The sequence below is a fragment of the Engystomops pustulosus genome, chromosome 4 (genome assembly GCF_040894005.1).
Source record: "Engystomops pustulosus chromosome 4, aEngPut4.maternal, whole genome shotgun sequence".
Lineage (NCBI taxonomy): Eukaryota > Metazoa > Chordata > Amphibia > Anura > Leptodactylidae > Engystomops > Engystomops pustulosus.
The window spans coordinates 78,038,466-78,151,959 of record NC_092414.1 but is presented as its reverse complement, the minus strand read 5'-3'; the positions used below and the strand labels follow the sequence as shown (position 1 = coordinate 78,151,959).

The 113,494-nt window shown below is 41.0% G+C and overlaps 2 protein-coding genes and 1 long non-coding RNA gene across 6 annotated transcripts in view; 2 read left to right on the top strand and 1 right to left on the bottom strand.

Annotated features, from left to right (window-relative positions):
• Positions 1-15,095, top strand: part of LOC140129016 (uncharacterized) — a 59,525-nt gene extending 44,430 nt beyond the window's left edge. The window contains exons 2-3 of the long non-coding RNA XR_011855251.1: positions 11,568-11,696; positions 15,020-15,095. This is a non-coding gene — a long non-coding RNA (uncharacterized lncRNA). The remainder of the gene's footprint in view (positions 1-11,567; positions 11,697-15,019) is intronic.
• Positions 15,096-48,670: 33,575 nt separating this feature from the next.
• LTA4H (leukotriene A4 hydrolase) lies at positions 48,671-78,213 on the top strand. Its single transcript, XM_072146454.1, has 19 exons — positions 48,671-48,887; positions 51,745-51,875; positions 53,502-53,622; positions 55,752-55,820; positions 58,360-58,464; positions 60,271-60,323; positions 64,454-64,526; positions 67,149-67,289; positions 67,706-67,729; positions 68,527-68,597; positions 70,237-70,348; positions 70,775-70,919; positions 72,351-72,454; positions 73,021-73,091; positions 73,431-73,485; positions 74,242-74,337; positions 76,081-76,163; positions 77,724-77,828; positions 77,943-78,213. Exons 1-19 carry the CDS (start codon positions 48,741-48,743, stop codon positions 78,061-78,063), a joined length of 1,827 nt encoding a protein of 608 aa, XP_072002555.1. The 5' UTR covers positions 48,671-48,740; the 3' UTR covers positions 78,064-78,213.
• Positions 78,214-79,068: 855 nt separating this feature from the next.
• On the bottom strand, positions 79,069-113,038 carry C4H12orf75 (chromosome 4 C12orf75 homolog). Of its 4 annotated transcripts, XR_011854879.1 has the most exons (7): positions 112,884-113,038; positions 93,762-93,819; positions 93,623-93,659; positions 91,209-91,233; positions 86,959-86,994; positions 85,643-85,716; positions 82,152-83,987 (listed from the first exon to the last, which is right to left on the bottom strand). XR_011854879.1 is itself a non-coding variant. In XM_072146456.1 (6 exons), exons 1-5 carry the CDS (start codon positions 113,032-113,034, stop codon positions 83,923-83,925), a joined length of 351 nt encoding a protein of 116 aa, XP_072002557.1. In that variant the 5' UTR covers position 113,035; the 3' UTR covers positions 79,069-79,432; positions 83,891-83,922. The 4 variants fall into 4 exon arrangements, 2 of the variants coding, with proteins under 2 accessions (XP_072002557.1, XP_072002556.1); XM_072146456.1 differs by lacking the exons at positions 93,623-93,659; positions 93,762-93,819 and adding an exon at positions 79,069-79,432 and having other exon boundaries at positions 83,891-83,987; positions 112,884-113,035; XR_011854878.1 differs by lacking the exon at positions 93,762-93,819.
• Between the last annotated feature and the right edge of the window lie 456 nt (positions 113,039-113,494).

The following is a 113,494-nucleotide window of genomic DNA, read 5'->3' as shown; positions in this document are numbered from 1 at the left end:
GCTTGTGAAACCAACAGTTTTCTGGTGCTTTTATTTTTCAACTCTTTTTTTGGCACAATTTGTGGCCCAGAAAGAAAGCAGCTAAAAGCTGGTAAAGGCCAATTCATTAATCCCTTGCGCCACAAACTTGCATACCACTGAAAAATATACCACGGTTCCAGCGCCACCCTGCGGCAAAATTAATAAATGATCCTCTATATAACTGGCAGGCACTTATACGACCACCTTCATGACAGCGGATATATAAATGTAAAAAAAGAAAGTTATAAAAAGCCTTTTCTGTATACTAATCTACTCAGCTCCTCCTGCTCCATTACATGTTGTCTGCAGATGACTTTCTAGCTAAGGTCACATCAGTTCGATTCTATTATCACCAATTGCGTTTCTTTTATATAAATTTAAAGGAAATCTACAACCAGGATGAATGATTGTAAACCAAGCACACTGATATATTTGTTTGTGCTTCCTCTTGCAGGATCTGCTCTTCTTTCAGCTTCTTTTGCCCTTGTTTTTAAGAAAAAAAAGACATTAACCCTTTCAAGCTGCGCGCCGTACATGTATGGCGCAGAGGTGCGGGGGTATATGAAGAGGGCTCACGGTAGGTTGGTTGCATATTGCACCGCCATTTTGGATCCTATAGTCGCTCCCCCGAACATCTTTGTCAGACCCATTTTTTTGGGGGGGGGGGGGGGGGTTGTCTTTGAGAACATAACCCAGTTAATGCTTATAAGGTCTTCCCTTAGTTGCTGAAAATTTGCCTTCCTGAAGTTTAGAATGTTGTTTGCCCCTCCACTATTACTCTTAGTAAAGCGTAATACAAAGTCAATGATATTTTGATCACTATTACCCAGGTTCCACCCATACTATAATTTTGATACCCTGTCAGGTCTGTTGGTTAGGATAAGGTCCAGCAGTGCCCCCCCTCTTGTTGGCTCCAGGGCTAGTTGCGACAAGTTGTCTACAAAAACCTGCTACCTTTGAAGGACCTGCAGGTTTCTGCCCCCCAGTCAATATCTGGGTAATTGAAGTCCCCCATGATAAGTACTTCACCATGCTTTGAAGCCGCATCCATTTCACTTATCAGCATTTCCTCTGCTGCCTCCATTATATTTGGAGCCTTATAACAAACCCCTATTAGTATTTTATTCTTCTTTTTCCCTCCCCTTATCTCCACCCATGGGGTCTCCAGATTTTCATTTGCGTCACCAATGTCATCTCACAGGACAGGCTTGAGGCAAGATTTCACATATAAACAAACCCCTCCCCCTTTTTTATTTATACATTCATTTCTAAAAAGACTATAACCATCTATAGCAGTGATGGCGAACCTTTTAGATACAGAGTGCCAGAACTTCAACCAAAACCCACTTTAATGTCGCAAAGTGCCAACACGTCTCAATCGAATTGACGTCCTGAGGTCACCAATACAATAGAAAGATGATGGAGAAATTTGGATTGTAGCTTCCCTCCAGGGTCCCCTGAAGAGGAAGAATCAGGGCACCCAAAGCAGGAGCTCCATCGATAATCCATCTCTGTCCACACCTTTTCGTTCCTCTTGTAGTCCTGGCAGCCAAGTAGGTGTCACTTTAAAATAGCACTGAACAGAGTGTCCTGGGCTGTCTTGGACTGCAGGAGGAAGCCTTGAGTCCTGTCCGGTAAATTCTGTGCTGGGTGCCCACAGAAAGGGCTCTGAGTGCCACCTTTGGCACCCGTGCCATAGGTTCGCCACCGCTGATCTATAGTGAAAGCCCACTCATAACTACTGTCCAGCCATGTCTCGCTGATACCCACTATATCATATTTGCATTCCAAGTTAAGAGTTCCAGTTCCTCCATTTTGTGAGAGTTCTGGCATTTGTATACATGCACTTTATATGGTTTTCCCTATCCCTATTCCTATTCCCTTTTTCCCCAATCTCATTCCAGCCCCCCTTCCTCCCCCATGGACTGTGACTCTTCCCAGCTCTCTATCTACACTGTCTATTTGCCCTGCACAAGTGTAGTTGGCCTCCCCCCAAGTCTCTAGTTTTGAACACTCCTCCAACCTTATAGCCATTTTTCCCCCAAAACAGCTGCACCCTCCCCATTGAGGTGCAGCCCATCCCTACTGTAGAGCCTGTAGCCGACAGAAAAGTCAGCCCAGTTCTCCATGAACCCAAAACCCTCCTTCCTACACCAACTTTTGAGCCACTTATTTACCTCCCTGTTTCCCGCTGCCTTTCTGGTGTGGCACGTGGTACAGGTAGTATTTCAGAGAAAACTACCTTTGAGGTCATTGCCCTGAGCTTATGGCCTAAACCCCTGAAATTATTTTTAAGGACCTTCCAGCTACCTCTTACTTTGTTATTTGTGCCAATGTGGACCATGACTGCTGGTTCCTCACCAACCCTCCCAGTAATCTGTCAACCCGATCTGCAACATGACGAACCCGAGCACCCGGCAAACAACACACTGTTTGGTATGCACTTTCTTTGTGACAGATTGCCCTGTGTGTTCCCCTAATAATCAAATCTCCCACTACCAGCACCTGTCTGATCTTGCCTGTGCTCCCATTACCCTTCTTACTGGAGCACACATTCCCCTGGTTGCTAGAGGCCATGTCTTGCTGCAGCATTGCTACCCCAGAGCTGATATTCCCCTCATCCACCAGTCCAAACTTATTGGGGTGCACCAGATCAGTACTAGACTCCCTGCAACTCTTCACTCTACCCCACCTTCTACATGTTACCCAACTAGCTGCCCCCCTCACTCTGCACCTCCATACTTCCTTCCCCACACCCATCTTCCCCAGAGAGTTTGTGCTCCAGGAGATCATTTAGATCCAGAATCTGGGCTTCCAGATGAGCCATTTTCACACATGGCTGTGTGTCGAATGGCTGCTCAAGGAAAGCATACATGGCACAGGATGCACACTGTGTAGCATTGCCACTTATGGAGTCCATTGTGCTAATGGGGATTACAATAGAAATACAGAAGATTCACAGTCAAGTATCACAAAATACAGCAGTTACCTGATAAAATCCCTCAAACTTAAGTCCCTTAATCCTAAATCCCACTTTGGACACTGCACGCACTTAGAATCAATGCACACTCGCTACAAAGCTCGCACACCCGCTTTTCTGAATGCTCTTAAAAAGGTTATTTGCCGCAAAAATATGCTGTGTTCACTGCAACAAGATCTGGCTTCAAACCCATATGACTTTGGATGACATTTGTTTATAGGTAAAATTGTGAAATTTGACATAAAATAGGTGATGCTAGAAATTACATTTTAGATTGGTGGTCAGAAGTTAAGTTAAATATCAATACAGGCAGTCCCCTACTTAAGGACACCCGACTTACAGACAACCCATAGTTACAGACAGACCCCTCTGACCTCTGGTGAAGCTTTCTGGTTGCTTTCTGGGACTATAGTCCCAGATTGCAATAATCAGCTGTAAGGTGTCTGTAATGAAGATTTATTGATAATCCTTGGTCTAATTACAGCAAAAAATGTTTAAACTCCAATTGTCACTGGGGCCAAAAAAATTTTTGTCTGGATCTACAACTATAAAATATACAGTTTCAACTTACATACAAATTCAACTTAAGAACAAACCTCCGGACCCTATATTGTACGTAACCCGGGGACTGCCTGTATTGTAAAATTAATATTTTGTATTTGTGCACAGAAAAAAGTATTGTGACAACAGTTTTTTGACAATAGAAGTGATGTAAAAGTTACATAATGTATGCTAAATTCACTGAATGCACTGAAAAACCTGGAAAAATGGTCATTCACCTTAGAAATATGGCATCGCAAATTCATATAAATTTCTACCATAATGTTTTCAATTGATCATTTTCTGGCAGTCAATGAATTAAATTCTTTTTTTTCAGAAGATCAAACTGTGCTGTCAACATATTGCTCACACAGCTGGATTTTGTTAACTAGTTTAAGTATAGGTAAAAGAAGGCCAGAGAGAAGGCCTTTGAGTAAAGAGTCATTTCCTAAAGGCAGATTAATGGATTTTCAATAAAAGGGTTGTAAAGATTTTTTTATGTATACAATCTGACTTTATCCATCACTTCTACTATACCTCTAGATATGAGAAAGTATTGTAGATCTTAAAAATGTTTTTTAGGCCAGAGACGCACACTGTGGGTTTGCTGCAAGTTATCTTCAGCATTGTGTCTGGCTAAATACAGCAATCACATGCTATGTATGCTATGTTTAAAAAAGCATGTCAATGGATGCTGTGCATTTAAGATGCACAATTTAACTTTTGCAATGCAAGATCAAAATCCCCCTTTTAAAAACAAACAGAACAATGCCTACTTTGTGCTGCTCACAAAGTTATGGCATTATCTGTTCTGAAAGTGTTTGAAAAAAATCTCTCCACCATAGGTGAAGTTGGCAAAGCCTAATGTCTGTCTGTGCCCTCAAACTGAGTCGAGTTAGCTAATCCACAGATCCCATGATGCCTTGTGTTCTCCCTCAAAGTAATGTATTAAATCAATTGAGTTTCCCACAGGTAAAACCACTGAAAACTGCACAGTGCACATACAGGATGTTTATGGTGACTATCCTGAAAGCTTCTGTCACATGGAAGGAGCAGGGAACATGTAATAAGTGAAAGAAATCATAACTAAACCAGTTTCATGAAGCTGTGTGAGTACTAAAGGTTATTAGCTTATCTGCACAGAGCTGATACTGCCAATGACAAGGTGAGGGAAGGTCTGCAGCAAGAGAGACAGAGAAAGTTCTGTAGAATCACAGACTGGGATGAAGAGACTGATAGGGATTAGGGGTAGATTGGGAGGAAATAACATCTAGAGGGGTGACCGGGGACTCTGGGGGCTGGTTGGGGGCAACACACAGGCACAGGGGCCGGAACGGAAGGGAATGTCTTTATTCCTCTTTTCAGTTTTCAAATTGTTTTATATGGTGGTAGTAAACTAAAATGTATCAATACAACACATGCCATACAAGTTTATATTTCTTGGACGGCAGGACATTTAAGGAAGCAGGGAAGCGACTTGATACAAGTGAAAATGTCCCTGTAATGTTACACTGTTCTGAAATGGCAAGGTTAATTGTATGTATATATATTTTGTGTTAAATGAAAATAAATAAAAAAAATGTTCCAGTTAAAAAAAAAGAGACTGATAGGGAACAGGGGAGATCCTGTACCTCACTATTCAGTGCAGGAGACATCTGTATCCACAGGGCTGAACACATCCAGCACTGCTTCATACACAGAGAGACCTCTGTCACCTTCTCCCTTGTGAACAGGGATCAGCAGCTCCTCCCATCCCATGAAACTATCTCATAAACAAACTACAGACTCATAGGGCTTATCAGCACAGGCAGAAGAAGCAACTACTGCAGCACTAAGGTAATCTGAGGGGTATAGCAAATAAATTTCTGGATATAGGTAACAAATATAATAGACAAAGTTGTTTTAATTCCCAAGAGCTATTGATTACAGTTACTTTTTAAGTCTCTATTTGGGAACAATACATTGCAAATAGGTTTAATGTGACCAGGAGTCACCTTCATCTTGATATATTGGTATTTTCCATTTCCTTTTTGTGAGGCACAAAACTGTCTTCAGACAAGGTCTGACTATAATCATGTCATGAGTAATTTCAATTTCAAAAGTTAAAGCATTTGGGGGATTTAAGAAAGCCACATTATGGAAAACAGATGTGTCTCAAAACTTCAGAGTTGATTTACAGGTCACATACACATTTATCACAGGAGTATATCATCAATTCAGATCTAAGAAAATAAAATCTTCTAGTGTTATCATATGTGAAATATTCTCCATAAAAGCTGGGTGCATCAGTCCCACATACCCGTCCTTATCAATATTTATTGTCTAACATAACCGACAGGCTGCAACTTCCGAAAAAATATTTGTAGATGTTGGTTGGAATGTTTTATGTGGAGAAATCTTACTTATTTATTTTGGTTTGGGCGCTAATGGGTGGAGTACCGTAAATGATCCATAGAAAGTCAATGGACTTTTAGTAAATCCATAAATCTCTTGTTGGAGAGCAATGCAGGGACAAACTGAAAATATTAGGCACTGCTGAGTGCTTCCACACCTTTGTTTTAGAACTCGGTAATGGTCCAGCTGCTATGAGGGGGGGGGGCAACGTTTGACAAAACTATTGATGACTTTTTAACAGATTTCTATTTTTTTAACCCCTTAAGGACGCAGCCATTTTGTAGCTTAAGGCTCAGTCCCATTTTTTCGATTCTGACCTGCATCTCTTTATATGGTTATAACTTTTGAACACTGTTACTTATCTAAACGATTCTGAGATTGTTTTTTCCCCACATGTTGTACTTCATTTTAGTGGTAAATTTTGGCTGATAAGTTTTGCGTTTATTTAAAAAAAAAAAAAAAAAAGATGAATTTTTAGAAAAATTTTTGAAATTCGAAATCATCGCGTTTTCAGGCAAATAGATTTACCACCTAAATAACTTGCCGAATAATGTTTCCCATATGTCTAGTTTACATTTTCAGAATTTTTGAAATGTCTGGATAATTTATTTTGATGTCACATGGCTTACAAATCGAATAGCGATTTTCAGTATTTTCAGAATTGAATTTATTCTATGGGTCGATACGATTACGGGGATACCAGACATGAATATTTTTTCTTTTGTTTTACTAAATTTGCCAAATAAAACCCTAATGTGGGGGAAAATCTATCATTTGTGCATCGCAACCTTCCAAGTGGCATAACATTGTTACGTTTTTGGCTACAGAGCTGGTTGATGGCTTGTATTTTGCGGGACATGTTGTACTTTGCAACAGTATAATTCTGGAGTACATATGTTTTGCTGATCACTTTTTATTGCATTTTTAGAGGGATTGAATAAAATCCCAGTAAAAATCATGATTTTTGGCGGGTTTTTAAAGTTGTTTTTTTTACGGCGTTCATCGTATGGGTTCAATAGTTATTTAGTTTTATTCTACGGATTGTTAAGGACGCGGTGATACTATATATGTGGGGTTTGTGTTATGATTTAGACTTTTTTGAGCGTTCTATGTCTCTTTATATGTTTTGGGTCTTATGGGCATTTTTAGTGATTTATAAAGTTATTTTTTTATTGAAAAACATTTTTTTTTACATTTTTTACTTAATCCACCATGTGACATGAACATGCAATCATCTGATTGCTTGTTCATGATTATACTCTGCAAAAGTGATGTATTAGCAGTGTCAGCCTGTGCACATGCATAGGCTGACACTTTGCCTTTAAGATGACGTCACAGACGCCATCTTAAAGGTACTGTCTTCAGGCATCTCCGGGGTCCCGATCGGACCCCAAAGATGCCATAGCAGCGATTGTCGCCCCTGAAAACAGCGCCGATCATGGGGGAAAGACCCCCGGTAGGCATGTTAAATTCCGCAGTCGCGTTGACCGCAGCTCCGACCGCACGTGTTAGCCGGGGATGCCGGTTCGGCTCCTGTGCAGAGCTGAACCGGCATCGTCTCTGCGCAGTAGCTGTACTGCGCTGAGCGCTATTCGCAGGACTCAGCACAGTACAGCTAAAGGGGTTAAAGACTTTATTTTACCATTTTTTTTTAAAAAAAGGGCATAACAACACAAAAATAGACGAAAAAATCTGCCTTAGGGGAGAACCTATTGTAATCACAGATGTCAGGCATTAGTATAACCACAGTGATACAGAATAAATCCCATCAGGCAGTAACGCAGATACAAAAGGTAACCACCTCTCCCTAAGGCTGAGGACATCATTCACTCAACCATCATACTGCACACATACAGAAGCTATTCCTTCTCTTCGTTCAAAGCCACCTGAGTCGCTACCCATAACTACAAAATTGAGTCAAGCTTAGCCCCTTCAGGACACAGCTACTTTATGATTTAAAGAAGATATTCCACCAGGATGAAGGATTGTAAACCAAGCATACGCACATACACCATCAGACAGGCTCTTCTTTTAGCTTCTTATGCCCTGTGTTGTTTTTTTTAGAAAAGCCTTTTTAAAATTATGCAAACCAGCCTAAGGGGCTCTGGGTTCTATAGGTGTAAAAGGAGACTGGAGGCCCTCAGGCTCATTTGCATAATTTTTGAATCCTCCTAGAGGGGGCACATACCAGCATGTCAGTGAGCTTGGCTTACTATTCTTGATCCTGGTGGTAGATGTCCTTTAAGGTTCAGCCTCTTTATTTGTAATATGACATGTGTCGCTTTATATGGTTATAACTTGAATACTTTAACTCACGTACTCATGTGTTTGTTTTTTTGACACGTTGTTCATGTTAGGGTTACATTTTGGTTGAGTGTGTCTTGCGTTTATTTAAAAACATTTAATAACCTTTTTATTTGCAGCTTTATAGTATCAATGCTAATATTTGCATCTTATCGTCCTGCTTTATAAAACCAGTGGTCGTAATGTTTGCGTCATACAAACATTCCATGATTGACATGGAGAGATAAGACCCTCTATGAAGGGACTGATGGCTGAAAAATGAGCTGAGAATTTTCTCCAATTTGCATCACTTGATAGCATTGGTTTCTTAGAAGAAATAAGGGTTTGTACTACTTGATTTAATAACCCCTTATTAGATAGTATCCATTGGAGTTTCTGAGCCATCAATTGTAGACATGCTATGTCTCTGGGTTAAGAAACACCTCCTTGGAAAAGAGATGTGATATTTTTAGGAAGCCTAAATAGGAACCCTATTCAGAGGCAGAGAAGAAGTCAGAACTAGGGTTTCCCCTGGCAAATAAGGAGCCATGGAGATGGGACTGGCCTCCTATTACTTTATCTTCTTCAAGCTTCTTGGAATTATAGTAATAAGTGGGAATACATACAATAATTTCCTTAGGGAAACAAACCTCTTGATTCTCCAATTGCACTTTTGCCATCCAGGGAGGGACTGCCCCACTTCTGAATGCCATGGCTGCATATGCTCTGATTCTTTAGGATACATACTCCATTCTTTAGAAGATGTATGTGATCTGTTCAACTAATCTTCTGCTTGACCACTGAGATTGCCAACATAAAGATTTTTTCAGCACTCCTCCTGAAGGAGAGGGATTTTTATGCCTCCTGCTTGTTCAAGTAAAAAGCTTCTGGTGAGTTGTGGAATTTTTTTTAGAAATGCTTCCCGAATATTTCCGATTTGCGCCGAATTGCCCTGGTATTTGCGATCAGATTGTGTCCCATCGGCACCGGCTTTCACGCGTCAGAAATCGGGGGGGCGTGGCCGTCGGACAACCCAACGGATTCGGAAAAAACACGGAATTTAAAAAAGAATTAGTGTCGCAAGATCAGCATTTACATGCACCGGGACGAAGAAGGTGAAGTCCGGCAGACCTCGGCGCAGCAGTGACACCTGCTGGAAATCGGCAGCATGACCTTAATGAATCCCGGCAGACCCGAATCAGCGTCGGACAACGCGCCGCAAGATCGCGAGTGGACCGGGTAAGTAAATGTGCCCCAATATATTTTATCCCGAACATTGGTACAAAAGTACAATTTATCACTTTCATACTTTCACGTTTTTTTCCTCTTTACGTTAATAAGCGTGAAGGGGGGGGGGGCGCTGAGCGGACTGAGGAACGCCACATGCCTGCGCAATAGCCTCCACAGGCTATGCCACAATTTGTACGCCAGACCAGACCTGGTATATAACTGCCCGCTGGCACAATGAATCCGCCCGCTGGATTTATCACAAGGCTGGAGGGTTGTGGGGGGGGGGGCGAATTTACTGCTGGTGTATGGTAAAACTGCCCTATTATTTTAGTCTATTTAGTCCTAGAAAATAGATTTTGCAATTACTATAAACGCTTTAGTCCTTTAGGTTTTATCCAATGCATTCTTCTCCATAGGTGAAGAACCTATTCCTGCAGCTTTATTAGGAATTTATCATCTTAGTTACCTCAGTTTTTCTGGCGGACAATGTCTCAACTGCAATCTACTACACTCTACACTTTAGCCTACTTACCCCCGATTTATAAGTGAATCTAGATATGGTAGACAGTGTAACTTTCAAAAAGACACTAATTTAGGTGCAAATGCAATCCTGTCCCGTCCTGGAGTAGGAAATACTTTTGAATTAGTTATGCAAAAATTATTGACTTTTTTAGCAACTTTTCACCAGAAAGTCTTAAATCCAATTTATCTAGCAGTCCAAGCCAGTATGATCAATTTGGCCTATAGAAAACTCCTCAGACAGTCTAAAAAACTGTTGCAAGAAGACCTGCCTAATGATACCACAGTTGCACAGTAAGTCAATACCAGCTTTAGCAGATTTTGGACGATTTGATTGCTAAAAACAAAGTAGAACATTATGCCAGGTTATATCTCAAAAATATAGAAGAAAAGTGCAAACTAGCTTTATACTGTTTGCCTTAAAGAGATTTGTGCATGAGAGAAAATTCTTAAATTTCAATCCCCACACAATAAAGATAATTTTTAACCCCTTAGAGGTGATGTAGCATTATAGAATATGGCCTTGCATTCCATAATAATCTTCAATGTCTTCATCTCCACCTGGTCTCACCATCAATCATTTTTCTCATCCACAAGTATGTCTGCTTACATCGGCACCAGAAGTCCCATCATCTCTTGTCTTTTTCTGCACCATTCATGTTTATTGGTATATGTAATTACATATCTGTTTCCCTGCTCTACCTGGAGATTTCCTGACTCTTTTCTGTGTCTCTCCACCTTCTTGATTAACACCTGGTAGTTGTTACTAATGTGTCATGGGTGTATAACAGACTACAGGTCATACCTGACCTTGGTCATGCTCAGTGCATCTTTTACTAAGTGCAACTAGAATTATACCAGAATTCAACCAGAAGGGAACAAAGGGACTTTATCTGTAAGAACTTGTCTAATTCTTGTCTTTCAAAATGTTATCTGAAAAGCACCATTACCTCTTTCCTCCATTGCCTCTTCCCCCTCTGAATCTTGTGTACTTGTAGTGGCACTTTGGAAAAGTGGCGCGGCTGCAGGTGGCTGCCTGTGAATTGGCTCCGGCTTTTGACACCCCAGCCCCAGCATGCGCACCCACATGACCTAACTCTCCCCACTAAGCGGATCATTAGCAGCAGGGGCTCCATGTTGCACAACTGGGTGCAACGAAAAAAGTGGAGCTACTTACGGTGTCTCCTCTGACAAACCAATACCAGCAACAGTACATCACTAGTTCACCACAACACTGTTTGCGCCGCTTGTGCAGTATCTCCTACAATGTCTGTCTAGTCTGTGTCTATGTGTTTTTGTGACTGTTATATTTTTGAACCGTAATTGCTTCCCCATATGTAATGTAATGTGTCATGTAACCTGAATTGTGATTTATAGCAATGTTCTGTAACTATGTTTGTATGCAGCCAAGGAACTAGCAACATGTAAAAATATGCCTCTCTAAGTATTTATGTATTTATATCGTTATAACTGTCTCTAGCTGTGTAACAATCGCCGGAACACTATGTACAAAATAATTTTTATCCCCCAGGGGATCAATAAAGTTGCATTGTATTGTTTTGTACAATTTTACAAAGTTTTATTTCTCTTTCTCTTTTAGCTCCTATCACTCCCTAGGCTGGTCAGTGTAAATTTCCAGAGTATGGACAAGGACTCTCAAAGCAGACACATTATAATCCTTATAGTGCTATGTGATGCTGTGTGCTGAAGATGTGGTTAGATAATCAAGGTACAGGTTTATATACACTTTCTTTTACCTTCTGAATATTGTACATAGACACATCTGACACATAGAAAACGAAAGATGAGACAGATCAGATAGGAGATCAGATTAGATCCATAAATCACACAATTACATTCTCAACTCTGCTACACGTCAGCCAGAAAATACTGTGCCTGCTTCCCCCTCCCCTGGATAAAGACCTTGTAGCTTTACTCTCCTCACATCTGTTGTTTGCCGGCAGGAAGTCTCTGTGTGAGCTCGTCCTGGAATGCGAGGGTAGGGGATGTAAAGCAGAGAGTGGCTCAGTGCAGCGTCAGACAGGAGGACAATATTTCCTTCCGACCCTAAAGTCAGAAGATTCAGGGTCGGGACCAGGGACAACCAATATTGTGTACACCAGGACTAATAGAGACAGGTTGGAATTATGTCTATGAAATGCTGAATTTTTGTTAATAACAGAGAATGTGTTATTTTTTTATCCTGAATATATTTAAGAATCTTGTCTTTGTGGGAATAACCCTTTCAGGCCCGGCGTCAGCACCCGGCTGACCCGGGCAAGTGCCGGGGCCCCGGAGCTCCAGAGGGGCCCACCACAATCTACTACTTGCCCGCAGGTCGGTCCAGCGGGCGGAGAGGTAGTGGGGCGGGCGGAGAGGTAGTGGGGCGGGCCCTCTGCCCTGCCCAACCCACCTCTCTTGTGACGTGTCGCGTCCTGAGCCCGCACACCCGCACCTCGCGCCCCGCCAGCCCGCACACCTCGCGTCCCGTCCGACTTGTGCCCGGTCTGGCCCGTCCTCATGTCCGGCCTGGCCCGTCCTAGCACCTCACAGCACTGTCCACCTTCTTCCTGATCCTGCCACCACGTTCCGACCGAGCGACATCCAGCTGGGGTAAGTATAATTGCTACATATGTAAATGCATGTATACTGTATGTGTTTGTGTGTATATGTGCTGTATATGTGTTTTTTTGTGTATTTATGCTGTATATCTGTTGTGTATACTGGATGTGTGTGTATATATGCTGTGTATGGTGTATATATGCTGTATATCTGTGCGTATGTGCTGTATATACTGGATGTGTATGTATATATGATGTATATCTGTGCGTATGTGCTGTATATACTGGATGTGTGTGTATTTATGCTGTATATCTGTGCGTATGTGCTGTATATACTGGATGTGTGTGTATATATGCTGTATATCTGTGCGTATGTGCTGTATATACTGGATGTGTGTGTATATATGCTGTATATCTGTGCGTATGTGCTGTATATACTGGATGCGTGCGTATATATGATGTATATCTGTGCGTATGTGCTGTATATACTGGATGCGTGTGTATATATGCTGTATATCTGTGCGTATTTGTTGTGTATACTGGATGCGTGTCTATATATGCTGTATATCTGTGCGTATGTGCTGTATATACTGGATGCGTGTGTATATATGCTGTATATCTGTGCGTATGTGTTGTGTATACTGGATGCGTGTCTATATATGCTGTATGTCTGCGTATGTGTTGTATATACTGGATGCATGTGTATATCTGCGTATGTGCTGTGTGTATATCTTGGATGTGTATGTATATATGCTGTATATCCTGGATGCGTGTGTATGTTGTATATATATTTGGTGTGTATGCTGTATATATGGGATTCGTGCATATATATATGCTGTACATACAGGATGTGTGTGTGTATATGCTGTATATCTGTGTGTATGTTGTAAATTTGATGTGTATATACTGTATGTGTGTATAAATCTGTAGACATGTATATAAGTGTAAAAATGATTGTGATTGTGTAAAAACATGCATGTGTTTTTAAGGAAATGGTCTGCTATGGAGCCCATTACGCTCCTGATCAGAAAATTGAATTACATCAGCGACGGCATCCTTGTTGCCGATGTAATTGAAATATGATTGTCTTTTACTGTGTCTGAGCTCAGCTTCCAGGGTCATGCCACCACATGAGTTCACTGTTAAGGGGCCCACTGAGGCTCTATCGCCCAGGGGCCCACTGAAACCTGGAGCCGGCCCTGACCCCTTTAATGCACATTTTTAAAATAAATGTAGAGGTTATCTTTGGTCAAAAAATTAAACACTGCACAACAACAAAATATGGGTGGGTAGGCAAAGGCAAAAAAAAAGAATAGGAAGCAAGCAGAAGTTAAACAATCATCACTTTAGCTAGTTTTGGGTGGAGAAGCACTTTCCAACCCTTCTTTAACCTTTACAAGAAGGAGAGGAAGTCCATATTCACAGATCTGTCACAGCCTCTCAAACCGTGGTACACTTCTCTGACGTCACATGCTGTTCTATACATTTGCTATCAATTCTCAGTGTTTTAGCTGTATCATTGTTTCCTCTCTCTCTCATACTAAATAGTATGAATGTAAAAACATATAGCATTTAAACTGTTTTCCTCCCTGAATAAAGCTGGGTTTAAGCTGCTACTGTTTCTGAGTGTATGTCATGCTGCTAACCACCTACATAAAAGTGGCCTTATTTACTAAAACTGGTCCACCTTGTAATGTTCTAGTGCGCCTATGTCCAGGCTAATTTGCATGAATCTGATCTACTTTAAAGTTCATTTCATGAGACATTCTCATTTCAAAATTTTTATGATAATGCAATTCTACTAAGCATTTCTATCAAGTCTTTTTAGTATAACATATCACACCTTTTAAATCTCTATACAAAATATTTTTAAGTACAGTATATCTTAGTTGGGTAAAAAAATAAATGAATAAATTGTAATATAAAAGGCCAGTGCCTATAAATTAGGTATATTCGATTGGTGTGTCCTAGGGTGAGCTAAGAACTTACGACTATTTCTGTCATTGAAAGTGACTGTATGTCTCCCTCTACTGCAAGAACAGGATAGTGATGACTGGATAGCACAAAACACAAATCTTGTTTGGAGTTTAAAGGGCACCTACCACCACAAATCTACCTATAAAGGTAGATCGGGTGGTAGGTGGATAAATGGGATGTGAGGATAGCCCTTTTAAGGGCTAATCCTCACGTCCCCGCAATTTTTTGGTAACTTTTATGAAACGTTTATGCTAATTTTATTATGCGGCTACTGGGGCGTGGAGTAGCTGCATCTGAGGTTACACGAGGCGGCTACTCCACGCCCTGGTAGCCACTTTACCCCTCCTACTCGTTTCATAAACATTTCATAAAAGTCACCAAAAAATTGCGGGGACGTGAGGATTAGCTCTTAAAAGGGCTATCCTCATGTCCCATTGATCCACCTACCACCCAATCTACCTTTATAGGTAGATTTGTGGTGGTAGGTTCCCTTTAAAGGAAGTCTTTTTTTCAGGTGATCCTGGCGTATCAAGATTAGAGAAGAAAAGCGCAGGGATCAAGATGAAGAGGAGGAAATGTGAATATGTGTAGTTTAATTTTGGTCATATTCTGTGGTCGATTTTGTTTAATAAGAGTAATAAATCTACTCCTAAGCTGTGAACAATAGCATAATCCTCTAGAGCAGTGTTGGCAAACCTATGGCACGGGTGCCAGAGGTGGCACACAGAGGTCTCTCTATGGGCACTGAGGCCATCACACCCCAGCACAGAGTTCACCAGACAGGACTCTAGGCGTTACCCCGCATTCTGTATTCACCACCAGGGCCGCATCTGCCATGAGGCGAGATGAAAATCTCGCTTCAGGCGGCAGAATGCGGGTCCCTGTAAAGGGCGGCGAAATTCGCCGCTCTAAAGTGGGCGATTCGGGCGTCCATTAACGCCCGAATCGCCCACTAGCTAAATAAATCGCGCCTGTCTCTTTAAGACACAGGCGCGATTTATATGCGGAGCGACGCAGCGCCTTTCCGGCAGCTGCGTCGCTCCGTTCTAAGCAGTGACACAGGCGTCATGACGTCACGCGCCTGTGTCACTGTGCGGAGCCGGGGCTGCCGGAAGCGCCGCGTGAGGACGGGACCCGCGCGCCGAGGGAGCAGCTGCCTGCAGGTGAGTATGATTTTTATTATTTTTCATGTATTTAATTAATTAAATGTGGCTAATAATTAATAGTGGGGGGGCGCTATATATATATCATATGGGGCCAGAATTATTTTATACTGGGGGGGGGGGGCTTGATGGAATGCTATGTATTTTATTTGGGGCTATAATTATTTTATACTGGGGGGGTGGGCGCTATATATATCATATGGGGCCAGAATTATATTACACTGGGGGGGGGGGGGGATGATGGAATGCTATGTATTTTATTTGGGGCTATAATTATTTTATACTGGGGGGGGGGGTGCAATATATATTTATATTATTTGGGGCTATACCGTGATTATTTTATACTGGGGGGAATGCTATATATATTATTTTAGGCTATGATTGTTTTATACTGGGGGGATGCTATAGATATTATATGGGGCCAGAATTATTTTATACTAGGGGCAGGGGGGAGGTTCTGTATATTTTATTTGGGGATTTGGGGCTATACTTATTTTATACTGGGGGGATGCTATAGATATTATTTGGGGCTATAATTATTTTATACTGGGGGGGATGCTATAGATATTATTTGGGGCTATAATTATTTTATACTGGGGGGATGCTATAGATATTATTTGGGGCTATAATTATTTTATACTGGGGGGGATGCTACAGATATTATTTGGGGCTATAATTATTTTATACTGGGGGGATGCTATAGATATTATTTGGGGCTATAATTATTTTATACTGGGGGGGGGATGCTATAGATATTATTTGGGGCTATAATTAATTTATACTGGGGGGGGGGGATTCAGTATATATTATATGGGGCCAGAATCATTTTATACTGGGGGGTGCTGTATATATTATATATCACTATATCACTAAGCTGGGGAGCTGTATATCAGGTACAGTATATTACTAAGCTGCAGGGGCTGTATATGGGATACAGTATATTACTAAGCTGGGGGGGGCATATAGCAGGTACAGTATATTACTAAGCTGCAGGGGCTGTATATGGGATACAGTATATTACTAAGCTGGGGGGGGCATATAGCAGGTACAGTATATTACTTAGCTGCAGGGGCTGTATATGGGGTACAGTATATTACTAAGCTGGGGGGATGTATATGGGATACAGTATATTACTAAGCTGGGAGGATGTATATGGGATACAGTATATTACTAAGCTGGGGGGCTGTATATGGGATACAGTATATTACTAAGCTGGGGGATGTATATGGGATACAGTATATTACTAAGCTGGGGGGATGTATATGGGATACAGTATATTACTAAGCTGGGAGGATGTATATGGGATACAGTATATTACTAAGCTGGGAGGATGTATATGGGATACAGTATATTACTAAGCTGGGGGGGGGGCTGTATATGGGATACAGTATATTACTAAGCTGGGGGATGTATATGGGATACAGTATATTACTAAGCTGGGGGGATGTATATGGGGTACAGTATATTACTAAGCTGGGGGCTGTATATGGGATACAGTATATTACTAAGCTGGGGGGCTGTATATGGGATACAGTATATTACTAAGCTGGGGGGATGTATATAGGATACAGTATATTACTAAGCTGGGGGGATGTATATGGGATACAGTATATTACTAAGCTGGGGGGCTGTATATGGGATACAGTATATTACTAAGCTGGGGGATGTATATGGGATACAGTATATTACTAAGCTGGGGGGATGTATATGGGATACAGTATATTACTAAGCTGGGAGGATGTATATGGGATACAGTATATTACTAAGCTGGGAGGATGTATATGGGATACAGTATATTACTAAGCTGGGGGGGGGGCTGTATATGGGATACAGTATATTACTAAGCTGGGGGATGTATATGGGATACAGTATATTACTAAGCTGGGGGGATGTATATGGGGTACAGTATATTACTAAGCTGGGGGCTGTATATGGGATACAGTATATTACTAAGCTGGGGGGCTGTATATGGGATACAGTATATTACTAAGCTGGGGGATGTATATGGGATACAGTATATTACTAAGCTGGGGGGATGTATATGGGATACAGTATATTACTAAGCTGGGGGCTGTATATGAGATACAGTATATTACTAAGCTGGGGGGATGTATATGGGATACAGTATATTACTAAGCTGGGGGGATGTATATAGGATACAGTATATTACTAAGCTGGGGGCTGTATATGGGGTACAGTATATTACTAAGCTGGGGGGATGTATATGGGATACAGTATATTACTAAGCTGGGGGGATGTATATGGGATACAGTATATTACTAAGCTGGGGGGATGTATATGGGATACAGTATATTACTAAGCTGCAGGGGCTGTATATGGGGTACAGTATATTACTAAGCTGGGGGATGTATATCAGGTACAGTATATTACTAAGCTGGGGGGATGTATATGGGATACAGTATATTACTAAGCTGGGGCTTTATATGGGATACAGTATATTACTAAGCTGGGGGATGTATATCAGGTACAGTATATTACTAAGCTGGGGGGATGTATATGGGATACAGTATATTACTAAGCTGGGGGATGTATATGGGATACAGTATATTACTAAGCTGGGGGGATGTATATGGGATACAGTATATTACTAAGCTGGGGGGATGTATATGGGATACAGTATATTACTAAGCTGGGGGGATGTATATGGGATACAGTATATTACTAAGCTGGAAGGGCTGTATATGGGATACAGTATATTACTAAGCTGGGGGGCTGTATGGGGGTTATAGTATATTACTAAGCTGGGGGATGTATATGGGATACAGTATATTACTAAGCTGGGGGGATGTACATAGGATACAGTATATTACTAAGCTGCAGGGGCTGTATATGGGGTACAGTATATTACTAAGCTGGGGGATGTATATCAGGTACAGTATATTACTAAGCTGGGGGGATGTATATGGGATACAGTATATTACTAAGCTGGGGCTTTATATGGGATACAGTATATTACTAAGCTGGGGGGATGTATATGGGATACAGTATATTACTAAGCTGGGGGGATGTATATAGGATACAGTATATTACTAAGCTGGGGGCTGTATATGGGGTACAGTATATTACTAAGCTGGGGGGATGTATATGGGATACAGTATATTACTAAGCTGGGGGGATGTATATGGGATACAGTATATTACTAAGCTGGGGCTTTATATGGGATACAGTATATTACTAAGCTGGGGGATGTATATCAGGTACAGTATATTACTAAGCTGGGGGGATGTATATGGGATACAGTATATTACTAAGCTGGGGGAGGTATATGGGATACAGTATATTACTAAGCTGGGGGGATGTATATAGGATACAGTATATTACTAAGCTGGGGGATGTATATGGGATACAGTATATTACTAAGCTGGGGGGCTGTATATGGGATACAGTATATTACTAAGCTGGAGGGCTGTATATGGGATACAGTATATTACTAAGCTGGGGGGATGTATATGGGATACAGTATATTACTAAGCTGGGGGATGTATATGGGATACAGTATATTACTAAGCTGGGGGGATGTATATGGGATACAGTATATTACTAAGCTGGGGGGATGTATATGGGATACAGTATATTACTAAGCTGGGAGGATGTATATGGGATACAGTATATTACTAAGCTGGGAGGGGGCTGTATATGTGGGGCAAGATTTTATCCCTTTATAATGAAGGGATGTTTTATATGTGGGGTAGCATGCGGACAGTTGTGTTGTGAGGAGTATATATTATTTAGGAGCACAGTGTTGTTATCCAGGAGACTTTATACTGTAAGTGACTGTGGTATTTTTAGGGACGCCGGGTGGAGATGCTGCACGGAGCTGAAGATATCCGGCCATGAATTCAGCAGTGATACGTCATGGATTGGAGAACCCGGAATAAAGTCCTACTGATGGAAGAGATTGTCATCTATAAGGTACTAGATGTCACTAATGCCTCTTAGATCCTGTGGTCAGTCACACAGTGTCAGGGAGCTGTCTGTAGGGATGTTACTTGTTAATAAAGTTTAAGGATTTACTTAACAGGGAGCGGGGGGGGCAGCATTTTAATATTCGCCTCAGGCAGCAAATATGCTAGAATCGGCCCTGTTCACCACTATTTTACACCAACACATCCTGAGCTTTCTTTGACAATGGGAGGAGTGAGAAGGTGTCAAGAGAGTTAGATTTTCATTGCAACCCTGCAATTCGTCCTGTTCAGGGGACCCTGGAAGGAAGCTACAACTATACACTGAATTTCTCCACTTACTGTCTACTGTATTGGTGTCAATACGATTGAAAACTGTGACAGAGCAAGGACCAATGAGTTACTGCTGTAGTTTGGGCTCGTTGCCTCTAAAAGGTTCTCCATCACTGCTCTAGCGGATACTGTGGGCACTACACGAGTGAACTACAGATTATTATAGGAGAAGGTGTGGACAGGGCCAGATTATCTTTTGAGGTATTCTTGCTGGCCCCATGTTTCTTCCTGTACAGAGGGACCCTGGAGAGAAGTTACAATTATGTCTGAATTTGTCCTTCTGCTTTCAACTATATTGGTGGCCTCAGGGGGCCAATATGGTTTAATGTTGTGGAAAACAGGGAGAAATAAGTTACTGTTTAAATTGTCATGTTGGCACTTGATGGTAATTATGTGGGATTTGGTTGCAGTTTGGGCCCCCGGTCTCTAAAAGGTTCACCATCACTGATCTACAGGATGTGTGCACCCTCTAGTCGTTAAAGCTGTAAACCAATATCAAAATATAAACTATTGATCTGCCAATGTCCTTTGAAACAAATGATTGACTGTCATTTTCTTTATCTTTTAAGTATAATGGCAGCCTCCCAAGATTACTGATATTTGCAGACATTGGATCTGGATTCACAATAAAGAGTAAAAATGTAAATAAACAAAAGAATAATAAATCTTTATTTATATAGCAGAATTATGTCCTATAGCACTTTACATATTGTGGCCTACATATAGGAATGAGGCGTCTTCTTGAAAGAGTTTCCTGAATTATTTATTTTCAATCAAACAGAATTTTTTTTTTCGAATGATAAATTCTGTTGTCCTGTGTGGGTTGTGTGGGATTGTATTTTCACTGATCCTCATTCTGGGTCAGATCAGTAAACGAATCCTCAGTCTTCTTGCTTCCATTGTGCTTACCTTGTTATGACCCTCTCCCAGGTCAACAACCCTAATGCCTTGGATACTGTTCTAGCTTCTATCTAAGTTCAAATATCTGTATAATATTTCTGTTTTTTTTCTCCTTTAGAGAACTTAACAAAGAAATCAGGAATAAATGTAAATCCAGTATTCACAGATCATTAAATGACTGAATAAGACAAAATAAAACTTTATTAATTGAAAAAACTTGTGGAATCTCAAATAGGAATTTTCTCCTCTCCTCCTCCACTTCTCCTCTCCTGCAGAGGCATGTAAGCGTACCTTTGCAAAATATATTGGGGGGGAGGTGGCTCTTATGGTAGCGATGCCCCCCTTCACTGCCAGTTTAATGGTGCCTGAACAGTGGACTGCTGTTCTAATTGTGTAGTACATCCCACAGTGTAGTATACGGCAAACCAAAGCCCTTGCTGTTTATTATGTACCCTTCAAAGCAAAGTCTTTGCCAGGCCACGGCAATAATGTACGGTTTATAGTAATAGTCTTCTAATAATAATAATAATTCTTTATTTATATAGCGCACACAGATTACGCAGCGCTGCACAAGCATGTCAAATTGGTCCTTCTCATAGGGGAAAGTCACACCATAAGGACCCCTAAATCTCTTGTGCCCGGGTGCAACCGCGACCTCTGCACCTCCTCAAGTTACACCCCTGGTACCCTTGATATTTTAGTGAACATGAATGATGCTACAAAATGCATATGGCCCGAATATTTTCATCATAGACATTGACCAGACAGGAAGTTAATAGGGTGAAAACAGGAGCCTGTCAAGAGCCTAATAGGTATAATAACATTAAATAATTGTAGATGAAAATTAATAAATTTGGATTTTTTTTCTTTCTTCAGGCAGTTTAATGTTCTGGTCTGGCTCATTTAGTTAATACACACTATCAGGACACTACAGCCATTTCCTCTGTATTAAAACACGTGAATTGCTTGTGGAGTCTACTTTTATACATAGGCAGATGCTTTCATCATATGCCAGACAACCCATTTAATGCGCACAAGGACAAAAATTGGCAAAAAATGTCATCATATACATTTGCAGCACACCACATGCTCACGTCATTAGAATAGCTTCTATATTTGTCATTATGAATACAAGATAGCAGCAGTAGTCCCATTTTACTCATTTTCTCAGGTTATTTTTATGCAGATGAAAAAAACATATCCACACTATATATGAAATACGCACGTTTTACTACAATGTGAATGAAATTTAGCATATTTGCACAGTGCACAGAACCCAAAGCTTACAAATTCAGCCCAAAGCGAAATGTTTTCTTATATTTATGTTATATTATATTATACACCTGCCCATCAAGGTGCCACAAGGTGTCGCTGTTGTAGAAATTAACAATGATAATCACCTGACCGTTTGCTACGTTTTTTTCTGTTGTATGTGATAATAAAGTTACATAGTTTATATGATTGTAAAAAGACACATGTCCATCAAGTAATCAAATTTAGGATTGACCATCCTTGTTGTGTCCTTTCTTCTGTAGCCCCATTTGGAATACAGCAATTTAGGACTAAAGCGACTTTCTTGATTTTTTTGGATCCCAACTAAGTAAATTTTTCCAATGCAGACTACCGTATTTTTCAGACTATAAGGAGTACCGGATTATAAGGCGCAGCATCAATAAATGCCTGCTACAATGTCTAGATTCATATATAAGGCGCACCTGATTATGAGGATGAATGACCAGCAGGTGGCAGACCTGTGCACAGTTCAAGGCAACTGTTGTCTGTAAGTACGGTTCATATATAAGGCACACCTGATTATAAGGCGCACCTGATTATAAGGATGAATGACCAGCAGGGGGCAGACCTGTGCACAGTTCAAGGCAACTGTTGTCTGTAAGTACGGTTCATATATAAGGCACACCTGATTATAAGGCGCACCTGATTATAAGGATGAATGACCAGCAGGTGGCAGACCTGTGCACAGTTTAAGGCAGCTGTTATCTGTAAGTACAGGTGTTGTCTGTAGGTACAGGTGCACTGGACTATAAGGCGCACCTTTGATTTCTGAGAAAATCAAAGGATTTTTTTGTGCGCCTTATAGTCCATAAAATATGGTACACAGAGTAATGTGTGGGATAGAAATGAGGAAGAGTAATGGTTCTTTCACACTGGTGTTGTTTTTCACATTGTGATTTCCATGGATGCCTCACAAAGCAATTGTTTACTATGGGTGTTTATACAATGGCTTATTTTTTCACTGATCCATCACTAATGAGGATCACGGAAGGCAATAGAAGTATATTGGTCCTCAAAAAAACTGGTGAAAGTAAGGCTTTTTTTTTTACTGATGAGGCTGAGAAACCAGGTATGATGTTTTCAGAGCAATGTTAAACTTTCATTTTTTTTTGCGGAGACAACATAGAAGAAAAATGGAGATGCAACGGAGACAAAATGCAGTAGATGCACAACGGATGCACCAACGCCAATGTGAAAGTACCCTAATTCATAGACAAAGTACAAACCAAAATAAGAAGCAGATGTCAAAATCAAAATGCAAGTGGTGGTCAGAAAACAAAACAATAGTTAAGCAGGTCCATTTCAAGCAGTCTAATCTCAGTGCCTGATGAAGGTCTGATGTATATAGACCGAAATGTTGCATGTATTATTTGGATTGTCGTTCTACATTCACTTGAATAAAATATATCACTATGAAAACCTACTCATTAAGGAGTGCCAAGTTTTTCTGAGATTATCTGGATGGTGTTGTAACCCACTTGAGTACCGACGACTAATGCTGAGTGACGTCTATTATCCATCACACTTCAAGCAGAATACAAATACAGGTAGGTAAACCAAATAGCTAGCAGAAAAATACACCCAAGGAAACTTTATAGTTGCCAAATGAGCAGATTAAGAGGTAACTGAGCAAAACACTCCAGAGTTTAACCCTTACCTACCTCTGAGCCCGGTACTGCGATGCACGACATCTGGTACCTCATGAGCTCTCTAATAGCATCATTGTACCTGAAAATCTTGCAGCCAATTCATCCCTTCAAAAGTGCTGATGCAACTGTTTATAATCGCAAATTATGATCAAACTGTGCACTTTGTGATGTGATCAGGGCGGGATTATAGGGGGGGCACATGGGGCGCAAGCCCCGGGGCCCCCACCACTTTGCCCTTAAAGGGGGCCTCCACCAAATGTGGGCAATTCGGGCGGTCGCACGAATCGCCAACAGTTTATTTGGCTCCGGGTTCCCCAGATGTGCCCTGCCGCTGGTGTTGCAGCGTGTGATGTCATAGCCCAGTGACATCTCGGCACCACCTGCAGCAGGGAGCCGCCATATTTGTTGATATCAGATATCCACGCTGACACCACGAGGGACGTCGCACATTGGGGGAATGCTGGAAGGTGAGTACAATGTTATTATTATCCTATGACTGTATATATTTATTATGGGGGGGGGTGGATATAGTTGTTATTGAGGGACTGTATATAGTTATAGGGGGGCTGTATATAGTTATAGGGGGCTGTATATAGTTATTATAGGGGGCTGTATACAGTTATTATAGGGGGCTGCATATAGTTATTATAGGGGGTTGAATATAGTTATTATAGGGGGCTGTATATAGTTATTATACGGGGACTGTATATAGTTGTTATAGGGGGACTGTATGTAGTTTTAGGGGGCTGTATATAGTTATTATAGGGGGACTGTATACAGTTATAGGGGGACTGTATATAGTTATAGAGGGCTGTATATAGTTATTATGGGGGCTGTATACAGTTATTATAGGGGGGTGTTTATAGTTGTATATAGTTGTTATAGGGAGGCTTCATATAGTTATTATAGGGGTCTGTGTATAGTTATTATAGGGGGCTGCATATAGTTATTATAGGAGGTTGAATATAGTTATTATAGGGGGCTGTATATAGTTATTATAGGGGACTGTATATAGTTATAGGGGGCTGTATATAGTTAATGCTGTGGGACTGTATATAGGTAATGTTTGGGGGCTATACATAGTGATTACTGGGGGAAGGAATATAGTGGTTGCTGGTGGAGCTGTATCTAGTGATTGCTGGGGGAGCTGTATACAGTGGTTTCTGGGGGAGCTGTATATAGTGATTACTGGAGGAGCTGTATATAGTGATTACCGGGGGAACGCTGTATATAGTGATTACTGGGGGAGCTGAATATAGTGATTGCTGAGGGAGCTGTATACAGTGATTGCTGGGGGAGCTGTTAATAGTGGTTGCTGGTGGAGCTGTATATAGTGAATGCTGGGGGAGCTGTATATAGTGATTGCTGTGGGGAGTTGTGTACAGTGATTGCTGGGGGAGCTGTATATAGTGATTGCTGGGGGAGATGTATATAGTGATTGCTGGGGGAGCTGTATACAGTGATTGCTGGGGGAGCTGTAGATAGTGATTGCTGGGGGATCTGTATATAGTTGTTGCTGGGGGAACTGTATATAGTGATTGCTGGGGGAGCTGTATGTAGTGATTGCTGGGGGAGCTGTATATAGCGGTTGCTGGTGGAGCTGTATACAGTGGTTGCTGGGGGAGCTGTATAAAGTGGTTGCTGGGGGAGCTGTATATAGTGATTGCTGGGGGAGCTGTTAATAGTGATTGTTGGGAAAGCTGTATATAGTGATTGCTGGGGGAGCTGTATACAGTGATTGCTGGGGGAGCTGTATATAGTGATTGCTGGGGGATCTGTATATAGTGGTTGCTGGGGGAGCTGTATATAGTGATTGCTGGGGGAGCTGTATACAGTGGTTTCTGGGGGAGCTGTATATAGTGATTACTGGAGGAGTTGTATACAGTGATTGCTGGGGGAGCTGTATACAGTGATTGCTGGGGGAGCTGTATATAGTGATTGCTGGGGGAGCTGAATACAGTGGTTGCTGGGGGAGCTGTATAAAGTGGTTGCTGGGGGAGCTGTATATATTGATTACTGGGGGAGCTGTATGTAGTGATTGCTGGGGGAGCTGTATGTAGTGATTGCTGGGGGAGCTGTTAATAGTGATTGTTGGGAAAGCTGTATATAGTGATTGCTGGGGAGCTGTATACAGTGATTGCTGGGGGAGCTGTAGATAGTGATTGCTGGGGGAGCTGTATATAGTGGTTACGGGGGAAGCTGTATATAGTGATTGTTGGGGGAGCTGTATACAGTGATTGCTGGGGGGAGCTGAATATAGTGGTTACTGGGGGAGCTGTATACAGTGGTTGCTATGGGAGCTGTATATAGTGGTTACTGGGGGAGCTATATACAGTGGTTAGTGGGAAAGCTGTATGCAGTGATAACTGGGGGAGCTGTATACAGTGATTACTGGGGGAGCTGTACACAGTGGTTGCTGGGGAAGCTGTATACAGTGGTTGCTATGAGAGCTGTATATAATGATTACTGGGGGAGCTGTATATAGTGATTACTTTAGGAGCTGTATATAGTTATTGCTGGGCGAGCTCTATATAGTGATTACTGGGGATGCTGTATATAGTTATTGCTGGGGAGCAGTATATAGCGATTGCTGTTCCCTGTCTGGACTACATTCAATGGGCCCCTACCAGATTTTGCGCCCAGGGGCCCCCACCAACCTTAATCTGGCCCTGGAAGTGATCCTTTGTGAATCTGTAAAATAATAATAATAATAATTCTTTATTAATATAGCGCACACAGATTATGCAGTGCTGACAAAGCATTTCAAATTGGTCCTTGTCCCCATGGGGCTCACAATCTAAACAACCTACCAGTATGTTTTGGAGTGTGGGAGAAAACCGGAGTACCAGAAGGAAACCAAATGAATTATAAACGAACATACTTTAGAAAAAAAATTAATTTTCTAAATGTAATCTCCATTTATTTTTAACATTTGTCAAACAAATGGTTAAAAAAAAACTTCCTAGAAAACTGTTATGAATACTTTGCGGGTTGCAGGTTTTATCATTTAACACTTTGAACACATAAACAAATCATGCTCAAGAAGTCAACATGCAACATTCATAAAGTACATTAATACAATAAAAAATGTTTTGGTTAAGCACAAACACTATGCACAACTGATTAAAATACATACCAGGGCGGCACAGTGGCTGAGTAGGGCGGCACAGTGGCTGAGTGAGTAGCGCTTCTGCCTTGCAGCACTGGGGTCCTGGGTTCGAATCCCACCCAGGTCAACATCTGCAAAGAGTTTGTATGTTCTCTCTGTGTTTGCGTGGGTTTCCTCCGGGTACTCCGGTTTCCTCCCACACTTCAAAACATACAGTTAGGTTGTTTAGATTGTTAGCCCCATGGGGACAGGGACCAATTTGATATGCTTGTGTAGCGCTGCGTAATCTGTGTGCGCTATATAAATAAAGAATTATTATTATTATTATTATTAAAATATCCCAGTAATGCGTTAAGGTAATAAATAGTGCAAGGTAATGCAGGATGTAAAGCAGAATGTGCAAGAAGCTGGGGAAAAAAAGGAAGAACATAAGTCATAAGACTACAATGGTAAGTAGGTAACTATCCTAACAAGGGAAGGGGAGACAAGGCGGATGCCAGGATTCAGAATTAGGTGGTGAACCTGGGTGAACACTGAAAAGTGATCCAGAATAAAAAGCTTCAGAGCACTGATTAGAGCAGAGCATCAGCTAATCTATTTGCTGAAGATACAAGAGTTCCTGAAACCATCCTGTCATTGAGGGGGTTCTAGGAGACTTCCAGAGTCTAGGGACAACTGTGTAGGAAGCTATGAGCATGAAACATATTAGTTCTTAGCTGTAGGAATTGGAATGGTCTGGTTGGAGGGCAGGAGTGTGGAAGGAGAATTGTCCAACTAAATATGGGTAAGACCGGAGATGACGGAACACTAGGTCAGTCCCACCAGATATGGGCCATGGTGCCTCCTGACGCATCGCAACACCAGTAAACATCTGGAGAGCTCTCAAAGGCACCATGTACCACCTAGTAATTTGTCTCCTAAGTGAAAGTAAAATCTTTGTCCCAGTCCTCCTCATCTAGAGTCCTCTCCCAACTTTCAATAGAGGGGTACAGGATTTAAATTGTGCTTATATGCAAGCCTTTGGCGTAAGTATGACATACCCTTGGACCTTCAAAATGATTATTGCAAATTCAAAGGAGGAGTTTGCCAAGACCATGAGAGTCACACCTGGATATACCCTAAGCTTTTAAATGTCTCATGATTAACACAGAATCCACTCCCTCCCCTTCCTTCTCTGGTCTTTCCCCATCACTTTTGACCTTCCTTGAACTTTCTTATTTTGTTTTATTATGATTTTATAGTATTTATGCCTAGAATGGAAACTTTTGTGTGACCATGTTGGTCACTTTATTGTACTTTTAAAAACTCAAAAAAGAACTGAAAAAATTAGAAAAAATGCCTCTAAATATTTGAACATCATTAATAAAAATTAAGGATGCATAAAATAACAACATAAAGAAAACATATAGTAAAGGTTTGTTATTAAGTCATTCTGGTGTTATATCTATGGGAGAAGCAAAAAGTAAAAAAAGGTGTGTCAAAATTTTCAGAAAATTAAATTTTTTTCATAAATAAATTCAACACATATGATTCGAGTGATTTTTAACTTTTAGATGACTTTTAGAGATGTTTAGGCAACTCTTCATAAATTCCGTTCATCTTATGAAACATGATTTTCTTTAGAGTTTTGCACATCTTGGTAAATTTCACAACAGTGCTGAGTAAGGACAATTTACTTAATACTTCCTAAAATAATTTCCCTTTTGTGGTGAGTCCTGTTCCTCAGTTGTTACTTATAGGTTTTATTACACTTTAGTATTTTTATTGTCACATAGAGGAGAATAATCGGTGCAAATACACAATTTATTGTTTAGAGCCCCAGTTCAGGGCATGCTTTACAAATCACAATTATAGGCGGTCCCCTACTTAAAAACACTCGACTTACATACGACCCCTAGTTACAAACGGACCACTGGATATTGGTAATTTATTGTACTTTAGTCCTAGGCTACAATGATCAGCTATAACAGTTCTCACAGGTGTCTTTAATGAAGCTTTATTGTTAATCCTGGTTCTAATGACAACCCAACATTTTTAAAATTGAATTGTCACAGAGACCAAAAAAGTTCTGGCTGGGATTACAATGATAAAATATACAGTTCCGACTTACATACAAACTCAACTTAAGAACAAACCTACAGACCCTATCTTGTATGTAACCCGGGGACTGCCTGTATATCCAGATAAAGACAAAGAAACCACCCCGTGGTACAGTGGGAATCTTACATATAAAAATCAGCATGGAGAATATGCAAGGAGCAATTGGAAAGGTGCTCACAAAGTGTAAGTGGTATCATAAGTAGTACTAGTAAGGTCAACCCCACTGCTGCTGGATCCTTACATGGGTTATATATCCTACATAGAGAAGAAGATACACAAAAACAAGTCAAATATTGCTCAGAATCCATATTTTTATGAAATATAACACTGCACCCACTAATAATATTAACAAAATACCCACTCCAGAATACATGCCTTCGTTCTCAATAGTCCATGTATAAAATAATCTAATAAGTACATAAAATATATATATATATATATATATATATATATATATATATATATATATATATATATATATATATATGGGCAGAGGCCCAGATAAATACCCCCATGGTTTCTGTTAATTTGACACTGATTGTAAAACTCTTAATAGTAAAGGCTCTTTAAATGTATGCAAAATTGATAGTCTTGTTCATGGTGAAGAATTTTTTACATTTGAGTGGCTAGAAAAATTGCAATGTTGCAGTATGTCAAAACTTCAAACAGAAATGTGTGCTAAGTACTAGTGATTAAGGAAGTGGATTGTCCCTCATTCACCATTATGTTGTAATACTCCTTCTTCAAAGCTTTTATTTTACACTCTTGATAATATTTTATGTTAATGAGATCAGTATTATATCAGAACTGATCTTTTGAGTTGCATTTTTAGGGCCAGAAAAGGAGTATAAAACTGTCTTTTTGCCTAGCTACACTTTAGAATGGCAGTGGCTTTAAACGGCATTAAAAAAAATTGACTGTTGATTAACACCTTGGGGTTAGGGTTAGTACAAGTAACTCGTGGGTGGTGGCAGTTGATTGACTGGGTGCAGAACGCTTGGAGTAAATTTAACTTTAGGATGCCATTTTGTGGAAGTGGGCGGAGCTTAAGGGCTAAATTCTGGGACTCCATAGAGTAGGTGCACCCTGTGTTTGGACCCCAGTGTGCAGGGTTTGTGACAGTTCATTATGGGAAATCTATCACATGGATGAAGAATTTTACACCAAGCTAGTGATGGGAAGTCCAGTTCTTTAAAGTGAGTTGGATGATTGGGCTACGCTCACTTTAAAGAGCCGGCTCTTCTGGCTCTTGGGGAATCATTTTCAGGCAACCAGCCACCCAACCTCACTCCACTTTCAAACCCAAATTTCCAGGTTAAAAGAGACATGACCCAAAAATAAGAGGCAGGGCTGATCAATTTGGGGAGGGACCATGGGAGTCCCCGGCTCACTGCCAAGAGCAGACTCTTGTGATTCATCTTTAGGAGCTGGCTTACAAGCACACTTACATGCTGGTGTGTATCCCCTGAAACAGGGTCTTTTCTTCGTTATTCTTCTAATGGCCTATTTTTGGAGAAAATTATGCAATGTTGATGTCAACGGCTCTCTGGCTGGGGAGGGAGAAAGTGGGCAGTAGTCCTGAAAAGAGGCATTAATAATTAACAGACAAAGGAGTCATAAGGGGCTTCTGTAATGGAGACAGGAGCCCCCGAGGCTCATTTGCATTATGTTAGAAGATTATTTTCTCCTAAACAAGGCCATTAGAAAATAAAGAAACAATGGATCCTATTTCAGGAGACACATACCACTGTGTAAGTGTATATGTTGTACAATACTGCACCATGGGGAAGATTTATTTTATGTATAACACACTATAAGCTCTATACTGCATGCTGTATACAGAAACAGCACCACAAAGAATGCACTGTATGAATAGTACACACAGCACCGCATTACATGCTGTATACAGAAACAGCACTACAAAGATTGCACTGCATGAATAGCGCACAAAACACTGTATTTTTGTGTTGTTTCCTCAGTATAAGGGCCCATTCACACGACCGTCGAGGACACGTATGTACGGCCGCATATTCCCCCATAGACGGTTATGTCGCATGGGCTCGGTGAGCACCACAAGCGTCGCAAAAAGGTAGAGCCTGCTCTATCAGACTGGAGTGCTGTATTATAATTGTTGAGAATCACAGTATGTCCCTGTATAAGCCCTTTTCTTCAATGTAGTACTAACTGTGGGAGAATGTTTTTGGCACCCAAAGTTTAGTTGCACAATACAGCTTCTGCTTAAAACTCTGTAAGGCTTAGCAACATGCAAATATTTGCAAAGATGTCATATAACAGCTTGAATAATCGCCAGTTTTTTCACATTTCTTACTAAAACAACTACCTAAACAACTGCCAACAAAAGGACTTCCTTGAAAGCTTTTGTGACTGTGTGGAAGAAAAGCCCCAAAAGATAATGAACCCATATGATTGATTTCATGCCTTACCGAGCATGTGTGTGTCTCAGCCCGGCTGAGGGAAGGAGGTCAGCAGACTTCCATTCTAGAGATAGAATTCAGAGATATTCAGAGGATATGTTGATACATCATAAATAGTCTAGATGGGAAACCCCCTTTAAATGAGCTTTCTAAATCTGAAAAGAGTGAAACTTCATCTGCACCATTCACTACTAAAATACAAAAAATAAATACATTTCATAAATTCAGTCCCGCATTATTCATGTAGCTCTTTGTCAGACGTTCCACAATAGACATTCATCCCCAGTTTACAAGATAGAGGGTGATCACTGGAGGAGCTGTCTGCTGGGACCCCAGGCATCAGACATTTATCTCCTGACAAGAAAAAAAGTTTTGTACTGTGTTAGGAACATTCATCCCCTGAAATGCCCCATATCAAGTGCTGTACCGGTAAGTAGTCTAGACATGTGTGCTATTCCCTTCTAAGGCACAGCTTACAGGACTGCTTAGGTTGAGAATGTGCACTTTTATATGGAAAATTTCACAGGACTTTCGGTCCCCAGGAGTCCCATTGGTCAGACCCCAGTTATCAGACCAAACCTAAAATACTAATATGAGAAGAACTGAAACTACTAAAAGCAAAGGTGTTGGAACCTCCACACACAGAAGAGAACCACTGAAACCAGCATGTTAAGAAAACAACTATTTTTGGTATAACGGATATTACCGTATTATAGGTAGAACACCCTTAGTTTTAGCCAATTTATATATGAAAGAATTTGAGGAAATATATCAGTATTATAACATTAACCCCTTTTTGAACAACATACTACTTTATAAACGCTATATTGACAAGAGTATCCTCCTATGGAAGGGTATGGTCGAAGATTTTGAACAGTTTTGTACAGTATATTAATAATAATGATTTTAATTTATTGTTCCAATGAACTTAATTTTTGGATTTGGAGGTTTACATTGAGCAGGATATTATTTACACAAGTAAATACCGACTGATTTAAATAGCTTTATAGAATTCACTAGTTGCCATGATAGACCTTGGGTGAATAACATACCTAGGGGGCAACTGAAGCGTATAAAGAGAAATTTTACTAAAGAGACCTATTTTCAAGATCAGGCGGAAATTATTGTTAGTAGGTTTAGAGATGATGAAACTCTGTTGAAAGAAGCCTATGAGGAAGTAAGAGAGGAAGATAATTATGTGAAAGAAAAGAAGAATAAGAATTAGGTGAATAGAGAAAATGAGATCAATCCTGTATTTGTAACCCAATATAGTAAAAAGGGTTTATAAGTCAATTGTATCTTGGAGAAGAATTGGCATATTGTACGCAATGATCCTGTCATAGGTCCATTATTAAAAAAGATACCCACAGTGGTTTTGAAAACTCAGGAGCAGGAACACGGGAACTCAGGAGCAGGAACACATAGGAACGCAGGAACACAGGACATGGGAACTCAGGAATAGGAGATGCAGGTTTAAATAGCCTTCTGGGAAAATGGCCAGCGCCAGTTAATAGTGTGCTGGCCCTTTAAATTTTCTGAAGCCGGCTTGCAAGCGCCCTAGGACAGGAGCGTGACAGGTGAGCGGCGCTGGCACTGCGCCCAAGGGCAGCAAGAGGCACGGGTTAGCATGCGACCCGCGATATGACTCGCGAGAACACCCGTGACAGTACCCCCCCTCCTCTTTGGCTGGAGAAATCTTTGTAGGAGATCATGGTCCAGGATGTTGTCCTCGTGCTCACAAGATCCCTCCTCTGGCCCAAACCCCTTCCAGTTAACCAAGAAGAACCGCTTACCCTTCACCGTCTTCATATCGAGGATCTCCTTTACTTCATAGATGTCAGAGGAATCAGCCACAGGAGCAGGAGAAGATAGTTGCCGAGAGAAGCAGTTCAGGAAGACAGGCTTGAGTAGGGAGACATTGAAGGTGTTTGGGATGCGCATGGTGGGATGAAAGTGCAGCTTGTAGAACACCTGATTGAGTCAGGACCTCGAAAGGACCCATGAATCATGGACCAAGCTTGTACCCGGGAATCTTCAGTCGGATGTACCTAGAGGATAACTGGACCTTGTCACCAAGAGAAAAGACAGGAGGAGGCCTGCGCTTTTGTGAGCCTGGAGCTTGGTATGGGCAGAAGCCTGTAACAATGAAAGGTGAGTCTGCCCCCAGATGGACTTCAGATCTCATAACAACTCCTCAACAGCAGGGACATCCAAGGGCACAGGCAGAGGAAGAGGAGGGTCGTGGATGCTGTCCATAGACAATGAAGAAAGGCGCAGAGCCAGAAAATTCGGAATCCAGGGAATTATAAGAACTCCGCCCACGGCAACAGAGTGGACCAGTCGTCTTGACGGGCATAATCCTAATGACAACAGTCTGGTTAAACCTCTCCATTTGTCAATTGGACTGCGGGTGGTAAGCTGAAGAAAAATCCAACTTTACCTGCAGTTGGGTGCAGAGGGAAAGCCAGAAGCGGGAAACAAACTGAACGCCCCGGTCAGAGACGATGTGTTGAGGAAGACCATGTAGCCCAAGGAAGATGGAAACTGGGTATCGGCAACGGAAGAAGCAAGAGATCAGCCAGTTTCAGACAGGAAGACTTATTACGGGCACAGGAGGTGCAGGATCCCCCAAAGTCCCGAACATCCTTGACCATGTCAGGCCACCAGCAGTACCCAGCCAGGCGTGAAGAATGTCCCCAAAACAAAATCCTCTTCCACAGAGAAGGTCGGACTTGCCAGGGGGAATGCTGTCTTCCATTCGTCACCCTCGCGGATCCAGATGAAGTTGTAGGCCCCAACTTCTCTAAGGCATTGTATTGCATATGATCGCATTTTGGCGCAGCGGCGCCAGCTTTCATGCAACAGAAATCAGGGGGCAGGCAGTCAGACGATCACACTGATTCTGACTACTATTTTTTATTGTCAACTTTTTTTCCAATGGCATCCTCTTTCTCTTCTTTGACTTCTTTGACCTTTCGAGTATTTGGCAACCTAATATCTTTGCTACTTGCCTCATATTCTTCAATAAATATAACTATTAGCCAATACTTTGCAATATCTGTACTTCTTCTTTTAACAATTCATTTACTTCTGTTTTGTGCTTCATTGCATAAATGATGGACACTAACAGTCCATAAGATTCCATTGACTATAATAGAAACTAATGTGCTTTGACTAGGGGGTCCTTCATTGTCCAGGACTTTTTTGCTAAGGATTTTAGATGGATTCTGAGATGCATATGTGAACATGGCTTGAGACCTATTCTCATGTCATTGCTTTGTTTGTTGGGTTGTTTTGCAAAGTAATTGTACCACCAGGTGTATAGAGTTTGGCTGTGTTGAATTGCATTTAGAAAAGTGCAATGTGGATGAGTATTTCCCGATTGCATATGCATTTACATTGAAATGTTTGAGATTGGAACCTTGGTCCCTTGTTCCCAATTTGTACCCATTCTGTGTTTCCAGTTTACTTCTAATATTGGCTCACCATTATACATCATAACTAGAGATGAGTGAACATACTTGTCCGAGCTTGATGCTCGTTCGAGCATTAGCGTACTCGAAACTGCTCGTTGCCCGGACGAATACTTCGCCCGCTCGAGAAAATGGCAGCTCCCGACGTTTTGCTTTTTGGCGGCCAGAAACAGAGCCAATCACAAGCCAGGAGACTCTGCACTCCACCCAGCATGACGTGGTACCCTTACACGTCGATAGCAGTGGTTGGCTGGCCAGATCAGGTGACCCTGGGATAGACTAGCCGCTGCCCGCGCTGCTCGGATCATTCTGTGTCTGGATGCCGCTAGGGAGAGAGCTGCTGCTGGTCAGGGACAGCGTTAGGGTGCTAGTAGATTACTGTTAGGCAGGAGTGATTTAACAAGAACCCAACAGCCCTTCTTAGGGCTACAATAACGTTATACTTTTTTTTTTTTTGTTTGCTTGTGGCTGGGCTTGCTGGCACTAATAGTGCAGCTAGTACCATATTGTGAGGAATTTGCAGGGGGACTTGCTACCGTTGTGTTTAGCTCTTAGTGACACACATATCCACCCCAAAGGAGAATCCAAACGGCTTACTTACGCCTACAATAGCGTTATATATATTTTATTTCTGGTTGATCTGCTGGTGGCTGTCCTTGCTGCAGTGCATATACTAGCCAATTGTGAGGAATTTGGAGTGAGACTTGCGACCGCTGTGTTTAGCGCTTAGTGACGCACATATCCATCGCAAAGACCGAAGTGGGAAAATTTATTAGGGGTTGGATTTCAATTAGGCACAGTCTGCCATTTCCTTTTTATTTTCCTTTTATTTTTTCATAACTCAGCGTCATCTCATCAGTGTGCTTTCATACTTGGCTAGAAAATAGCCAAAGGAGAATCCAAACGGCTTACTTACGCCTACAATAGCGTTATATATATTTTATTTCTGGTTGATCTGCTGGTGGCTGTCCTTGCTGCAGTGCATATACTAGCCAATTGTGAGGAATTTGGAGTGAGACTTGCGACCGCTGTGTTTAGCGCTTAGTGACGCACATATCCATCACAAAGACCGAAGTGGGAAAATTTATTAGGGGTTGGATTTCAATAAGGCACAGTCTGCCATTTCCTTTTTATTTTCCTTTTATTTTTTCATAACTCAGCGTCATCTCATCAGTGTGCTTTCATACTTGGCTAGAAAATAGCCAAAGGAGAATCCAAACGGCTTACTTACGCCTACAATAGCGTTATATATATTTTATTTCTGGTTGATCTGCTGGTGGCTGTCCTTGCTGCAGTGCATATACTAGCCAATTGTGAGGAATTTGGAGTGAGACTTGCGACCGCTGTGTTTAGCGCTTAGTGACGCACATATCCATCACAAAGACCGAAGTGGGAAAATTTATTAGGGGTTGGATTTCAATTAGGCACAGTCTGCCATTTCCTTTTTATTTTCCTTTTATTTTTTCATAACTCAGCGTCATCTCATCAGTGTGCTTTCATACTTGGCTAGAAAATAGCCAAAGGAGAATCCAAACGGCTTACTTACGCCTACAATAGCGTTATATATATTTTATTTCTGGTTGATCTGCTGGTGGCTGTCCTTGCTGCAGTGCATATACTAGCCAATTGTGAGGAATTTGGAGTGAGACTTGCGACCGCTGTGTTTAGCGCTTAGTGACGCACATATCCATCACAAAGACCGAAGTGGGAAAATTTATTAGGGGTTGGATTTCAATTAGGCACAGTCTGCCATTTCCTTTTTATTTTCCTTTTATTTTTTCATAACTCAGCGTCATCTCATCAGTGTGCTTTCATACTTGGCTAGAAAATAGCCAAAGGAGAATCCAAACGGCTTACTTACGCCTACAATAGCGTTATATATATTTTATTTCTGGTTGATCTGCTGGTGGCTGTCCTTGCTGCAGTGCATATACTAGCCAATTGTGAGGAATTTGGAGTGAGACTTGCGACCGCTGTGTTTAGCGCTTAGTGACGCACATATCCATCACAAAGACCGAAGTGGGAAAATTTATTAGGGGTTGGATTTCAATTAGGCACAGTCTGCCATTTCCTTTTTATTTTCCTTTTATTTTTTCATAACTCAGCGTCATCTCATCAGTGTGCTTTCATACTTGGCTAGAAAATAGCTAAAGGAGAATCCAAACGGCTTACTTACGCCTACAATAGCGTTATATATATTTTATTTCTGGTTGATCTGCTGGTGGCTGTCCTTGCTGCAGTGCATATACTAGCCAATTGTGAGGAATTTGGAGTGAGACTTGCGACCGCTGTGTTTAGCGCTTAGTGACGCACATATCCATCACAAAGACCGAAGTGGGAAAATTTATTAGGGGTTGGATTTCAATAAGGCACAGTCTGCCATTTCCTTTTTATTTTCCTTTTATTTTTTCATAACTCAGCGTCATCTCATCAGTGTGCTTTCATACTTGGCTAGAAAATAGCCATAGCAATAGGATAGCATTGTTTGGTTTTAAAAACTAAAAAACACAAAAAAAAACTAAAAAACACAAAAAAACACAAAAAACAGTTAAAAAAAAAATTAAAGTTATATAACTTTCATTTTCAAAATGTTTAACCCGAGGGCTAGGGGTAGAGGACGAGGACGAGGGCGGGGACGTGGGCGTCCATCTACTGCAGGGGTCAGAGGCCGTGGTCCTGGGTGGGGTGAGACACCACCTGCTGATGAGGGAGCAGGGGAACGCCGCAGAGCTACACTCCCTAGGTTCATGTCTGAAGTTACTGGGACTCGTGGTAGAGCACTGTTGAGGCCAGAACAGTGCGAACAGGTGATGTCGTGGATTGCCGACAATGCTTCGAGCAATTTGTCCACCAGTCAGTCTTCCACGCAGTCCACCCATGTCACCGAAATCGGCACTCATCCAGCTCCTGCACCTCAGCCTCCTCCCCCCCAGTCTGCCCCCTCCCAGGAAAATTTGGCATTTGAACCGCCATACTCTGAGGAACTGTTTTCTGGACCCTTCCCACAGTCACAAACCACTTGTCCGGTTGCTGCTGAGCAATTTTCCGATGCCCAGGTTTTCCACCAGTCGCAGTCTGTGGGTGATGATGACATTCTTGACGTAGTGGAAGAAGTGTGTAAAGAGGTGTCCGACGATGAGGAGACACGGTTGTCAGACAGTGGTGAAGTTGTTGTCAGGGCAGGAAGTCCGAGGGGGGAGCAGACTGAGGGATCGGAGGATGATGAGGTGACAGACCCAAGCTGGGTTGAGAGGCCGGGTGAACACAGTGCTTCTGAGACGGAGGAGAGTCCTATAGCAGAACAGGTTGGAAGAGGCAGTGGTGGGGCCAGACGGAGAGGCAGGGCCAGAGCAGGTGCATCAGCGCCAAATGTGTCACGTAGTGAAGCTCCCGTGGCGAGGGCTCCCGCGGCGAGGGCTAGATTTTCAGAAGTCTGGAGGTTCTTTAAGGAAACACCGGATGACCGACGGACTGTGGTGTGCAACGTTTGCCAAACCAGGATCAGCAGGGGTTCCACCACTACTAGCTTAACTACCACCAGTATGCGCAGGCATATGAATGCTAAACACCCGAATCAGTGGCACCAAGCCCGTTCACCTCCGGCCGTGCACACCACTGCTCCTTCCCCTGTGTCAGCTGATAGTCAGCCCCCTGCCCAGGACCCTGGCACAAAAACCCCATCGTCGCCTCCACGATCCTCCACAGCATCCACCAGCGTTCAGCTCTCCATACCCCAGACGCTGGAGCGGAAAAGAAAATATAGTGCAACCCACCCGCACGCCCAAGCCCTTAATGTCCACATCTCCAGATTGCTTAGCCTGGAGATGCTGCCCTATAGGCTAGTAGAGACCGAGGCCTTTCGCAACCTCATGGCGGCGGCCGCCCCTCGGTATTCGGTCCCCAGCCGCCACTACTTTTCCCGATGTGCCGTCCCAGCCCTGCACCAGCACGTGTCAGACAACATCATCCGTGCCCTGACCAACGCCGTTTCTGACAAGGTCCACCTGACCACGGACACGTGGACGAGTGCTGCTGGGCAGGGCCACTATATATCGCTGACGGCACATTGGGTTAACTTGGTGGAGGCTGGGACCGAGTCTGACCCTGGGGCTGGTCATATACTGCCGACGCCGAGGATTGCGGGGCCTACCTCGGTCCAGGTCTCAAAGGCCTACTATGCCTCCTCCTCCTCCCACCCCTCCTCCACCTCCTCCTCCGAACTACCATCCGTGGGCATGGCGCCATCAGTCGCTAGCTCTAGGCACAGCAGCAGTGCCGTCGCTAAGCGACAGCAGGCGGTGCTCAAACTGCTGAGCCTAGGCGATAAAAGGCACACCGCCCAAGAACTATTACAGGGCATCACGGCGCAGACTGATCTGTGGCTGGCACCGCTGAACCTGAAGCCAGGCATGGTTGTGTGTGACAACGGCCGTAACCTGGTGGCGGCTCTGCAACTCGGCAGACTGACACATGTGCCATGCCTGGCCCATGTGTTAAATCTCATAGTTCAGCGTTTCCTCAAGACATACCCCAATCTGTCTGATTTGCTCACGAAGGTGCGCCGCATCTGTGCGCATTTCAGGAAGTCCAGCGCAGATGCTGCCACTCTCAGGGCAGCGCAGCGCCGCCTCCAACTGCCCGCTCACCGACTGTTGTGCGACGTGCCCACGAGGTGGAATTCAACATTAACCATGTTATCCAGAGTTTACCAGCAGCGCAGAGCGATTGTAGACTGCCAGATGTCAACTTCCACCAGAACTGGTAGTCAGGTCAGTCAGCTTCCTCAAGTCTAAAATGAGGAGTGGACGTGGATGTCTGATATCTGTCAGGTGCTGAGTAACTTTGAGGAGTCAACACAGATGGTCAGTGGCGATGCCGCCATCATCAGCCTCACCATCCCGCTGCTTGGCCTGTTGAAAAACTCTCTGATCAGCATGAAGTCGGAAGCTTTGCGCTCGTCACAAGAGACGGGGGAAGAAGATTCCCTTGTTGATAGCCAAAGCACCCTCAGGTCTGTTTCTCAGCGCATATCGGAGGAGGTGGAGGAGGATGAGGAGGAAGAGGAGGAGAATGTTGGCGAGACACAAGAGGGGAGCATTGCTCAGACCTTCACTGTTCAGCGTGTATGGGCAGAAGAAGAGGAGTTGGAGGAGTTGGAGGAGGAGGAAATGGGCAGTCAGGCCAGTGAGGGGAGTGAATTCTTGCGCGTTGGGACTCTGGCGCATATGGCAGATTTCATGCTAGGCTGCCTATCCCGTGACCCTCGCGTTCAAAGAATTTATTCCAGCTCTGATTACTGGGTATTCACTCTCCTGGACCCACGGTACAGGCAAAATCTTTCCACTCTCATCCCTGGGGAGGAAAGGAGTGTGAGAATGCATGAATACCAGCAGGCCCTGGTGCACAAGCTGAAACAGTATTTCCCTTCTGACAGCGCTAGCGGCAGAGTGCGTAGTTCTGCGGGACAAGTAGCGAGGGAGAGTAGGCGAGCAGGCAGCTTGTCCAGCAATGGCAAGGGTACGCTTTACAAGGCTTTTGCCAGCTTTATGTCACCCCAGCAAGACACTGTCACCTGTCCCCAGTCTCGGCAGAGTAGGGCTGATCTTTACAGAAAGATGGTGAGGGAGTACGTAGCTGACCATACCATCGTCCTAAATGATCACACAGCTCCCTACAACTACTGGGTTTCAAAGCTGGACATGTGGCACGAACTGGCACTGTACGCCTTGGAGGTTCTTGCCTGCCCTGCCGCTAGCGTCTTGTCCGAGCGGGTTTTCAGTGCAGCTGGTGGCATCATCACCGATAAGCGTACACGCCTGACAGGCTGACGCTTATTAAGATGAATAAAGCCTGGATTTCTCATAATTTCCAATCTCCACCAGGTGAAGGAAGCTCAACCTGAATAATTTATGCACTCCTCCTCCTCCTCCTCATTTTCCTCCTTCTCCTCCTCTTTGTACACTAAAGCAGAGGAAACTGGCTATTTTTTGACAGGGCCCACTGGCTCTAGCTATAGTACTTTATGCATTTAATTTTTCTGGAGGGCCACCTACCCGGTCCTCTGTTTTAAACAATTTTTGGGAGTGCCACATACAGGCACTCAATCTATTCAATTTTTCTGGAGGGCCACCTACCTGCTCCTCTGGTTTGAAAACTTTTTTGGACTGCCACATACAGGCACTCAATCTATTCCATTTTTCTGGAGGGCCACCTACCTGCTCCTCTGGTTTGAAAACTTTTTTGGACTTCCACATACAGGCACTCAATCTATTCCATTTTTCTGGAGGGCCACCTACCTGCTCCTCTGGTTTGAAAACTTTTTTGGACTCCCACATACAGGCACTCAATCTATTCCATTTTTCTGGAGGGCCACCTACCTGCTCCTCTGGTTTGAAAACTTTTTTGGACTGCCACATACAGGCACTCAATCTATTCCATTTTTCTGGAGGGCCACGTACCTGCTCCTCTGGTTTGAAAACTTTTTTGGACTGCCACATACAGGCACTCAATCTATTCCATTTTTCTGGAGGGCCACCTACCTGCTCCTCTGGTTTGAAAACTTTTTTGGACTGCCACATACAGGCACTATCCAAATTAAATTGTCTCCATAGCAGCCTCCACACGTTGTCTCCATTGCTACCTCCAAAAGTCGTCCATATAGCTGCCTCCATACATCGTCCCCTTATCAAACGAGGTGTGTCAGGCACAAATTTGGGTTGTTTTCATGGATTCCACATCAAAGTTGTTAACTTTGTCGCCACCCTGCTGTGTAATCCACAAAATATACTGGCAAACTTTTATCATGTACCGATATTATTTGAGCGCTTCTTGCTCACCTCCTTTGGTTCCTCTCTGCCACCCATTGGTTTGAAGCCTGAGTCCATTTAGGGTATGTCGCCATGCCACTCTCCAGCCAGCTGCCGCTGCCTCTGCATGCCGTTCCCTATAGTGTCAGGGTCAATTATTGGATGTTTTAGATGCTATCTAGCTTCATTCTGTCACTCTGTCATGGCCATGCTGTTGCCCATAATTTTGGCATAATGGTGCGATTATGCAGCCTCAGAGGCATCCATGCATGCTGCCCCTGCTGTTTCCTGTCCATTTCCGTGGTGTTTCCATCCTTTTCTGAGGTTCCCAGGTGTTTGGCCAAGCTTCCCTGTGCAGAGCCTTGGTCCCCTTGAAAAATGCTCGAGTCTCCCATTGACTTCAATGGGGCTCGTTATTCGAGACGAGCACTCGAGCATCGGGAAAAGTTTGTCTCGAATAACGAGTACCCGAGCATTTTAGTGCTCGCTCATCTCTAATCATAACCCTTTTGCTTTGACAAAGCTCAAATCAAGGACTAAGTGCATTCCTAAAAAACAGATTCAGAGTCCTGTTAAGACTCCAGTGGGCCTGGAGAGGTGAGGTCTGTAATTTTTATTTCACATTTTTTTTCCATTAAATAAGTATTTGATCCCAAAGATAAACAGTACTTTATAATTGATACAGAAAGAAATTACAGAGGTCAGACGTTTCCTGTATTTCTTAACCAAGGTTGCACACACTGCAGTAGGGATTTTGGCCAAGTTCTCTATACAGATATTCTCCAGATCTTTCAGGTTTTAAGGCTGTCACCGGACAACATTGAGTTTTAGTTCCCTCCAAAGATTTCTGATTTGGTTCAGGTCTGGAGACTGGCTAGACCACTCCAAGACATTTAAATGCTTTGGAGCCGTGCCTTATTTGCCCGGGCTGTGTGTTTTGGGTCATTGTCATACTGGAAGACCCATCTGTGACAAATTTTCAAGGAGGTTTTTGTCCCAAATCTTGCTATACATGGCCCCATTCATCCTCCCTTGAATATGGTTCAATCGTCCTGTCCCCTTTGTAGAAAACAACCCACAAAGTATGATGTTTCCACCAACATGCTTCACATTAGGGATGATTTTTTTAGGGTTGTACTCATCCTTCTTCTTCCTCCAAACCCAGCAAGTGGAGTTGATAGTAAAAGCCAGTGGCATAACTAGAAGAGGCTGGGCCCCATGACAAACTTCTGCAGGGGGACCCCCTTCCCCTTAGGGCGAATTCACACAAACGTGTGCCAGATGTACTGTAGCACGACCGGCACACGTTGGCGCATGGGACAGGAGGAGGGGGTGAGCGCTGCCCGCCCCCGTCCCTCTACATACAGATACATGGCGCACAACGTATTACAGGAAAAGATAGGACATGTCCATACCGCTCTTTATCCCACCGTGCGAACTTATATACAGCAGCCGTGTATATGTCCCCTAATGGCTGTGTGAATGCAGCCTTAAAAAAAATATACGTACATATTTGTACACGTTTATACATTTACACACATTTCTATACTTTTACATGCATACATGTATACACTTATACCCACACATTTATGTACACACGTATATACAGCATATACACACATAAAGCATATACAGACATGCTCCACTCATACATTCATACACTTACAGCGCACACACACCATATGCACTCACAGCACACCCGCACACACCATACACAAACAGCATATACACTCACACAGCACATACACTCATACAGCACATACACAGCTCATACACTCACAGGGCACGCACACCTTACACACTCACAGCGCAACCGCACACACCATACACAAACAGCACATACACTCACAGGGCACACACACCATATACACAACACAGCACATGCACTCACACAGCACATACACAACACATACACACACAGCACATACACACACACAGCACATACACACACAGCACATACATAGAGGGACTTACAGTCGGCTGGCTGTCGCATTTGGTGGGAGGAGCGGAGGATCAGACGGAGCAGGGGATCGGACGCATCGGAGGATCGGGGGGGCAGGTTCCGAAGTCCGTGCCGTTCGGCGGACAGGGCATCCAAGAGGCTGTTGGCTGTGTTGTCTGTTGGGGGGGAGAGAGCAGAGAGCTGGGGCAAGAGCGGCCAGTGATGTAAGCGGACAGGGGGAGAGTGGCCAGCTGTGCCGCTGGGCTTTGGGGCAGGACCGCTGGCTGTGCCGACGAGCAGGAGGGAGGGTTGGCGGGTTGTGCGGGCAAGAGGGAGGATGGCTTGGCGGGGGCGCATTGTCTGGGTGGGCAGGTCGGCCGCGGATGGGATGGGCAGCCCAGGAGGATGGGTGGGCGGCAACTGATGACATTGTCGATTGCAGATGGGATAGTCAAGCCACGGATAGGATGGGCAGGGCCGGTGGCAGATCGTTACGCCACTGCTAAAAGCCTTGTGAAGGTCTACAATTTTGACAGTTCTTTGGTCTTGCCCATGATGGAGAAGTTGGAGTGTAATTGATTGAGTATGTGGACAGGTGTATTTCATATAGGAAACAAGTTCAAATATATGCAATTAATACAGGTAATAGGTGCAGAGTAGCAGGAGCTTCTTAAAAAGAACTAACAGGGCTGAGAGAGACAGAATTCTGCTTGTTGGTAGGGGATCAAATACTTATTTCATGCAATAAAATGCTTATTAATTATTTAAAAATCATACAATGTGATTGTACCTACAATAAAAATTACAGACCTCTCCATTCTGGTGGGAGGTGGAAAATCGGCCTGGGATCAAATACTTTATTTTGAGAGCATGGGTGGGTGCTTTGGGCATGGCCGCATCTGCCATGCAGTAGATGTTCAAGCCTTAATGGGGGCGGCAAATGGGTGAATCATTGTTTACCTTGTTGCACTGTTGTAAGTGCTGCAGCCGTGACCCAGGCGGTGCTGCCAGCTGTCTGATGGCAATACTGCACTCACTGAAAGTACACGCCTATGCGGGATCGCCCCCTGCCCATGCACTCTTCCTGTGAGCTGTGGAAGTGGTGTGATTAATCAAGTTATCCACAAGTCTGGGTGTCTTCTAGGTCTGGCTGTATATACCATCTATGGGAGATGTTTATGCAATTAATAAATAATTTAATATTCCATTCCCTACTAGCAGTACTATTAGAAAAAGTGGTAGTATTGCGCATGTGACAGCAGTTATTGCATCTATTACCCCCACACTTGTAAGAACCTTTAACAGTAAGCCATGTGTTACGGATCTTATTGTCCTGCGATACATATGTAGAGGGGGAGACTACATTACCAATTGTTCGAGCCCTACGTGATATAAACTGGCAACCACTATTCAAGATTTGTTTGAGTTTATCATCTGCTGACAGCATGGGTAAGTATTTCTTGATTATAGCCACTATTTGTTCATCTTCGTTACTGTAGGTAGCAGAAAAAACTACTTGTGGTGAACTACTAGATTTCTTTGCATTATCAGATAGAAGAGACTGTCTCGTTCTAGTTTTAGCTATATTCATAGCTCTATCTATAACGGGTTTGTGATACCCTCTTTGAATTAATCTAGTGGTTACGATGTCACATTCTCTAGAAAAGGATTCTTCTGTACTACAGCTTCTGCGAGCACGTATAAATTCGCCTACTGGCAGATTTTTTATCACATGATGAGGGTGGCAGCTAGATGCTTGTAATACCGAATTACCACTAGTGCTTTTACGGTATAGCTCCGTGTGTATAGATTGTGTCTCCTATACACACATTGGGGGTCATTTACTAAGGGCCCGATTCGCGTTTTCCCGACGTGTTACCCGAATATTTCCGTTTTGCGCCGATTGTACCTGAATTGCCCCGGGTTTTTGGCGCACGCGATCGGAATTTGGCGCATCGGCGCCGGCATGCGCGCGACGGAAATCGGGGGGCGTGGCCGAACGAAAACCCGACGTATTCGGAAAAACCGCCGCATTTAAAAAAAAAATTGTGTCGCGAAAATTTCACTCACCTTCATCCTGGGTAGGCCGGTGTATTTCGAGGCATTCCAGCGGACTTCAGCGCAGCAGCGCCACCTGGTGGACGGCGGAGGAACTGCATTGATGAATCCCGGCCGGACCCGAATCCAGCGCAGAGAACGCGCCGCTGGATCGCGAACGGACCAGGTAAGTAAATGTGCCCCATTGTGTCTTCAAGGTCCACGTGAGTGAGCGGTATGCTCAGTGTATTTTGTTGCTTATACTATCTATGGGTGGTGGTTTGGCTCTATATTGTATCTATGGGGGGTTCTGGCTTTATATACTATCAACTGAGGGTTAATGGCTGTATATACTATCTACACAGGGTTCTATACTATCTGTTGGGGGTATCTGGCAGTATATACTATAGACTGGCAGTGTCTGGCTATATATACTCTTTATAGGGGGTTCTGGTTGTATATACTATATATGGGGACTGTATATAATTAAATGAATGGATCTGTACAGTGTATAGGGGGTGGACTTGAAATAAACTGGGGGGCTGTATATGGAGTACTGTATATAACTTTATTTGGGAGCATGTACATGGCGGCCATTAAATTAGAGTGGGGATATATATAAATGAAATAGGGGATCAAATAAAACAGGGATGTGTATATAAATTAGCAGGGTGCTGTACATATCCAGTTTGTAGCTTAAGGCTCAGCCCCATATTTGTATTCTTACATGAGTTGCTTTATATGGTTATAACTTTTGAACACTGTTCCTTATCAAAGCGTTTTTAAGATTCTTTTTTGTCACATGTTGTACTTCATTTTAGTGGTAAATTTTGGCTGATATGTTTTGTGTTTATTTATTAAAAAATTAAAAACTGATGAATGTTTTGAAAAAATGTTTTATCTCAAAATGTGAAATTATCCAGTTTTCAGGCAGATAGATTTACCACCTAAATAAGTTGTTGAATAACATTTCCCATATGTCTGCTTTACATTTTCATAATTTTTTAAATGTCTGGAAAATTTATTTTGATTTCACACAGCTTACAAATCGAATATCAGTTTTCTGTATTTTCAAGGAGGTTTCAGAATTGACTTTTTTGGGTATCATTATTGTTTTTATTGAAATATATAATATTAGAAATCCCCTATATATCAACCCATTTTCAGATCTGCAACCCTCATACTATCAGAAACAGCTTTTAGGAGGATTGTTAATGCCTTGAGATGAAGAATGGTCTAATTTTGTCAGTAATACATTCATTTAGCCCTAAAATTTATTGTTATTGTTTATTTGTTATCCTATTTCTCCTGAGTTCGGAGATACCACACATGTGGGTGTTACTATTAATAATATATATTTAGGAACATGATCCATTATACTGTAAGTAACTGCACTCAAACCAACCAGAAAAAAGTTCCAAAAAAGTATTCAAAAGTAGATAAATTTTATTGTAAAGAAAATCTAAAAACAGCATGTATATACATACAAAAAGATGGACTACTGTGCCCAGGCGGAGTCCACCCCAGCACTAGACAGCATGGGCTGAAGCCGTATATAATATTTTACACAATGGCAATTGTAAATAGAAATAAATAAATAGACAATGGATACATAAGGACATGAAAAGTACTCATAAAGTGCATACATGCATCAAATTGTCCTCACCCATAGTGCGAATAAGCCCCACGCTGACCCCGACGCACGTTTCAGCTGTCAAGCCTTCATCTGGGGGTAAGTAACTGCAGTATTTTTTGGGATGCAGTGTGGAGATGTGCTGGACTGAGCTGAGGATAGCTGGCGGTAAATTCAACAGTGATAAACCACAGCCAGGAGAAATTGCAATGAAACCCTCTTCCAGATCATTACCTGTAAGGTACTAGATGCCACTAATGTCAGTGTCACTGATTGACTACTAGTGTGTGAAACAGCATCAGCATGTGTAGTGTCAGTGATCTAGTTGCGATGTGTGTGTATATTATCAATTGTTATGAATGCTTTTAGCATATTAATATCAGGTTGTAGATACATTTTAAAGATTTCCTTGCAATTTCTGTGATAAATGAATCAGGGGTAGGCTGCTGGGCGATGGGGGGCAGCAAAAAGGCCAGAATAGGCCCTGGCGCCTATATTATAATTCACTAGTGAATATACTGTCAAGTAGCCTTTCCCCCCTATTAAGAAACTGCCGAGTAGCCCCCCAACCCCATTAATACACATTCCAGGATCTGCCATATTAAATATACGGTCCAGGAGCCCCACATACTCCATATTTATATACTGTTCTGGAGTCCCCCATATTAATATATTGTCAAGGACAAACATAAAGACACACCTTAAATTGTTATGTTTTCCCTTGGGCCCACATCCAGGTTTCCTTCCAACTCTGGGCAAGGTTGCAGTCGAACCCCCATTTCCAGTATCTCTGGCTCTGTCATAGACTGTCAATATATTGCTTTTTACTGGACAAATCAGCACAGTATGTTGGATTTTTAGAGCATGTAATGCAGATGTGAACAGAGTCTTACACAGCTCTCTTTCACTAGTACATATCTTCATGTACTGCAGAAATTATCTCCAGTCTGCCCTTTCCTACTCATGGAGGCGTCTATTCACTCTTATTGTCCACATTATTTTACCATCCACATAAATTCAGATTTCAGAATAAAGTATTTTTTTTTTTTTTAAAGGAACCTTTCTAATGTGTGGAGCATTGCCTTGCCTGCTACCTTCCCCCGCCACTAGAGGGAGCTCACGACATAGAATAATCATTATAACCTCCTATACAGTGACTTTTTCTGGGAGGTATTGTATATTTATGGATTAAGGAAACTTAGTGAATATAGTGTGGTTTTCACTCTGCCTTCTAATGGCTCATATACACGATATCAGTGACAGACTTCCTTTGTGATTGAGACAGCAGCAGTAAAAAACTACAACTCCCATAATGACTTTCGCGGTCACGTGGCCGTGCTGCGTGCAAGGATTGGCTTATCTTTAGTCCCTCTTGTTGTCTGAGCCGTCACATTGCCGTCAGTGTGTAGTGTGGACACAGCTCCGGTATCGCAGCCACCATGTCTGACCCCAGCTCCTTCTGTTCCTCGGAGCAGTTCATCACCCGACACCTAAACCTGCACCTGAAAGTGGACTTCTCCAGCCACGTGATCTCCGCCTCCTCTGCCCAGACTGTGCGATGCCTGCAGGACTCCCTCAGCACCCTGGTACCTGTGCCCTGCACCCACATACACACAGCGTTTGCTCACACTCCGTGCCCACTTCCTTCTTCTACTTTTATTTCTACCTGTCGCCCTGTATCCCCACACACGCACAGTATATAGATCTCAGCCCATCTATCTATACATGTATATATGTATAGCGATCTGTATGTATTTATCTATTTAGTATCCGCATGGATGTATCTATGTTGGGTCTGTACGCATCTGTTTAGGGTCTGTATGGATGTTTATAACTAGTATCTGCATACTTGTACCTATTTATCTTTTTAGTATCTATTTGTATATATTAAGGATCTGTATGTATGGATGTATATTACTAGTATCTACATGCATGCACCTGTTTAGGGTTTGTATATATCTATTGATGATCTGTAGTTATAAATGTATATATTTAGTATTTTTTTTTTGTCTCTATTTATGATCTGTAGGCATCATTGAGGAAAACTACAATAGGTGTAGCAGGGCATAGATTCTCCTGCTGCTTATATAAACTAAGGGACGAATATTTACTGATCTGTTAGAATCTGCATCATCAAAAAAGACATCGGGGCTCATTCCCACAACAGCAAAAAAAGCAGCTATGTAGAATTTTTTTTTTTAAATAAACAGTACAAGGTTGGATCGGTGTATAGTTATTTTGAGCAATTTGATGTCTCCTATGTCTGATGGAGCTTCTTTGTACTTGACATTCTTTTGCCAAGAGTATGACTTTTCTTTGGTGTAAACTTACTGTTTTGTAATTCCACACTCTTGGAAGTTACATTCTGGTCTTTATTGCCCATCTGTAGGTTTTTTTCCATTAATGGTAGGTGTCTAAAGACCTGTTTACTTGTGATGAAGATTGGCTGAATTAAAACTCGTTTAGTCACTTGTTGCTCTGTGTAAACATGCCAAGTGATCATGCGGACAGCAAGCAACTAGCTGTTTATTTGTTTGATATCTTCCTTACGGGTTTAGGTATCACTGCCAGTAGCACATCTTGCTTTGTATAGCGCAGAATCGGGAACCTTTTTGGCTGAGAGAGCCATGAACGCCAAATATTTAAAAATGTAATTCCGTGAGAGCCATACAATATGCACGTCCCACACAGTAGATAGGTAGCCACGGCACATGCTGTCGTTATGTTTGCTTAGGCGGTGGCACCTTGGTTATAGAAAGGGTCTTGATGCCGGCATCCACTCCTCTCTATGACCCAGGCGCCTAAGCATTAATGCCGGTGACGGTGCCTGGGTGGCATAAAGGATGCAGGCAGCAATGGATGGCCAATCACTATTTTATTAAAGATTTGTCTGCGAGCCAGATGCAGCCATCAAAAAAGCCACATCTGGCTCCCGAGCCATTGGTTCTCTACCCCTGTGGTGGGGTGTATACATCATTATGTATATGTCATTATTCATCCCCATGCAGTGTGGTCATTGCCACATTTTAATAATATACATATGCATAGAATATGTAGGACATACATTTTTTAGACATAACCATAACCATTTCTTGTATAATGTCGTATGAGGTCAGCAGTTGGGCCGCTGTTAATTTAGAAAAGCCATTTGCGTATCATTAATCATGTTTATTACATGAAGTTATCACGTATTGACGCTATATCTACTTAAGAGTAATCTTTGGAACAGAAAAACCATTCAGGATGCATAAAAGTTGACTTTCTTGTCTTGCATTTATGAAATTACATAACTGTGTATGATAAGGATAGCCCTGGTTACATGCCAAGGATCTACTGCAGTTTGCACCCATTTACATTTGTTGATTGATTTGCATTCTGCAGTTCTCTATTTGGTTTTGATGTCTGTTCTGTTTGTCAATGACTACATTCTCATCAGAATGACTGTGTCTATTTGTGTATAAAAATGTGTTCTATTCAGATGTTGACTTATACCATGCCTGATGGAGACATGAGAAATTAAAGTTTGCAATTCTCATCAACCACTTTAGTTGGCCCATAAAGGCATCAACCCTCCACTCTTGTCTATTATGTTGCTATTTCAACACAAAGCCAGAAGATTGTCTTAAAGGGAACCTGTCATCAACAATCGGCCCAATGAAACACTTCCAGTATGTTGTGAAACTGCATAACACCTTCTAGTTTTTGTTTCTTTGCCCAGTGTGGTGGCATTATTCGGATAATCAACTTCGAAGTAAAATGGTTGTATAAAGTCAAGGAGGTGGAGAGTTTAACACTGAAGTCAAGGTGGGGAACCCTGAACGCCTCCTCCACTGTGATTGACATCATGCATTGGACTTCAGGAGATCTGGTTAGTGATTTTCTCAGGATGCAAGACCTTCAATTTCTGAGGAATAGAGTACTTAGCTGCAGTGTTAAAATTTCTGCCTCCTTGACTTTCTACAGCCAGTTTACATCTCACTTTACATTTCACTTTTTAGTTGATTTACTGGATAATGCCACCATACTGGGTCATGAAAGAACTGGAAGGTGTTCAGCTGCTTGGCAACATACTGGTAGTGGTTTATTAGGTCAATTTCTGCTGAAAGGTTCCCTTTAAATGTTTTGCATTTATCATGAGAGTTTGACACTTTTACGGCTAGTACAACATAAGAGATGTGCCCTGTGAAAAAAAGGAACATGGCTTTGCAGGAAAAAGTCTCCATAGCAAAATAATTTAATTTGACCATATGGTCTTTATCAAATACTGAAACCTATTAGGAAGGAACCTGACTTTAAATGCGCCATCAGACTATTGTACAAAGCAGATAATAACATTTTAAAGTCCCGAATTGCACCAATAATTTCAGGCTTACACTTTGGTATATAACTACTACTTCAGAGTGTGATTTATCATAGCTTATTTCTAGCTCTCATTCTCCATAGATTTTGGACACCAAAGACCTCACAATCAAGAAGGTTTCTCTAAATGGACAAGAGGCAAAATTTTCCCTTGGGGCAGCTCACAGTTTTAAAGGCACACCATTGGAAATCACTCTTCCTTCCCCCTTGACCAGGTACATCTGCCGTTATTTCCTTGATATCTGGGTGCTTTACAGTTTTGTTTTTTTTTTTGTCTTCTTCTCTTGCAAGTCATGATTATATTACATGTCTGTGCTGATACACAGTGGTCTTGGCACCAGGTTATCAGCTTGTGCATGTTATTAGATTCTGATAATAACTCCACATTAATATCTCTGTGACTTTTTGACTTTTGACACTTTGTATTGCTTTGAAACTAATGATTACAATTTGCAACCTCGTATAAAGTGAAGAGTCTTTGACCAGTTTTATTACCTATCCTGTATTACGTTGTCTCGAACACTGCATAATGACTTTTATGGTGGTTTTATGATGACTTTTATGATGGTTTTAGCTTGGATTTGCTTTCTTAGCTTTTTCTCGTGATACTTTTGTACTTGAGCTTCTGAGTGTTCGCCACAGTTACAACTAGGTTCTGTGCACTCCTAGATGTAGGGGTAACTTCAATCCTTTTCATGGTCCCTTCATGCTTGGGTCTAGCAATGGCTTTTACCTATACAACCAAAACTTGACCTGTTTCCTAATTTTTACATGTTAAAAATATTGATTAACCAATCCTTGGGAAAGGCCATGAATGTCGTATCAGTGAGGGGACCTGACTACTGGCACTCTTACTGACCAGCTGCTAGCATTGAAATTTAAAACAATTGATGGAACTGGAAGCAAAGATCTGCGATGTGTAGTGGATGTGCCAGGTTACTGCAGTTTCCAATTCCCAATTTTCTCCAATTCCACTTTCTGCATATGAGCACCTCTTGTCAGCTCCTTTATGATACCCTTCTGGTATAATATTAAAGAAGATAGTATCCACTTAAATATTGCATAAGGACTGTGTTTCTAGTTTCTGCAGGCACAGAAATATCCACAGTTAAAGTTACTTCCAGCAGTGGGAGCTGTATATGAAAATTGCACTCCCATTTGTAAGTTTGAGAGGATATCTCTGGTTCTGTGGCACCTACAAACACCGCTCTACTTTGAAAAGACTGAAAAATCACGCTAGGGTTCATTTTTTGGATAGGACATTAGGATACATTATATGTATGTATGTATGTATGTATGTATAGATATGTATTTTAAATTTTTTTTTTTTTTTTTTTTTTTTTTTTTTGTTCTTAAACATGGCCCCATTCACTTAATTGGGAGATATTGATAACTACCGTATATGATAATGACAAATAAGGTTAACTTTATGATTCTTACTGCACCATGAACTGGCCATGCTATGCATAAAAATAGAACTATTGAACTATGTCCTATTTTCTGACTTTTTTGGAACACAAAAAACACATGCCGCCCCACCACAGGGGGGCAGTTTTTGCGGTGGTCTGCCCAGGAGACCAGGTCAGGTGGGTGCCAGCTCGCCGTATTTTTTTTTTTTTTTTTTTTTGAGGATATGGCTTGCATGCGGGTTACATACAGGTAAAGCGCAGTCAGTTTTTACAGTTAAAAAAAATGCCCACAAAAACGGGACCCGACAACGAATACGGTTGTCTGCATGAGGCCTCAGACTGTATCAGAACTGTTCATTTTGTATACATGCCAATGTTAGTTATTATCTGGAACCCTTTTGACAACATATTTTTTTATTTTATTTTGCATAGAGGAGAAGAAGCCATTTTGGAAATATGTTCTGAAACCTCCCCAAAATCTTCCGCTCTTCAGTGGCTTAAACCTGAACAGACTGCTGGAAAGACTCATCCTTATCTCTTCAGTCAGTGCCAGGTAATTCAATGTATTACTTACAAGGAGTTGAGTTAAAGTGTGTCCACACAAGGCGGGACACCCTGCAGATTTTCTACAGCAGAAAAAGGGCACACCAAATGCTGCATTTTTTTGCAAGGAAATTTTGCAGTAAGAGTTGACATGTCATAGATGTAACATCCTGGTAGATGTCAGTTTCCACAGATTATGTGTTAGAGTTCCCTATGGCAATAAATATCAATATATGGGGGATTGATTGTTCTTTTTTAATGTCTTTATTTGACCAAAGACAAAAAAATATCTGGATTTCGGCAGGTTGTTATGCATGAAGCAAGTGGACTTTACAAAAATTCGTAAAAACCACTATATACAGTATGTTCCATAAAGCAAGGTGAGGTCTCTTGCATCGTAATAAAGTACGAGATATCAGGTTTAGAGGTTTTACATTCTGCTTATATCATGAGGTAGGTATCAGACCCACCAGTTTTTTTGTATTCTGGTCTTTAAAGGAAACCTACCACTTTAAAATGGTAGTTCTAACCCTGAAATACCTTGCACCAGCTCAGGGTGAGCTGGTGCCGGAGCATATCTTCATAATTTTCAGAAACCGCTTGTATTGCTTGAAAAACTCATTTATTCATTAGATTTCTTCCCCCCCCATAGGCGCACCATCATACGTTCTTGGCGCACCATACGCGCAACCTTGCGTGCGCCTGAATAGGAATTGTCGGACAGCCAGTGATGTCACCGAGCTCTCGGGCACACTCGCGTCTGCGCAACTTCGCACGCGAGCTCGGTGGCGTCACTGGCTCTCCGACAATTCCTATTGAGGCACACGCACGGTCGCGCGCATGGTGCGCTGAAGGGGGGTTGAAATCTAATGAATAAACAAGTTTTTCAAGCAATACAGTGGTTTCTGAAAATTAAGAAGCTGGTGCAAGGTATTGCAGGGTTATAACTACTATTTTAAAGTGGTTGGTTTCCTTTAATCCTGGTCTGATTTTACTCTTTATAAAGAAGAATTCATACTTGCCATTTCAATTGTGAATCTACCATGTGTGCTGGGAACAAGCTTTCTTATTCTTTATCGAGGACGGTGACAGGTTCTTAATAATGTCCTTCTATATAGAGGGAGATTCACCTTTACGAAGATTCAGCATTCAGATGTCCTATAGTGCAGGTACAGATTACAATTCTGGGTAGCGGCTGCTGAAGCTGTTGACGATGTAGTTGTCCTATGCCACATTAGTCATGTTAGGAGGAGTCCAGCATGACTCCTTTCTCTGCCCTATTGACTCCTTAGGTCATTAGTACAAATAATTCATAGTTCTTTTTCTGTATAATGCTGAATCTCTCAGAATATAGAAGGATATCATTGGACCCTGCTTTGTTTATGGACACTTTGATTCATGCTTACATTTCTAAATGGGAATGGGGAAAGAAGTTGCTGTCAGACTTCAGCTGACCTCCCAAAATCATCTACTGGATGGGTGCATAAAATAGCAATCCAGCTATACCAATGTTTTGTTAATGTGTAGGGTCTATTAAATAGGCTTCTATATCAATCATACATATTGTTCCCCAGGGGCTTTGTAAAACATTCAGGGCAAGAGCCCCAATGTATAACTACCAATACTCCATATTGTCCATTAACCTTCATGCTCTATCCCCACATGCACTCGCTCACTCCAAAAACAAAAGTACTAATTTTATGAAATCCCTGCCTGTGACTGCAGGTGACGTGTCCTTGGTCCTTGTTCTCTTTTTGTGATTCAAACCTTCATAAAGCTAACAACACCAATATTATCCAACACCCAATCCACAGCAAAATCTGTACGGAATTTGCAACATGTGCAGACAGCTTTCCTACTGATCGCTCTGCCCAGGGACATTCAGGGCCCTTGCCCCGCATGTTTTAAATTGGCAATGCCCCTTCTTTACCCCCTTCCAATCTATCAGATAAAACACATAATTTAGCACCACAGAGTATTTAATTTGTATCTGAAAAGGTCCATTTAAATAGCTTTTTTTTTTTTTTTTTTTATCGATTTATAGACATTCATTGATTTATCGGAACATGTTTTACAATGTGACTGAATATATAATAATATAATAAGCACTATTATAAATGTGTATTTTATGTTTTCCAGGCCACACATTGTAGAACTATTGTTCCTTGTCAAGATACTCCATCAGTGAAATTCACCTACTACTGTCAGGTTTGTTATTTACCAAAATGTTAAAATGCTAACTATCCCCAGCCAAAACACTATTGTCAGTGGTGCCTTGGGAGATATTCTTAGGCACATGACAGTATTGGGGGCTGTGCACGGCATGATTGACGTGGGCGGCCGCAACCCAAAAGATAGAGCAGGTTCTACGGAGAGCACTTCCTATCTACAAGGGATGGGGGAGGAGCGCTTGCGTCCATTCTGCACCCTCTCCTTCTGCCACTGGAAATATCATTACGGTGTCAATGGTGCTCCTGGTATTGATTACCTTATGATGGCAATAAATCTTTCCTGTTCTAAAGACTGAAACAGAGTTTTTATTTTCTGCTTAATTGTGAATGTATTGCTGCTTGTTAAGGGTGGGTTTGTTCCGACAAACTCGCTCCTTGTGTCAGTGGAATTTACTTGCCCGTACATAGAACTGCTGAGCCGACTTGCTGTGTCAGTTAATCAGTTCTACATTGGGGGCAGTTGATCAAATTCGCTTGTGTACAACTGGACTTAAAATATATTAATTCCTACCGCTACCTTATTACACATTTTATATCAGGTGCATTAAAGCGACATCAGAAAATCTGGAGTAACCTGAACAAAATCCAAATGTAAGCAATGGCTACAAAGCAACTTTGGTTGCATCAGCAGTGTGTCAAAATATCAAGGTAGCCACAGTCTCACTGTTACGTTTAGGGCTACCAATTCACTTACGTTGTAGTGTTGAAAATGCAACAGTTCAACAGTCTTAGCTGGAATACAGAAGATCATTATGTCACTTGTCTTGTAGTAATGAGCGAGTTCTGCCATTACTTATTCCAGCTGTTGACTTGGTGTGGTAGAATAACTGATGTGTTCATATAAAGTTTGTGGCTGAATCCTGTGGTGTTGAGGAGGTCTGTGTATTTTTTTTTTTTTTGTGTGTCTTTTTTTGTAAAAAATCAGCAAAAACTCCTGTAATAAAAAGACAGTGGGGATCATTTACTATGGACCTTGCACCAGTTTTATGTCAGACTTTGCAAGGTTTTTTATGTGCAAACTGCTTGCAAATAAGTAAAGGCGAGTCAGTTCACCTGATGGCTTAGTGTATTCCTGTAAGACTGAGCAAGGATAATCGTTGTTCCAAGTCCAACACAGAAGATATAGAAAAAATCCAACTCGCAGGACAATCTGGGATAATCGTAAAAGCATAAAATTTTCTTTATTTCATAATTAAAAGATCCAAAGATATACAATAGAGGGAAACGCTCCACAAAAGATATACAGAGGGAAACGCACTACCACAGCTCAATGGTCTATGCGTTTCGGAAAAAATCCTTAATTATGACCTTGAGCTGTAACCAACAAAAGAACAAGAGAGAGGATATGTATAATGGACTGGGGTAATATCAAAAAAGCTTTATTAGTACATATACATAATCACAATAACAACAAGACCATAAAATAAAAACACTTAAAAAGTGCACCATGCAAGGTGTACTTAACCTCCCAGGACCTGTATGTCCTGGGCTCCCCAGCCCAAGACCGACCCAGTCAAAACGACAAATGTCTAAAGCAGGACAATGAAGAAAGTGCTAAATACAGCTGGATAACGTCAAATTGCAGCAGGAAATATGTGCATATATAAAGTGACCAGTGCAGAAAGTAAACCAAACAGTCCTGTATATAGTAGCCTAAATGCCTAACGTATACGGTACCTAATGTAGATCCATGTAATGAGGTAAAGGAGGCAGGAAGGCAAGGTCGGAGTGGGGAGGAGGAGAGAGGAACGAACCACACGTGTATCGTCACCTACTCTGGTGACTTCCTCAGGGGTATGTGACCTTGACCTTGAGCTGTGATGGTGCATTTCCCTCTGTTTTTGTATATTTTTGGATCTTTTAATGATAAAATAAAGAAAATTGCATGCTTTTACGATTATCCCGGATTGTCCTGTGAGCTGGATTTTTTCAATTACCATATTTTTCGGACTATAAGGCGCACTAGAAATCCTTAGATTTTCTCAGAAATCAAAGGTGCGCCTTATAGTCCAGTGCGCCTTATATGTGAACCATATTTACAGACAACAGCTGCATTGAACTCTGCACAGGTCTGCCACCTGATGGTCATTCATCCTTATACTCCGGTGCGCCTTATATATGAACCTAGACGTTTTAGCAGGCGTTTATTGATGGTGCGCTTTATACTCCGGTGCGCCTTTTAGTCCAAAAAATACTGTATTTAAAACCTGTCCCTGCCACATCTGTGTCGCACATCTGCCCGTGACACAAATTTTATTTGTGAAAGTGACGGCACATTTATTGTGCAGAGTCCGACAGAAATGTATTTCAGCCCTATGTTAAAGGAGCACCAAACAAAAGTTTGTGCACACGGTCTGGGCAGTGCAGGGATCATCAAATTCATGAAGAACATGCGCCAGAAATCCTGAATCTGGTGCACCTTGCATTATACACTGGCAAACTGCACTGTTTTTAGTAAATGTATCAGTGTTTTTCAGTACTTGATATTGAACAGAATTATTATTTATCTCCTATAGATGTCTGTTCCAAAGGAATTGGTGGCATTAATGAGTGCTTTAAATGATGGAGATTTTATTGATCCACATGACAGCACAAGGAAGATCTATCGGTTCAAGCAAAATGTAAGTATCTTTTACATTCCTATGCGGTATAACATGTATGTTACAATCTAATATATTGTGTAATTTGTCTGTGTTACAGCATTGTGATTCCTTGTATGGGCAGCTGTATGTAATAGTAAAGTATAGACATTTTACATAATAGAAACTAATCTAAAAGAAGAGAAAAAATATTATGGCTGTCAGCAAACAGCTGAAAGCCAGTATCTGAGGTCCTGCCAGTGGTTATAGGGTTAACATTAGAAGGCAAGGGGCATTACTATGGCGCAATGAAAATGCATCCGCACCCACAATCACGAGGCAAAGAGGTACCAATGCAGGAGATTGTCGCTTAGAACTTCTTAAACGCTGTGGTCAGTTCTGACCACAACATCGAAGGAGTTTAATCACCATGATCTACACTCACCGGCCACTTTATTAGGTACACCTGTCCAACTGCTCGTTAACACTTAATTTCTAATCAGCCAATCACATGGCGGCAACTCAGTGCATTTTGGCATGTAGACATGGTCAAGACAATCTCCTGCAGTTCAAACCGAGCATCCGTATGGGGAAGAAAGGCGATTTGAGTGCCTTTGAACGTGGCATGGTTGTTGGTGCCAGAAGGGCTGGTCTGAGTATTTCAGAAACTGCTGATCTACTGGGATTTTCACGCATAACCATCTCTAGGGTTTACAGAGAATGGTCCGAAAAAGAAAAAACATCCAGTGAGCGGCAGTTCTGTTGGCGGAAATGCCTTGTTGATGCCAGAGGTCAGAGGAGAATGGGCAGACTGGTTCGAGCTGATAGAAAGGCAACAGTGACTCAAATCGCCACCCGTTACAACCAAGGTAGGCAGAAGAGCATCTCTGAACGCACAGTACGTCGAACTTTGAGGCAGATGGGCTACAGCAGCAGAAGACCACATCGGGTGCCACTCCTTTCAGCTAAGAACAGGAAACTGAGGCTACAATTTGCACAAGCTCATCGAAATTGGACAGTAGAAGATTGGAAAAATGTTGCCTGGTCTGAGTCTCGATTTCTGCTGCGACATTCGGATGGTAGGGTCAGAATTTGGCATCAACAACATGAAAGCATGGATCCATCCTGCCTTGTATCAACGGTTCTGCCTTTTGTGGTGTCATGGTGTGGGGAATATTTTCTTGGCACTCTTTTGGCCCCTTGGTACCAATTGAGCATCGTTGCAACGTCACAGCCTACCTGAGTATTGTTGCTGACCATGTCCATCCCTTTATGACCACAATGTGCCCAACATCTGATGGCTACTTTCAGCAGGATAATGCGCCATGTCATAAAGCTGGAATCATCTCAGACTGGTTTCTTGAACATGACAATGAGTTCACTGTACTCAAATGGCCTCCACAGTCACCAGATCTCAATCCAATAGAGCATCTTTGGGATGTGGTGGAACGGGAGATTCGCATTATGGATGTGCAGCCAACAAATCTGCGGCAACTGTGTGATGCCATCATGTCAATATGGACCAAAATCCTGAGGAATGCTTCCAGCACCTTATTGAATCTATGCCACGAAGAATTGAGGCAGTTCTGAAGGCAAAAGGGGGTCCAACCCGTTACTAGCATGGTGTACCTAATAAAGTGGCCGGTGAGTGTATGTTAACACTGAACCCAACCATTGTAGAGCCTGGCTATTAGTAGGTGCTTCTGAGCCTGTGGAAGGACCACAATATAATTGGATGTTGTAATGTGGTACCATACTGGCAACTGGGAAGTTCAATTATGTTATTGTATGCCTAAAAGTCAATTTATTGATTTTGTAACATTAGCTCTTTTATTTTGTTTTAAATAGGTGCCCATACCCAGCTATTTGATTGCTTTAGTAGTTGGCGCTTTGGAGGGGAGGTAAGTGTACTTGTATTGTATTTTTTTCAGTGCCACTCCAGTGCTTACCTGTTTCTTAAGTTATCACTGAAGTTACTGATACTTGTAGCTTTTATAGCCTCATATGTGTAATGAGGAGGACTACATTAGGCTGCATGTTGTCATAGTACTGTGAGAAAACTGTGTGGCATAAATGGTGCTACCATGGCCTGCAGGATCTCTGGACTTGTTGTGTCTCACACATGTGAGACACAACAAGTCATTATATAGGTAGCTGGCAGCAGTACAGCATGTCGGTACGTTCCTCAGAAAACCTTGAAGGGAACCTGTCACCAGGGACCTCATTTTCACTAAAGACAGATTGCAGAAGCTCATTGTAGCTGCTGTGCAAATATGCCTCTCTGCCTTTTCTAAGCATTTGCTTTACAATATAATTGTGTGTTATAACTTGCCTTGCACCCTGACAGAATCCTCTGTGTAGTCCCAGGGGTTGGGCTTTGGTTTGGATGCATTTTAAAAAACATGTGACTTTGTGTTACTCCTCAGTTTTTGGCCCCCACCTTTGTACTCTTCTACAGCTCCTCCTGCTACGTCGCAGAGGTCACAGCCTGGTGAGCTGACATCAGTGGGAGAGGGAGGAGCTGTACAGGAGCACAAAGGTGGGGGCCAAGAGCTCAGAAGTTTATAGCACAGACAAGTCACATGTTGCAAGGTAGTTATAACACACAATTTTATTGTAATGCAAATGAAAAAGGCATAAAGACTTATTTGCACTGTAGGGGGGCTTCTACAACCTGTCTTTAGTGAAAATACGGTCCCTGGTGACCGGTTTCTTTTAAATAACCTAATCGAAAGCATACCAAGGCATGTAAGTGCATGTATTTCTGTGCATGGTGCTCATACTTGATACTTCGTTGTTTTGAATAGTCATTAAGCCATACCATGTCAATAGACCCTGTAATTTCTATAATCACTACCTGTAATTTCTATAATCACTACTTCTCCTGCTTGGTGTTGCATTTTCATTATTGAGGACTTGATTTAGTATCACCATGATTGTAGTGAAAGACAAAATCTTTTTTTACACCACACATTGAATAACACACCATTTGAAACACGAAAACTACACCAGAAGAAATTTAAGAAAATGCTTTATCCTAAAGGTTAAAAATAGCATGGTTGTCAAAGAGGTTTATGGGCCTCCCTTTGGTATATTTAGGAACACTCTGTTGAGTTGTGGTTGCACCCGGATATTGCTTATGCAAGGGAACGCTGGACAGACTATCTGAAATAAATACTGTATATCTTGCCATAAAAACCAGCACAGCACAGATTTTAGTTTTAAAGAGTTGAATATGAACTGAAAGCTGTGCTGTGATTGGTTGGTTTGTAAAACACAAACACATTCATAAATTTACCCCTTTAAAGTCTGGCAGGTGTTGTGACCATTTGACCCAGGTTAAGATAGGTATAGGTAGTTGAACCCTCACTATCGGTAAAGGATTTTGTACCCCAGCAATATGGCATTACTTACTATGATATGAATACTTCTTAGGCTACGTTCAAACGAATGTGCTCTGCCGTAGCGCCATGCATGGCGGGCACACTTCAGCACACGGGAGAGGAGAAGGGGGTGAGCGCTGCTCGCCCCCGCTCCTCCCCATAGAGATGCATGTCGCATGGAGCCGTAATATGGGGAAAGATAGGAGGTGTCCTATCTTTTCCCTGGGTATGGAATGGTAGGTTGACGCACGTGTGCTGCATCATACCACTCCGTGCACCCATTGCTGGCCTATGGGGGATGTATATATGGTGCAAACCTCCGATAACGCTATTTTAACAATGCGGTGGTCCGATGTATTCATGAGGGGGCGGGATTGTGTGCGTGTTTAGGGGCGGTGACTGCCGCATGACACGTGGCAGTCACTGCCGGACTATGGTGCGAGTGGGGCGGTCCGGAGAAGAGGCATAGCCTTGGACCACCCCCTCGAGAATACGTCGGACAAATTTGCGAGTGGTCCGGCGTTTACATTCTACTCCGCCGCAGTGTTAGGTAGAGTTATCGAAGGTTTCCGGTAACGCTATCCTTCTAACGCGGCAGCGTTTGTTTTTAACGGGTTCTCTGGAGATGGAAAAACATGGTTGCAGTCTTCCAAAAACAGCGCCTCACCTGACCATGGGTAGTGTGTGGTATTGCAACTAAGCTCCATTAATTTCTATACAGCTGAGCTGCAGCACATGGTCGGGTGTGGTGCTGTTTTTGGAAGACTGCAGCCATGTTTTTCCACCTCCTGAGAACCCCCTTTAAGCACTAGGATCTGCTTACTTTAGTAAGCAGCTCCTAGTGCCGAATTTATGGATGACAGGTCCTCTTTAAGGTAATCTGGTAAAATACTTTAACAGTAAATGCTCGGTTTAAACAGTTCATAGGTTTCTACTGTGGCCCAGATTTATCACAGTGACTGATGCGGGATTACTAATCTAGTGCACCTTCAGGTTGGCTACCACACTTTGATACTATATATAAATTAATTTACTTTGCCTCCAAAAAATTGTGGAAAAATTTTCTCAAGCCACACCTCATCAAATAAGCTAAATTCTCTAAAAGGCACCAAGTCGGCATAACATATAGACCATTTTTTGGTGCAAATAAAGACAAATTTGGCTTAGAAAATTGATACCATTTTGAATATCAAATTTACACCATGCAGATGAAGATTTTGACTTGCATTAAAGGGAATTTTATTTCAGATTTTTCTAAAGCATTGACATGGATTTTACAAGTTATGCAATTGATTAAATGTTTTATGTATCCTAAGAAACCTCTTTGTATTCATAACTTGCTCTTATAGAGTCTGAAAAAAGAAGGATGCGTATAGAAGATAAATATATACTTTATGTAGCGCAAAGTGTTAAAATCTATTAAAAAACCACTAAAAAGGATTACAATGTCAAAACATCGGTGGACGAACACGTAGCTTATAAATATGTGAAATGAAGCACAGGTACCATATATACTTGTGTATCGGCTTATACACGAGTCAATTAAAAAATTAAAACCGTAATACTCACCCTCCGGTGTCCGGGTCTTTGGCACGGCTCCCATTCTTCGGCGCGGTTCCCGGTGGCTCCTCTTCTCTCTTCTCTCTTCTTTCTTCTCTCTTCTTTCTTCTCTCTTCTTTCTTCTCTCTTCTTTCTTCTCTCTTCTTTCTTCTCTCTTCTTTCTTCTCTCTTCTTTCTTCTCTCTTCTTTCTTCTCTCTTCTTTCTTCTCTCTTCTTTCTTCTCTCTTCTTTCTTCTCTCTTCTTTCTTCTCTCTTCTTTCTTCTCTCTTCTTTCTTCTCTCTTCTTTCTTCTCTCTTCTCTAGCCAGCAGAGTCGCGTCCATGCGATCTGCCGGCGCACACTACCATGTGGCGGTGTCACTGCTGATGACGTCATCAGCGGCGACACCGCCACATCATAGTCTGCGCTCGCTGGCAGGTCTCATGGACGCGACTCTGCCGGCTATAGAAGAAAGAAGAGAGAAGCCGGCGGGAGCCGCCGCCGGGGATCGGGGGGTGAGTATTAAGTTTTTATGCGCTTGACAGGGGGATAGCTGTATACTAAATGGGGCTGGCTGTATACTCGATTCAATAGGTTTTCCCAGTTTTTGGTGGTAAAATTAGGGGTCTTGGCTTATACTTGTTTTGGCTTATACTCGAGTATATACGGTACGTAAGAAGGTAGAGCTAATTCCGCAACAATGTGGCCTAAAAGTACACAATGTAAGTATAAGTAAGTATATGAATAAATAATAATCTAAAATAGAAGCATACAACAATTCATAAATATGAACAGTAGAACTCCACAAAGTTGGTATGTGCAATAGCTACTACATAGTCAATATTACCAAGTGCTGTCCAACAGAGGAAGATGGCCCGATCACGTAAGCTTCATCAGGGGTGGGAACCCCATTCGTCCACCGATAACATTGTTACCCTTTTTAGTGTTTTTTTTAAATGATTCTAACAGTTGTTGTGCTCAATAAGGTATGTATTTATCTTCTATACGCATCCTTCTTTTTTCAGACTCTATATTACACTTCAATGTGTTTTTTCTGTTTTGTCATTTCCCCACAATATACAAATAACTTACTCTTATGTCATTGTTAGGAAGATAGGTCCAAGGACCACAGTATGGACTGAGAAGGAGTCGCTGGAAGCAGCTGTCTATGAATTTGCTGAGGTGGGTCTTTACAGGTGTTTTTTTTTTTTTGTCAAAGATGGAAATTAACCTTTTAACGACCTGGCCCTTTTTTTGTTTTTTTTCATTTCCAGTTTTCACTCCCCACCTTCAAAAATCTAACTTTTTTTATTTTTACATGTAAAGAGCTGTGTATTGGCTTGTTTTCTGGATAACAAATTGCACTTCTTAGTGATGGTATTTAATATTCCATGCCATGCACTGGGAAGCCGGGAATATATTCCAAATGCAGTGAAAATGGTGAAAAAACCAATTTGGTCCGTTTTTCTTGTGGGCTTGGATTTACAACTTTCACTGTGCGCCCAAATGACATGTCTACTTCATTTTATGGGTCGGTGCGATCACGGGGATAACAAATCTGTATAGGTTTTATAATGTTTTCATACATTTACAAAAAGTAAAACCAACTGTACATGTTGCCATGTTCTGGTGGTAATAACTTTTTCACACTTCAGTGTACGGAGCTGTGGGTGGTGTAAATTTTTTTTGTGACTTTTTTGATGACTTTTTCGATGATACCATTTTTAAGGACTTTAAGGCCTTTTTTGGTCACTTTTTTAAAAAAAATTTTTGTATTTTTCTAAAGGCCGAAAAAGTGACATTTTTAACTTGGGGGCGCCATTTTCCGTTATGGGGTTGAAAACCTTTATTATATTTTGATAGATCGGATGTTTTGGGATACTTAACATATTTGTGATTTTTACTGTTTAATTATATTTATATCAGTTCTAGGGAAAGGGAGATGATTAGAAATTTTTTTTTTTTTTAATTTTATTACTATTTTTCAGACACCCTAGGGTACTTTAACCCTAAAGTAGTCTGATTGATCCTACCATATACTGCCATACCACAGTATGGCAATATATGGGAATTAACCACATAAATTATTACAATGTGCAAATCGCACATTGTAATGAATGAGTTAAATGTTGGCTTTTTGATTTTGGCTTGACTAATCTAATCCAATATGGTGGCGCCCACGCACCAGCGGGATTTAAGTGCCACCAACAGCTTTGCCGGAGGCATTTACTGGGTTAAATATTTGGATATTGGTGGGTGTTTGCTAAAATATGCAGCCATCGTCCACCTTGTTTGGCGAGGTGTCAGCCCGTGATCCCTCTCCATACAGAGGGAGCCTATGTGTGACGTAACGTTGGTAAGGGGTCCTAGAGGTTGGCATTGGTTTGGAGGCATTTCAAAAAACAACACGTGACTTGTCTGTGCTGCTCACTCCTCAGCTGTCAGCCCCCACTTTTGTGCTCCTGTACAGCTCCTCCCTCCCCCACTGATGTCAGCTAACCAGGCTGTGAGATGAGGAGTTTGCAGCACAACAAGTCACTTGCTTTTTAAAATGCAGACAAACCAAAGGCAACTACTGGGACTAAACAAAGAATTCTGTGAGGGTGGAAGGGAAGTTAAAACAATTATATTCCAATGCAGATGCTTAGAGAATGCAGAAAGACATAATTGCAATGCAGGTAGTGAAAATGAGGTCCCTGGTGACAGGTTCCCTTTAATGAAGACCGTGCGGCAGTTTTGATTGATCTGGAGCACTCTGCACACTCCACAGGCAGACTGCACATAGTACAGACTGCACTAGTTTTGATAAATGTGGGGTAATGTGCCCACTGCACAATATCCATGCGCATTGCACATTTAAGGCTACCTAGCTGCAAAGACAAATGTCTGAATGGTCCCTTACTTTGTAATAAGCAGTGTTTTTGAAAGGTTTCTTAAATTCATACATCCTAGATCCATATTGAACTCTTTGTATACCTAGAGAATATCTCACTTGATGATAATTTGGCTTTGTAAGCTTCTAGTCATAAGTAAAAATTTAAACAACAGTTCTGACCATACAAAACTGCAGATGGTGTTACAAAGAGGCCCTGTATAGCTGTGTGATCATGCCTTTTCTCTATGTTAGTAGCAGCAGGACTCAAGATGCTGTATTATTTGATCTCTGCATTCGAACAGCTCACCCGCCCCTTTCCTCTGCTGTAGTATGTAACCAGAAGCCTGCCACTGTTCTTATTCAGAGCAAAGTAGAGAAACTGTTGTGTAAGATCTCTTACAGGGGTGCAGCTCATTGTAATGTCCAGCTACAAACTCCAGAGGTGACAAGGGTTTTTTCTTTTTTTTTTTTTACTATTAAATCTGTGTATTTGTGTAATAGCCTGCCTCAGGTGCTGGTCCCAACAACAGAGAGCTTACAGCAAAATAACATTGGTTCTGTTATAATATATAATTGCATTCTTTTACATCCTTTGCCTTACTTGGTAGAACTTGATGGACATATTTTTTTCAAATGTACTAACTTTATTATAATGCTGGAATAGTTATCTAGTTTTCACAGTCCTGCTGCTACTAACAACAACAAAACACATAAGGTATGATTACGGAGATCAACCGTGCCAATACAGAACACTGTAGCTTTGTATGATCAATACTGCTGCTAGACTCTAGGACTAGCTGTTCATATCAGTAAATTGTCAGCTTGGCATATGTTTAAAATGGTCAGATTTTATTTTGTTGTGTAAAAGTGATTTGAGCTTTTCCCTTTTGTAATATAATGACATATTGTTTTCCTCATATATGTTGCAGACTGAAAAAATGCTGAAATATGCGGAGTCTCTGGTAGGCCCTTACGTGTGGGAGAAATATGACTTGCTCATTCTGCCTCCATCATTTCCATACGGTGGAATGGAGAACCCTTGCCTTACTTTTGTAACTCCTACTGTGCTGGTAAGTGATTGTGTATTTGTATAACAGACATGCAGATTTGCTTGTTGTGTTCATGTGTACAGTTGGAGTAGTAATCACACAAAATCTTAATTTTTTTCTTGTACCTTAATTTTACAATGGTTTGAATTGACTTGATGTTGATCATTATTTTTCTTTTATATTTGAATGGTAGAAATGCAAGAAATGATCGAGTCAATGACTAATCATTGCAGCGGCTCTTCTAAGGCTTATGTTCAATCTTTTTTTTATCATTGACATTTGATCCAAAGGAAAGCAAAACCCATGTAGAAGCTAATATTCCTCACTTAAGTTGAAAAAAAAAATTCTAAACTCCAGTTCTGGCAATTAAAACAATATTTGCATCACAATTTTCTTTTTTAATGTAAAATTTATTTTTTTTTGCTTCTGTATTTCAGGCTGGTGACCGATCTCTAGCAAGTGTGAGTATCTAGTGTAAAAAAACAAAAAACATTTGCTGATTAATGAAATTGTCATAGGTTTTTTGTGATTGGATTACATTCACATGATGGATTTTAATCCATCATCATATATTTGTATCAGTAAAATATGATATATATATTATATGATATGCTTATCCTTTCTGCTGCAGCTTTATAGTTTGTACTTTTGTGGATCCATATAAGAATTGGCCCCGCTGTCATTGAGTGTGGCCAATCCTCACTTGTCATGTCTATATGTAAAATGTATATGTAGAACTAAATATTTAATTCCTAACTTATGAAATTGGGCTGCAGTATCAGTCACAGCCTCTATTAAAGTATGAAGATGCACCTAGTACAATGGATGCAGCAAGAATTTCTTACAACCCCTATCCTCGGTTGTCATAGACATGCTTTTGGACACATTCTTGCTTTGAAAGTAGCATTACCATATTTTGTGTTTTTGAGACTGGCAGACATTAGATTCTGTTGACTTCACCACTGGTAAAAACAAGATTTTTGCCAAACACTTTTAGAACAGAAAATGCCATAACTTTGGAAAGAAAAGGATGAGCAGCACAAAGTAGGCATCGTTCTGCTTGTTTTTAAAGGTTGAATCACATATAATAATTTGGTAAAATCCCTACAACTTTACAGTTGCATTTTAAGCATGTAATCCCTACATTTCTGCGATAGAACACATTCTCAGGGTACTGAAGTCTGAACAAGTGACAGCTCTCTGTACTTACAGTAATAGTTACAAATGTCTCTTGCACTAAACACTTGTCCATCTGTAGGTCATTGCACATGAAATTTCACACAGCTGGACAGGAAACTTGGTTACAAACAGAACCTGGGAAAACTTCTGGTATGTGCATTTGTCTCCTTAAATGGTTTTTCTCTGTTATCCACCAGCAAAATCATTTTAGCTGATGGGGAAAGTGTAAGAATGTCCACGTTACCTTATGGGACCTGTGTCACATTGTGTCACTTTGTATAGGTAGTAACTTGCCAAAGGGAAATCTGCCTTGTTATTAAAAGTATTTTTGCCCTCAAGATATGTAAGGTCTTTTTCCTGTTGATGTAATATAGGGGAGTCCCTTATTTTCCACATATAGTATGTCATTTTATCCATTTTTGTACCCAGTATTGCACCTAACCATCTTAGCACAGCGTGGTGCATTTTTCTGCCCCAAGTTTTGCCATAACTTCATATAATGTTACTAAAAAAAAAAAGCAAATACTTTTTCTGGTAAAGGTAGATTTTACATTGTAACCCCTTTTTACAATTATTATTTAGATGGGCAGAGCTTGAAAAACTTCTCTAACTTGGGCCCCTTTCACTCTTGCGTTTTTCATGCGCGAGTTCTGCGCATGCTTTTGACGTTCCAAACTTGCATTGCACTCTGACCCATTGTTCTCTCTGGGCTTGTTATTTGCATTTTTTTCAAGCGTGTCAAAATCGCTGCATGCTCTACTTTTGCATTTCAGTGCTTTGTGTTTTAAATGGATGGGTTGCTAGGTGATGGGGGGGAAAAAAGGCAGGAAGTGGTATGTGGGTACCAATTAAAGAATCATTTGATTTGAAACATGGGCATGAAAAACGCCCCTAAAATCCAGGATAAACGCAAATGGCATAAAACCATAAGAACTCTTAGCAAAAATGTCACTTTTTCACAAATTGCACATGTGATCTGCAACACAAGTGTGAAAAGGGCCTTAGAACGACCCATCTGACAATATGGAGCCAAATAAATATATGGAGTACTGAAGTTATGATTATTCTATGCTTATTCATCTCTCTGTTGCCAAATGCTTGCTTTTGGTCTAGGGCAGAAAGCTTGGCTCATCTGACAGTATTGATCTGCAAATATCCATTTATTAAAAATGGCTGGGGTTAGAGAAATTTTCAAATAAGCCAGAATCCGGGGTATATATCCTACTCAGTTTTCTAGGATGGGATAAGAAAACATTTTCTCTTAGCTACCTTTTAAGGCATACTCCTGAATATATTGGCTTTTATCCCGCATCAAGTCATGCTAGATGTCAAGGGGGCTGCCTTACCGGGCAAATAAGAGGTAATGTTTTCCTCATCCCATTCTGGAAAAAAAAATATTTGCATATTTTTCCAGAACCCCCCAGTGGAATATTAATGGCTTTAAGTCTTTATCCTTGTTAAGCCTTTATTGCCAAAGTCTCCATAAGGAGTGATCTTTCTAACCACATAATTAGACACCTATTCAATGTTAACCAAATAAATGCATAAAGCCATATTGGGAAAAAAATAGTAAGTTTTCATTATATCCAACACACAAATCATATGGATAAAATTCGGTAAAACCATAATTAGCAGTACAATGCCTATTGAAGAATGCACAGAGTGGAGGTTGGTGAAGGTGGTGAAAATTCATCTTCTTAAATTATACTTTTTGTTTTTGTTTTTTTCTGTGATTGAGGACAAACCAATGTTATAAGTATATTTTAGTTGCAGCTTTTCTTTGTTTCAGGTTAAATGAAGGCCACACAATGTATCTGGAGAGGAGAATTGATGGACTTCTCTATGGGGAGCAATTCCGACAGTTCAAGGCCTCAGGGGGATGGAAAGAGCTTCAAAATGCGGTATGTAGGAAACTCTTAAGATGTTTACATACATGAGATCCGGCAGATGTGGGAGGCGGCCAGAAACTCTGAAAGAGGTGTGATTAATTAGCAAATGGTGAAGCCAGCAGGGGCTCCTTGGACAGGAGCCCTTGAAGCTCATTTGCATAATTTTTAGTGTTTAAAAAGAAACTAAGCTATTAAAGGCAAAAAGAATAAATCCTGTTTCAGAAGGCACATGCAACCATGTTGTAAATACGGTATGTGCTTAGTTTTACTGTGTGGACTTTTGTTTTAGAAAGGTCAATGCCTTTATTATCCAAAGGATTTTTTTTTTGTGCTCCATTTATTTACGGTATGAAGATTTCACTTTGATGATTACCTTTTCCATTGATGTTGGCTTTCATTGACTGTTATGTTGTTTTCTGTGTTCTTCCCGGAATATAGGTTAATACCTTTGGTGCCACTAACCCTCTCACAAACCTGGTTCCCAATCTGCATGAAGTTGATGTGGATGTGGCCTTCTCCTCTATCCCATACGAGAAAGGATTTGCACTTTTGTTCTACTTGGAGCAGCTTCTTGGAGGACCAGGTCTGTGATTCTTGTACTCCATGTACACAAAATGTATTCAACATATGATTTATATACATTTTCCACCTTACATAAGTGACCTAAAAGATAAATGTTTTGCATTTCAAAAGAAGCCTCATTCCTTACAAATGTTTGTTATAGTATTGGCTTACTGGAAGTTGCCTTGCTGCTGACTATGGAACACTTTATCATGAGGCTATACAATCCAGACAAGTATCTTCATGGTTATTTGGGAAGAAATTGTTGCCCAATATGGCAGCTTTTCTGCAATATGCCAGTATTATCTAGTGCCTACACAAACCACTCTTTTTGTTACAAGTCCCTGTATTATGAGAAAACACTTGAAGAGATTGTCTGGGAATAGAAAAAAAAATGTATCCAGGCGGTCCCCTACTTAAGAACACCCGACTTACAGACAAACCCTAGTTACAAACGGACCTCTGGATTTTGGTAATTTATTGTACTTTAAGCCCTAGGCTTAAACATCTGTAAAAGTTAATACAGGCGTCTGTAATGAAGCTTTATTGAAAATCCTGGTTCTTATGACAACCCAACATTTTTAAAATCTAATTGTCACAGAGACCAAAACATTTTTGTCTGGAGCTACAATTATAAAATATACAGTTCCGACTTGCATACAAATTCAACTTAAGAACAAACCTACAGAACCTATCTTGTACATAACCCGGGGACTGCCTGTATGTGGCACGCTACTAGCTGAAAGTAATGCTGTGGCTGGGATAGCACCTCTGGCCTCTGTATACAAACAGAAACCAGCAAAAATCTTTTTGCCCTGAGCTATGCTTTTGTCCCGCCCCTTAGTGCACCCCCACACACTATAATTCCCCCCTCCTCCTCACATGGAACTTTCCCTTATAGTGTTCCCCCTACCAGCAGCTACCCTGCTTCCACTCAGTTTGATAGCGCTATATAAATAAAAAAATATTATTACAGTAGCTCCCCGTAATATTAAATACAACCAGCTGCTCCCCCTGATAGTGTCCCATCTTCACATTCTTCTTTCTTTGTTGCTGCTTAATGAAAAAAAAGAGTAATAAACGTAGTTACTCACCTCTCCCTGTTCCTACTGCTGTGTGTAGTACTGAAGCCGGCAGGCAGGATGACACCATCACATCACGCCTGCCGGTTCTGCTACACACCAGCAGCATAGTGATAATTTCATTATCACTGCATTATCACTGTTATCAACCTCTGGTGCTGGAGGATGTCCTGGGACATATTTTAATTAGGGCTAACGAGCTGTACAGGAAAAGTTTATGAAATAATGCCCCCTTTACTGATATTGCTTCCTTCACAGTTTACATATTACTGGTAATACGTGTTTACTTTGAACATTTTTTTTTTTTTTATTTCTTAAAATGATACTTTGAGACAGAGTGTACTTTTCAATGGTAAATATTTCTTTTCTAGATGTGTTCCTGGGATTTTTGAAAACCTACATTCAGGTGTTTGCTTATAAGAGTGTAACCACTGATGAGTGGAAGACGTTCCTGTATTCATATTTCCAGGACAAGGTAGATATTTTCTTTTCTACCCGATTCATTTCATAGTTGTAAAGACAAATGTAAGGGGAGTCTACCACTTGTTGTAACCATGACAAACCTTAGACCGTGTCGGGAGCGCTGCTAATATATACCTGATTATTTATATATACGCTGCTCTACAACCCCTGTGGCATTCAACCAGAAGCCTGAAACAGCTTTTACTCAGAGCAGTCATTGTAGAGCTTATACAGTATTGTAGGTTTATGAGACTCTCCCAGTACTCCCAAAATCTTGGAATATAAATCAATTTTTCACAGTCCTGCTGCTTCTAACAACACATGGATTAATCACTGCATGGCCAGCTCGTTATAGCCCTATAGAAACCAGCCATGTTTTAAAATGGACTGCTATAGAACACTTTCTGTACCTCCTTGTAGGGTCAAAACTAAAGACAGATTCCCTTTAACTGACTTTAATTCTGAATGCAAATGTATTAAGTGCTTTGTTACAATCTATATTATTGTGTATTGTATTCGTATGGTGTTTTATGTTTAAATCTGCATAGGCTAAAAATAGATTTATATGTGTGTATGTAGGTGGACATTCTGGACAAAGTTGACTGGAATGGATGGATGCACACACCTGGCATGCCACCAGTGCAACCAAAGTAAGTTTTTGCTGGTAACATGCTTTTACATAAAAAATACAGTGAATAAAGAGAGGCCCAATCTCTAGATGTTGTTTTTTTTGTATTGGAGGTGATGAGGTTATATTGGTAACTTGTGTGTGATCTTGGGCCCCACCCATTTATATTCAGAATAAAATTGCCCTATGCCATTTACCTCGTTGGCATCAGTATATCAATATCTTCATTTACTCCTTTTTTTTTTTTTTTTTCCGCTTCTGCCTCAACAGATTGTTTCAATTAATTTTTATATAATTTAGTTGTGTTTTTTAATTTTCCGTCAGAATGGATGAAAAAAAAATTCTACTCTTTGCTTTGTAGGTATGACATGACTCTTGCCAATGCCTGCATTAGTCTTGCCAACAAATGGACTGCGGTGAGTATAACATTTATAATGGCACCATTTGATGCGCTGTAAGTTTTTTTTCCGTTTTGATGAGAAAAATTTGCCAGAAAACAGTAATTTTTCTTCTTTTAATTGTGTTTATCTTTGGCCACATACGATAGGAGAAATAACATGATATTTTAATAGTACAGACATCAGTGGATGCACTAGCATGTAGCTCATGTGGCTCCATACAGTCTCTACCTATTTCCATTGTAAATATAGGGGCACATTTATCATATGCTAGCACTATGGTCGTCAGCGTGTGATGTTCCCGCGCTCACTTGCACCTGTTGGGTCCATCGGGAGGCCCACTCCTCCTGATAAATCCGCAGGGCTGCTGCACTGCGTCGTTGGGGCGCTTCTATTCCAGGTACGGTCTGAAGTAGAACTACACCATAGCCTGCATCTGAACGCCCCACGACGGCCCGCTTTGCTGCCTACTTGTTGTTGTGGTGCAGAGAGGGCGGATATATTCCTGCCTGCGTGCCAAGAACTTGTACACCAGATTTCAGGCGTACACTAGACCAGGAAATAAACAGGATCTGGAAGGTGTTCAGCTGTTTGACAACATACTGGCACTGATTAGGTCAATTTTGTGCAAGTTTATTATTTCTCTACAACTATTAAAATAGTACTTGTGAAAAACAGTTTGATCATATTTTTTATTTTTTAAACCAAAGCTGCTATGAATGATAACTATTTATGTATTTATTTTTGTCTGTGCTTTTTGTAATTTGCTTATAGGCGAAGGAAAGTGATCTAAGTTCATTCTCCGCAGCCGACCTGAAAGAATTATCATCCCATCAGCAAATTGAGTTCCTGACTCTCTTGCTTCTTAAGGTAATTGTCTGGTTTGCTGTAACAATGTCATATTCTATTATGCAAAGTGTTTTCTAATGTTTCCTTGTAACTATTTAAGAAGCCGAAAAGGCATTTAACAGCAATAATAATTGTTTTCCAGGCTGTTTTTAATCACACATTTGGTTTTTTTTTCCTATTAGAAATTTAGTATCTAGAATCAAGGGCAGACATTTTCAATCAAATGCAATACACTGTAACAATATGCCAGCTGCATTTGAATATGAATTTTCATATGTGAAAATTTTCTGGCTGCGTTTATTTCTATGCCAGGCAGGACCCGCTGGATACATCAAGAGGCCTTGAGTTCCCTTGCCCGACTGCCCGCTCCTACACCCTAAGACTGACCTGCTTGTTCGGTGCAAGTTGCCCGATGGCTTTGGAGTTGTCTTGGTCTGCTTGTACTTCATGCGGTAGTGGAGTTGATGCTGATGGTGCTGGGTATACAGCTACTGTATACAGTATATAGATATTGGGCAGAACTGAGTAAAGTATACAAACAGTGTGTGACTTCTGAGGCCCAAATGCTGTTTGTGCGCATGGCTATACTGAGGAGTTACTTTTTATTTACATTTTATTCTTAAAATTTATTTCATCCGTGGTAATTTGGTATTAATTGATGTTTCTCTCACTATTCCAATACATGTTACAGCCAAAATAGTGTATTTCGATTTTATGCTTCCCGATTCAGAGCTAGGGTACTATGGGATATGAGTTCTCATTTCCAGCTGCTAGATGAAGAATAGTAAGCTGGAATGTTTCTTTAACCAGAAACTATTTTTAATTTGGTGGACCAGATCTCGAAGGCAGGAAAGTCTTCAGTCTTGTGCCTCCAGTGATACAGGAAGTCAGGGTTGGTTTAAATGACATTTGACTCAGATCTAAAAATCTGAGATGTATTATACATATTTAGGTCCCTGAGAACTTTATAAAAACCTTTTGAGATGCTACTTTTGTGGGTTAAGGACATATTGTTCTTTTTTTATTGGTGATGTATAATTGTGTTTTTTGTCTGTGTGGCGTTGTTTTAGTTCGGTTGTGGCGCAAATGTTGTTTTTGCAGCTTTCCAAATAAACATTGGACAATGCAAAGTCACTTTTACATAGACCTTCTTGTGTCAAATCTACTGCCGCCTCTGGGGGGGGGGGGGGGATCTGCTCTTCTTATGACCTTGTTTTTACAAAAAAAAAAAAAAAAATAGATTTTGAAATGTTTGCAAATGAGTATGAGGGTTTTCCAGGCTACATAGCCATTAATTGAGCCAAAGTCATTTTTTTTTGGTAAAAACAACCGCATAAGGAGATAAAAGAAGGGTGGATCCTGCCAGAGGGTGTGCTTGGTTTACAATCCTTGATCCCGGTGGTAGATTTCCTTTAAACTTCCATAGTCAAGTTTTCACAATAGGACTGAATTCATGTTTTGCGACTTTCTGTTTTGGCGCAAATAGACCAGGGTAAGGACTGAAGTCAATCTGCTGAGACTTTTGATTGTATTTTGCGACTTTTAATGTGACTGGAAACCAACCCCCCCCCATAGCATAAGAACACTGTCAGTAGATTTATCAAGGGCCAAAAGCCACTTTAATAAATCCACCAGACAGTGGAGCTCCAAAGACAGACTTAGAACTGTCGTAAGAAGCCTGTCTTATGATAAATTACCCCCATTGTGTGTGTGTTTGTAGACTTTGTAGATTCAGACTCTGAATTCATTTTATTTTGCACACAGGATCCCTTACCTTTGTCTCATGTGAAGCGCATGCAAGAGGTATACAACTTTAATGCTGTCAAGAACTCCGAAATTCTATTTAGGTATGTATCTCCAAGACTAACAGTTATCTTACAATGTAGAATTGGTACCATGCTTCACACTGGATGCTTGATGATAAAACCTTTATGGGAAGGGGCTGTTCTGTATGCACAGGTTAGTCTGCGGCAAGTTCCATGATCCCAGAATTTGTCTCCTTACTGAAAAAGGGCCATCTTCACCTTTTTTTTGGCACTCATTCCCAGGCATTCGAAGATCACCAATCCTAGTAATAACATAAGTGGCGTGGGTCTGAGAAGTCAACATCCACATCTACATTGAAGAGCTAGTGGCCGATGTTTTTATTCCTCTGAGAAACTGCACTGTAGCACCTTTTAATTATATTTTGGAGAACCTGTTATCTTTGTGCTTGTAAGGAGTACACTGTGGTTCTTGCTGCATTAAAAACAAAAACAGTGTACATTTGGAAGTGTTGGTCTCTGAGCATCTTTCCACTTATTTTCATTGTTCTTCTCCAAAATAGGAGAACGTAAATAGTATAAACTTTTATTAAGGAAAGAAAAATCAAGCTTGATAAACCAGGGACACTTGTAGATCCAGGCACTATGATTGTGGCAATCTTAAATTGTGTTATCTATGGCCAATTGTGTTTTAAAAGTATGCCAATGAGCTAAAGGGCCCCTGGGGGTGTTACCAGATCCCCTGTGTCCTGCAGCTTCAAAGGCTGTAACACTGTCTCATCCTCTGCCAGCTTTTTTAGCACTTCGCCCTCCCTCTACCTGATGCAAGTTTCCTTTTTGAGGCTAACTGAGTATATTTGATAGTGAGCTTTTGAGAATACTAGTTCTCTTCTTCAGACATGTCATGCATGAAACGGAAAATTCACAGCATTTTATACAAACTAGGCAGCGATCGTCAAAGGATATTAAAAAAAAAAAACTTTAACACGACAGATTGATAAATACAGGGACATCTTATTTATAACAGGACTGCAATAAACACACTAAAAACCTGTGAAGTGAAACGAGAGCCCTGGCTCTTATCTGCTTGTGGCCTCCAGGTCAGAGATAGGAGGGTCATGAAGCTGCCATGAATGTTAAGACCATTTTGTAAGGTGTTGAAGACCCTCTTTGTAAGAGGGAATCTTTCCCTCTGTGTCTTGAAATGTCCCATTAAAATAGTAATGTTCCTCTCTGGAGAAATTTAGGGCCACTGGGAGATCTTTCCTTTCATTTTTGATATCAGATCGTTGCAAGTTCATGCGCTGATGGAGTCTCTGGCATCGGCACAGTGCATTGGGAGGGGGAAGTGCTCATTGCACAAAGTAACATCAAGTGAAGCTACCGCACCATCTAGTAAGGACCCCCCCCCCCCAGTCACATTAGTGGATGTATGAGTACATGCCCCTGGTTTATCATGCTACATTTTAAAGGTAGATTTTCTTGAATCCTTTATTTTTGACAAACAGGAGGTTTCTAGTGGAGGTGCCAGCCTGAAATGCAATAAAATTTACCGTCCAAGTGGATGTATCATGTGTGCTCTCCGCTTGTAACTTAAAGAAAATGTACTGAAAGCTTTGATTGTTTTCTCCTCCCCACATCTAGGTGGTTACGAGTGTGTATCCTTGCCAAGTGGGAAGATGCTATTCCTTTGGCTTTAAAAATGGCAACAGAGCAAGGTCGCATGAAATTTACTCGTCCCTTGTATCGGTAAGATATAAAAAGGATTCATGTGATAAAGAGAAAGGTGGCATGTAGAAAAGTAATGTAATTATCCGCATCAGTAAATTAAAATACTACATAGAAATCCTTACTTATTTTCAGGGACCTGTACAACTTCGACAAAGCTCGGGATCTGGCGGTCAGCACTTTCCTGAAGAATCGATCCTCAATGCATCCAGTGACAGAAATGCTGGTGGCCAAAGACTTGCATGTGGATGCCTAAAGCATTTACCCGACAGCATTGCTTCTGCAGGTTTCACCACTTTTCCTGCCTTAACACTGGGTCATACCTAGTGACAAATGGGATTGGAAGAAGCTCTAAAGTATTTGTATGCTCCACACCACAATAAACTGCCAATACTTTTATTCTGAATATTTTGCCTTTATCTGTACTTTTATTTTCATAGTAAGAGGTGCACCTACAAATTCCAATAATTACAGCTTTTTATGGTGTGAGTACAGGTGATGCCTTCTCTTTATCTGACAGCTGCCTGCCATAGTTTCTTGAGGGTGGAGGAGAACATGCTACAAGGGAGTCCAGTTTTACACAGCATGGTGCGCACATGCTAAACTTTGAGTAGTGCTCATTGGGTCTCTTCTGCCACGCAAAGTGTATAATAGGACCCATATTTCTCATGAAATAACAATTAAGGGACATGTTCCATGGAAATCTACATTAGTGCTGTTTTGGTTATTCCTTTTAGAGCTGTAAGAAGAAATGAAAGGAAATCTACCATTCTTTTATGCATTATGAACTAAACATACCTTGAGAATGCTGTAGTTACACTGATGCAGAAACATATTTTGTTTAATCCTTGAACCAAGTGGTTTTCCTGAAAAAAAAACTGTTATGATAATGAGTCTCTGTCACTCCAGCGGTTTCCCTGATGCTCTCCTCAACCTAATTATACACTGCTCCAGCCTTGTCCTGCCCAGCATAAGTCGAGAATATGTCATCACTGTGTTGTCCCTGATAGGCAGAAGTAATCAATCGCTGCACCATCCCGCAGCTGCTTTGAGTCATCCAGCTCAGATTGATTAGTCCTGTTTGGGAAGTTCAAGGAGCAGTTCCTGTGGATGTGGAAGTAATGTGTTTATGTACAGCTTTCCCAAGGTCCTGAATTTTATAATTGTTTTTGAGCAAAACCACACAGTTCGGGGATTAAACAAGACCTGTTTCTGTATCAGTGTCACTACAACATTTTCAAGGTATGTTTGGGGCCCAACCCATCAGAATGTTAACCCAGTTGTCTGTTAAAATACAGACCCACCAGAATTGTGGAATATTATTAACTAAAACTGACATTTTGGATACGTATAACTTGATTCATGACTGGTCCTCTTTAAACACAAAATTTTGTACATTGCAGTTCTACCAGTATTTTGGTAATTTTTGATTTCTAACTTAATGTTTAACAAGGATCTCCTGTCACAATGGATACACAGTCCTTCTTGTTCCTGAGAGGAGGAGCTCAGCTGGATGATCCAGTTCTGTAGGAAGAGATCTAAAACTCAGCTTTCTGGATCCAGTCTAGTGGGTATCTTTACACGTACACTTTCACAGTTTTATTGTACATCAGTAGGAGCATCCCCTAATCCCAAACACATGAATAAAATTACTGGTTAATATTGTATTTTACAAAACTATATAACTTTGTTTGCTACTGCTATATCTTCCAGCTCTATAACAAGCTATCCGTAGATCAGAATAGATGTGCAGTGCTTAAATTACAAAGACACACAAGAAAGAAGAACGTTATACATTATGTGAACCTACTACAAAATTACTACTTCTGCTGGTCTATTAACCCACACACAGATGGCACAAATAAACTCCTTTATTCAGAATGTATAAAATTCATAACAGTTTTGCAGTTTGTATAAAATTTTAAGAGAATATCTTTATCTCAACCACTAAAGTATGGCTGGCGGCACACAACTGTGGTTGGTCTATAAAAAACTGAGGCTGGGACTCAGTACATCATAATGATATGATGCAAGAAGCCACTCCTTCCTTGTAACACAGCAAACCGTAATGTTTTTATTACAGCGCTGCTGTTTTGTGGTTTGCAAATTCCAGCCCGCTTTTCATGGACCAAGCACAGTTGTCTCTTGCTGGCCATAGTTGCAGTAAACCAGGTTTTGCAACGCTATGTACAGTTAACATAAGCTGGGTCATTAACTTCTAGTGGTCAGGACCTATAAGTCACACATTCACACCAAGATGTCAAATAATGGACACAAAGAAGACAATTCATCAAAAAAATATCTAAAAGATACAGTGTAACGCTAGACTGATACTCTTAAACTCTGCACATTTTGTTAGGTTACTCCAGAAAAATATGCCTGAATGACACAAAGCCCTTTTTCCCACTAAGCTACAAAAGTGTTTATAACCCTTAGTAAATGTGTTGCAAGACACATTTTAGGTAGTTGTGTTGCAAATAAAGTCAGACTACTGTCTATGACATTTGCTAGCTTTTTACAAAAGAATTGTAATGCGGATCCACAAAAACATTATTACACAACATGCGGACTGTTTTTACATAGATCAGCTCAGAAACTTTAAAAAAAAAAAAAAAAACTGAAGACACACGGACTGCAAAAACAGATGCCTGGTTTGCAGGCAATGGAAAAAATGTTTGCGAACAGGGGCCTTAAAACAGATTAAAATGCCTCAAAGAGTTTAGCATTTTATGGGAGAGTAGTATTTGAATTGGATTCAGAAGGAAGGAACACTATACATCCATCCTTTAGTTCCCAATTCTTGTTAAAGGAAACCTACCACTTGAAGTGGCAGGTTTCTGATGGAAATACCGGGCACCAGCTCAGGCTGAGCTGGTGCCGGAGCTTATCTTCGTTAGTGTTTTAAACTTTATAGCCGGCGCAGGCAGGTACGCGCTCGGCGCTTACCATGCGCGCGGCTCTCCTTCACTTCCTATGTAGTCGCGCGCATGGTAAGCGCCGAGCGCGTACCTGCCTGCGCCGGCTATAAAGTTTAAAAAGTGTTTTAAACCGCGATACCGCGGTTTAAAACACTAACGAAAATAAGCTCCGGCACCAGCTCACCCTGAGCTGGTGCCAGGTATTTCCATCAGAAACCTGCCACTACAAGTGGTAGGTTTCCTTTAACACTCTCTTGGTCGTGGCTCAAAACCTGCAGTGAAATCTGCAACTGAAAAGTAACAAAAACATTTGCACGTTTGTCCTCGGGTAGTTGGGTCTACTCAAATAGTCATGATTTTCATTGCGTTACAAAAGTTGGATATTATGGGGAGATTTATTTATTTATTGCTGGGTTTCTTTTAGTAGGGAAAAAAGGCACCTCTAAAGTCATACACCTCTGCAGCATTTAACAACTTACTTGGGTTTGCAAGACCGGATACACCGACGGAGAATTTTCAAAAGAACGCAAATTAAAATTGCAAAACTACACCACATAGGAGGTGTTATATGTGTGTCTATCGCTACTACACCTGGTGCATTGTAGTGATTTATGTTGATACTAGCCCTTAAAATGTTTTTTTTTTTTTTTTTAAACGTCCGGTTGGTACATTAATGTCTGGAATTGAGTCGCCCCTGGATTAATTGGGCTGCAAAGTGGTCGCTGATTGTCGCTCAAAGGCAGCCACCATAGACACAGGATTGTGGTTGCTGTTATTTGTACTGTGGTTTTGCGGAATAATGGCTGGCGGTTGTCGACTTGTTGTTGGCATGGTCATGAATGGGAGGGTTGTGGGAGACATGGCTGCAGCTTGTTGGGTTTGAGACTGCACAGGTGCGGCTTGTAAGGTTGTTGCAGGCATATCGGGGGATTGTAGGGTTGGTTTTGAAAGTGTAAACACATTGCAAAAATGCTGAAATTGTGCAGATGTTAAACATGTGCAACTGGTGCAGTCTATTTGCACAAAGCACACACAGCCGATACTCGCATTGGAGGGCAAATACACTAGACTATAAATCAGACTGTTGGAAACCTGTCAGTCTAACACATAGACGTCGGCGCAAACCACTGCCTAAAGATAAATCCCCTTATATATCTAATTTTCTATAGAACCAAGTTTAATTAAAGTTTCTGTAGCTGCTGTTTTCTACGTTGAAGTCCAGGTTAAAGTCAATTTGGCATGCTTTGTGCAGCGCTGCGTAATCTGTGTGCGCTATATAAATAAATAATAATAATAATTCTTTAAGTCATATGAAAAAGTTTGGGCACCCCTATTTTAATCATTTTTAGTTATCAAAATTTGGGTTTGTGCAACAGCTATTTCAGTTTGATACATCTAATAACTGATGGACACAGTAATATTTCAGGATTGAAATGGTTTATTGTACTTACAGAAAATGTGCCATATGCATTAATACTAAATTTGACAGGTGCAAAAGTATTGGTACACTTATCATTTGCTTGATTTGAATACTCCTAACTACTTTTTTCTGACTAACTGAAGCACTAAATTGGTTTGGTAACCTCATTAAGCTTTGACCTTCATAGCCAGGTGTATCCAATCATGAGAAAAGGTATTTAGGTGGCCACTTGCAAGTTGTTCTCCTGTTTGAATCTTCTCTGAGAAGTGGCATCATGGGCTCAAAACAACTCTCAAATGATCTGAAAACAAAGATTGTTCAACGTAGTTGTTCAGATTTAACCTGTCAGTTTCCACTGTGAGGAACATAGTAAGGAAATGCAAGACGACAGGGACGGTTCTTGTGAAGCCCAGAAGTGTCAGGTCAAGAAAAATATCAGAAAGGCAGAGAAGAAGAAAGTGGAGGTGGTCTGAGGATTGTCCTTGACCGTTCTCACAAGACCTGCAGCATCATCTTGCTGCAGATGGTGTCACTATGCATCGGTCAACAATACATCGTACTTTGCACAAGGAGAAGCTGTATTGGAGAGTGCGAAAGATGCAAACAGAGTCACGAGAAGTATGCAAAAGCACATTTGGACAAGCCAGTTTCATTTTGGAAGAAGATCCTACGGACCTACAAAGATTGAGTTGTTTGGTCATACAAAGGGTGTAATGCATGGCCGCCAAAAAAACACAGCATTCCAAGAAAAACACTAGGTACCCATTGTAAAATTTCCATCATGCTTTGGGGCTGTGTGGCCAATGCCGGCACCAGGAATCTTGTTAAAGTTGAGTCGCATGGATTCCTCTCCGTATCAGCAGATTCTTGAGAATAATGTTCAAGTATCAGTGACAAAGTTGTAGTTACACCGGGGATGGATATTTTAGCAAGACAAAGATCCAAAACACTGCTCCAAATCTACCCAAGCATTCATGCAGCGGAACAATAATGTTCTGAAATGGCCATCCCAGAGCTGAATATCACTGAACATCTGTGAGATGATTTGAAGCGGGCTGTCCATGCTCGGCGACCATCAAACTTAACTGAACTGGAATTGTTTTGTAAAGAGGAATGGTCAAAAATACCTTCATCCAGGAACTCATTAAAAGCTGCATGTGCCCATATTTAGTTAAATTTAGTTTTAATGCATATTGCACATTTTCTGTTAGTACAATAAACCTCATTTCAATCCTGAAATATTACAGTGTCCATTAGGTATTGGATATATCAAACTGAAATAGCTATTCCAAAAACCCAAATTTTGATAACTAAAAATGATTAAGTTTAATAGGGGTGCCCAAACTTTTTCATATGACTGTATGTAACTCACAGTTAGGAATTCAAACCACTAAGTGGGATTTGTTAAACTGCATTATACATAAAACTGGTCACCACTGCAGTGCACATTCTGAGTTAAAGGTTTCTAGCACTATAGTATTTTACATAAAAGGCAAACTGGTCTATAAACCTTGAGTGCAAGAAAGAAAACAAAAATGCTCCACCATGAGCAATTTCCAGGATCCCTTTGATAGCATCTACAATGAAATGAAATCATACATTAGTGTTTGTGGACTCAAAAGCATCTGTGGACCCAAAATGTCCTCTCCAGAATATCCATGATGCGTCACAGTGTAGATTTGTACCGCGTTAGCCATGGAGAGCAGAAGAGGCGTCACATGAGACTTGTGAACAGTTACCCGTACTTGGTGCTAAGAGTTCTTAGTCCAGCCTTGTGCTAGCAGACATTCTCCGGAAGAGGTGATCCAGGCATTGTGTTCAGTGCTTTTGATTTGCTGGGGGCTGAAACCATTTGAAGAAGTTAGTTACATAAAGTACCACACATATAAACCAGAGATCAAAAATATTTATTGCATCCACAACAGTTTTATAGCCAGCCCTAAGGATTGATCTAGATGTTGTTTGCAACTCATGGAAATAGGATTCCCTATTACATTATAGGGATTGTACGAAGTTATAATAAGCTGATCAGTTTTGGTCTGACTAGCAATCTGGAGAATAGAGGTCCAGTTCTCACTAGCGATAGTATTGCAGTATTGAAAATTGCAGATGACAGCACTCACTATCTCGAGCACTCTCATTGACGGGATAAATTGTAAGGACAGTCTCACACTGCTGTCGTCAGTCCATGACCACGGACCGTGCAGAGTCTTGTGGCACGGACCGACAATATTACGATGGCAATCTATGATGTAAGGATTTCCTGCTTTTTTTTTTTTTTAAAAATAAAAAAAAAAAACGTAGCGCAGAGACAATTTACTGTATCGGTGTTGCGGTTTTGTAAAAAAAAGCAGGAACTCCTTACATCATAGATCATGTAAGGAGTTCCGTTCCCAGCGGTATGGATGATTTATACCACAGGACTCCGTACAGTCCGTGGTTCACTGACCAACAACAGCTAAAATCAAAATTTTGGGCAAGGCACATCAGCTCTTTATTCACAGATGTTTCAAAATATGCTTTATTTTTCCAAACACTGGCCCTACTGTGAAATATGGAGGAAGCTGCAGCCTTGGGCCAGGAATGCTGTCTATACTCTGGGGCAGGGTGTCTTGAATCTGTGCAGGGTAGAATGAAATCTCAAAATTATCGGGGGATTCTAGAGAGAAATTTGCGGCCTAGTGTCAGAAAGCTTGGTCTCAATCGAAGGTCATGGGTCTTGCAACAGGATAATGACCTAAAACACCCACGAAGGAAAACATTGGACTATTTTGAAGTGACCTTCAATAAGTCCTGACCTAAACCTTATTGAGCCTCTTTGGAAGGAGCTTAAACACTTTGTCTGCCTTTCATTTCTTTGTTTTCATAGAAACAATTTTGTCCACGTGTGTAGATAGCAGCCAACGACAGGTGCCATTATGATAGTTTAATTATGTGCTGATGAATCCCCAAATAAAGGGATCATTCATAGCATAAAGATTTTAAGCAATATATTCAATTTGGTTACAGAAACCTATTCCCTTTTAAGGAATCAAAGTTGTTATTTGATACGCCTAGGACACAAAACCCCCTAGGCCAGTGGTTTATTGTAGCAAATATCCGTGCATCATGCCCATTTAAAAAGATGTTAAACTACCCTATTCTCATTAAGCAATGAGTGGCAGTGCTTACCTCAGCTGCAGTAAAGAGCACCAGAGGGGAGTAAAATTAGGTCAAACTTATGTGATAGTTTTAAGGATTTGTTTAAAATATGTGCACAAGTTTAATATAAGAATAATTGGGACACTTAACCATACATAACTTGCTCCTGTGTATAATTATTTACAGACCACTTGAAAGTATAATCCATACACAAGCACAGAATCACAGTCTCTTGAAATTTATCATGCAAAAGAGAAGGACATTAAAGGTGAAGTGGGACGCAGGAATGCGTTATTTATTAAATATATTGTAGATTCATTTCTATAATTTTAATTATACAGTAAAAATGGGAATACCTTCTGCTTCTTTTGGATCTCGACATGTAGTAGATGCATCTATTGGGAGACCGACATATACTCCGCCATAATTCCTCAAAGAAAATACATTAAAAATACTAAATACATGTAACAGACTTAATATATTAGATTAAGGCGATTATCCCACTATTGACACTTTCCCACTATGGACAAAAACAGGGCTTAGAAGTTTGCTTCGGTCACTTACATCGCCAAATCCGGGCCATTAACTCGTTATCTCTCTGCTGACTCTTCTGGTCGTCTTACAATCCAGTTTCTGCACTATGTGCTCAACTGAAAATGTTCTAAAATCTCCTATGATCTTGTCACAGACAAAGGTGACCATTCTCTACTCAATCTTCTAGATCTCTGCAGTGTTTGATACTGTGGACCACCAGCTCCTCCTCAGGATTGTTAGTGGGAAAACCCCTTTAATCTTTCTAAAAATGAACTTCTATTCTTTTGCACCTCCTCAATTTCTGTCTGTGGTATCACCGTAACCCCAAGGCAGCAGTCCTTTTTTTTTCTCGGGGTCATTCTTGACCTGGTCCTCATGCACCTCAAAAGCTTTTCCCAAGAATCTACCCTTTCGTGACAATGGAAAATAAGTGTTGCTTTGATTTACTCTTGTCTCGATAATTGTAACTCTTTTAGTCGGTCTTTCTCTTACTAAACTCTTTCCTCTTCAATCTATTCTTAACACATCAGACTTGTCTTTTCAATATTTCCATAGCGCCGCACTTCCATACCTCCCCTCCTTCATCTCAGTCTACCACCCTACATGTGTTCTTTAATCTGCCAGCGATCCAACATTGTTCTCCTTTTTAAACTGAGCCTTGCATTCCTGTCTCCGGGAATTCTCTGATCAGATTAATGACACACATTCCATATCTGCATGTTACTGTGTCTCGACACCAACTTCCACTCCCCCATCTATATAATCCCACATTACATTAAACCACTATATTACTAAATATTTGTTATTCCCCTGCAATCACAACAATGGAGGTGAACAAGTCATTGGTGAGCATGCACCATATGCACTTTGGAAGACTATCTCCAGCTGCCCTGTAAAAATGAATACCAGAGCTTAATTCACATGGAATTTTGATCAGACCCCCTTTGATCAGACATATCCACTATCCATTACCTCTTTAACCAATTTTCCTTATTATTTACTTCTTTGCTCCCAAATACCATAACTTTTTAATTTTCCCATTTACAGAGATGTGTGGGTATGTTTGCTGAAGGACAAATTGTACTTCCTAGTGGTGCCATTTGGGAAAAGTGGGGAAAGAGAAAACTAAACCAAGTACCTGTGTTTCTCATCTTGGGATATAGTGTCTTCTGACCTGCAAATCAATTTATAGAGATTCCTTCATACACAAGATTTACCAATAAGTTAATACTTTGTAAATAACAATTACTATATGTCAGTTACATTACAAATCAGAAGATCATATTGGAGAGGTCTGTAATAATAAACTAACCCTGAACAAAAGATCAGAGGACCTCTTTGGTGCTTCGTATGTAAGAACTTTTGTGATTTTTTTTTTTTGCTGTATAGCATTTTGGTTCAATAATATGTATGATCTTTTCATGGTACAAATGTAGGGAAGATTAATGCAGCCAAGTACAGAGATATCCTGGATGAAAACCTCTTCCAGAGTGCTCTGGGCCAAAGGATCACCTTCCAACAAGACAATGACCCCCAAGCACACAGCTAAAATAACAAAGCAGTGGCTTCAGAACAACTCTGTGATTCTTGACTGGCCCAGCCAGAGCCCTCACCTAAACCCAATTGAACATCTCTGTAGAGACTGGAAAATGGCTGTCCATCACCATCCAACCTGAGGAAACTGAAGAGGATCTGCAGGAAGAATGGCAGAAGATCCCCAAATCCTGGTGTAAAAAACTTGTTGCATCATTCCCAAGAAGACTCATGGCTGTACTAACTCAAAAGCTTCTTCTACTCAATACTGAGCAAAGGGGCTGAATGCTTATGACCATATGATATTTCAGTTGTTGTTGTTTAATGAATTAGCAAAAATATCTACATTTCTGTTTGTCTGTGAAGATGGGGTGCAGAGTGTACATTAACAAGCAAAGAAAAGAACTTTTTTGATCTTACCAATTGGCTGCAATGAAACAAACCCATTTTAAAGGGGTCTGAATACTTTCTGTTCCCAATGTATTGATGGTTTTGTCATGGAGTGCACCTGACCAAACACCAGTGGACAATATATTTATTTTAACTATTATAGTATGAACCATTTTATCTTTCTATTGAGGTTCAAATTCAACCAACAAAAAATAACCAAATACAGAATTCACTTTAAACGACAGAGCTCAAGATCAATGTGTAAGTGGAGAGACCCATATATAGTCTCCACTGCAATGTCCATAGTACAACAGACTGAACATGTAATCTAGTATTCAGTGCACCTCAAAACTAGTAGTAGAGATTTTGGAGTTTTTTTATGTGTACATTGTATTTTTATGGTAATGTATTATTTAGTACTAATATTAATTGTTATTATAATGGATGTGCAATCTGACTGCAAAATAAAGAGGATAGTGAAGAGTCAGTGAGGGTAATATACAGTGCTTAAAGACATAACATTTTAAATTTTTTTGTAGAAGAATCAACAACAACTGTGAAGTGGAACGAAATTCATTGCATATTTTAAACTTTTGTCAAAAATAATAAACCGAAAAGTGGGTACTGTAATATTATTTGGCACCTTTACTTTCAGTGCAGCAAACTCACTCCAGGAGTTCAGTGAGGATCTCTGATTGATGCAATATTGTCTTAAATGACTGATAATATACTCCACCTGTGTGTAATCAAGTCTAAATACACCTGCTCTGTGATAGTCTCAGGGTTCTGAGAAGACAAATTAACACACAAGGAAGGTCCATGATACTGTTGTGGAGAAGCTTAAAGCTGTATTTGGATACAAAAAGATTTCACAAACTTTAAACATCCCAAGGAGCACAATGCAATGGAAGGAGCATCAGATCACTGCAAATCTACTAAGACCCGGCCGTCCATCTGATCTTTCATCTCAAACAAGGAGAAGACTGATCAGAGATGGAGCCAAGAGGCCCATGATCACTCTGGATGAACTGCAGAGATCTACAGCTCAGGTGGGAGAGTCTGTCCATAGGACAATCAGTCGTACACTGCACAGATCTGGCCTTTATGGAAGAGTGGCAAGATGAATTTCACATAGATCTACATAAAAAGTCTACTTTAAAGTTTACCACAAGCCACCTGGGAGACCAAACATGAAATGAGGAAGGTACTCTGGTCAGATGAAACCTAAATGTAACTTTTTAGCCACAATGTCAAACGATATGTTTGGCGTAAAAGCAACACAGCTCATCACCCTGAACACACCATCCCCACTGTCACACATGGTGTTGGCAGCATCATGGTTTTGGCCTGCTTTTCTTCAACAGGGACAGGGAAGATGGTAAAATTAATGGGAAGATGAATGGAGCTAAATACTAGACCATTCTGGAAGAAAACCTGTTGGATTCTGCAAAAGACCTGAGACTGGGGCAGACATTTATCTTCCAACAAGACCATGATCCCAAACAAAACAAAACCTACGATAGAATGGTCCACAAATAAACATATCCAGGTGTTAGAATGGCCAATTGACAGTCCAGACCTAAATCCTGAGAATCTGTGGAAAGAGTTGAAAACTGCTGTTCACAAAGTCTCTCCATCCAATTTCACTGAGCTCCAGCTGTTTTACAAGGAAGAATGGGCAAGAATTTTTCTGTCTCTCTATCTGCAAAACTGATAGAGACCAACCCCAAGCTACCTGCAGCTGTAATCGCAGCAAAAGGTGGTTCTCCAAAGTATTAACTTGAGGGGGCCAAATAATATTGCACGCCCTACTTTTCAGTTTACTTTTTTTTTTTACAAAAGTTTCAAATATCCAATAAATTTCATTCCACTTCACAATTGTGTCCCACTTGTTAATTCTTCTCCCAAAAAATGTAAATTTTATATCTTTTTGCTTGAAGCCTTAAATGTAGCAAAAGGTAGAAAAGTTCAAGGGGGCCAAATACTTTCGCAAGGCACTGTATCGTTAGGCCGGATCCTTGCGGTAGCCACATTTATCAAAGATAATGCAGTCTGCATTATGTGCAGTTTGCCGGTGAAGTGTGTAGGGTGCGGCAGATTAATAAAAACTGGTGCACATTCTTCTTTAATCTGGCACCCCCTGCACTTCTCAGGAAGTGTGCACCATTTTTTTGGTGCACTTTGTTCATAATAATAATAACTCCTTTATTTATATACTGCACACAGATTACACAGCGCTGTACAGAGCTTGTCAAATCAGTCCCCATCTCCGGTGGGGCTCACAATCTAATCAACCTACCAGTATGTTTTGCAATGTGGGAGGAAACCGGAGGACCCATGCAACCCATGCAAACACGGAGAGAACATACAAACTCTTTGCAGATGTTGACAGGGGAATTGAACCCCGGTCCCCGGCATCGCAAGGTTATAGTGCTAACCACTAAGCCACCATGCTGTTCATGCTGCAGAATTGTGGCACACGTCAGTAATAAATATTACGCAAACTCTGACTAAGCATTTTAAGGTGCACATTTTTTCTGTCTGGCGCAGACACTTTATAAATACATGTGCAAGCAGCACTGGCGCAAACAATTTAACTTGACTTACTATCAAAAGTCACAGCACTTAGACTAGAATGGGGACTGGAGTCAATTTGCACCAAGAACCCAAAACGTTGAATGGAAAGTCGCAAAACAGCATTTGTGCTAACTGCGCCAAAACAACGCTACAAATAGGCAAAAAAAAAACTATGATGTATCACCCAAAGTGTGATTGCAAGAAACAGCCTTTTAATTATATATCATGTGAGTATAATAAATCAGCATACATACCTTTGAATTGAAACTGTGTTAAGTATTTTTGTATTTACCACTCACTTGACTCCTTAGCTCAGAATGAGTAGAGGAGAGAATTAGTTTAATAAATGACAATTTATGCTGAATTATCTTAAAGGGGTATTTCCATCTGGGCATTCACATTTAATTTAATTCATTTGCCATACATAAATATTTCTTCAATTGGATGTTATTTTAAAAAATGTTCCTGTGTGAAGATAATTTCTCATATATTGTGCCTTAGAAACGAGATAGCTTCCTCGGATACGACCACTTCACAATTAGGCAGCAATGGCCAGACATGCGCTATGTGCAATCACTCCAGCAGTGGTGGCCGTATCCAGGGGCACAGACTAAGAGACCATATGACTACATTTATGAGAAATTATCTTCACACAGGTAAAAAAATTTTTTAATGATTTCATTCTTTAATCTAATTGAAGAACTGTTTATATATGGCAGATTAATGAATCTGGATGTGAATGCCCAGACGAGAATACCCCTTTAAGTTTATCAATATGCTTACTTCCTCTGCAGATCAGACTGCATTTTTATGGCAACAGGTACTTAATAAATGAGGCACTTCACATTGAAAAGATACCATAAAGAATAAATGGTATAATATACTTACGTTTCTTTTTCAGGACCCTTGCAACCTACAAAACAAAAAATATATATTTTAATTAATTTATTAACCAATGGCAGTAGTAATAATAGTAATAATACAGTTATGTGTGCAATTATTGTATGTTTCTACTATATCTGACATCATAAAAAACATTCTTATTACAGGATCCTTACCCAGGAGCATGTAAAGCAAAGATGGGCCTATTGCAATGGCCTCAGTGCCCACAGAGAGACCTCTGTGTGCCACCTCTGGCACCCGTGCCATAGGTTCGCCAACACTGATCTAGGTTTTACCAGTTCAGGTGTGTCCTTCTCCATTCTCGTAATGTGCAATCACTGCTGGCAGCCTACTATAGGACATTAAACATTAGCTGTCAATCTATTCATAAATGTCTGAAAGACATAGTAGAGGAACAGCACAACGTAAAAAATTATAAAGGACCATGACACCGAGAAGCCTTGCAGAATCGATCCCATTTACACCCCATTGTAATTTTATTGGAGTATATTGTACAACCAATCAGCCGCCTAATAAACTTTTAAAAAAGGCACACACAAAAAAAATACCCTTTCCCTAGAATGCACACAAAACTAAACCATAAACATGATATATTTGTGTCCAAGGAGATGTAAATAATTATCCCATTAAAAAAAAAAATCCATCATCGCATTGGAGGTCATTCTGTAGGGCATTGGTCCCTAACGACCGGGCCATGGAACATCCACTCCAGGGCTGCGGCCAAATAACGTTGTAAAAAAATAAATAACTCCAGATATTCACTCCTCCCCTCCCCCAAGGCAGTAGGAGTCTTCTACTAGTCTCCTGTTCTTTGCAGCAGTACCTAGCACTATAATGCGGGACATTACATGGGTTGGGGTTAGACAGTTTTCCAGGGATCATGGTAAGGGGGTTACCCAACCCATTCCCTGGATACAAAAGGTTGGGGATCACTGCTGTAGGGTAAGCAAGAAAACTTGCCTCCCATTAAATAAGTAGGTCTGCAATGTTGCTGCCCTTCTATCCAGGTTAATTCACTAGACAATAATATTTTCCTTACATTATAGGACTTTATCACAAAATCATTAACTGAGTTGCAGTATATGGAATCTTGGAAGAACAAACCAAAATCAATATTTGGTTTAAAAGTTATACAGATAGTAAATAACATACTTGGACAAGTAGGGCTTTCTGGAATGTATCAGTTCCTTGTTAGGCCTTGTGCACAAACATTGTTTTTGTGCTGTATGCTAGCTGTTGTTTCAACGACTAGCATATTTCCCCCTTTATATTGGCTCATATACTGTCATAGTTTTCACGACCTCCTTTGTGTGAGCCAACTGCCCAGGCCGCAAAACTCAGAGCAGGTCATCTTTCTGCCTATCTTTCTCCAGCAATCTTTTCTCCTGTCATCAGCGCATGAATGCAGGGAAGGACACCCCCTTAAACAAATTTGACAAATTATTTATACGTTTCTAGAAAGAAAATGTACTAACCAGAAAATTAGCTATTTTCTGACAAGAACCTGCACACACCTTTAACCACTGATATGGGAGTAGAAATCACATAGGGGTTGTGCATACACGATTGACTGCTCTGCCACATGTGACCAGTGGTTCCTGCATTTTAAACAGAAACTTTACCAGGTTAAAGGAAACCTACCACTTGAAGTGGCAGGTATAAGAGGGAACTACCGAGCACCAGCTCAGGGTGAGCTGGTACCGGAGCTTATTTTTGTTAGTGTTTTAAACCGCTTTTTTTTTTTAAACTTTATGGCCAAAGCTGCTTCGGCGCAGGGAGGTACACGCTCGGCGAACCATGCGCTCTCCTTTACTTCCTATGTAGCCGCGTGCACGGTCGCGCGCATGGTAAGCGCTGAGCGCGTACCTCCCTGCGCCGAAGCAGCTCCGGCCATAAAGTTTAAAAAGTGTTTTAAACCGCGATACTGCGGTTTAAAACACTAACAAAAATAAGCTCCGGCACCAGCTCACCCTGAGCTGGTGCTCGGTAGTTCCCTCTTATACCTGCCACTTCAAGTGGTAGGTTTCCTTTAAGTAAGACATGGACAACCCTACGAAGGTGTTTTAAATAACCTCGTAAAATTTCTTATTAGTGGCCAACCCACTATAATAAATACTATTGTTTATCCTGCTTAATAATACACATTCTTTTGCCTTTTCTGTGCAGTAGTAACCTCATTTATATCAGGGATAAGATGGACTGGATTACAAAAGAAGAACACCTCTATAAAAAAACACCTCCACTATTAACGATAGATAAAGTTTCAGCTTATTCACACCATCTGCACAGCGCATATCTAGGAAAATTATAAAAGAATAATGGTAGACTGGGGTGCCTGGAACACAACAGATAAATTGATTCTCAGGGCCCACCCTACTTCTACCACATAGAAATATTACCTATATTGTGGGAGTCTGGGATTCAGGAATTTGAAAGCTGGGGATACAGTGAAAAAAGAAATAAAGTACAGGCATTAGTTTAGTTTTTAATGGAAATCAACCAGTTGAAGAAAGCCAAAAAAACCTAGAAATACTCAACTCCACTCCTTTTCATCTTGATACCTTGTTCTTCGTTAGTCTTGACAAGCCAGGATCACCTAGAAACGAAAATTATAAATAGCAGGGCTGAGCGCAGGGACAAGATGTTTGGCGCTCAGGCCTGCTTATTATGCACGCCCCGCACCTCCCTCTTCCAGGCTCAATTCACTTCCCTCATGTAACATCACCTAGCTCTCCAATACTTCTAGCATGGGAGAGGAAGGAGGCAAGGGTGTGTATAATTAGCACCCTGGAGCGCTGGACAACTTGTCCCTGTGCTCCGTGCTGCTAAATATCAGTTTCTTTTCTAGGTGATCCCTGTGTGCTAGGTCTAGCGAAGAACAGCGCTAGGATCATGATGAAGAGGAGTGGTTTCTTGAAGTAGGTATCAAAGGAGGTTTGTACAGACATTTTCTTTTTCTCATAAATAGCCTGGTAGCATATTGGGCCTTCAGTAACTGTACAGCAAACTTTGCTAAACCTCCCTGTGTCAGGATCTTGCTCCTGTAATCTTGCCACACCTTCTTCAAAAAAGCCTAAAAGCATCAGCTAATTCTCTTATTGAAAACTTTTTTGGCCTTAGAATTTCCAGGTCTTCCTAGCTAAATGCCTAGCTCTGCTGCACTAGTTCCATAAGGTCCTTATTGGTTAGTTCTTTGTCATGGGAGTCGAGTAACTCTCCAACATTATTTTCACTAATGTTCAACTGAAGGTGATTACCAATAACAACCACAGCTGTAAACCCCAAAGATTCCCGAGCGAATTGGGGGACACAATTTCTTCCGAATTCCTCTAATAGTTCATCTCCTTCACTTCATCCCAATATTAAAAAATACATTTTAATGGCATCAGATATAATATTCTGCCAGAACTCCCCCAAAGTCATCTCTTTGTTTTGTGTAGCAGTAAAGTTTTTTTTAGAATGTCTTCCTTAAATAACAGGCCTTAAAAGGAAGTTGTGACTTCTTGATTTATTAGTTGAATTTGTGATGTGATGTTGGGGGGTTAGAAATACCACCTTTAAATTGGGATGCATTTCATCAAAAGTGTTTGGATATCAGGGAGAAGCAGAATTTTTAAATTAATGTTTTTGCTCAAGCAATAATGCTTATCCGGAGGTACAAAATAATTGAAAAACCAATCTTGAAAAATTGCTGCTGCAACCCAAGCCTCTGAATTTGCCCTCCATATAACAGAGATAATACAGTGCCCTTGAATTTAGGGAGTGATACACTTGAAAAAGTTTGAGCTTAAATCCCAGATGCATTACCCCCACGTAATGAAGACAGCCTGTCTCTTGATGCCCTGGTGCGTTTTTTCCTTCTTTTGAAATGTAGGACTTTCCAGGCATTTTTTACACAAAAAAGGATTTTCACCCACATTAAAAATTTTGTCTGGGAAAAAGGAGGTTGGTGGGGGTCAGAGAGGTATTTGTGTACAGGCGGTCCCCTACTTAAGAATGCCTGTCTTACAGGCGACCCCTAGTTAGAAACGGACCTCTGGATTTTGGTCATTTACTTACCTTTAAGCTACTGTAAACAGCTATAACACTTATGAAAGGTGTCTGTAATGAAGCTTTATTGTTAATCTTGCTTCTTATGACAACCCAACATTTTTAAAATCCAATTGTCACAGATACCAAAGAAGTTTTTGTCCGGCGTTACAATTACAAAATATACAGTTCCGACTTGATCTGATGGTAGGTTCCCGGTAACATCCTAAGCCCTTCCCTAACCCTATAATACTTTCTAACCTAATCTACAGTTTATCTAACTAATATGCAAATTTGTTGAAGAGGTTACTGGGGTATGGAATAGCCTCTCTTTTCACCAGAAGCCTCTGCGATCCCTCCTACCTAGTCAAATTTCTGTCTTACTGATAACAATAACCACTATATCACATATACAAGGCAGACTTGGCTTGCTGATACTCTAATATTACACATGCTGAGAGTTGTCTCATTCTAGAACAGTGATGGCAAACCTTTTAGAGACCGAGTACCCAAACTTCAACAAATACCCACTTATTTATCGCAAAGTGCCAACACAAAAATGTAATTTGTGATTTATACTTCCTTCTCTGTCACAGTTTTCATTGATACCAGCACCCTGAGGACACCAATAAAGCAGAAAATAGTCCCAGGTTGCACTGTCACTGTCAGCAAGTCCTGGGCTGTCTGGGACTGCAGGAAGATACCTAGAGTCATCTCTAATGATGGCCTGAGTGCCCACAGAAAGGGCTCCGAGTGCCACCTCTGGCACCAGTGCCATAGGTTAGCCATCACTGTTCTAGAAGGTTGGTCATTGACTATAGTTCTGATCAGACAGGGGTAGAAATTAAATCTAATACCTTACAAGTGACATGTATCCTCCTTTGGGTGACCACTTTTCCCCACTAGGACTTATCGATGCAGAATTTTCTATGTCTTCAGCTCCTGACAGCACATCTCCACACTGTGCAACTAAAAATACCACAGTCATTTTCATCACATAAAATTGTGCTCATAAATAATTTTACCCACAACTGAACACACTGTGTCCCTGCATATATCACAATTTACGCGGAAAACCCCAAATAAATGACCTTACTATAGCCACTGAAAAATACTGCACCCCTAATAAATTAAATTACAATTGGTGCCCGCACTATAATCCCGTATATGGTAATTTTACGAAATTTTTTCTCCTAGAAATTATCAATGTACATAACTGTGTAAATTAATGTGTGTGGGGGGGGGAGGGGTTATTTATTGGTAAATAACATAAAGTTCCCCCACATAGTCTGGCACGCCTACCTGTCTGCTGTCCCAGCACCTGATAAAGACATGCCAGGCCGTACATAAGTTGGCGGAGCTTCCATGCCCCTGTAAATAAACGGGTGCACAGCTCCGATGGAAATCAGTTTGGGACACCAAGAGCAACAAGGCAGGGGAGTACAGCTTTATTTTATATATATCTTGCTTCTGTTCAGTTCTGTCCATACAAAGCTGCAGCGAGAATCAGTTATTGCCCATGGAGAACTTTACCATTGTTAGAGATGAATTTGCTGTAAATTCTCAGGATTTTACTAGGCTGTAGAGTGACTTCCAAGTTAGAAAAAGGCACCAGTGCTGATGTATCAGGATGAGAGCAAAACACAGGCTCCAATATCTTAGAAAAGGCAGCTCTTACTTTATGGTTAGTGTTATACATATGTATGCTTGGCTACTGTGATTAGCATAGGAAAGGTAAATAAGTAACCGTATTGGGTTCTGAAGAATAACTGACCAGCTAATTGGTCTCTGGTGCTCGGGCAGTTTCCATTATGTCCTCTGCTGTACACCAAGGTCAGTTAGGTTTCTGCTTTTTGAGGAATAGAAACCTAAAACTCACCCAATTCCCGTAACTCATTTGGTCTGTTCTAATCACTAGGAAGATAATATAAAATGGAAGCTGCATACACAAAATGGCAGCTAATATCTAGCATAATACTCTAATATGGCAGCTAATATCTACGGTATTCTCTTACACCAGACATTGCTTGTAGTTGGACTTGGTACACTCAGATATACCTGTGTGTGAGATTTTTTTCACTAAATACAGTATAACCCCATTCTGCTCTGGGTAAGATAGGCAGCATATGGGAGAAGCTGAGGAGCAGTTTGAATGTAGAAATCAAAGAACACAGATGTATGAGGGGACCCCAGCGCTCCATGTCCAGCTACAATCCTGGAATATAAATTCAGTTTATACAGTACTGTTACTACTAACACACACAAAGGTAAAGGTATATAAAGGTATATACACACATATCCAGGACTGCTAACTATCACTAAAGCTGAAGAGCTTTGTATTGTCAGAGTGCCAAAGAATATAAAGCATCATGGACTGCAGCTCAATTATATATAATATCAACAAACAGGGAATGTGTTTTAACAAATACCAGCCCCGGAGATATGTGTAACCATACCTGGGTGTGGGGTTAGTAGCAGCAGGACTATGCAAGAAATGCATGACATTTTGTAAGTGTAACTCCAGACAAAGTATTTTTTTCCTAAATGTGACAACAGGATATTCGTATTTTTGGTCTGTCACAGGAAGAAGGTTTAACAATAAAGCTTTATATGTTGACCATTGCAGCCTGGGCAAAAGTTCAGTAAATTACCCTCATACTGAGAGCTTGACCAGAGGTCACAGTGGGCAGAGGGGACCGTCGGTCAGGGCCAACGACCTGAAGAGGAAGTTACAACTCCTCCAGCTACATGTGACCCCAACCCCACAGCATGGGCTGGACACCCAGGAGAAACTGTATGCAGGAGAGGGTCCAGAAACATGAGGCAAGTGACTTGTGTGTGTCAGGGGAAGGGTGTATTGTATGTTGTCAGTGGGGAAGGGTGTATGAGAGTATTGCTAGGAGGGGGAGCTGGGGTGTGTTGTCAGTGGGGGAATGGTGATTGTGTGTATGTTGTCACTGGGAGAGGAGGAGTACTGTCAGCATGGGTGGGGAAGCATGTATGTTGTCAGCAGGGTAGGTGTAGTATGTGTGTTGTAAGTCAAAGGGGGAAAAGTTAAAATGCCCTATATACAGTTGAAACCAGAAGTTTACATACACTATATAAAAATACACACATGCATGTTTCATCTGACATGAATTCAGAATAAAACTTTGCTTTATTGGGATTACCAAAATTATTAATATTTGCCAAATGCCAGAATATTTAGAGAATTTTTGAAGGCATTTCTATTACTTTCTGCAAAAGTTTACATAGATTTCATTAGTATTTGGTGCCATTGCCCTTAAACTGTATGACTAGGGTTAAACATTTTCGGATATCCTTCCACAAGCTTCTCACAATAATTTGAAAACAGCACCCAAGGTTGAACCAGACTTGTGCAAGGCCACAATTCTCTTTTTAATATCTTAGTCGATTTCTTTAGACTTTTTCATGATGTTACAAAAGAGAAGCAAAGCATTCACACCACAGGTGGTGTATCTAATTAACTCAGATGCTCCCAGAAATTTCCAAAAGACATGGCATCATCATATGGGCTTTGCCAAAGGCATATTAATCTTATTGTTTGTACTTTGACTTTGCAGAAATAATGCCTGAAAAATGTTCTTTCTCTCATTATCCAGACATTTGACAAACATAAATAATTTTGGTAATCCTAATTGACCTAAAGAAACAAAATGGTGTTTGGTCTACAGTGCAGGATTTGATTCTACTGAGAAGTTATTTGTGTGGCACTGTTCTATTTGATGCTTGTGTGGTGGTTACAAATTCGGCTCCTTGAAGTACACACCTGTAACCCAAAGACTTAAAAAAGGATATATCGTAAACCTTTTAGTGAATGCAAGATTACTACAATAGCGTAATTTGATAATTTAAGAATATGCATTTTTCACTACAAATTCCATCTCTTAATTTTCCTAATTTATTTAGAGGGTGTATAGCATATATTATAATGCTTTACGTAGGCCACCCAGTGTATATTTGATACATGGGGTATGGCTTAATATTGTTTAGTTTGGATGTATATATTAATTAGGAGCACAGTGTTGTTATCCAGGTGACATCACGCTATACATGGCTGTGGTATCTTTGAAGGAGCAGTGTGGAGATCTGCTGCAGAAAGCTAAAGACATCTAGCAATGAATTTAGAAGAGATGAACCATGGCTGGGAGAAGTTGTAATGAAATAGTCTTCCTGATGAAGCAGAATGTTACATGCAAGGTATTAGTTGCCACTAATGTCTGTGTCACAGACTGACCCACTAGTGTGTGAGACAGCATCCGCACGTGTATTGTCAGTCATTGATCCAGTGGCAATGTTGGTATACTTTAATCAGTTTTTAGATGCTTTTTAAAGGGAACCTGTCATCCCGTAGTCCCATTAAAGTCCACAAACAGGACCTTGTATAATCCATGATCCCCCAGAGGTCCTTTTTGCCTAATTCTAAGTGCCAGCTCTCCAGATAAAGCCGCTTTTATTCATATGGAAAACGCAGTCAAGGAGGTAGGGATGCTCATCCGGGCAGTAAGGCAGACCCACCTACTGACTGCCATATACTCTGCCCACTCCAAGCATCGTTTTAGCCAGCCCTGCCTCTGAACGCCTTCCCATAATCTCATTCACTCTGGATGTGCATTGTGCCTGTGATCTTGGAGTTGGCACTGGTCCTCTGGGGGAAATGGTCTATACTTCACTGTTGGTGGGCTTTAGGGGGATTACAGAATGACAGGTTCCCTTTAAAAATGGAAGTTGGCTGAATATAGGATGGGATCAAGACTGCGCTTTTTTGAGGGTGGTGCATTTCAGTTTTCGCCTCAGGCAGCAAAAAGTATAGAATTGGCACTGCCTGTATATATATACCGGAATTGTCCTCACACTGTTGTGCACTCCTGTGTGTTTAGCTCTCTGCATTTAACTGTTACTCAGTATCCCCCTTCAGCTATAGCAGGCTCATGGCTGGATGCCACAGTCAATCACTCAGAACAGAGGCGGACTGTAGAACAATAACATGCACAGCAAAATATACAGCCCTGTAGAAAGGTCAGATTAAATCTCTTTTTAAGGCTGCTACATAGAACACTCTGAATTATATGTAGCAAGGTCATAACTGCTTTCAGAGTCCCTTTATTTAAAAGGAAACAAAACAAGCACATTTTTGTACCACATTCCCAGATTCCCCGAACAACCCCTTTTATTTTAAAATATAAAGCCATAGCAGGCCAAGAAAACACCCTTTGTTCATTTTTTCAGGTGCAAATGGTTATCCAATGAAGAGAACATACTGAATGTACTGATTGTTATATAGTAACCAGCATTTTTTAATCTTTATTAACGTTTCCCATGAGAGTTCATGATAAAGATATCATTTATGTTTTTTGTATTTTAAAAAATACTGCAGAAACGTGTGTTAATGCAAAAAATAAAAATATTGATTATCAGGTGAAGGTTGAAATTCAGCATGCAACACTAGATACAATGGTTGTATGTCATAAATCAATAAGCAGAAATACTGCAGAACCTTAACAGGTTATCCATGATCCTATTATAACATAAATGTTAAAAGAAATAGAAAAAGAAAGTTGGCACTCATCTAGAAATAGATCTGATGGTATAGTCCTTCTGCATTCCGCCTGCCTCTATCATAATCTGTAATTTAGTAATCCTGTAAAAAATGTGTTTAACAAGTTTGCTTATGTAAATGAACTACTACTACTAAGAGGCTACTGGGGCGTGCACTAGCCTTAGCTCCCAATGCCTGACCAGGCTAGTACACGCCCCAGTAGCCTCTGCAGTTAATTTACATATTACTATAAAAAAGTTTTTAAAAAGTTAGGTTACAGGATTATTAAAATTACAGATTAAGGCACCGTACCATGCCGTGAGCCCATAGAAGTGTATGGGGGGCGTACACTCACCGGCCACTTTATTAGGTACACCTGTCCAACTGCTCGTTAACACTTAATTTCTAATCAGCCAATCACATGGCGGCAACTCAGTGCATTTAGGCATGTAGACATGGTCAAGACAATCTCCTGCAGTTCAAACCGAGCATCAGTATGGGGAAGAAAGGCGATTTGAGTGCCTTTGAACGTGGCATGATTGTTGGTGCCAGAAGGGCTGGTCTGAGTATTTCAGAAACTGCTGATCTACTGGGATTTTCACGCAAAACCATCTCTAGGGTTTACAGAGAATGGTCCGAAAAAGAAAAAACATCCAGTGAGCGGCAGTTCTGTGAACGGAAATTCCTTGTTGATGCCAGAGGTCAGAGGAGAATGGGCTGACTGGTTCGAGCTGATAGAAAGGCAACAGCAACTCATATCGCCACCCGTTACAACCAAGGTAGGCAGAAGAGCATCTCTGAACGCACAGTACGTCGAACTTTGAGGCAGATGGGCTACAGCAGCAGAAGACCACACCGGGTGCCACTCCTTCCAGCTAAGAACAGGAAACTGAGGCTACAATTTGCACAAGCTCATCGAAATTGGACAGTAGAAGATTGGAAAAACGTTGCCTGGTTTGATGAGTCTCGATTTCTGATGCGACATTCGGATGGTAAGGTCAGAATTTGGCGTCAACAACATGAAAGCATGGATCCATCCTGCCTTGTATCAACGGTTCAGGCTGGTGGTGGTGGTGTCATGGTATGGGGAATATTTTCTTGGCACTCTTTTGGCCCCTTGGTACCAATTGAGCATCGTTGCAACGTCACAGCCTACCTGAGTATTGTTGCTTACCATGTCCATCCCTTTATGACCACAATGTACCCAACATCTGATGGCTACTTTCAGCAGGATAATGCACCATGTCATAAAGCTGGAATCATCTCAGACTGGTTTCTTGAACATGACAATGAGTTCACTGTACTCAAATGGCCTCCACAGTCACCAGATCTCAATCCAATAGAGCATCTTTGGGATGATTCGCATCATGGATGTGCAGCCAACAAATCTGCGGCAACTGTGTGATGCCATCATGTCAATATGGACCAAAATCTCTGAGGAATGCTTCCAGCACCTTGTTGAATCTAATCCACGAAGAATTGAGGCAGTTCTGAAGGCAAAAGGGGGTCCAACCCGTTACTAGCATGGTGTACCTAACAAAGTGGCCGGTGAGTGTATATCGGCCGTATATACGTCGGCCGTATATATGTCCCCCATACATGTGTGTGAATGTAGCCTAAGGCTGAGGCAGGCAGGAAAAATCTACCATCAGATCTACTAAAAAGTAGATTCCACATGGTAGGAATCTTTATAGAAAACCTACCATTTGATTTGATGATTTATGAAGCAAACATACCTTGAGAATGCTGTAGCTACACTGATGAAGAATCATATCTTGTTTCATCTCTGAGCTGAGTGGCTTTGCTGAAAAAACAATTATAAAATTCTGATAATGAAGCGCTCTCGCTCCTTTGCCTGGCTCAGCACTTTTCATCTCACATTAGCTATGCACTGCACCAGAGAATCAGTGTTTTCCCTGAGAGGCAGAAGTAATCAATCGCTGCACCATCCCCCAGCTGCTGTGTATGAGTAATCCAGCTCAGGTTGATTAGTCCTTTCTAGACTATTCAAAAACTCTGTGCAATGTGTTTATCAACGGCAGGCTGAAGCAACCTAGCTTTCCCAAGATCCTGCGTGTTATAATTGTTTTTTTCAGCAAAACCACTTAGCACAGGGATTAAACAAGATATGTGCCTGCATCAGTTTAGCTAAAGCTTTCTCATGGTATGTTTGGTTAATAATGTATGAAATCAAATGGTAGATTTCCTTTAAGAACCAGAGAACAAATGACAATTTATCTATGTATGTATCGTAAAGCCAACTGAAGCATGACAAAATGAATATAAGCCACTAAATTTAGACATGCTGTCCTGTTCAGTGAGCATAAAAGTGAGCCTAGACGATTGCCATAATAAACATGGGGTGGCTTATTTTTTCAATTTCTGGAAGATTTATTTTAATAATTAATCTTTAATAATGTGAATTTCTATTCATCCTATTGCTGTTATTTTGGAAAACTCCAGGGCTCCAGGATCCATTAACACCTATGGAGCCCCTCAGGTTTTTTTGCCTGCCGTCCTTTATCCTGGTGGTAGATGCCCTTTAAGCTATCTCCCAGTGAAATAAAAATAATGCCATTTTCAAATGCTCCCTGGATGGAGGGAATTATTCATTTTTAATTAATGAGATTCTCATTTTGAAAACAAAGATCTATATAACTTAAGATTGCAGCAGATGTCGTACCTCATCCAGGACGACTTATCTCAAACACAAATGATCCTTTATCACATCATTTGCATATGACTTTCCGCTAAAAATGTGCATTGAGTGGGGCTCGACCCGATCGTATACGCGTTTCCAGTGGTCACTGCAATTGGGACGAGGCCTGCCCCCCATGTGCTAGCATTGCCTTTGTAAATGCAGCGGTTGTGGTACGTGTGACCTCACCATAAAGAAGTCTTTTTCTGTATGTAAAAGGGTGATTTTAATGTAAAATAAGGAATGCTAAGAAAGTTATTTTATACTCTACTGGAGGGTGCCGGTAGTTTACTGGTGAAATTGCTGGTAACAGATTCCCTTTTAGTCATCTTGTAAAAATGTTTATTGAACTGGTAATTTTTGTTTTTAAAGCAATACTTAACACACAAAGATATAGCAAAGGGGAAAAAGCATATTTTGTGGACACCTTCCTCTGCAGATTACCAAAAAAACACCTAAGACTTACAGCACAGGAAAGTGACGATTTTCCACTGTGAAAAACGGACGTGTTCTTCTAGGATTTATTGCAGTCTATAAGTGATCTGTGAATAACGATTCTGACTTGGCTCTACCCCTTAATGGATCGGTCACACATCAATTAAAATAAGGGCACTGATTTATTTAACAGTATAGCATTTAGTGCAGCCATTTGCCGCATGTTCAAAGAACGGACACTACATGGCCAATCTTCACTGTTGCGTGCATCTAGACTAATACAGCTCGCCACTATGGGAAAAACTGTAGAAAATTCCAAAAATGAGAACCTGGAAGACACATACACATTTTAATTGGATAACAATAGAAAAGTTTATTTTGAAAACTAGTCTTAATGAATGTATGGCACATGGCAAACCCTAGTCATTACTATTCTGTGATCTATATAAAGGAAGCCCCAATCATCAGGCCATTTCCTTAGGAGATGTTAGCTACCCTCTAAAAGCATCAACATAATACATGGAAATGGCTTGGTATTTCCATGTCCTATACCATCAATAGAACCCCATTTTACAATGATAATGTGACTCTTACAAAAACATTTTTGCCAATGTATTAACACATTAAAAGGGCTCTCTTACCCTCCAGGAAGTACTAACTGCACGTACATACATGTCTTACACAGGCAGCAATGCTAGATAGCTGGTTATTTTCTACAGGAGGTTAAAGAATGAAAGGAGTTCTATCATTTTAATTCTTTTTCAATAAGCAGCCATGTCTATTCCTCCTCCAACTTCTGATCTGAATGCAGCCCAATCAACATAAGACTGCTTTCACGTCAAGTTATATATGCCGTATATTTCTGCTTTTATCATGAAAGCTACCACCATACCTGCTGACGTGTCCATAGACTTACACTGGAAGCCTCCGTTTTTGCCTCCGTCTTCTCGCAATATGACACATTCAGCAACAAATTAACTCTGGGGTGGAGATAGAGGCAGTGGGAGCTGCTGTCTGCACATTCAGGTCTGGCAAATGGAATTCTGGGTGCCCGGGTCTACAGTGGTGCTCTTAGTCTTACAGCCGCATAAGCTTATGAAGCACAGGCGGTCTGCAACCTCGGATAACCCATCAGCCAATAAAAAAAGCCTCTTACACACTTTGTATGATACTTTTTTTAAGGAGTAAAACCTTATGCAAAACAGTCTTTGATGCTTGTACAAGCGTTAATGCAACCACTTTTCTTTTCTAAATATATACAATTTTTGAGATGTGGCAATAATAGGAATCATTCCTTGACAATTATTACACATAGATGTTTACAAAAACATCCCTATTACTTATTGTTCAGACTTCGGCAAGAGCTGGCAAGCTGTTTGTGTCTAATGGATATATTGTTTGCAGAGTCATCCTCTTACAACATTTGCCATGACCTATATTTTCCAGGGACAAAAGTGCACTTTAACTTGCAGGTTTTTGTTCATAAAAGCAGTTTTAGCTCAACCCTAACCTACAATTTGAGGGTTACATTAAAAAATCCTGCCTGACCCTCAGCATATTTTGTGCTATGGATGACAACCCTGACAATATTCTGCACTTTGCCGTGCTCAGCAGGGACAAAGGACTTTTTATTTCAAATAAATTTATGGTGTCTAGTTTTTAATATTCCTGCACCTGTTGTCATTCATTTCTATTAAAATCAATAAAATGCACACAGCCACTTTAAATAGCCTTTTAGAAGCCTAATATTGTGATACATAGTGGGTTTGTATATGAATAAATGTGAGGAACAATGTAAGGACACAGAGCCTTTGCAGTTTAGCCATGAACACTGCAGAATCCTAAACTGAGGTTGGAAGTAAATCTCATGTTTTTAATATTTTGATATAGTTTCAGTGCCTTATGGGGAGGTGTAGCATGGAGCCAGGTGGATTTGCTGGACAGCCAGACAGCTACTATTACATTTGGGATACTAAATATGTCACCATGAACAACATGTGCAGGAAAATTCATGAAGACTGGCATTATGTACACCAGTGTTTAGCCTCTGTGCGCTGGAGTAATTTGTATCCATTTCATTAGTGGTATTTAACTTATTCCCATTTCCATAAATCCAACAGCTGAGGCCATGAGCAATCAAAAGAATACAAGCAGGATGTGCTCCATTATCTTCTATGGGACTGCTGGAGATAGAACAGCACTCTCCAGCTCCATTCATTTAAGATAAGTGCTGTTCTTGTGAACAAGGGGAACCTAACAAATGTCAAGTTATCCCCTCGATTGGGAATAAAAAATTACTTGCGGAAACTGGAATATTCTTTGAATGAATTATGAGCATCTCCTACAACGCACAAGTTGTGAACTAGTGTAGACTTACACTTTTACAGCAATTTCTAGCATAACTTGCGATACACTGTTGGGACCCTCATGAAAAGGGATATTAGCAATATCAAAAAGTTTCAATATTTGGTGCAAAAAAAAGGATGGTGGCAAAATTTGTGGGATAGGCGAATGATGAACTTCCTTTAATACGTAGTTTAAAACATTTTTATAGCAGCAATACATTTCAGGTCTCGTTTTTATTTTCAATGCAAGTGCTTGAAAATATTTGTTCATAGCATGTGGCCACTTTATGAGGGATGGATGAGTTATGTAGAGGCCTACCTAGGTTGTATGTTCTATTTAAAAGTCACATCCATCCGAGCCTATACTTTTTCTTACGTTATATTAATACAAATTAGTATATACCAAATAAACTGTCAATTTATGGAATCTAATGTAGCTAAAATTATTAGATTTATCCAAGGTTCTCCAGCACTATAAAATGGATATAAGAACTTCACAGGTTATTAAACCTGCTGACTGCAAGATCAGAAATAGCCCCATAGACAGGATCACGGAGCATTTAGCATGAAGTAGCTGCTGTTGCAATACTGACTACAGCTAAATAGCTACTTGTTTTTATAATATATGTTTACCAATGTGACTGTAACTTCCATCTGATATACCGGTTAGGACTCATTCAGACGTTCTTTTTGCTTCCCCAAAAAATGTGGACATGTGATATACATGTGCAGTCCGTATTGCATCTGCATCTGTTTCTTTTAAATCCGTATGTAATCCGTTTTTTTCAAAAGGATGGTTTACTGATGTATTTTCTGCCCTCCCCAGTTGGTTCCCTGGCAACATTTGAGAAAAAACAAAGCCCATTCGGATGTCATCCATGTGCCGTCCATTATTTTTGCGGATCCATTGTCTTCTATAGAGGTCTGTGAGAGAAAAAAAAATTGCAGCATGCGCTATTTTTTTTTTTCTTACATGCGGACCAATCTGCACATCAGTGAAAAATGTGATTCAATTCAATAGTGAGTCAATTAGTTAGTATGCCATCTACTAAAAAAATTAATAGCATACTGATGTCAAAAGCACCTGTCTGAAAGAGTCATTAATTTCAGGGGGTTTTTGTAACTTAGAAAAATAGTTTAGAACCCTGTTCTAAATGAGAACCTACAGCTCCCAAATCACCCACATGTATAATCAACATTATACAGAACACTTCAAAGGTTGGCCACTATTGCACTATTGAAGTTTACTAGTGTGAATATGAGACCCTAATAGGGTCATCCATATAGCACTCCCCCTGGTAAAGTTTGTATATGGTCACTGGACCCACCGGCAGCAGGACCAGGGACTTCCTGTCTCCTGCTGCCTACTGGCGGATGGAGAGGGCTCTGCGGTGAATACTGTGCAGTTGTCCTGGCACACCCCTCCAACAAATGCTATGGGAGTGATTATGATGGAAACGGTGTGGCAATAATGATTACACGACCCTTATCCATTCACTGGAAGGCAGAGGACAGGATGTCACACAAATTTACACAACTTTTATCAGGTACTATATCTCTATTCCCTATTCGTGCGTAGTACTTACTCTAGTAAAGTTTTGTAATAGAGGCCAACCTCTAAAAACTTTTCATACCTTTCCAGCAATATAAAATTTTTGATTTTAGAGTAATGCAAATGAACTTTTCATAAAGGTGTCTTTTAGTGAACCCATTTTCTTACACCTAGGGTCAGCAAAGGCTGGTGTTGAAAAAAAAAGTGGGGTCCATGCCTCTGGTGCGCCAAGGAGCTAAACAGCATAATGTATTGATAAAAATGTTAAAGAAATAAAGTAATAATATTACAACAATATTTGTAATCCCACACATTAATACTGGGGGAACGGGGCTAGATAAATTTTTCTGCTCTTTCTGTACTGTAATCCAAGACAGTTTCCCCCCTCTAAAATCTTTTACTAACCAACACTGAATTATTGTAAAACGGAAGCTGCAGAACCTCCAGCAGGCCACTCATTCTGCAGAATGAATCGTCTTGAATTCAAATAGGTAGGGCCACCAGATCAGCCAAGGGAGAACAAATAATCTCTTTACGGAGCCAGGCTGCTTAATATTGTATAGAAAGCAGTTGCTGATTCAGCATGAAGACCTTAAACACCTTAAAGAAAGTATACCATCAAAATCCAGCATGATAAACCAGGGACACTTACTCACAGATCCAAGAGCCGTTACTGTGGTAATCTACTTATATTTGTTATCAATGAGTCTGAGGGGCTCTGGTGAGTGTTTCCGGAGTGTTGTAGCTTCACATGATGTTACAATGAGCAGAACATGTCTTGCTTCCCTCCTGCTCCTCTCCCTCCTCCCTCTGGCTGTTTAATCTAGCAACAGCAGGAAGTGCAAGGGGAGACCTGCCCTGCTCATTGTAGCAACCAGTGAAAGGACATCACTGCGGGGGGAGGGGGAAACACAGCACCAGCCCAACCATATCTAATAATCACACCAGCAGACCCCGGTAGCCAATAGCCACCATGCCTGCCCTACAATAGCCAATAGACACAGCACTTTCTCCCAGTAGCCACAGTAGTCACTGCATTTGCCCCCAGTCGCCAATGGTATAAAAAATAAACATACTTACCCTGTTCCTCTTGGTGCCTTCTTCATGTTGACCCGGTGCAGGTGGACACGTCATCACCCGTTTCCTGTGATGTATCTAGCATCACACAGGCAGTGACGCTGGCATCCTGTGATGGACAGAGAACAGCGGAGCACAGGAGCTCTGCTGCAGCAGCTAATGGATGGGAACCGGCTCTCTGCCCTGCTTCCTCTTGGCTTGGCAAAAAATTCATAATATTAACAACCGGCTCACCCGATCCCACACTAGAATAGTCCTCTTTTAATATTATTTTGTTCATAAGATAAACTTGATTACTGTAAAGTTATGTACGTGGGCCGAGAATCAAGATTTATAATTATGTATTAAATAGTAAAATTTCTACTAACACTTTGATCACTCCTGTACAATTGGGACCCAGTGCATAAGAAAGAGATGGCTGAACTAGAGAGGGTGTAGAGGAGAGTCACCAAGGTTAAAGGAAACCACTTGAAGTGGCAGGTTTCCGATGGCAATACCGAGCACCAGCTCAGGGTGAGCTGGTGCCGGAGCCTATTTTACCGCGGTTTAAAACACTTTTTAAACTTTATAGCCGGCGCAGGCAGGTACGCGCTCGGCGCTTACCATGCGCGCGGCTCTCATTCACTTCCTATGTAGCCGCGCGCACGGTAAGCGCCGATTGCGTACCTGCCTGCGCCGGCTATAAAGTTTAAAAAGTGTTTTAAACCGCGATACCGCGGTTTAAAACACTAACTAAAATAGGCTCCGGCACCAGCTAACCCTGAGCTGGTGCTCGGTATTGCCATCGGAAACCTGCCACTTCAAGTGGTAGGTTTCCTTTAATGATACGGATACAAGTATAGACAGGTTACCAAACTTGGAGCACCTTTCTTGAAAGGAAAAATATCATGTTAAAGTAACTAGATTTATGGAATGGGATGTTGATTCAGGCATTCATTTGATTGCCATATTTGGAATGGGGAAGAATTTCAGCCATCCCTCCCAATACAGACGGTCCCCTACTTAAAGGGGTATTCTCATCTGGGCATTCACATTCAGTTTCATTAATTTGCCATATATAAACATTTTTTTTTAATTAATGTTATTAAAAAAAATTGTAAAGATAATTTCTCATAAATGTAGTCATATGGTCCCTTAGAAACGAGATAGCTTCCTCGGACACGGCCACCTCTGCTGTCTGGGAGTTACTGCATAACACCACAGCCGTCCCGTGGTAATGAAAGCTGAATCCATGTGGTCAGGCAGGGCTCAATAGCGCATGTCTGGCCACCGCTGCCAAAATGTGAGGTGGTCGTATCCGAGGAAGCTATCTTGTTTCTGCATGGCTACATTTATGAGAAATTATCTTCACACAGGAACATTTTTTTTTAATAACATCCAATTGAAGAAATGTTTACATATGGCAAATGAATTAAATGTAAATGCCCAGATGGGAATACCCCTTTAAGGACACCCGACTTACAGATGACCTCTCTACCTACTGTGACCTCTGGTGATGCTGTCTGAATGCTTTTATTTAGTCCCAGGCTGCACTGATCAGCTGTAAGGAGTCTGTAATGAAGTTTTATTGATAATCCTTGATCCCATTACAGCAAAAAAATTTGAAAATCCAATTGTCACTGGCCCAAAAAATTATTTTATCTGGAGCTACATTTATAAAATATACAGTTCCGACTTACATACAAATTCAACTTAAGTCCAAACCCAATGAACCTATCTTGTACGTAAACCGGGGACTGCCTGTATAGACAAATGGCATCTACCTAGATCATCAAAGTCGGATTACAAGTTAACAGTAATAAATAAAGTGTCTTGTTTAAATCAACTAAAGCAGGCCACATGTACACGACTGTGTGCCGAAGTGGGCCGTAAACAAGGCAAAGATTCTGACCCACTTCAGCCAGGGGTGAGCTGCATTCATATGAGCCAGGTGATTGGCTCAGTCACGGTTTGGTGAGACATGGTGTTCTCACCGCACCATGGCGTTACACAATAGACCACTATGGAAGCCCCCATATACTGTCATATGGACAAGTCCTTACTTTGTAATCTTGAGTATAAGCATCAGCACCCAGTTTACATATTTCCTCATTCTCAGGATCGTCAGGGGGTTCCTGCAGGGAACAGACATTTACTGATATCCTATTAATAAAGGGTGAGAATAAATGTCTTTAGTGGGAACCCCATAAAAGCCCTTGATCGCACAGGTTGGACACACCATGGGTGGGAAGGGGGGGTTAGTTAAGCCCTGTGTGCCACAACTGAAAAATTGTCACAAGCTCACTCCAGTCATAAGGTAGCGCAGATACACATTTCAGAATAGACATGCTAAGTTTCTAAAATTCTGCAGCATTTCAGCCATAAGTTCCTTTACATTCTGCACTATAGCAGGACCTCATTCTTGGTACAGTGGCTTTCACAATATGCAGTTCCCACTGTACATGTCCTGGTATGAACCATCAATGCACGGGTCTGGTTACTGCTCAAAGGAAAAGGACATTGCTCATCTGTCCCTACATCTATTAACTATCATTGATCTCGCTATGTACTGGATAAATACTGCTGTAAGCTGAACTTCAATTAGAAGCATGTGTAAAAATCTACTGACAGAGGAGTCATTCCTAAAATAGTCTAAAATAACAACTATAGCAAAAATCCAAATATTGATTGAAAAGCACAATTCAACTCTATCTGGAGGCACATCATGATTTTGTAAAACAAATCCAGGAACATTTCTTTGGTCCCGAATCAATAAGACAATTATCTGTAAATGTAGAGGAAAGATGATCTCTGTAGGACTAGCTTCAGGTCTGGGTGGAAAACAAGATCTTCATCGGTTTGTAACATATATTTTTGCCCAACAGAAATTGCTGAAAATAATTGTATAATATTTTAACTTGAATTAGCAGTTATCATTGTGTCAGTGGCGTGACTATCCTCATGTGCCACTGCAATAAAAGCTCTTTAGCTGCACTTTATGGCACATAGCCTGAAGAGGATCTCTGTGGAGAAGTGTGCCCAGGCGTGACGCAAATGGATGCAAATGTGTAATCTAAGATCTACTAGAGCACTTTATGCTTATGCCAGTAGATAGCATACAGATGATGATAATAATCTATGTACTTATATACTTTATTAACACCTTGCTAGACTATGATGTTCTCCAACCTGGCACGGATTGTGGGTGTTAAAAAAAAAGATCCTGCCCTTATCTCTTTGAGGTTTGGACCTTAGATACACTGCTCACTAAGAGAGAAAGAAGCAGAAGAATCACTTCAAAAGGTTAAGTCTAGCTTTAAGCCTGTACTCGTCCAAACATGTCCAAAATAGCAAGTGAACAGAAGCCAAGACATTTATACTTCTGAATTCATAGCGTTATAAGTGTAGGATTTTTAAAAAAAAAAATTTATTATCTATTCTTACCTTTTGTTGTGCCATTTCTCTACTTTTAACAGTAGCTTGTTCAGACTATGCAGGGTCACCAACTTGGCATACAAAGCAAACAAGACCTCAAAAAAGCTACTACAGATTTATTTCAGGAGGAATACAAGCAGGAGAGGTGATATGTTTTCTTTAAGGATGAATATATTTTGTCTATTTCAACAAATTTACTGAGAACTGACATGCGATACACCAGAGAGATAAATAACCTCATCATAGCAGAGGATGAATTCCTGTTCTGTCCCATTCTAGAACCAGAACAAAAATAACCACTTGTTACCTCTTACAACCTCCAAATGTTCTAATAAAATGGGAAGAGGATACAATAATATTCACCAGATGTCCCAAAGCTGAAACGCAAACAATGTACTTCAGTGCACGTTGCCGTCCAGTGTGTACATGTGCCTGTAGGTAATGCACACACTATATACTAGGGCTGCACAAGGGTAAACAAGACAACAGGACATGGCAGGGCGCTCTGCCACAGCTGGCAGCTCAGTGATGGCAGGCGGATGCCTCTTACCTCCCGCAGAAGACGAGTTGCTGCAGCCCATGCTGCGGGGTACACGGGGACAGCAGGAGAGGCGCGGATAATGCTGACACAGGAGCAGCGGAAAGCAGAGTGATGGGAGACACAAGGAGCAGGACACTGCTGCAGCCCGCAGGACTGCCATCAAGCCGCTGTCCAATCAGAACCCAGAATCTCACCCCTACCTCCCTCCCATTGGACCTGGCCATGGGCGGGAGTATAAAAGCAGCAATTTTTCCCAACACACTGTCAGTGTGAGAGCGCTGCTCGGGAACTTGTATGTTTGTCTATCCACATCCAAGGGAAGGAGACATCCACATTCATTACCGGTTTCCTATCTTTGCTTAAAGGATTTTACTGTTTTAAGCGTCTGTTATGACAAGACCCGTTTGCACAGTTATTGAAAACAAGCCATGTAGGATTTTTTTCTGCCTATTTAAAGGCGTATTTTTTTCACAACATATTTTATTTTATCAAAACCAGTGAAACAGTGCACTGAATTTTGGGAAACACATTTTGTGTCTTAAGCCAGTCCCATTGCCCCATCCCTTATCAGATCCCCTATCATAGTATAATATCCACCCATATGTTGCAATAATGTTCAC

Excerpts from the sequence above, each read along its gene's own strand:
- C4H12orf75 (XM_072146456.1), bottom strand. The coding sequence starts at position 113,034 with ATGGCAGTCCTGCGGGCTGCAGCAGTGTCCTGCTCCTTGTGTCTCCCA. Across the intron at positions 85,717-86,958 it reads TCCCAAGATGAGAAACACAG|GAATTATGGCGGAGTATATG; the intron begins GTACTTGGTTTA and ends ATTTTCTTTGAG. Across the intron at positions 83,988-85,642 it reads AGATCCAAAAGAAGCAGAAG|CCCCCAGCAAATCAAAAGCA; the intron begins GTATTCCCATTT and ends AAATGGTTTCAG.
- LTA4H (XM_072146454.1), top strand. The coding sequence starts at position 48,741 with ATGTCTGACCCCAGCTCCTTCTGTTCCTCGGAGCAGTTCATCACCCGA. Across the intron at positions 51,876-53,501 it reads CTTCCTTCCCCCTTGACCAG|AGGAGAAGAAGCCATTTTGG; the intron begins GTACATCTGCCG and ends TATTTTGCATAG. Across the intron at positions 58,465-60,270 it reads TCTATCGGTTCAAGCAAAAT|GTGCCCATACCCAGCTATTT; the intron begins GTAAGTATCTTT and ends TGTTTTAAATAG.